The sequence below is a fragment of the Lithobates pipiens genome, unplaced genomic scaffold, assembly GCF_037356315.1.
Source record: "Lithobates pipiens isolate NorthernLeopardFrog02 unplaced genomic scaffold, aLitPip1_a1.2 Scaffold_16, whole genome shotgun sequence".
NCBI lineage: Eukaryota > Metazoa > Chordata > Amphibia > Anura > Ranidae > Lithobates > Lithobates pipiens.
In genome coordinates this window covers 392397595-392541773 of record NW_027507748.1, presented here as the reverse complement: position 1 = coordinate 392541773, position 144179 = coordinate 392397595, and positions in this window count along the sequence as shown.

The window sequence follows — 144179 nt, the reverse complement described above, 5'->3', positions numbered from 1 at the left end:
TAATTTTCTACAAATGTAGTTCTGCTAGAGGGTGGCAAATGAGCAGATTGTATGGCTGTAGTTTAATAGACATTGCATGTAGTACAAGTCTATTAGCTACTGCTGTGTACCGGTAATCAGTGAAAGGAGATATTTTGCCCCATTGAACTTATGGTTTTCTTCAATAAGCCAATGCAAAGAGCAGTCATGATGCTCAAAGTGTAGTATCACACAGACAGCATACATCATTTTTTACTAATCTGAAAAAGGCAAACTGCAATCTGGTTGGTGCCATTGATTTCTGAACACCATAATGTTCTTTCAGCTTTACTGATTGCCTTTGCAATGGTAGGATACAAAGCTTTAAAATCTCACATTGTTATTATTTCTCCCCTCAAGCTTTTTAGTCTCTATAAGTCACTTGCAAAGCTGTGAAGCAGACTTTAAAATGAATAATGCTGGACTAGACTTTACAGCATAAGGAGACATAAAGACATGAAGATAGGAACATACTCCACTGCCTCTATCTTGTTGTTTATGCATAGTGCACATGTCACTTGTATGAAGGCCATGACATGCATAAAAGATTTATACATCATTTACTAAACATTTAGGCTGAGTTCACACTGAAGCACAGAGCAGCTCACAGAAGGGGTCCAGTGCGTCCCTGTTCACTATTTCTGGTCCGATTTCAGCCTGAATTTATGGCTGAATTCGGACCTGAAATGGACCAGAAGACGCACAGGACTCCTGTAAAATTCACACCGGAGCCACTCCAGACATGTGTGAACCAGTTCCATAGAGAGTAGTTTGAACCCAGCCTTAGAGAACATTTCTTGATGTATACAATATTTGTGTAAACATTAGTAGTGGACTAAAGCTTAGGTCAAGGCAAAATAATAAAAAAAACATACCGTATTTTTCTGACTATAAGGCGCACCTAAAAGCCCTAAATTTTCTCACAAAATCGACCGTGCGCCTTATAATGCGGTGCGCCTTATATATGACCTGTTGACATCACTGGAGTTCTTTGGTTAATGCACCCGGAATGATGGCAAGCACCGAATTAGTTTTCTTCACTTGGGCTTTGACAGTATCTGTCAGATGGGCGCGCATGGAGTCACAGATCAATAGGGATGGAGATTTGTGGAAAAAGCCACCCAGTCTCTTACCGTAAACCGACGTACCGTAAACCTCTCTCAGGTTGTTCTACTGCGTGACTGATAGCGATGAGTTTGAAATCCGCTTCGTAAGCATGTCTCTTAACAGGAGCCATTTTTGGGGCAGCGGGTATACCGTAGAAAATGAACGAATGAATGCGCACACCTCTTGACTAAGATGGCCGTAATGCCCAATCCAAGCAGTGCAGCTTCGTGGGATTACCAAAGCTAGGAAGCTGCACTGCTTGGATTGGGCATTACGGCCATCTTAGTCAGGAGGTGTGCGCATTCATTCGTTCATTTTCTACGGTATACCCGCTGCCCCAAAAATGGCTCCTGTTAAGAGACATGCTTATGATGCGGATTTCAAACTGAAGGCTATCAGTCATGCAGTAGAGCATGGAAATAGAGTAGCTGCGAGAGAATTCAACATTAATGAATCAATGGTACGGAAGTGGAGGAAGCAAGAAGATGCCCTGCGCCAGGTAAAGAAGACCAAACTGAGTTTCCGAGGAAACAAAGCAAGATAGCCACAGTTGGAGGACAAAATTGAACAGTGGGTTATTGAACAGAGAACCGCAGGTAGAAGTGTCTCTACTGTCTCTATTCGACTCAAAGCAACAGCGATCGCACGCGACATGGAGATCAGCGACTTTCGAGGAGGCCCCTCTTGGTGCTTCCGTTTCATGAAAAGGCGGAATCTCTCTATCCGCACAAGAACCACTATGTCACAGCAACTGCCAAAGGATTACGAAGAAAAGCTGGCCATTTTCCGTACCTACTGCAAGAACAAGATCAATGAACAGAAGATCCGGCCAGAGCACATCACCAACATGGACGAGGTCCCCCTTACCTTTGATATCCCTGTAAACCGTACTGTCGAGAGAACAGGGACCAGTACGGTATCTATACGCACTACAGGAAACGAGAAGTCATCCTTCACTGTAGTTCTCGGTTGCCAGGCTAATGGCCAGAAACTACCACCCATGGTCATTTTCAAGAGGAAGACACTGCCAAAAGAAAAGTTTCCGGTTGGCATCATCATCAAGGCTAACCCGAAGGGCTGGATGGACGAGGAGAAGATGAGTGAGTGGCAGAGAGAGGTTTACATCAAGAGACCGGGTGGCTTTTTCCACAAATCTCCATCCCTATTGGTCTGTGACTCCATGCGCGCCCATCTGACAGATACTGTCAAAGCCCAAGTGAAGAAAACTAATTCGGTGCTTGCCATCATTCCGGGTGGATTAACCAAAGAACTCCAGCCACTAGATATAGGTGTCAACAGGTCATTTAAAGTTAAATTGCGAGCTGCGTGGGAGCATTGGATGACAGAAGGCGAACACACATTCACCAACACAGGGAGGCAACGCCTTGCGAGTTACGCCACTATCTGCCAGTGGATCATGGATGCCTGGGCGAAGGTATCAGTCACCAGTGTAATCCGAGCTTTCAAGAAGTCCGGAATTATCACTGAACAGCTAAGTACCGGTACCGATGACAGCAACAAGACTGACTCGGATACTGATGAGAATGATGAGAGGGATACGGGCGTGCTTGATGCCGAAATCGTCCAATTGTTAAACTCAGACACTGAAGATGAAGAATTTGATGGATTTGCGGGAGAAGAATAAAGTGAAAAAGTGAGTGTCTGGTTTTGTACGGTATTCACCGGTAACTGAACAGTGTTAAGAGTTATTGAAGAATAAAGTGAAAAAGTGAGTGTCTGGTTTTGTATTTAACTGAACAGTGTTAAGAGTTATTGTTATAGACCATTTTATGGTTATTGCTAAAGAGTTGAATAAAATTTGATTTACGGTACCGCATCAGAGTTTTGTTTCATTAAATGCGCCTTATAATCCAGTGCGCCTTATAGTCCAGTGCGCCTTATATATGGAAATATCCCATTAGCAGCCGATCATTGCTAGTGCGCCTTATAATCCGGTGCGCCTTATAGTCCGGAAAATACGGTATTAATGATTGATTTTACTAAAATTGCAGAGTGCAAAATTTGTGCAGCTGTGCATGGTAGCCAATCAGCTTCTAACTTTAGCTTGTTCAATAAAAAACAAAAAACAAAAAAAAACAATACTGGAAGCTGGTTTACATGCAGAGCTGCACATGATTTTGCACTCACCAGGTTTAGTACATTGAGTACATTTATTCAAAGAAATTCACAATGCCTCATGTTTATCCCTTTAAATATGCAAAAAATAACTGGTGATTAATGATGGGCTCAGGCATGTTCAGATTGTACTCACCAGGAAGCCGTCACTGCACACCACCTATCATAGACAGCGCCTATGATTGGTGATGTGCAGTGATGGCTTCCTGGCAGGTACGATCCAAACACACCTGAGCCCATCCCTACTGGTGATGTGCCATACTATGTGTAGCACCCTCTAGATAGGCAGGTGCTAGAGGTAGGATTTTTGTTAGGACAGGTAAATTTAGGCAGTTTTGATCTGATCTGGGCTGGGAGTGGCTTAGGATAGCAGCTGGTTACTCACAGGCTGCATCACTGAGACCTCCCTCTTCTTTCTAGAGTTTGATGGAAAGTTATGGAAAGAGAGGAGGAGAGGAGAGGTGGAGCCACCTGGGGTGCTTTTGTTAGCCCTGACCAATCATCAACCAGGATTGGCAGGGGGCAGGACTCCTTAAATACCCAGAGTCAGCCCAGCTGGGGAGGAGCTGTTTGGGTGAAAGAGCTGGAGATGGAGTGCTAGGCTGTCAGGGCCTTTGAGGGAGCTCCCAGTCTGGAGGGGTGACCTTGGGCCTGGGCTCGGGTGCAGATGGGACTCTCCAAACAATCGTTGAGGTGTCCTGGACAGGAGGCACAAGAGGAGAGAGCACTGCCAGGCAAGTCTCCAGGGAGAGGAACAACTGGTTGCAGCCAGGAGGGCTGGTGAGTGACATGTACAGCCCTGAGAGGACTGGGAGAATGCAGTCTGGGATGGGTGCACAACCAGAGGAGTGGACTGTGGTGTCATGGGCAGTGGAGAAGGGCAGCTGCAGCCAGGAGGGCTGGCAGGGGCTGAAAATGGGTTACTGGGTTCAGTAGCCACATGTATGACAGCTAGCACTAGGAACTTTATATTTTCCACTACACTATGGGGGCCCAGGGGCCCAGGGGCCCTGCCTGCAAAGGGTAATTGCTAAGGCCTGGCTGAGTCAGTGTCAGGTTTGACAATTTTGTGCTGGCTGTACCTGAAAGCACAAGTAAGAAAAGTACTGGAGGAGGTGAGGAGTGATAGTCTGCAGCAAGAGTTGTGCTGGAGTGGAGACTGGAGTGTATATAGTTTGTCCCAAGCAAATTTTTCAAATTCTATTGGGCATCCCATCAACGAATAGAATAGTGCTGCGCTATACGGGAAAATAGGGTGTGGGAGTGGGTAAGGGAGGTATTGGACTGTTTAGCAAGAGGCAATAGTGCACATAAATTACATAAATAAAATTGACTGCAATATTTAATGAAATAAATATGAATAAAAGAGGTCACGGTCTACCTGTGTGAAAGAACCTCTTCTAGTGCAAAAAAAAATCAAGCAAAGAAATTATCAAGTATTGCTCCAAAATATATAAAGTGCTAATAAATGTTATTAAAAAATGTTTGATCTATATATAATAAATCATGAAAGAAAAGTCCATAGGATAATCAACATAAATGTCCGTGTAAAACGTTGCAAAAAATGATAAATAAAGTGCAAACTTATAGTGACCCAATATAAAGCATATAAGGTGCTGGTGCAAATAGTTGAAAAAAAATGTGCAAACTTAAGGTGGCCAAGGATATCACAAATAAAGTGCTGGTGCTGTTAAGTATTTCTGGAATGCAGTGCTGGTGATGGGTGATTTTCTCCCCTTCTCTGTGATTAAATGAATGGGTGTCCCCTTACCTTATTGCTGTAAGGTTACAGCATAAAAAGAGGCTTTGCAATGGGACCCTTGTGTGTCCCCAGTGTCTGGACATCAGTTCGATGTATACTCGACGCACGGTTCATGGCTCATGCCAATCATCAGGAGTAAAAATGCTCTGAAATTAAATCAGTTATATCTATAAATATAAGATACCCTTTAAACTAACTATCTCTCAAAAAAAGGTCTATAACTTACAATACGGCTCAAAAATGATGCCCAACCTATGTCCAGGGGATGCAGAGGACAGGAATAACGATCTCCCCTGGGGCTGAGGTGAGGAATCGCATCCAGATCAGGGAAAGCAGCTAGGTAGAGACCAGGCGACCATGTCACGACCAAATGTATCTGATGTATGCTTAACAGTCAACAATGCTCTGCAAGGATATGAAAATAAAACCTTATGAAATAAAAATGCTATTAGTGGGACAAATCTATACTTATAGATGAATGAAATTAACCCCCCTGGCGGTGTTCCCGAGTCTGGCTCGGGGTGGAAGTTTTATACCAAAAGCGGTAACCCCCGAGCCAGACTCGGACCGCATCGCTGTATGCAGGAGGAGGTTACTTACCTTCTCCCTTGGATCCAGTGATGTCCCCACGCTGTACGAGCGGCTCGTCCTCCGCTCGATTCATCACAGAGCCGATCTCCGTTTCCTGCAAAAGCTGCGACGCACAGGGACGGAGATCAGCGCCAAATTCAAAAAGTGAAACACACACATTACATACAGTATAATGTAATCTTACAGATTACATTGCTGTATGTAATTATTTCACATCCCCTTTGTCCCTAGTGTTCTGTCCAGTGTCCTGCATGCAGTTTTATATTATACAAACTGTTCTTTATACCTGGAAACTGGAGATTGTTCATAGCAACCAAAACTGTCCCTTTACATCAAAAATGATTTTAAATGTGGTCTAAAAGTGGTTTTAGACCAGCTAGAAAACAGCGATAATAAATTGGAATCACTCGCAGAATTGAGCGATAGCAATTTGTGGGGAGATCCGTCATCAAATACTGAAAAGTAATGACAGTGACAATTCTGCAACTGAGCAAATTTCAGTGTTTTTGATTTGATTACATTATTGAATATTTTTTATTATTGTTATATTATTATTTGGTAGAATTATTTATATTTATTTATTATATTATAATTTATGATTTCATTTTTCTTTCAATATTTTTATTCAAGATTTTCCACTCAGAAAATACAATCTCAGTATTTGACATCATTGAGACACATAAGATCAGAAATCATATTGAACAAGTTAAGTAGCATAACAGCAACCATAAGGAAAAAGGTAGGTCCGCATATGCGTGGCTTAGAAGGTAACTCAAAGAATAGTTAGATCAACACATACAGAAATCTAGTGTTTGTCTTACTCCATATGAGAGCGACATGGCAAGCACTGGGTCCCCGTCATCCAACCCTCAATTCCGGCTCCAGTACCATAGTCAGTACAACGTAATAACCTCACAGTAAGCAATGGCACATATGCGATCAAAAAACCCGCCGGTAGAGAGGGGAAAGCAAAAAGAGATAGCTATCATAGACTGAGATGAGTGAAGAAAGAGTAGAGAGAGGAAAGAGAAAGAAAAGGGATAGAAGAAGAGAGGATGCACTCCAGCTCCAGGGGAACTCCCGACCCCGGCGGACCAGGTAGGCCTATTAGACTGTTACCAGGTCCCTAATCCACGGACCCCACACTCTGTTGAACCAAGCCATTCTATCAGTTAGTATTGCCGATAATCGTTCATTCACCATTATCCAGGATAGTTTTGTTTTAAGTAAATGAAAGGGTATTGTTGGTGACCTCCACGACTTAGCTATAGAGACCCTCGCCGCCACAAGTATGAAAGCTATAAGTGTCCTCATTGGCTTTGATGCCCCCTCCACGGGGCGTCCCAGGAGTGCGTGCAGAGGCGACTTCCGAAGGTTCACTCGGGTCAAAGAGTATATAAAATTGTACGTGCGTATCCAGAACCTTCGCACCTTAGGACAAGACCACCATATATGATACATGGTCCCATCCGCATTGCAACCTCTAAAGCACCGCGGGGACGCCTCCGGAGCAAAAGCAGCCACTCGAGCTGGAACCATATACCACCTCAGCAACACCTTGTAGTTTGCTTCGATCAAAGAAGTATTAAGAAGGGCTTTAGATGCGCTTTGTACTACCTTGGTCCACTCTTCCATTTGCAAGGTACTTTGCATATCTCTTTCCCATCTCTCCATATAAGGCAGCTTCTGAGAGATTGGGAATAAGATATTGTATATCATGGATATATGACCCTTGTGGTTATCGTATGTCCTGCAGGTGATTTCCATTGGGGTACATGTAGTAAAATCAGAAGTACGACTTAATGTTGCCAAAAAGTGCGCTATCTGAGTGTAGCGATAGAATTCTGACCTCGGGAGCTGGTGTCTATCTTGTAGTGATGCTCGCGACAAGGCCCCTTTATGGTCGCAAAGGTCAGCTATGCGCAGCAAACCTTTATTGGTCCACCATAAAAAATCTTGAGGCTGTAGACCCGGGGCGAACAGAGGATTATTGAGCAGAGGGGCTAACGGAGCATGCCTAGATCTGAAGGCGTGAGTGGTTGCCAATCTATCCCACAAATTTAGAGAATAGGACAAAGTCGGGCACATCACCTTAGGCCTGTCTTTTGCTTTCATCCACATTAGATGGCTAATCTCTGTTCCAGGGAAGTGGGAGGATTCCAACAGCATCCAAAGCGGTTTGTCTTGGCGTGTATGGAACCGAATTAATTGTGATATCAGTGCTGCCTGATGGTATTTAAACAGATCCGGCATGCCCAGGCCACCCCTCGCTTTGGGTGTGTACATTGTTTGTCTGTTCACCCTGGGTCTACCATGCTCCCATACATAATCATACAATTTAGCTTGAAATTTCTGGAGCTCACGCCTATCTATAGAAATCGGGAGGGTCCTGAATAGGTAAAGCACTTTTGGGAGAACTGTCATCTTAATGGAGCACAACCTGCCAAACCATGACGGGGGGCTATTCGACCAACGTTTAAGATCTGCAGCTATTTTGTTAAACAGTGGAGGGAAATTATGTTTGTAAAGCGTGGTGAGAGTAAGGGTCAGCACAATACCCAAATAAGGTAGAGTCTTGTCTTGCCATTGAAAGGGGAAGGAGCTCCGTACTGCTCGGACTATATGGGGTTGTAAGGACACATTAAGTGCTTGGGATTTAGAGTGATTTACTCTTAAACCTGTAAATGATGTGAATTGCTGTAATACCACATGGAGATTGGGCAGGGAAGTAACTGGGGAGGAGAGGAGCAATAATATATCGTCCGCAAACAGTGCGCATTTATGTTCCCGACCCCCACTCCTGACACCTAATATATCCGGATGTTCACGGATCTTGATAGCCAATGGCTCCAGGGCCAAAATGAATAGAAGGGGAGACAGAGGACACCCCTGGCGGGTCCCTCTGTGTATGCGAATGGTTGGTGACTGATAACCTTTAATTACTAATGTCGCCACGGGGGCTTCGTAGATCGTTTTAAGTGTAGTCAAAAAGCTGGGCCCGAAACCGTATTTACTCAGAATAAAGAATAGGTAATCCCATGACAGAGAGTCGAACGCTTCATGCAGGTCGAGGGAGACCAGTAATGCACCCCTCTGTCCCCCCCCATCCCAACCCGAGTTCAATGCGGAAATAATATCAATGATACGTCTAGTCTGGTCTGGGGCTTGCCTAGTGGGGACAAACCCCGACTGATCTGGATGAATGTATTCCGCCAAGAACCCATTCAGTCGTGTGGCCATTATCTTTAATCATCAATTTGAGATCCACATTAATCAAAGATATGGGACGATAGTTCGTGCAGTCACCGTGGTCTTTGTTCGGTTTCGGTATGACATGTATATAAGCCCGATTCTCGTGTGGAGGTAGAGGGGATCCCCTACGCAGGTCATTGTAGAAAGAGCAGAGATGAGGGGTCAGAATCTCTCTAAACTTGCGGTAATAGTGGCCCGAGAGGCCATCAGGGCCCGGAGATTTTGACGGATTTAAGGATTTGATGGCCGCCGCTATTTCTCTCTCTGTAAACTCTGCCTCCATCAGCTCTGCGTGATGTGGGGAGCTGCAGATTCCGCAAGAATATTCCCGCCTCATGCGCCTTAAAGTCCTTGGGAGGTTCGTACAACTTGGAATAGAATGCATGGAATTCTTCTATTATGAGCTGCGGGTTTTGGGAGGTGTGGCCATTCTGTAATCTCAGTTTGGGAGGTGCTGGGTTAAAGGGCCTAGGATTAAGTTTCCTAGCTAGAAGAGTGTTAGGTTTATCCCCGAGGGAGTAAAACCGATGTCTATTCCATCTGACGTACTTTTCCGCTTTAGTCGTAAGGCTCAGATTCAGGGCCAATCTCGCCGCGTCTATCTGGCTTCTAAGGTCGATTTGTGGATTGTGTTTTTGTGCCTGGGTTAAGTCTAGTAGTTCCTTCTCCTGCTGCTGTATCTCCTTTTCCCGTTCTCTTTTTATTCTAGCAGATAACTGTATCAGTGTCCCCCGAACTGTGGCCTTGTGGGCCGCCCACACTATGGAAGGAGAGGTGTCTGAGCAGGGGTTGTCTTGGAAGTATTGACGCAGTGTATTTTCTATTTCGGTGGCAATGAGTGGATCATTCAATAAGGACTCATTTAATCTCCATGCCGACGATCGCGGCTTGGCCCATAAGCCTGTTAGAGTTGCCTGAACCAGAGAGTGGTCAGACCATGCTACAGGGATAATTTTAGACCCCGATACCTGCGGGAATAGAGGGGACAGGGTAAACAGGTGGTCGATACGGGAGTAAGTTTTGTGCACCGAAGAGTAAAAGGTATATTCTTTAGTAGAGGGGTGGACGTTACGCCAAAGGTCAATGAGGTCATAACTATGCAGTAAGCGTGCTATTTCGCAACTTTGTTTTGGGGCGTGTTTCAGGATGGGCTTCTCCAGATTAGATCTGTCCAAGATCCGATCCAGAGAAGTATTGCTATCGCCTCCGAACACCACATGTCCCGCTACATGGGGCATTACCGTTTTCAACATTTCACGAAAAAAGGGAAGTTGGCCCGCGTTAGGGGCGTAATAAGAGAGGAAGGTGACAGCACTGTCATCAATCTTCCCAACCACCAGGATATATCTACCTTCTCTATCTTTTACAACTTTAGTGGGGGTGAAAGGGACTTGTTTTGCGAAACATATGGCCACTCCCCGTTTCTTGTCGGGTCCGCTAGACAGATATACTGTGGGGTATCTGGCATTCAAATACTTGGGGGTTGAGGTCCGTGAAAAGTGTGTCTCCTGCAACAGTAAAATATCCACCCCCAATTTATGGTATTGATGAAAAGCCTTCGCTCTTTTGGTTGGGGAATTCAAGCCCTGCACATTATGTGTCACCACAGAGTAGGTCAGTTGTGGGTCATTTGTCATGGTTGTTTGGCAGGTTGTACTCACTGTGTAGCAGCTGGAAGAATTCCTCTCGACGGCTGTCAAGGGTACCCGTTCGGATTTCTATCCGGAGCCGGAGCGCATCCAAGGTAAGAGAGGTATGAAAGGATAGAGGAAAAAGAGAACAGTGTAAGTTAAAGGTATAATAACAAAAGTAGAACTGCGTATTCATTGTCGCCGCAAGGGCGACAAGGTAACAAAATTGCAACACAGAATAACCTGTGCACTGCCAAGCAGTGCACCTACTGGGGCACTAAGTCCCCCTTGTTTGTTGTGAAGTTGTCTCCACTAACAGCGTAAAGACAAATTCACCACAAATGGCGTGCGCCCTCCTCCGGCCCTGTATATTCATCAATTGTTGAAGGGGTCTGATCGGGACAACCCCGGGGTTAAGGCTTCTGGAAACAGTAATAGGCAGAAAATAAATGGCAGAACCAATAAGAGGTATAAACTAAAACTAGCCCACACGGGCAAATCCTCCCCGTGAGCTTCAGTAGTGGACAAACTAACCACACACAAGAAAAAAAAAAAAAAAGGGGGGGGAGCGGGGGTGCAAGGCCCGGCCCGAGCTCCAAGACCGGGCCCTACCCCCCCGGTCAGCCGCCCTCCTCTGGAAGGATGAGCCCATATTCTTGCTTAGTTAAAAAAAAAAAAAAAAAGGGGTCCGGACATCTAAGGCCTCAAAGCCGACCAAGTTCTTTCTCGAAAAGGAATCCCTCCTGGGACTAAAGTAGAGTATGGGGTTTATCAAGTTCAGTCCAGTCAAGTAACCGACGGAGACTTCCTGGCCCTGGATCTGCCTTGTTGAGACCACAAGGGGGACACCGGTCGACCTGCTTCCATGGAGGTGTTGGGAGCCTCAGGCTCCAAGGGAAGCAGACCCAGGTTCTGGAGTAACAGCTCACCGGAGTGGAAATCGGAGAAGTAGTGGGTTTTGTTCTTGTAAGCGAATGTCAATCGGAATGGGAATGACCATCGATACTTGATGCGGTGATCTATTAAATGATTCAGAAGCGGTTTCAGTGATCTCCTCTTTTGGATTGTCGACTGGGCTAGGTCCGCAAATATCTGGATCGGGTGTCCTGCTATAGATATGTCACCCCTCTGTCTTGCCTCCAGCATTATTTTCTCTTTGATCCGGTAATAGTGGGGCTTGACTATCACATCTCGTGGTAGTCCATCTGGTCTTGGGGCCGTCAGGGCTCGGTGAACCCTATCTAGTTCAAGCTGATGGGGGGAGATATCTGGTATCAATTGCGTCATCAGAGCGTGTATGGAATCCTCCAAGTTCACCTCAGTTTCTGGGAGTCCGCGTACTCTGAAATTGTACCTGCGAGACCTATTCTCCAGGTCTTCTATCTTTGCGTTTGCTTGGTCTAGTTGGTCTTGGAGAGATGTAATCATTCTGGAGTTTTGGTTCACTCTTTTCACTGTACCGTCCATTTTCGACTCAATGGTGTCCAGCCTCTCTCCTATGTTTTGGAAGTCATTCCTCATGCCCGTAGTGATTATAGTGCATGCTTTGGACAGTTCTTGTTGTAGTAGGGCAGAGAATCTAGCTAGGAGGACCGCGTCCCCTGAGTAAGCAGCAGCAGGGATGGGGTGCTGGCCGAGTCCGCTACTATTTTGACTCAACGCCACTTCAGCTAACTCAGCCATCTGTCTGTCTGTGGAGGAGACCGGAGAGTCTTCGAACATAGCACAGTCAGGGGAGCCTGACCCAGGGGATAGTTGTTGTCGTCCACTCTGTGGAGAAAAGAGCTCATCCTGAGACTGGGATGAAAAGGGGTCTCTATGGACATCAGCTCGGGTGACAAGGCTAGAGCGGGATAGTGGCTTCTGCTGATTCCGTTCCCCTCCACTTGCCGTATACCCCCTCTCCATCCCCTGAGCTGCTTGTGGGGGATTGTGCTCCTGCAGGTGACTGCCTGTCTCCGTGGATTCTAATAAAGAGTGGGATCGCTGGGCAGATAAACTGCTGAGGTCTGTGTCCTCTTCCCCCTGCTGCCGCTCATCTGGAGGGGTTATGTGTTGCTGAGGGGGTCGGGGGGCTGCCGCGCTGCGTGTCTCCCCTCCCGGGCGCCATCTTGGCCTGCTGTGAGGCCTGCAAGGAGCGGGACTTACGAGCCTGCTGGAGGTGTTGTTTATGGTGTGGTCCGCTCCCCGCCGCTCTCCGCAGCATCCTCCGCTCACAGGGCACTGCCTGCTGGTCCGGTAAAGTCCCGATCGGCTCCCGTTGCTCGTTGTAGCTCGTTTTGGGCCGGAGGCTAGCGGAGCCCGATCAGAACATGTCCGATCGCGGCGCCTCGCGCATGCGCTGTATGATTTCATTTTTCAAACTTTATCATACCCGGGATGTCTGCTAGACTCTGGTTTGAACAGGTTTAAGAGAGTTATTCCTAAGAATTACAGGACTACAATATAAAACGCCAAATTTTATGCAAAATAATTGTACCGCTTTCAGCACCTAAAATCCTAAATAATCATACCGCCAGGGAGGTTAATGAATGGTATGCAATTAATGCAATAATGTAAATGTACTAATTAAATAGACTACAGCCAAAGAGAATGTACAATGTATACCCACAATTGGTGAATACAAAACAAACCTACCATATGGTGACACTGATGAACTATAAGATATGAATACATCTTAGTTACCTTGTATATAATTCTGTGGCTGTGGACATGCTTAGAGTCCTGCTTATATGAATAAGTACAGTGAATAGTACAAGAGCTTTTAGCAGGGTGTTAGGCATGTACTTCCAACTTTTGACCACTAGATGCCCCACCTGTCTTTAGTTCCTTAACCGCTTCCTGACTGCTCACTGCACATTTACTGCGACAGGACAGCCTGGATGTGCAAACAATGTGCCTGTGCGTTGTCGCTTCTTCCCAGTCTGGGGTGCATGCACACCTCCCGGCACCCGCTGTGATTGGACACATCGGGAGGCAATCATGGGTCCAGTGGACCTGATATTTGCCGACACCCGGCGATCTCTCCCAAAAGAGGCAGATCAAGGCAGATTGCTGTTCTGTCAGGGGGGATGAGAGGGGATGAGAGAGATTTTGTGTTTCTGTTCAGTTAGCAAGCACTCCCTAGGACCACATTTTACCCTTTGATCACCCCTGATCTTAACCTCTTCCCTGCCAGTGTCATTAGTACAGTGACAGAGCATTTTTTTAGCACTGATTACTGTATTGGTGTCACTGGTCCCCAAAAGGTGTCACTTAGTGTCAGATTTGTCCGCCACAATGTCGCAGTCCCGCTAAAAATCGATGACCGCCGTCATTACTAGTAAAAAATAAAAATGCCATAAATATTTCCCATAGTTGGGGACATGATAACGTTTGTGCAAACCAATTTCTTTACGCTTATTGTGATTTTTTTGACCAAAAACCTATAGCAGAATACATATTGGCCTAAACTGATGAAGACATTTTATTTTTTTATTTTTTTTATTGGGTGTCTTTTATAGCAAAAAGTAAAAAGTAAAAAATATTGTTTCTGTGCCCATGACGCAAATAGCATAACACACTCTGACACATTTGGTTGGGTGGGGAATATTTATTGCAGATATATATGCAGTATCCTGGTAGTAAAAGAGATATGAAACAGCAATGTTACAGCTAACAGTTAAACTATAGCAAATAATATTTTTCAAATAGTTGAACAGTAGAAAGAAATTTGTTATAAAAACAAGCAATCCTAAACCCTAAAAAAAGGAAAAATTACAGCTGTATAGCACAGACTGTAATAAAGTAGGCTACATTGGTCAATCAAGCAGTATAGTATACAAAAAGTTTATTTATATTATCCTAAACCCTATACTGGGGAAAACATAACTAGGGAAAACTATGCCAACCTAACAGTTCAGCAGTCTGTAATATACTCTCTTCTAGTGACCAGTTCGTAGGGGCCCAACTGTTATATTTGAGCTCTCAGGATAGTGTCCCTTTGTGCACTAATAATGACACTGACTCTAGTCACTTTAACCACTGATAATGTCACTGGCTCTGTGATAGCTTGTGTAATGTGTGCTGCTTGTACTAATAGATGTGGCTGTGTTTTCTCCCTGCTTTGCAGGGAGAGAAAACAGCCACATCGCTGCTCTGTGTACAGAGTCCTGTGTTGTTAGTAAACACAGGGCTCTGTACTGTGATTCGCCAAGCCAACCTGCTAATCAGCTTGTGCTGTAGCCAATAACAGCACAGACAGGGTGGCGGGTGTGCAGGCACATGCCTCCCACCTGGAATTGCCTGGATCACATACATGTACGTGATCCAGCACAGCAGGGCCACCATGCCACAGTAAAAAGGTGGCGGGCAGTCTGCTAGTGGTTAAGGAGCACTCCCTGAGCAGACTGCCACTTGTACCTTCTGCATATTTGCACTAGCTGGTTATGGAACTATAAAGTGCCTTATTGTACATATGGGATTATTACCACATTTCTATATTGCTCATTAGTCTTTACATAAAACCAGAAAATTGTCAGAAGATGTTGTCTCTCCTAGTCCCTTTAAACTACCACCTAGTTAGCCCCACCAACAAGCTGCTTGTATTTTTTGGGGGAACCCATTAGGGGGCACGCTTAGCCAGGAACTGACTTAAGTTTAGTGGCTCGAAGGAGCAGGTGTTTTTCTGTTTTATGCTATAAACATGCTGTAAAAAATCCAACTGCATTGAACTGTGTTTGTTTGCTGAACAAACATGCAGAACAAACCTGCTTGAACTGTTCCTGAGTGTCCCTGTCCTGTGCATGGTTTACTGCTGCCCTCCTTACAGGAGGTATTATCCACTTGACCTTTGGAAGATTCACACCCCCCCCCCCCCCTTAATGACCAGACCATTTTTTTGCGATATGGCACTGGATTACTTTAACTAACAATTGCGTGGTCATGCAACGCTATACCCAAATAAAATTCATGTCCTTTTTTTCCCACAAATAGAGCACTCTTTTGGTGGTATTTGATCACCTATGCATTTTTTATTTTTTGTGCTATATAAAAAATATGTATAACAAAATGGCGTCAATAAAAAAAAAATACTTTCTGCTATAAAACACATCCAATACATTTTTTTTTAAAACATTTAATTTCTTCAGTTTAAGCCAATAAGTGTTTGTTGGCGCAAAAGTTATAGCATCTACCAACTATATATATATATATATATATATATATATATATATATATATATATATATATTTTTTTTAAACTAATCATGGCAGCAATTAGCAACTTATAGTGGGACTTTAATATTGCGGCAGACAATCGGACACAAACTGACATCTTTAAAACGTTGTAGCTAAAAACTTTGGGACATTTTTATTTATTTATTTATTACTAGTAATGGTGGTGATCAGCGACCTATAGCGGGACTGTGATATTGCAGAGGACATTCTGACATTAACTGATACTTTTTGGGGACCAGTGTCACTAATACAGTGATCGGTGCTAAAAATAAGCACTGGTACTGTACTAATAGAACTGGCTGGGAAGGAGATAAATGTCAGGGGTGATCAAAGAGTTAACATTGTGCCTAGCCAGTGTTTTACTGTACTGTGGGAGTTGCTTTTACTAGGGGAAGAGATGGAACACAAATTCCCTCCCTTTCCTCCTTTCAGAACGGCGACCTGCCTTGTTTACATGAGCAGATTGCAGTTCCATGTCTTTTCTTTATAAATCAAGTCTGTGATACCCGCTGATCGGCTCCCACTGTGTGTAATCACCGCGGAAGCGAGCCGACGCTAGTGCGCATGTGCGTGTATATATATATATATATATATATATATGCGTGATCTGGCACACAGGTGCCACCCTGTAGCATTAAAACTGTTATAGGGCAGCCCTGAACTGGTTAATGAATACAGAGCTGCATTAATTTGCATCTTTTTATCTGAAGTTCAGCATTAAACCTATAGATAGTCATTTAGATGTGCAGGCAGCTCTCCCAGACTAGAAGCTGCTCTGAGGGCTTCATAAAAGCAGCTTGATGATTAAAAAATGTTTGTTGTGTGTTCAGAGCCCTGGGGCAGGCTAATGTCTGTATATACCAAGCACTGTAATTTCAGACTCATCCTTATGAGTATAGAACCCAGGTTTATAATTGAGTCATTTTTTACTATGCTGACAAAGGAGTGATTGTTCATTGCTATTTATCATATGATGAATGTGGCGGTAAAGTTCTTCACTTGACACATTTTAGTCCCAGAAGAGATTAGCACTGATTTAGATACAATGGAGCTGCTTATTTACATACAGGGGATGATAAAAAAAAAAGTAAACAGTAGGAAATGTTTATGCTATTGCTGCACTTTAGCTATTCAGGTATATAAACTCGTCACTGGAAGCATTGATGTTTTTAATTACCTGTATTGCCCACCAACATTGGCTATACTTTATATGGCACCCCATGAAATGCTGGTGCATTATATATCAAGATACTTTTTAATTTTTGAGAGTTTAAAAAAATTAAAGATCTGCAAAAAAGTTTAGGACTTCAAGGATATGAGATCAGAGAAGTGAAGTTAACCTCCTACCACTCTCTGTCCTGATGTGGCCTCCAGCAGTGCTGGGCTGCAGGGGAGCCAGGTGAGCCCCAGGAGCAGAGAGAGTAGTAGGGGAAGGGGTGGGAATATAGCAATTCTGGAGTTTGTAGAAGGGATTGGGTGGCTTTTCAGTCAATAAAATTGCTTTTATATTAAACACTGATGCTGGTTGATAAAATGTAAAATAAACTGGTAGACTGCTATTGCAACTGGGAGAGTCTTCGTCCACAGTAGTAGTTAAAGTGACATTAAACTCTAAAACGCTATACAAGTTTGTATTCTTAAACCCGAACTTCAGCTAAAAAGGGAAGTTCTGTTTTGCTCTCTCCCCCAATCTGTACCACTATTGGGTGTTATTTTTTTATTTTTTTATGGGAGTGGGTACTTAATTTCTGACAGGTGAGCCGAGTGGAAGTTTGGCTTCCCCTTCCCTGTCCGCAACCTCCTGGGACATGTGACATCTCCCAGGAGGCTTCAGGTCCATTCAGAAAGTGCAGTGTGACTTAGCCCTTGTACACACGGTCGGAGAATCTGTCGGAATGAGTCTTATCGGACCGTGTCGTCAGATAATCCGACTGTGTGTGGTATGCATCGGACTGATTCCGTCCGAATCTCCATCCGACCCAATTTTCCAACATGTTGGAAATATTTCCCGACCAACTGGGCCAGACGGACCTAATCCGATCATGTGTAGAGCATTTTGATCGGACCAAGTGCCATGCATGCTCAGATCAAATTCCTACATCAAAGCTATTGGCTACTAGCCTGAATGTAGTCCCATAGTAACGAAATTATGTCATCACGTTCTGAAAGATCGGATTTTTCGACAACTTGGCCCGACCGTGTGTATGCAACAGTTTCGGACACAATCCGTCGGACTAAATCCGACAGGCAAAATCCGACGGATTTGGTTGGCAAAATCTCGGACCGTGTGTACGTGGGCTAAGGCCGCGTACACACGGGCGGACTGTTCGCCCAACTTAGTTTGTCAAACAATCCGACAAACAGTCCGCTCAAAATTTGCATGAGCGGACTTGACCACACACGATGAACGAACAGTCCGCTGAAAGCGTGCGCGATGACGTGAACGGCCCGTACGACGGGACTCGAAAAACGACGTCCTATACACTGCAATGCAACCTTCGGCGTGTAAATCCTTTCTGAGCATGCGCGGAACTTAGTTTGACGAACAAGCCTACACACGAGCGGACTGTCCGCTCAAACCAAGTTTCAGCGGACTGTCTTACGGGAATTCCGAAAAACTTTGTTCGTCAGACTGTCCGCTGAAACTGTCCGCTGAAGCCCACACACGAGCGGACTGTCCGCTGAAACACTGTTCAGCGGACAAAGTTGGGCGAACAGTCCGCCCGTGTGTACGCGGCCTTACACATGCACAGTGGGGAGCCATCTGTGAAGCTGCAGGTAGTCACAGCTGGCCTCCCACAAACAAGATGGCTGTACTGGGGACATGGGCGTCCGCAGAACTTTTTCCAAGGGGGGGCACCATTTTAAAGCCACTCATGCTCCGCCCCTTTTCGACAATCTCATAAAAATCTTTCCACTGGTAATACATATGTGTTATATAACAGATAATTCATCTTCACTTTGTATTGGAATTTACTCTGGCCGCTGTGTTCCATGCCCATATAGCCTAGAGAATGTACATCTTTTTACATTGCAATACATCTGTTGTGGCCATATTTTGATCTCATACTGTCACTGTATAGGCTGTTTTCATCAAGATAAAAATATGGCAACAACAGATGTATTGCAATGTAAAATGATGTACACTCTCTAGGCTATATGGGCATGGTACGCAGCCACCTGAGTAACCTTGCGGACGCCCATGCTTTCAAAAACCAGCCCTAAAAAAAAATTCATACCAGCCTCACAGCATTATTATACCAGCCCAACAGCATAACATCATTTTCTTGTTCATGAAAGGGAAAACCATACATTTTAAAGCACATTTGATGAATAGAGTATTAGATATAGATATTAAATCACATAGGGCTTGCTTTATATATATATATATATATATATATATATATATATATATATATATATTCAAATTCCAGTTAATAGTGGTAAGTGATCAATCATCAAGGGGGACCCCAGAAACTCAGAACGTGGGGGGGGGCCACCTTCTGCAGAAAGAATACTCTAAGGTAAGGGGGAGTGGGTTACTAATATAAGGAGGAAACCCTTTACAGTGCCTTGCTAAAGTATTCGGCCCCCCTTGAACTTTTCAAACTTTTACCACATTTCAGGCTTCAAACATAAAGATATAAAATTTTAATTTTTTGTGAAGAATCACTAACAAGTGGGCCACAATTGTGAAGTGGAACGAAATCTATTGGATATTTTAAACTTTTTTAGCAAATAAAAAACTGAAAAGTGGTGCGTGCAAAATTATTCGGCCCCTTTACTTTCAGTGCAGCAAACTCACTCCAGAAGTTCAGCGAGGATCTCTGAATGATCCAATGTTGTCCTAAATGACTGATGGTGATAAATAGAATCCACCTGTGTGTAATCAAGTCTCTGTATAAATGCACCTGCTCTGTGATAGTCTCAGGGTTCTGTTGAAAGCGCAGAGAGCATCATGAAGACCAAGGAACACACCAGGCAGGTCCGTAATACTGTTGTGGAGAAGTTTAAAGCCGGATTTGGATACAAAAAGATTTCCCAAGCTTTAAACATCCCAAGGAGCACTGTGCAAGCGATCATTTTGAAATGGAAGGAGTATCAGACCACTGCAAATCTACCAAGACCTGGCCGTCCCTCTAAACTTTCAGCTCAGACAAGGAGAAGACTGATCAGAGATGCAGCCAAGAGGCCCATGATCACTCTGGATGAACTGCAGAGAACTACAGCTGAGGTGGGAGAGTCTGTCCATAGGACAACAATCAGTCGTACACTGCACAAATCTGGCCTTTATGGAAGAGTGGCAAGAAGAAAGCCATTTCTCAAAGATATCAATAAAAAGTCTCGTCTAAAGTTTGCCACAAGCCACCTGGGAGACACACCAAACATGTGGAAGAAGGTGCTCTGGTCAGATGTTAGAATGGCCAAGTCAAAGTCCAGACCTGAATCCAATCGAGAATCTGTGTAAAGAGCTGAAAACTGCTGTTCACAAACGCTCTCCATCCAACCTCACTGAGCTCGAGCTGTTTTGCAAGGAAGAATGGGCAAGAATTTCAGTCTCTCGATGTGCAAAACTGATAGAGACATACCCCAAGCGACTTGCAGCTATAATTGCAGCAAAAGGTGGCTCTACAAAGTATTAACGCAAGGGGGCCGAATAATTTTGCACGCCCCACTTTTCATTTTTTTATTAGTTAAAAAAGTTTCAAAAATCCAATAGATTTCGTTCCACTTCACAATTGTGTCCCACTTGTTGGTGATTCTTCACAAAAAATAAAAATTTTATATCTTTATGTTTGAAGCCAGAAATGTGGCAAAAGGTTGAAAAGTTCAAGGGGGCCGAATACTTTCGCAAGGCACTGTATATCAGTGCCCCTTACATTATCGTATTCACTCCCCCCTTACATCAGTCACTCCCCGCCCCCGACTGGCCTGGCGGTGCTTTCACTGACCTCCTCTCAGGTGCACTGTGCAGGGCTCAGTCAGTCGGCTCCAGCTTGGTGGCTCTGGTTTTATCCTATAGTCTCCTGTCCACAGTCCACACAAGTCTGACTTCTCCCATGGTCCCCATCCCAGCGGTGCTCCCACTCTTGACTCCTCTCCAGACTCCCTCAGAGACTGCAGACATGCTACAGGAGATGGTCAGAGACTGCAGACTTGATGCAAGAGTTCAATGCAGCCTCACCAGTGCCCATCAAATGCAGCCTCACTGTGCCCACCAATGCAGCCTCATTGTGCCCACCAACGCAGCCTCATTGTGTCCATCAAATGCAGCCTCACTGTGTCCATCAAATGCAGCCTCAGTGTGCCGTGAATGCAGTCTCACTGTGCCCATCATTGTAGCCCCTCCTGTGCCCCATGTCCCAGTCTGCAGTCCCTGTCTGTGGGAAGGGTTGTTGTTGATGCTTGGTACGGTACCTTGCATGCCAGCAGGATATCAATGATGGCCAGCAGCAGGCAGGGTCTGTTCTCATTTTGGATGGGGACGGTGCTCCTTCCAGAGGATCTGCATGCTGTGAGATGGAGTGGTCCCTGGCCACCTGCACCTTCAGCCATCCTCATTTTCCAGCCCCAGTCAGCCTGCCCTCTGGTCCTGGGGAAGTGGAGAGCACTGGGTGGGAGATGGAGAGAAGGGGGAGCAAAGAGTACTGGCAGGGTTGGAAAACACATGGGTGGGGGCAAAGAGTGAGGGGGAGTGGAGATCACAGGGGTGGGGAGCAGAGAGCACGGGGGGGAACTTGAGAGCACTGGGGGGGCCAATAATAACAGGGGTAGAGAGCACGGTAGGCTGAGAGCATTGGGGGGGGCTAAGAGTGTGGGGTGGTGAAGAGCACTGGAGGGCAGAAAAACAGGGGTGGAGAGCACAGGGGCTGGAGAGTACTGGGGGGTACAAAGAGCAGGGGGGAGTGGAGAGCAATGGGGGGAGCTTGAGAGCACCAGTGGGGGCCAGAAAGAACAGGGGTGGAAAGCACGGGGGACTGAAGAGCACTATGGGGGGTGGAGAGCACATGGGTGGGGGCAAAATGCAGGGGGAGTGGAGAGTACAGGGGTGGGGAGTGCTGGGGGAAGCCAAAAAGAACAGGGGTGGAGAGCACGGAGGGTAGAGAGCACGGGGGGGGGGGGGCTGGAGAGCACCAGGGGGGCAGAAAGAACAGGGGTGGGGAGAATGGGGGGCTGGAGAGTAATGGGGAGAGCTGAAGAGCACTGGGGGGAGAAAGAACAGGGGGGAAAGCACTGGGGGAGTGGAGAGCACTGGGGGGAGAGCACTGGGGGAGTGGAGAGCACTGGGGGGGGGGGAGGAAACAGGGGGAGAGTACTGGGGGTAGAAAGAACAGTGGGGGAGAGCACTGGGGGAGAGCACTGGGGGGAGTGGAGGACACTGGGGGGGGGGGGGAAACAGGAGGGAGAGCACTGGAGGGAGTGGAGAGCACTGGGGGGGGGGGAAAGAACAGGGGGGAGAGCACTGGAGGGAGTGGAGAGCACTGGGGGGGAAAGAACAGGGGGGAGAGCACTGGGGGAGAACAGGGGGGAGAGCACTGGGGAGGAGAACGGGGGAGAGCACAGAGGGGATAGGACTGGGGGGAGTGGAGATCACTGTGGTGGGGAGAACAGGGGGGGCACTGGGCAGAGTGGAGAGCACTGGGGGGAATCCTGGGGGGGGGGACGGGAGGGAGAGAACTGGGGGGGAACTGGGGGGGAGAGCACTGGGATGGTGGCTAGAGAAGGATGGGGAGAGCTGGAGAGCAGGGGGGGCAGTAAGAACAGGGGAGGAGAAAACTGCGGGGGGGGGGCAGGAGAGTGTGGTGGAGGAGAGCACTGGGGGGGGGGGGGACAAGGGGGAGAGCACTGGGGGGAGTGGAGAGCACTGTGGGGCGGAGAACAGGGGGAGAGCACTAGGGGAGAACAGGGGGGAAGCACTGGGGGGTGAACGGGGGGAGTGGAGAGCACTGAGATCATGCTAACTGATGTTACCTGTGGTTTCTTGCTGTTCTTGTTGCCTAGGCATGCACAGGCACAGCACAGCAGGTAGCAGAATATACAGTAACTGGGCTGGGCGGCTCACAGACTGCCAGTGTCAGGCCAGCATATCACTCGGCTCGTCGGCAGCTTGAGTAGACGGATCCACAACAACACGATGTGATAGTGACACACCTACACTACACAGGCAGCCAATCAATGAAGAGGAGGAGTGGAAAGGCTGACCTGCGGAGCGGTGTACACTGGACAATGAAAACAGCAGAGAGCAGCCAGCAGAGAAACAGCGACAGATGTAGGAAAAAAGTCAGTGGTGGCCGCGATCGCAGCGCGGCCGCGGCGGACATTAAACACAACACACAGCCAAGTAGCCAACAACACCTAATGATTCCAGGGGGGGGCAACTGCCCCACCTTGCCCGTATTTGTGGACGCCCATGACTGGGGATCTGAAGACTGGTGAAGAACCAGCCCAGGTGATGACAGATATGTATTCTAAGGTAGGAGTCCCCAGAGTGAGAGACACAACCAGTCAAAACAATAGAGAGAGAACGTCAGCCATGAAACAATGAACCTCTTACATGTGGGATACACATGGCATTGTGACTCTGTCTACCTGGGGTATGGATCTCTGGTTGTGTCTCTCACTCTGGTGACTCCTACTTTGGGATATATATCTTGTATATCTGTGGTAGTTGGGCTGGGCTCCCTTCCCTAATACATTGCTCCTCCAGGTGGGCGCATGAGTGCTGTATGAGCCCCTGGGCATTTGTCCTCGCTTTGGGTTCCTTCCTTACTGGCATGCTGATGTCCTTTGCATATGCATCAGCACACCAGAGTTTCTTTTGATGAAACGGCATTAGCAAAACGCATTGAGAATTCATATCCGGATTAAAGAACTGTGTTAAAGATTCATCTTGACGTCTCCAGTTCTGAAAGGCTTTAATTTGTTACATACTTATGAAAGGGTATTGGATGTGTAATGGTGTCTGATATCACATATGCTGTCTATGACGCAGTAATTATCATTTACATGCTTTTCATCTTTATACATACTAATAAAGTGGTGCTTTTATATTTTGTGTACTGTCCATTTCTGAATATAATTTTTGTACCTAAAAAGTCCCCATGTCATGATGATATTTTTCTATTGTCCAAAAGGTTATTCAAATTTGCAAATAATTATATGCATAAAGGGAAATGCTTTAACATGAGATCATAAACACTGAATTGTGAACGGTGAACAACTGCAAAGAGCAGAAAAACACAAAAGTCCATTTAAATGAGAGATTTTACTCTACATTTTCAACTGGGTATCTACATTACTCTTTGGTGAAATGAAGAGGATTCAAGCAGCGGTAGCTTAAAAGATGTCATATGTCAGTCATTCATCTGCTGAGCATTTTGAATATGGAGTAAGTTATTCAATGATACCAGCTACAATTACGTCTTTGACACATGGATAGATATAAATTCTAGTGTACATAACCTTATATTCTGGACTGTGAGTATGTACTCTATGCTATCTTACTCAGTTTTGTACCCAACTACTTTTACTTTGTGACTTCTGCAACGTAACACTGTTTTAGCCAAATCACTGGGGGATGGGAAACCCAGGAAGATGATTCCTCTTGCCTGTTGCAGACTGATGGCATCCCTCTTCCAAAGTATACTGTTGAGTGGAACTAAAACCACCTATCCTTTACATCCAAGGAAGATACCATCTTGTCCCCTGTTTGATCTGCAGTTGCCATGGGGTTGCACATGTAATCATTTAGGACACCGGTCATTTAATGGCTTGACAATTCAGTTCCAAGTGCAGAGGCGAGCTATGGAGGGGAGGAAGGGGGGGATGCAGAGGTTAGTTGTGGATAGGGGGTGCAAGGATGAGCTATAAATGGTGGGGGGTAGCGATGAGCTGTGGAGGGGGATTGTGCAGAGGTGAGTTGTGGATGGGGGGTGCAAGGATGAGCTTTGAAAGGTGGTTGGTAGAGATGAGCTGTGGAGGGGGGTGCGGAGGTGAGTTGTGGATGGGGGTGCAAGAATTATCTGTGAATGTTGGGGGGTAGAGATGAGCTGTGGAGGGGGGTGTGCAGAGGTGAGTTGTGAATGGGGGTGCAAGGGTGAGCTGTGAATGGTGTGGGGTAAAGATGAGCTGTGGAAGAGGGAATGCAGAGGTAAGTTGTGGATAGGGGGTGCAAGGATGAGCTATAAATGGTGGGGGGTAGCGATGAGCTGTGGAAGGGGGGTTGTGCAGAGGTGAGTTGTGAATGGGGGGTGCAAGGATGAGCTGTGAATGGTGGTTGGTAGAGATGAGCTGTGGAAGGGGGTGCGGAGGTGAGTTGTGGATGGGGGTGCAAGGATGAGCTGTGAATGTTGTGGGGTAGAGATGAGCTGGGAAATGGGGGATGCAGAGGTGAATTGTGGATGGGGGGGTGCAAGGATGAGCTAAGAATAGTGGGGGTTGAGATGAGCTGTGGAAGGGGGTGGTGTGCAGAGGTGAGTTGTGGATGGGGGTGCAAGGACGAGCTAAGAATGGTGGGGGGTAGAGATGAGCTGTGGAAGGGGGTGGTGTGCAGAGGTGAGTTGTCGATGGGGGGTGCAAGGATGAGCTGTGAACAGTGGGGGGTAGAGATGAGCCGTGGAAGGCGGATGCAGAGGTGAGTTGTGAATGGGGATGCAAGGATGAGCTGTGAATGTTGTGGGGTAGAGATGAGCTGTGGAAGGGGGATACAGAGGTGAGTTGTGGATGGGGGGTATAAGGATGAGCTGTGAATGTTGTGGGGTAGAGAGGAGCTGTGAAATGGGGGGATGCAGAGGTGAATTGTGGATGGGGGTGCAAGGATTAACTAAGAATGGTGGGGGTAGAGATGAGCTGTGGAATGGGGTGGTGTGCAGAGGTGAGTTGTGGATGGGGTGTGCAAGGATGATCTAAGAATGGTGGGGGGTAGAGATGAGCTATGGAAGGGGGTGGTGTGCAGAGGTGAGTTGTGGATGGGTCAGGAATGGGGGTGGGGACGAGCAATCGCCACCCGGGCCGTACCAGGCCGCGTGCCCTCAACATGTGGGGGTGCTTTGGGGAAGGTGGGGTGGCGGCGATAGAAGACCGGGCCACCACTTGTAAAAGAGCTGGAAGAAGGCGCGGAGGCCCGGCAAGAAGAACCGAAAAGGGGGACAAGACCCCCGAAGTCGGAAGAAGAGGGCGGCGACGAAGAAGAAAGCCGGGCTACTCCGCTAATAAAAGAGCTAGCAGAAGATAGCGGAGGAGTCTGGCGAGAAGACCCCCCAAGATGGAAGAAGACCCCCGGAGCTGTGCAATAAACAATTTTTAACCCTTGTGTGTTGTGTTTTATTTACATTTTTTTCACAGGTGAATGAGTAGGGGTACATTGTACCCCATACTCATTGACATAGGGTGAGGGGCCGTGATCCGGGGGCCCCCTTATTAAAGGGGGCTTCCGGATTCCGATAAGCCCCCGCCGGCAGACCGTGACAACCAACGGCCAGGGTTGTCGTGAAGAGGCCCTTGTCCTCATCAACATGGGGACAAGGTGCTTTAGGGTGGGGGGGCTGCGCGAACCCCTTCCCCAAAGCACCCCCCATGTTGAGGGCACGCGGCCTGGTACGGCTCGGGGGTGGGGCGCTCGCTCGTCCCCATCCCCTTTCCTGACCGGCCGGGTTGCGTGCTCGGATAAGGGTCTGATATGGCCCTGGGGGGGGGACCCCGCGCCGTTTTTTTGGTGTAGGGCTTCCCCTTTAAGTCCATACCAGGTGACGGGGCCAGCAACGTGTTAATATCGCCGCCGAAGGCGGTGACATTGACTTCCTTCGCTAGTCCCGGCTACCTGGAGCTGCGCTCAAAACGAACAGACTTTCCTCCGTGTGTGGGCAAGTCCGTTTGTTTCAAAAGTACGGCGGATAGTCTGCCGGAAAAGTCCCGTATGTGGGCAGGTCCGCTCGTTTGTACAGTCCGGCGAACTTTACGGCGGTTTGTCCGCCAGACTAAGTCCGCCGGATAGTCTGAACGTGTGTACACGGCATTAGTTTCAAAGCTGCCATGGACTAGGGAAGTAAGAGATATTCACATTGAGATGGCTTGGGCAGAGAAGACATTGGAAATGTTTTTTTTTAATTTTTTTTAATGAAAAGTGAAATTCTACCTGAAAAGGTAAACTTAGCTTTTAAAGAGGAAGTAAACCCTGTTTACTTCTTCTTTGTCTCCCTGCAAAGGTAAAGCATAATGGACTGCTATGCATCGCATAGTAGCCCATTATGTGTCACTTACCTGACACAGGAGCCAGCGATGTCACCGCTGTCCCCTGTAGCACAGAGCGTCCATCTTCTTCTGGGTATGGCTGCTTCAGCCACTCACGACGCTGGAGCAGCGATGACGTCACTCCTGCGCATGTGCATGGGAGCCACCACCAACGGCATATCGCCGTTAGCAGCGGCATGCTGCTAACGGTAATAGTGCGCCTGCGCGCCGCTGTCTACGGCGCAGTGTGAAAGGGGCCTTAGGTTCTCTAACAAATCTCTGAGGGCATCACAGAACAGCTGTATTTATACTGAGATTGAATTACAGTCAGGAGGGCTCTATTTACTATTTAGGTGACTTCACTAGATTTTAGTTAGGGGTATCAAAGTAAAGGGGGCTTTGAGTAAATGCATGCCACACTTTTCAGACATTTATTTGTGAACAATTTTGAAAACCATTTATAATTTTCCTTCTACTTCACAATTATGTGACACTTTGGGGGTTATTTACGAAAGGCAAATCCACTTTCCACTGCAAGTGCACTTGGAAGTGCAGTCGCTCTAAATCTAAGGGGTAGATCTGAAATGAATGGAAGCTCTGCTGATTTTATCATCCAATCATGTGCAAGTTAAAATGCTGTTTTTTATTTTCCTTGCATGTCCCCCTCGGATCTACAGCGACTGCACTTCCAAGTGCACTTTCAGTGCAAAGTGGATTTTCTTTTAGTAAATAACCCTCTTTGTGTTGGTCAATCACATAACATCCCAATAAAATACATTTACACTTTTTGTTGTAACATCACAAAATGTGGAAAATTTCAAAGGGTATGAATACTTTTTCAAGGCACTGTACAATATAATACAATATAATATGCTTTAGCTGACAATTGCGCGGTCATGTGAAACTGTACCCAAATACAATTGACGTCCTTTTTTTCTCACAAATAGACGTCCTTTTTTTCTCTGCGGTTTTTATTTTTTGCACTATAAACAAAAAAAGACTGACAATTTAAAAAAAAAAAACAACAATATTTTTTACTTGCTGCTATAAAACATATCCAATAAAAAAATGTAAAAAAATCGAATTTCTTCATCAATTTAGGCCAATATGTTTAATGCTACATGTTTTTAGTAGAAAAAATCCCAATAGTTGTATATTAAATGGCTTGCACAAAAGTTATAGCATCTACAAACTATGGGATAGATTTATACACTTTTTATTTTTATTTTTTACTAGTAATGGAGGTGATTAGCGATTTTTAGAGGGACAGTGACATTGCAGACAAATCGGATACCTAACTGACACTTTTGACACTTTTTGGGGACCAGTGACACCAATACAATGATCAGTGCTAAAAAAAAAGCGCTGTCAATGTACTAATAACGATGCCAGGGAAGGGGTTAACATCAGGGGTGATCAAAGGGTTAACAGTGTTCCCTGGGAGTGCTTTCTTACTGTGTGTGGTGGAATGTTTAACTCAGTGGTCATCAACGCTGTCCTCAGGGCCCACTAACAGGCCAGGTTTTATGTATTAGCTTGGAGAGATGCAGACTAGAATACTGCAATCACTGAGCAACAAATGATATCACCTGTGATGTATTGCAGTTATCCTGCAAACCTGGTCTGTTAATGGGACCTGAGGACAGGGTTGATGACCACTGGTTTAACTGATCCATGTTCCTGCTTAGCAAAAACACAAGATCTCTGTCTTCCTTACTAGCAGAACGGCAATCTGCCCTGTTCACATAGGCAGACCGCTGTTCTGCCTCTTTCGGAACAATTGCCGGACAACGGTTCCGCCGGACCTGTTGATTGGCTCCTGCTGTGTCCAATCACAGTGGGAGCGGGGCCCTGGTGGCGTGTGCACACGTTCCAGAGCCGAAGAAAAAAATTGCGTAGAGGTATGTGATTTTGTCCTTAAGTATATGTACGTGGGGTGGTCTGCCTCAGTATATAAACGTGGAGCGGACTTTATGCGGTTAAATAATGTCATATCCTCACTATTCTTTCGGCATAGCACTATCCCATTTCCCTTTTGTGATTGCGGGACTGCTTATAACTCCATGACCATATTTCTATTTTGTACTCTTCTTCAGTACCACTTAACCTCTCATCTTTAGTTGTAGACTCTGGATTTTAGACTTTGCACACAAAATGGTCTTGAATCTAATATATTCCATTTTCTAGCTGAATATAATATTTTTTTTCTACTTTTGGGTCTGTTTCTATGAAACAAGCAACCCAGCTGGTAAGAAAATATTTATATGAGTCAGTCTTATAAAATAAATCCCATTGCATTTTAATATTTCACCTGTCTCTGACTGATGTCTGTCTCTTTACACATGAAAGCATTATAGTCTCATAGTGCCCTCACTATTTCCTTACAGGACATAAAATATAACAAAAGGCAAAACTTTTTTCACATTTAGATATAGAACACCTGTCAAGTTTTTATTGCTGTCTGTGCCCCCATTACGGAAATGAACCCTCTCTATTTTCCCTGTTTATCATTATCACCAAGTGTGAATGTAAAAGAAAATCCTACATTTTGGTTTGTCACCAGAAGAGAAGTAGAGGGGAAATATTCCAATGGGGACACTAGTTCTTGTGACACTGGTGACACCTAGTGACTCCCTCATTTCCTGTAGGAAGTGAAGGGAAATCTCTCCAATGGCATACAGATGGCAAAAAACCTGACAGGGGTTATAACCCTCTCTACTCAATGAAATTCTGTGACGAGAGAGCGGGGCTCAGTATTGAGCACGCATGAGTGCTCCCATAGGAAGCGGCTTCTTATGGGGGCACTTGAGTAAGAGATGGAGTCAGGAGTGTTAGCGGGGGACCCCAGAAGAGGAGGATCACTAACTTACCTGCACAAAGAAGATGAATTAGTAAAAAAGAAGGTTTAAAATCACTTTAAATACCCTTTGACACCCAAGTGACTCCTAGCTTGTCTATACACGTATTCATATTTTCTTATAATGCAATTATTTTCAATCACTTTTTTTTGTTGCTATAAACATCTCATCTAATAATTTTTACACAAACAAAACATTATAAATGTAATAAACTACAATGAGCATGCAGAAAAAGAGACCCTTTAAAAGCATGCACCAATATTTGTGTTTTCTGACTTTAGCTACTGCTTTCAGACCAAACTCTCTAAACCCTTGTACACACGGTCGGACATTCCCACAACAAAATCCATCTGATTTTTTCGGACGGATTTTGTCCGAAACTGGTGTTGCATACACACGGTTGGACAAAGTTGTCGGAAAATCCGATCATTCAGAACGTGATGACGTTATTTAGTTACGACGGGACTACGTTCAGGCCAGTAGCCAATAGCTTTGGTCTCGTAATTTGATCTGAGCATGCATGGCACTTTGTCCAATCGGAATTCTCTACAAGCAATCGGAAAAAGTCCGATCGGATCATGTTGTCGGAAAATTTTTATATCCAGCTCTCAAAATTTGTTGGTCGGACATTCCGATGGGAAAAGTCAGATGAAGCCCACACACGGTCGGATTATCCGACAACATGGTCCGATCAGACATTTTCCATCAGAATGTCCGACCGTGTGTACAAGGGCTAACTTTGAAATCATTTCTGTTTATACCTCATTGTTCTCTTTAGTATAACACACACTGATAACTGTTACATTTCACTGTAAATTGTCACGAAATATGGTAATGCTATGTGGCTATATAAAAATAATGTTTTAGACAGTCCATTTTTATTAAGAATTATTCATTTATGGAGCTAGATGCAAACATTTTTGGCTGTTTTTCGAATGAAAATGAAAGATGCTCACAGCATATGGCATCTAAGGAAACTGCAAGTTTGTGTGTGATTCTTGGAAAAAAGGCACATTTCAGAAAGCTTACTAATCTGAGCTGTAAGATGAATCCTCTTGATGTGTAGTGCTTTAATCTTGAACATAGATATGACCTATGTGACCTTACTTGATCCATCTGTCTAATGAGCGCAATATTTGAGTTTATGTTTTATACATTTATAGTTTTACTATTGGAGCTTAGAAGACTCACTTAAACACCCTTCAGTTAATTTTTTTCTTTAATGGCAAGTTCTGATGTTTTTTTCCCCCGCTCTTATACTGATCAAAGTTCTTCATCTTGCGTGGTTTTATCACATCAATAACATTTTTTTTTTCTGAACTTTTGACTTCGGAGACTTGGCAACTCTCACAAACAACCTCATTATTCATACGATGAATGTGGTATTTGGTGTTTGTTTCTATTTTTCTTATGCTATTCGGAATTTTAATAATTTATCTGTTTTACTCAGCGCCAACACTTGCTTATGATTTTGCATAATGTACTCCGGAATTTGCCTCTAAATGTTTAGCGCTTTTCTAGTATCTATTTAGGAGTTAGGCTTGTGCTGTTTCTTTTTAGGCCTTTGTGATATACTATTATATTAGCAGACATTACGCAGTTTAATTTCTCCAGAACAACTCTATGCGGTGTCCCAAAGCTGCTATTACTGGTTGATAAAGGGTACGTTATGTGATTGCTTTGTAGGATATAGCAGATACTATGTAGCTTATTCTTGTCTAAGTTGGATCGCTCACTGCAGAAAAAAAAAGAAAAGTCATTCACTCTCAAAACGAGATTTCACACTGTAATCTGAATGTTTTTTTGCAAGAGATACATTTATCTCAAAGTTTAATCTCCAGGATTCCCTGCAGATTTGTTTGAAAATTGCTTGAGATAAAGTCTACAGTATTTCTGTGAAAAGAATGCAGCCCTGTAGCCGAAGGGAGATGTCTGTCATGAATGGCCATTGTGTTTATGACTCCCTATGTAGAAATTATGTGAACCGGTCAATTATTTTTTCAAAGCTGGTGAAAACTACAAGAGATGATAAAGCAGAGAAAGCTTTTCTGTCAGATCCATCATTTTGTTAAAAATCACTCCTCTACCATCTCAAATATACTATTTCTATTCTGGTTTTGTACCTGAAATTAATCATTTAGGAAAGTAATTAGGTTATGTCAGCAATGGATTTATTCCGTAATATGTCAGTTTGTTAATTGAAAACATTTAATCTGTTCCTGTTTAGTGTGAATTTTTTTGGTTTAAATGAATAAATGCTATGCTATGTACATTGTTTCTATGAGTTTGTTTTTACTTAGGCCTGTTGACAATCAGTCTAGCTTTAGTAGATATGTCACTTTTTCCATTACAGTATTATAACGAGTGTCTTTCCATTACCAATGTAAGATAATTGTAGATGTTGTAACTGCTGCTTATACAATCCACATTTGTCTTTCAGATTTCATCAGACATAATATCTGCATTTGATAAGATATTATACCATAAATCCACCTTGGCTTGACGTAGCATTAGCCCCCTTACACCATCCCCATTAAATAACCCAGACACTACTCATATCTCCGTTAAAGTTAGAAGCAAATTGATGGCTACATAATATATCCAGCATCATTGCAACATGCTTTCTTTTAGGGCTATATTCTAATACAAATGATAGAATTACCAGACACATACATGTAATGACCATAGGTATTTCCTGCTGAGAATTGTGGCAAGCCACATCCTCATCTTGCTGCATATACGGAGATGCAGATGGAGTCCCAGCAGAGTTTTTATACCTCAGGGCAGGTCCTGCATGTCTATTTCTAAAACAAGTCAAACAAAGGAGTAAGGGGGACTACTCGCAAACAGCTCTCCACCACGCAGCTCTTTCTTGTGTAAAATCTGCACTGACAAGTGGTGGAACACAGGACATTGCCATTTTCTATTACAGTTTTATACTGAGTGTCTTTCCATCACCAATGTAGGATAATTGTAGATTTTTAACTACTTATACAATCAACATTTGATTTCATCAGACATGATATCTGAATTTGATAAGATATTATACCTTAAATCCACCTTGCTTTGACCTAGCATTAGTTCCCTTACACCATCCCCATTAGAAGACCCAAGAGCAATTTATATGTCATTTAAAGTTAGAAGCAAGTTCAAGGCTGCACAATCTGTCCAGCATCATTGCAACCTGCTCACTTTTAGTGCTGTATTCTGATACAAATTATAGCATTACCAGACACATACATGGAATGACCTAAGATTTCTCCTGCTGAGAATTGGGGCAAACCTCATCCTCATCTTGCTGCATATACTGAGAGGCAAATGGGGCCCCAGCAGAGTTTTGATGGCTCAGGACAGGTCCTGCATATCTATTTCTAAAACTAGTCAACAAAAAGGAGTAAGGTGGACTACACACAGACAGCTCTCCACCACACAGCTCTTTCTTGCCTAAAACTTCCACTGACAAGTGGTGGACCACAGGACATTGCCATGGTTCACCGTCTAACAAAAAACAAATAACCTTTTATGCATTCCATATTACATGATAATTAAATGTGGAAGTCTAACAAATGAGATAAATATACAGCAGAAATATATATTTTATGATTTACACTCCCTGCTACACTGCATTGACCAGAAGAAGAAACCACTTTTTCTATTACAGATAAAATAACTCTCCGTTTGATGAGAAAGACAGTCCTCTACAGTACACAATTCTGAAAGCGGTTTTGGTACTAAAAATGATGCTTCCTTTGGTCAGTATATCATATGTAAACGAGTTACAGGTGACACTACTGCTTTAGCTTTAGCTTTAATGTATCTCCATGTCTTGTGATCTTGTGATCTGAGGTGATATGTCCATACTTTTTACTAGTCATATACAATTTTAAATATGAATATTTCAGGTTCTACTGATTTAGGTGTTTATCAGAGCCTCTAAATGGGTGGTGGGAGGGAAACGACTACAATGTGGCCAATAGATACCACCAATTTGAAAATATATGGTTGATATAACAACACTGATGATAACTGTCTCTTGTACCAAGAGTCTTCTGAGAAAAGCTTTATGAAATTATCATGTTGGCGAGAATGAAGATCAAACCCAGAGAGTGCAGAATCATATTCAGGTCAGGTTATGGAGCAGAGATTTTATATTGATTAGATACCTGTCTTAACTGTTTTGGAAATGCCTCGGGCTCATGATGTGATACAAAGGGCACCAAGCCGTTTCAACAACTTAAAAAGATACCATCATGCATATAAATCACATCAAGACCTTGCTGCCAGGAAAACGCAAGCTGTGGTTCTTTGAGTTTAGCGTACTCCAAAGACCCATGTCACTTCATCGCCGCTGATGAAGTCCCGCCTACTTTCTGGGACGCAACGCGTACGGACCACGTGACCTAAGCCGTGACGTCATCCTCAAGCTGCTATACTGATCCATGCATGGACGCTGTGTTATGTTTGTTTTCATGTCCAGCACTCAGCACTGGAGATCAGTGCACCAGAATGTGAGTGTATCTCTTTTACTTCCGTTTTAAAATAAATTCGTTTAAACGGAGAGCACTAGATTTTGTTCTTTATGTTTTTATATGGAATCATATTAACTTGAGGATACTGAAAAGGATTCAATCTTTGAGCACTACCGCTATATCTACTGAATGCTGTGATTTACCCATGATGGGAACATGCGTTTTCTGACCTGTCTGTTAAATCAGGGGTCCATATTTTGAGGTGAGAGTCCATCTTGCTGATTGGTGAAGGAATCACATCATCACTTGTTTTTCGATTGAAGGCACACTGCACAAGCGGATCTTTTCCTTGACAACTCTACTTGTTTTTCTTTGTATCTATGGACTTTTGTTTTTTGATGCACCAATAGAGTGTCACTTTATTATTCACTTATATAACAATGTGCACCAGCAGGCCAACCTCCAGAGCACCAAATAAAATCCAAAGGTACAAGAATCTTGCAGATTGCTCAACAAAAGTTGTGCTTCCCCAGTGGCTACAGCACTCCAGCCAGTTATGATCCTGTGGTCGACAGCAACCAAGCCAGCATCTGTTGCGAAATTAACAGTACCACCGATAGATGTTGAAGAAGCTTACAAGAGAAAAAAGGCCAAGTACTCAGAACTGGCAACTGAAGATTCCCAGAATGGTTGGAAGATCAATATTTTCCATTTTCCAACTGTTGCATACACACGGTCGGACAAAGTTGGCGAAAAAATACGATCTTTCAGAACGTGATGACGTAATTTCGTTACGATGGGACTACATTCAGGCTAGTAGCCAATAGCTTTGATGTAGGAATTTGATCTGAGCATGCGTGGCACTTGGTCCGATCAAAATTCTCTACACGTAATCGGAGTATGTCCGATCGGTCCAGTTGGTCGGGAAATATAACATGTTGGAAAATTGGGTCCGACGGATATTCCGACGGAATCAGTCTGATGCATACCACACACAGTCGGATTATCCGACAACACGGTCCGATAGGACACATTCCGATGGATTCGCCGACCATGTGTACAAGGGCTAAGATATTTCCCCTCAATCTAAATCTTTGCCCTCCACTTGTGACACAACTGTTTAATCTCCATTTGCTCTGTGTTTGTCATTTAATTTTGGATGGTTCACATATCCTCTGCTATTGTCCAGTTACTTCTTTGGCACTTGACCCTCAGTAATGCCTTTGAATTGGGTATTTTCTGTATTTTGCTTTAATCCAAAACTAGGAGCATCTAAGCCCTTAACCCTGACCAGTATTGTTATAATGGTCCTGTGCTGTTTTCAACAAAATGCTAAAGAATGATGATACTGAAGATGCGCCTATCCTTGCTCTTGTCATTGCACCAATAACAACATCAAGAATGTTAATTTACCATGGGACTTAAAACGTAAAATCCTATTAGTTCTACTATTTAACTGCTTTTCTAAAAAATAAGAAAAAAACTGAGATCGAAAGTTCAACATTGAGTGAATCTCTCTATCTCTCTGTTTTCCCTGTTAACATAGGCCTTATGAGGTTTAAGACAGAGAGTCTAAAGACAAACCTCTTCCAATATGCTCTTTTCTTTCTGTTAGAAAACACATAATAATGTTCTGTGACACAATAGAGTTGGTTTGCTAAAGGTAAATAGGCTGTACACATGGCAAAATAAATGTTTTATTTTGCAAGGGTATTTTCTTTTAGCATAGCGAATAAGGCGAAGCTCTGCCAACTTCCATCATTCAGTAATGTGAAAGCAAAAATCAATTTTTTTAAATTTACCTTGCACTTGAGTATATATTCTTTGCAAAGTGAATTTTCTCCACATTCGCTAAGCTAAGTGAAAATAAATTTGCAAAGTGAACATGTTATGCATTAAATAAATCCCCATGCGCCAAAATGCATCAAGTATTAAAGGCTTATATATAATTTATTTATACAATAAAGATAAATAGCAAAAATGGAGTATATAAAACATATATTTAACAAAGTATAAACTTAAAAAAAAATATCCCTTACAATTATATATTCCCTTAAAGCAGGTAAAAAGTCATATTAGTCTTTCCAACTTCCTATGAATTCTTCCTACTTTAGTTTGGAAATAATCCATGGGAAAAAAGGTTTCCTTTATTGTTGCCGTGTACGGTTTAATTTGATTTAGTTAAAGTCAGCCTTTAATTATGTAAATATTATATAAATATGTATCTTACTAATTCATTGAAAATGTAAAACAAATGAAAGTCAATAAACCCATATAATCTCATTATAACACATAATTGTTAAATTATAGTCACTTTTAACATTGAAAGGACTGAAATAATTTAAAACCACTTTCAGGCTTTTTCCAATTCTGGAAGGACTCACTCATTTTTATTGGTAATGTTTTATCTAGTACATTAATGAAAAATAAGAAACAGTAATTGCAGTGGGCTTCCCCATTTACACAAAAAAAATCTCAAGTTTTGTGATATTTATGGCTTTCAAAGAATAAAAGATCATTAGGGCTTTAAAACAGTGTTTATCATTTTGGATTATAAGTGCTCGATAGGATTATTCATACAGTTGGGGTTGTCATCAATGTGAAACTGATGTTTTGAGATAATTATCAGAATTAGCAAAATTGCTCACATTATGTAATCTTTACAAGGAATGCTTTCAAGTCCAGTTTATGATAGCATTTTAGGGGTTATTTCGTATTCATAATGAATGACTATATACATTTACAGAAAATGGTTCATTCTCCTATTAATGTTAATGTTCTAACATTTAGATCTGAATCTAAAACAGCAGTATTCCCATTTAACTCTCTAAATTTTCTTTCAGTCTTTCTTTCGTTTCCATATTACACATTCTCATCATACCGTAGGTTTCTCATTTTACATGGCTTTTGCATGTCTTTTCATGGAAATTATATAAGAATTTTTTTGTATTAAAAATAAATATACATTTGGTCAAGGAAAATATTTATTTTCTATTCAATGGAAAAAAGTCAAATACGGTAAATTAATCAATACTTTTTTAGCATTAACATTTATCAACATTTTTGAGCATTTTTGTACAGCACATCACTAAAAATTCCATATAGTAAAAGTAACCTTTGCAATATATATATATATATATATATATATATATATATATATATATATATATATATATATATATAAGAAAATGGACACATAGGCATATCAAAAAATATCAAAAATCATACCAATAGTTCGATATGCAAAGAATAATCATAACAATAATCATCATCATCATCATCTAATAGCTAAGTAATCTTATTGTGCTAGATTACATAGCTATATAAATGCATATATGTAACATTGATATCTAAAGTATCTGAAGGGGGAGTTTTGAGCCCCCAAAATATGTTGGCTTCATCTTTTGACCTTTTATCAAGATGAATAAACTTTTACTGGACTCAGGGCTGTCTTTAATATTTATTGGGTCCTGGGCAAAAATTCTCATTGGGCCCCCAACGCCAAAACCCAACCTGCCCCCCCCCCCCCATGCAATTTCGCTCTGAGATATACAATAAATAGCAGCTAGACTCAAAATCGGTTTACTGTATCAGATCAGGCATTAATGAAAGGATTCTACACCAAGCCCCAATGTAATGAGAAGATTTACACTGACAACCAATGTAACTGAGACATTTAGCCTGCGTTCACATTTGTGTGTCAGGAACACATGCAAAATCTGCAGCTGCCCTTTAGCAGATACACAGTAATGCCATCAATTGTTAATGACACCCTCATACATCTGCCGACATGTGCCTCGGCACCGTGTGATTTTGAAAAAGGGTTAGGGACCTTCTTCCGCATTTCTAGCACATAGAGCAGCCTATTGAAATGAATGGGCTGCCCCACACGCAACCTACATCTTTATCCACCCTGTCAGTACACCTTTGCATCATAAAACCCCTGCTAACCTCTGCACCCCAAACCTCCCCCATCCTCTCCACACGAACCCTCCACCCCCTTTAACTCTACCTGCCTACTCTGCTCATCTTTGGACCCACCTATTCGCTTGCCTTTGCAGAACAGGCAGATGTTAGGCTTAATGGCCACAGTTATAGGCAGGACTTTCAAGCATGCCCCTTTACCTCCCCAGTGGGCAGCATTCAGTATAGGTGATGGTGGATTTGACCTGATGGAGCATGATATACATATGAATGCCGCCACTATTTACATGTAAACACAGGGTCTGCAGGTGAGTCATCTGTACACAACAATAGGGCAGAGCTGGGCAGCATTAGTAGCAACACTTCACACTGAGATATTGGGACACATCACGGGACTAAAACTTCAGGGAACGAGGGAATTTAAACCAGGATAATTGGCAAGTATGTGGCAGCTGCTTTGGGCCCCACAACAATGACAGGGCCCAGGGCAGCTGCCCCTTTTGCCCTGCCTTAAAAACGGCCCTGACTGGACTTGTTACAAACTTGTGGCACTCTCATTCTTTACACTCTTTTTTTAGTGACAAGACATAGGAACAACATTTCTTACATTTGCCTCAAATATAACATACTGATGTAGTACAGTGTATTGAATTAAAGGGTTACCTAGAAGGGATGGGCTTTCTAGCACTATACAGATCCAGGTATAGAAGCTGCAACATCACTTATCTGCAGATAGATGTGGGAAAAGGGTCTAAAGTGCTGTTATGCAGCACGAACAACAAACTCAAGACAATAACCTGAGCTTATCGTTAAACGATGACCCAGAACTCATAGGAAATGTTGACTGGGCAGGTGATCCCAGTACTCACAAATCTACAAGTGGTTATTTGCTCCAATTAGTTTTTCAGACCCTGACAAGCTGAGTACATCTTGCAGCTTATGATTGCTAGGAAATCATTTGGTTGTGGCACTTAAAGACTAATGCCCTGTACAAACGGTAGGACTTTCCAATGCAAAATGTGCGATCGGATCTTGTTGTCGGAAAATCCGATCGTGTGTGGGCTCCATCAGACTTTTTCCATCAGAATTTCCGTCACACAAAGTTTGAGAGTAGGATCTAAAATTTTCCGACAACAAAATCCGATCGTTTAACCACTTGGGATCCGCGCTATTGCCAAATGACGGCATTAGCGCGGATCTACTTTTTCGGGACTACGTCTATTGACGTCGTCCCGTGTACGAGCGGCCTGCGCGCCCCCTGAGGGGCGCGCGCGGCGCGCTCTGTGATCGGCGAGTCCATGAGACTCGCCTGATCACCGATCCGTGCAAGGGGTCGATCCCGACCCCTTATCACGTGATCAGCTGTCAGCCAATGACAGCTGATCATGTGATAGAACGGAGCCGGTAATCGGCTATTATTCCTCCTCGCGCTGACAGCGCGAGGAGAAAAAAAAAAAGCCGATCACCGGCGGCCGTGATCGGGACATCAGTCCTGATCACGGCCAGCAATACAAGCGACCACCTGCCCCCTGCCAGTGCCCACCTGCCCACCGCAGTGCCATCCTGAATAAAAGTAATTGCCCCCCATCAGTGCCACCCAGCAGTGCCCATAGTGCCCACAGTGCCACCCACAGTGCCACCCACAGTGCCACCCACAATGCCACCCACAGTGCCATCCAGCAGTGCCACCAACAGTGCCACCCACAGTGCCCACAATCTGCCTCAAAGGTGCTGCACCCCAGTGCCGCCCATCAGTGCCCAGCAGTGCCGCCCATCAGTGCCCAGCAGTGCCGCCCATCAGTGCCATCTATCAGAGCCACCTATCAGTGCCACCTATCAGTGCCCATCAGTCCCATCTATCAGTGGTACCTATCAGTGCCCACCCGTGCCACCCATCCGTGCCACTTATCCGTGCCACCCATCCGTGCCATCTTATCTGTGCCCATCTTTGCCCATCAGTGCCGCCTTATCTGTGCCCATCGGTGCCGCCTTATCTGTGCCTATTAGTGCCGCCTTAACTATGCCTATCAGTGCCCACCAATGCAGCCTATCAGTGCCCACCAATGCAGCCTATCAGTGCCCACCAATGCAGCCCATCAGTGCCCACCAATGCAGCCTATCAGTGCCGCCTAATCAGCGCACTTCAATGAAGGAGAAAAATGACCCGTTTGCAAAATTTTATAACAAACTATTAAAACATGATTTTTTTTTTTTGCATCTTTTTTTGTTTGTTTAGCAAAAAATAAAACTCCGAGCTGTAACTAAATACCACCAAAAGAAAGCTCTATTTGTGGGAAAAAAATGATAAAAATTTCATTTGGGTACAGTGTTGTATGACCGCACAATTGTCATTCAAAGTGCATCAGCGCTGAAAGCTGAAAATTGGTCTGGGACTGAGGGGGGTTTAAGTGCCCAGTAAGCAAGTGGTTAAATTCCAATCGTGTGTAGACAATTGAGACGGACAAAGTGCCACGCATGCTCAGAATAAATTACGAGATGAAAGCTATTGGCTACTGCCCTCTCTACAGTCCCATCGTACGTGTTTTACGTAACCGTGTTCTGAACGATCAAATTTTCTGACAACTTTGTGCGACCGTGTGTATGCAGGACAAGTTTGGGCCAACATCTGTCGGAAAAATCCTATGGATTTTGTTTTCAGAATGTCCGACTGTGTGTATGGGGCATAAGTTCACCCTTGTTCACCTTTTTTTTCTTCTAAATTTCAGTTCCCCTATGTACCAATATAGCATTAATGCTGTATAATGCAATATAGCATAAACAGCTTTCCATTTTTTTTCTACACATGCTTACTTCACTCTCTTCGTAGCTGTTTAAACACACTTATCCATTACTTCTGCCTTATTTCCTGGAATGACTTTAGGTCACAAGTTGACCAGCTGAGGTTAGAGGATGCAGGGTGTGTTCTCAGGAGATCAGCTAGTCATCTCCTTCCTGTATCATGACGTAAAGTCTGTCCAGAAAGTAAGGCAGTAGTAATGGAGCAATGCTTTGAAACAGCTATGAAGAGAGTCAAGTAAGCGTGTGTAAAATAAATAGAAAGCTGTTTTATTTTTGCAAAAGAGGCACATTAACTGCTTGCCGACCAGCCGCCGCAGTTATACTTTGGCAGAATGCCACGGCTGGGCGAAATAACATTACCTTACATCACTTTGCCTTTTGGCCACTAAGTGCCCGTTCACACAGGGGCGACACGACTTGCAGCGCGACTCACAGACGCGACCTGCACACGACTTCAGCGGCGACTTGCAAAATGACTTCTGTATAGAAGTCAATGCAAGTCGCCTGAAGTCGCCCCGAAAATACTACAGGAACCTTTTTCTAAGTCGGAGCGACTTGAGTCGCTCCTATTAGAACGGTTCCATAGTACAGAACGGAGCGCGACTTGTCAGGCGGCTAAGTCGCCTGACAAGTCGCGGTAGTGTGAACGGGCACTAAGGGCGAGCCCGCAGCATATGCCCAGAGCTGATAAGAGTGCCAGGCGGGCGGGATGACCCGTGATCGCTCGTGACAGAGCAATAACCGGGATCTGTGTGTGTAAACACACAAATCCCGGTTCTTTCAGGGGAGTAGAGACAGATCATGTGTTCATAATAGGTATGAACACCGATCTCTTTCTCCTCTTAGACAGTCCCATCCCCCCTACAGTTAGAACACACCTAGGGAACACAGTTAACCCCTTGATTGCCCCCTGGTGTTAACCCCTTCCCTGCCAATGACATTTATACAGTAATCAGTGCATTTTTATAGCACTGATTGCTGTATAATTATCAACGGTCCCAAAAATGAGTCAAAAGTGTCCAATTTATCCGCCGCATTATTGCAGTCCTGATAAAAATTGAAGATCACCACCATTACTAGTAAAAAAATAATAATAAAAACATCATAAATCTATCCCCTATTATGTAGACCAATCAATATACACTTATTGTCATTTTTATTACCAAAAATATGTAGAAGAATACTTATCGGCCTAAACTGAGGAAAAAATAGCTTTTTTTAAAAAAAAAATTGGGGATATTTATTATAGCAAAAAGTACAAAATATTGTGTTTTTTTCAAAATTGTCACTGTTTTTTGTTTATAGCGCCAAAAATTAAAACCGCAGAGATGATCAAATACCACCAAAAGAAAGCTCTATTTGTGAGAAAAAAAGGACGTCAAATTTGTTTGGGTACAACGTCGCATGGCCTTGCTATTGTCAGTTAAAGCGACGCAGTGCCGTATCGCAAAAAATGGCATGGTTATTGAGCAGCCAAATCTTCTGGGGCTGAAGTGGTTAATGCTATATTGGTACATAGGGGAACTGGAATTTAGCAAAAAAAATAAATCAAGGTGAACAAAGGTGAACTCATCCTTTAAAGATTTTGGAGAACCTGTGTCTCAACCAACGGACGATGTATGCAGCTTGCAAAGAGGGAGGAGATCAGTGGCAGAACCAAGCACAGTGATTGCAGACCCCACTACCTTCAAGACTCCATAGAAAGATATGTGATTGTGCCTGCATTTGATGAAACTAGAAATACTATGGCAAAAAACACTACTTAAGCCAAAATTTGAAGAACTCTGCAAGAAGATGGGAGTTTTGTGAGAAGTAGTTGCGGAGTGGTGATATTAGGTGCAATAATCGTTCTCATATATTATAGTGTGATTAGTAGTTTTGCCACTATGGTAGGTGGTAGTGTTATCAGAATATACTAATAGTACTCCCGCACTGTCAACTAATTCGAAAACTGAGGGTTCACTGCTGCAGACACCTAATTGGCTGATCCTTGGCAGATAAACAAGTGAATGGGTAAAGTTGTGATGCTGCGCTGTGAACTCTCTGATAAATGTTGTGAACCACTATACTAAAGTGCTAGTGCAAAAGTGATTTGATAACCTGAGAAATAAATCTATCTTCAATCCTAAAGTAAATAACTTATATTGAGGCATGTAGGGATCTTGTGATGCAGGATATTAAAAATTTGACGAATAAGAAGAGAGAAGAGCCCAGATCCATAAAAAATGGGATACAGAAGTTGACAAAGAGAAAAAATCTTGAGATTAGACCCTCAGATAAAGGGGGAGGGGGGTGTTGTTATTCAGTCTGTAGAACGATACCATAATGGTCAATAACAATAAAAAATTATACTGGGCCAGCACTCAAGAAATATTAAGCTGCTGACACTGCAATAGAACTGATTGCATAAGTGAGTGTGATATAAAGTGCAGCGCTGAGATGTGCAAACAAAATGAGAGTGCAAAAAAACTGAATTAAATGATTAACTAACATGAATAGTGTGTAGATCATATAAATGTAATACTGATAAAAAAATTTATAAATATATTTTTTATACAAAGTTAGTGTAACTACTTTTAATACATTTTAATTTTAAGCAGTATTATGCTACTGGGATCTTTCTTCCATTTCCATTACTTTAACTGAGCAAACTGGAGGCGAAGGCTGTGCCCATACTTATGGTCCATTGGTGCATCCGTCAAAAGAGGGGACCCTTTGGAGACCACTGTACAAAGCATGTATTTCATTCATGCTGTAACCTTACAGCAGTAAGGTTAGGGGCTTGTGCACATTAAAGAGGAAGTAAACCCCTTCAAACCACTTTGACCTACAGGTAAGCCTAGATTAAGGCTTACCTGTAGGTCCAAGCAATATCTCCTAAACCTATATGGTTTAGGAGATATTTGCCCGAAAATGGGCACCGCTGTCTACGGCGCATGCGCCGTAGACAGCGGCGCGCAGGCGCACTAAATGCGGCAAGTCCAAGAATGGATTTGCCTAATTTGTCGACTCCCGTGCGCATGCGCGGGAGTGACGTCATCGCGGCTTCGCCGAATGGCAGCGGCGGAGCTGCGAGACGCGACTCCCGTGCGCATGCGCGGGAGTGACGTCATCGCGGCTTCGCCGCTGTCATTGGTCGGAGCTGCGAGACGCCACCAGCAAGATGGATGCGGCGGACTACAGGGATCAGCGGCGACTTCGCTGGCTCCTGTGTCAGGTAAGTGACACATAATGAGCTACTATGCGATGCATAGTAGTCCATTATGCTTTACCTTTGCAGGGAAAAAAAGAGGAAGTAAACCCATCAGGGTTTACTTCCTCTTTAAGGTGTCACTGCAATGGATTGGCCTGCCATCGGCCGTTATTTTCACATTTCACAGTGAAGGGAACATCGCCTATCTAACAATCTTGGATTGTCACAACTCTATTGTTATCGGAGCCCATGTGGCTTATTGGACATATATGTGTGTGTTATTATCCCCATGGGGGTTATTTACTAAAGGAAAAGCCACTTTGCACTGCAAGTGCACTTGAAAGTAAAGTCGCTGTAGATCCGAGGGGAACATGCAAGGAAAAAAAAAAAAACATTTTAGATTGCACATGATTAGATGATAAAATCAGCAGAGCTTCCACTCATTTCAGATCTACCCCTTAGATTTAGAGCAGTGGAAAGTGGATTTGCCTTTCGTAAATAACCCCCCTTGTGTTATAATATTTCTTTGTTCCAAGATTGCATTTGGCAATACTCGCACCTCTATACACCTACCATTTGCATGTTTATGAATTCATTTGTAGTGGTTATCACTATCACCATGTGCTGATTATCAAGATTACTGCACATGCTGCACTGAGCAATTGTTTCACTTTGCACCTTAGCACTATTAATTGTAATATGTGTCATAGTTTATGATTTATTTGCACCCACTACAGCATAACCTGTGTTTTTTATCTTTGTCTGTTACCAAATCACTTTTGCACTAGCATATTAGTATAGTGGTTCATAACATTTGTCAGAGAGTTCACAGCGCAGCATCAGAACTTTACCCATTCAGTTGGTAGTGTTAATTTAGGGCATGTATAATATCTTTCCAGTGGAACTACATGGTTACAGTGTAATTTCCTGTCTCTGTGTTCTTGTTGCCACCAAGAAGCTATTTGCCCAGCAAAATCTTGACTCTTAAAAGTCATATCTTCAGCAGCTTTCCAACTTTTGGCTTGTGCATAAAATGTGTCAAATGTTTCATGTGTGTTGGATGAAACATTTTTTTACTGGGTCAATGACATAGGGCTTAAAAAACATCTGTAAACGCAGCCTGTGTCCATAGGCACTTAAAGGCATATTAGAAGAGGAGTGTTTACAGGCAGGAAAAAGCATTATTGCATTCTAATGGCCGAAATAAATGAATATTCTGATCAATAGAATGCTTTAACATGCATAATTACACATAAACTTGTATGCAAAATGGGGCATTTTGCGTTTTTTTTTTAAGCAGCTTTTCTCCTGTAAGGAAAAAAAGTCACTTAGAGGGGCGAAGTAAGTGTCTGAGGTCTAAATGTTCAGTGCTACCTTAGTGAAGCAGTGCAGAGTCATGAATACTTATTAGAGGACTGGATATAAATAACTGGATATAAATTACCTACTGCACATTTCAGTGAGTACATACTTCAAAATAATATTAGGGCTCAAAAATTCAAGTCCTACTAGCCAGGCCTTAAACGGGTTGTAAACCCTAATTTTTTTGCACGGACACACTCCCCAGTCCAGCATTTGCGCCCAAAGAAACCAAATGCCGGATTTGGGCCTGCCCCCTGTCATTGGATTTGATTGACAGGAGCGGGAACCAATGACTATGCTTCTATCAATCTATCCAATCAAGAGCTGAGAACTCAGCCAAAGTGGGTGTGGGCTCAGGTGAGTAAAACGGGGTGGCTGGTCAGTGGCAGACGTTTTTTCACCTTAAAGTGGTTGTAAACCCTTACAACACACTTTTTGCTACAGGTAAGCCGATAATAAGGCTTACCTGTAGTTACTCTGGATATCTCCTAAACGTGAATGGTTTAGGAGATATCCCCTGGATTTGCATGTGCCGAAGACTGAACCAATGGTACGTATGTGCCTTGCTTAAGTGAGTGTGCCATTACTGGCAGCTCCTGTGCGCATGCAACAACGTGATTGCAGCTCCGGCCAATCACAGCACCGGAGCCCGCGATAGCTGGAAGTAACTCCAGGAGCAATGTCGGCAGCCGGAGCAGTGTATGAGGAGGGCTGCAGGGCTTTGATCTCAGGTAAGTAATTCATAATGAGCAAGTATGCTATGCATACTAGCTCTTTATAGCTTTGTCTTGCAGTTTTGTTTTTTTTGTCCTAGGGTTTACCACTTCAATGCATAGGATGCATTAAGGTGAAAAAACACGAGGGTTTACAACAACTTTAAGAGTTACTGGCCACCAGATGCCCCACCCAACCCCTATCCTGCCCTGCCCCTAATTCCTCCCCTAAACACGGCCTGACAAATTATCTCATGAAATTACACTGTTAAATGTTTTATGCAGAATTAAGTTAAAAAATATATATCAACAACAACTTTAACATAAAGCATATCAGCACCAATCAGTATAACCTCATCAGTGCCCATCAGTGCAGCCTCATCAGTGCTTATCAGTGCCCATTAATGCAGCCTGTCAGTTTTTTTTGTTAAATAACAAACATGTCATGCTTACCTATTCCATGCAATGGTTTTGCACAGTGCAGCCCCAAAACCTCCTCATCTTGGATCCCCCACTGGTGCTCCTGGCTCTTCCCCCCTGCCGAGGCCCCCCCCCCCCCCCCCCGGCTGGGCAACAGAAAATGGGAGATTTGGCCATTTTGTGCTTACAACTACAGTATGTTACAACTGTGTACAGTACTGCCACAGCACTGTTTGCTTAATGTTATACAGTAATTTCCGAATAAACAGGCATGTTCACATCAAAAAAGTATAAAGAAAATGTTATAAAAAGAAATAAAACTATACCATTGACACCCACACACAGTCATATAGAATTAGCTGAAGGAGACACCCTGTCAAAAACATGCGAGCTGGCGAATTGAAATTTTGAGGGCTGTATAATATATTATATATAATATATACACTATATTTTCAAAAGTATTTGGACGCTTGCCCTCACATGCATGTGAACTTTAATGCCATCCCAGTCTTAGGCTGCAGATTTCAATATTGAGTTGGCCCACCCTTTGCAGCTATAACAGCTTCAGCTCTTCTGGGAAGGCTGTCCGCAGATTTAATAGTGTGTCTTTGAGATTGTTTGACTATTCTTCCAGCACATTTGTGAGGTCAAGCGTGGTACAAGCGCATTTGTGAAGTCAAGCACTGATGTTGGACAAGAAGGCCTGGCTTGCAGTCTCCGCTCTAATTCCTCCCAAAGGTGCTCTATCAGCTTGAGGTCAGAATGTTGTGCAGGCCAGTCAAGTTCCTCCACCCCAAACTCGCTCATCCATGTCTTTATGAACCTTGCTTTGTGCACTGGTCCAAATCATTTGGTGGAGGGGGGATCATGGTGTGGGGTTGTTTTTCAGGGGTTGGGCTTGGCCCCTTAGTTCCAGTGAAGGGACCTCTTAAGGTGTCAGCATACAAATACATTTTAAACAATTTCATGCTCCCAACTTTGTGGGAACAGTTCGGGAATGGCCCCTTCTTCTTCCAACATAACTGCGCACCAGTGCACAAAGCAAGGTATAAACATTTGGTTTGCCAGTTTCTTTATGCATAAGATGATATTTAAACCATGGTAATGATATTATTAATACCCACAATGTAAACAAATCTTTTCTGTGTTCAGTGCATAACAGAATGTGCAGCCTGTATATGTTGTTGTGATAGTCAGAGATTTTAAATCCAAATAGTGAATACGAGTGCAGAGATGCTGTCGCTGAACTAATTAATCAAACTGCTGTGGAACGAGGGATAAAAATCCATAAGTTAAAAAAAACAGTATACCTAGCTTTTGCAATTGTCTTTAGAAAGGATCTGACAACAAAACGTACATAATAAGGACTCAAGGCCATGTCAAAGTATTGATTTCTCACTCATTCCCTGACAAGTCAATTAACTAATTCCCTTCTATAGGAAGTTACAAATCTTTGTTTTCTTAGTACAATCTTCATTGACTCTGTTAGAGGTTGACCGGAAAAGTTAATATTTTACAGCACTCTAAGGGTCATTTACTAAAGTGCAAAACAAAAAACACATTACTCAAGTGAATGATAAAATCACTGTTAATTTTGGCATCAAATTTCAATTTAGTTTTAGTCTTAGTCTTAGGATTAAAATGGCATTTTAGTTTTAGTCCCATTTTAGTCTTCAGCAGTTGTTTTAGTTTAGTTTTAGTCGTATTTAGTCGACTAAATCTCCAGTACATTTTAGTAGACTAAAACTCATTGGGTGTAATTAAATTGTAATTGAGTTATTTAACATTTCTCTGCAAATTTCCAAACTCATTATATACTGCTGGAGTGAAAAACCAATAAAAAATCAATAAAAAATCAATATGTTATTTATTATGGTATTGAGGTATGAACATGCACTACAGACTAATGTTAATTTTGAAGTCAAAATTCTGTTTAGTTTTAGTCTTAGCCCTTGTACACACGGTTGGAGAATCCGTCGGAATGTGTCCTATCGGACCGTGTCGTCGGATAATCCGACTGTGTGTGGTATGCATCAGACTGATTCCGTCGGAATATCCGTCGGACCCAATTTTCCGACATGTTGGAAATATTTCCCGACCAACTGGGCCGATCGGACATACTCCGATCATGTGTAGAGAATTTTGATCGGACCAAGTGCCACGCATGCTCAGATCAAATTCCTACATCAAAGCTATTGGCTACTAGCCTGAATGTAGTCCCATCGTAACGAAATTACGTCATCACGTTCTGAAAGATCTGATTTTTTCGCCAACTTTGTCCGACCGTGTGTATGCAACAGTTTAGGACAAGATCCGATGGACAAAATCCGACGGGCAAAATCCGACGGATTTGGTTGTGGAAATCTCCGACCGTGTGTACAGGGGCTAAGTCTTTTGCCTAAAATGCCATTTTAGTTTTGGTCCCATTTTAGTCTTTTGACTAAAATGCCATTTTAGTTTTAGTTGTATTTTAGTCATCTCAGTTGTTTTAGTTTCTCATACTACTAGACCTTTTTTCTCAAAAAACTCCATGCTCTTGGCCTTCAAGACTCTGCTCTTTCTTGGTTCTCCTCCTACCTATCACAGCGCTCCTTCAGTGTTACCTATAACTCTGTCTCTTATCCTTTCTTGCAGCTGTTGATGAAGAACTCAGTGCCCCAAACTATGAATTTGTACATTAAGCAACACAAAACAATCTCCTGTGCTCAGGAACTTAGTCCATATGTACATGGCGTAGCCAACCCTTTGGACAAAATTTGGAAAGTCAAAGGTTTTGCTGCCCTCCTCAGAACAATGGGTGTCCTTAGAGCTGAAACATATAAAAGGACCTGGGGGTCCTAGTAGATTATAGGCTCAGCAATTGTCAGAAACCATGAATCAGACCGAGACAGAAGTACAATTAAATCACACTTGTTTATTAATGAAAAAATAAAAAGGTAAATAGAGTAAACGTAGTCAAAGCATAGCCAGAGTCTAGTAACCGGATCGAGTAGTCAGCCAGTCTAGAGTTCAATAACCAGATCAGGTAATCAGCCAGGCCAGAAGCCAGGGATCCAAGTGGAGCAACGGCAAACAGGATAAGGAGCCAGAAGGGATGTCAGCAAGCCAGCCTTTACGCAGGAGATGGTTTCTTGTGATGTGACCAAGGCAAAGGCAGAGATGAAGTGAGCTGGACAGCTTTAAGTAGGCAGGTCAGACGAGCATGATCAGGAACAGCTGGGTAACTGTGGAGAGAGATGAGAGCTGGCAATTAGCTGACAGCTGAGCAGCCAGCCCAGAGAAGGAAGGGCTAAGCCAGCCCTGACAGCAATGGCATGCAATGCCAAGCTGCTGCTAACAAAGCAAACAGAATAGTTGTTTGCATTAAAAAGGGGATTCATTCCAGAGATAACGATAATTCTCCCGCTCTACAAGACTCTGGTCCGGCCGCACCTAGAGAATGCTGTCCAGTTCTGGGCACCAGTCCTCAGGAAGGATTACTGGAAATGGACGAGTACAAAGAAGGGCAACTAAGCTAATAAAGAGTCTGGAGGATATTAGTTATGAAAAAAGGTTGCGAGCACTGAACTTATTCTCTCTGGAGAAGAGACGCTTGAGAGGGAATATGATTTCAATTTACAAATACCGTACTGGTGACCCCACAATAGGGATAAAACTTTTTTGTGGAAGGGAGTTTAACAAGACTCGTGGCCACTCATTAAAATTGGTGGTCTCAGCAGGGAGCATCGATAGTTTCAAGAAACTATTAGATAAGCACCCAAACAACCACTACATACAGGCATCTACAAGGTAATACTGACATATAATCACATACATAAGTTGGACTGGATGGATGTGTGTCTTTTTTTGACCTCACCTACTATGTAACCATATAACAAAACAGGGAGGGTGCACCGACCTTGTGCATTACCAAAGATAAAATGTATTTAAATAGTAAAAGCATAAGTCATACTCACAAACAAATGTTTAAAAGAGGCTTGACATTACTCAAAAAAATTTGGAGCTGTGTCTTCTAGACACCTATATCCTGGACCGGATATAGGAGCAACCAGATGATATTACAAATGGCTTACACATGATGAGGGAGTACCCTCTTCATCAAAGCCTTAATGGTAGTAGACTAGCTTTCTCTAGGTTCCCTCTAAATTGGGCCATTCACATGTCTGGGTGGGCCCCGGATGGGTGTGATGGTCAGAACATTAAAGGAAAAAAATCCCATACCTGAGTGCTTTAGCTATTCAGAAATGAACTTAAAGCACAACTATAGGCTTTTATATATTATGGAACCCCCAGTAATTAAAAAAAAAAGCATCTCTGGTTGCAATACTCCAGTGATGTACCTCACAGTACCACTTTTTCACCACAAGATGTCTGCAGTGTTCTAGGTTGCATGATGTCCAGTGTCATTCAATCCACAAGACAGAGGATATACTGTGAGTGAAAGAGATCATAGACCAACCCCTTGAGGCACCACAGCACCCTTTAAATTTATTAATGGAGAGTTCCCTGTATCAGTAGGTACCAACCAGAAAAGATGGACCCTGTGATTCGTGTGAACAGCCTGAAGAATGAAAAAAGCAGGAATTAATTAAAAAACATAAACATGAAATAATTGCACCAGATGGAGACAGATGGATACCTCTAGCCTGTAGATGTCACCATTTACAATTGCTACTTTCATAATACTTTCTATAACCTGTATAGTTTAGTTGCAGTTTCTGATACTGTTTATTGATGTCTGAACTTTTTAACCTAGCAAGCTATAACTACTCTGCCACCCAGACTACTTTATCTCTACATCAGCCTACACTTTTTCTTCCACACCCTGGTGAGCCTGCAATGCCTTTTACTGCTTGAATTCATATGTCTGAGAAATACATATTTACTGTTAATCAGGATGATATGCTTACTGCTAAAAAGTGTGCTTTACTTATTCTCTGCTTGGGAGCAGAAGTATAGCATATTTTCTACACTCCACCTTCAGTGGATGACACATGATACGGCTTTCACTGTGTTTAAGAAGTACTTTATGCCTAAATAAAATGTGGTTACAATATCAATTCTGACAACATAGACAGCATAATGGCAAATCCACAGTACAATTTATAACAACACTGAGAGTTGGTTGTTACAACCAATTACTACTGCTTCTGCTAACAAGGGCTACTTTGTTATCTTGATGTTTGATTCAGAATCTGCTGTCTCTGTACTGCCTGAGGAAATCCCCTCGTAGTACTTGAAATGTAAAAAAGTTTTTAAACGAACCACTTAATGCACCTACTCTGAAACTGGTAAGTTATTTTAGAGATCCTATTCCTGTGCACGGTTGTCTGCCAGTGACTTTAAAATTCCAACAAACTAGCATGCATGCCGAATTCTTCATTGTAAAGCAATGCAGCACTATACTTTTTGCTGCTTTAAAGTGGTTGTAAACCCTTACAAACCACTTTGACCTACAGTTAAGCCTAGATTAAGGCTTACCTGTAGGTCCAAGTAATATCTCCCAAACCTATACGGTTTAGGAGATATTTGCCCGAAGACGGGCACCGCTATCCACGGCGCATGACCCAAGGAGACCCACCAAGAAGACGGACGCTCGGAACTACAGGGGACAGCGGTGACTTCGCTGGCTCCTGTGTCAGGTAAGTGACACATAATGGACTACTATGCGATGCATAGTAGTCCATTATGCTTTGCCTTTACAGGGAATGAAAGAGGAAGTAAACTCATCAGGGTTTACTTCCTCTTTAAATCTACAATTATGGAATGGTCTTACCATAAGAGCTTCAGATGTCCCTATGCTACCAGTGTGCAAAGTTTCACCACTCAGCGACACCTCACTGTGTCAAAATACTTTTGTCCAAAGTGATGGCCCTGACCAATCAGATTTAATTTAATCCATTAATTTGATCCATCACGGAATTGCTGATGGACAAGAAGAAGAACAGCAGAAATTTAAAATCCTCGCAGCAATTCTCTTTAAGGTAAGGTCAACAGGATCACACACTGGTAATGGACAAATGCTGGTAGCTTGCTTAATCACAGGATTTTCACAATCAACTACAAGGAGGGAAAAGATAGTCACGAGATGGAGAACTGCCCAGACTACATAGGGAGCGCTGGTAAGATTGTGTGGAACTTGGTTTCACCCTTATTCAGAAAGGGGTACCACTTGTACATGCACTTTTTAGTCACCTTTTTTGATTATGGAATTGGCGCATGTGGCACTGTGCGATCTAATCGCCGGGGCTTCCCCCAATGGCTTGTATAATGGCGACTTAGATGGGGGGAGAGAGCCTACTTGAAGTGTAATAATTTGTTAGCAGTGAAGTGGAGGGATTCACTGAATGTTTTCGCTCTGTCCTCCCTTAACGCAGATTCCTACAGCGACTGTTGTTGTGGAGAAACCCTTCTGTGTCCACGAATACAACCTTAACATGGGACAGGTGGACCTCAACGACCAGTTGTTGGTGCCGTACCTAATTGCCTGTAAGGCCAGACGCTGGTACAAAAAAGTGTCTGTATACCTATTACAATTGGCTCTGCTGAATGCTTTTGTGCTATACAAAGCTTCAGGACAAACTAGATTCTTCCTAAAATTCCAGGAAGAGATCATCACAGCTCTTCTGTTTCCTAACGCAAATGCAGTGAGCCGGCTGCATGAGAGGCATTTTCCGTATGTCCTCCCTGGTACCCCTACCCAAAGAATACCCCAAAGAAGATGTTGTGTCTGCAGAAAACACGGATTTAGGCGTGACACCCACTTTTATTGTCCCTACTGTCCTGACCAACCTTGTACATTGCTAGGCTCCCAAAAAGTCTCATAATGTATTTTTGGGTGTAAATCCACATATGCCCATGGCATGTTTGAGCAATATATCATTTAGTGACAACTTTGTGAAAAAAAAAAAGTTTGTAATTTTCCCGCAACTTGTGGCAAAATCTAAAATATTCCATGGACTCAACATGCCTCTCAGTAAATAGCTTGGGGTGTCTACTTTCCAAAATGGGGTCATAGGGGGAGGGGGAGTTGAGCTATCTGGGCATTTTAGGGCCTTCAAAACTGTGATAGGGGTGAAATAAAAAATGTGCACCCTTCGAAATCCTGAAGGTGATGCTTGGTTTCGGGTCCTGTACACAGCTAGGCTCCCAAAAGGTCTCACACATGTGATATCCCCATACTCAGGAGAAGTAGCAGAATGTATTTTGGGGTGTAATTCCACATATAACCATGTCATGTGTGAGCAATATATCATTTAGTGACAACTTGTCATTTTTCAATCACTTGTGACAAAAAAAAAAAAATGTTCAATGGGCTCAACAAGCCTCTCAGCAATTTCCTTGGGGTGTCTACTTTCCAAAATGGGATCATTTGGGGGGGTTGTACTGCCCTGCCATATTAGCACCTCAAGGAATGAGATAGGCAGTCAAACTAAAAGCTGCAAAAATTCCAGAAAATGTACCATAGTTTGTAGATGCTATAACTTTTGCGCAAACCAATAAATATTTGCTTATTGACATTTTTTTTACCAAAGACATGTAACTTAATACATTTTGGCCTAAATGTATAACTAAAATTGAGTTCATTGGATTTTTCTTATAACAAAAAGTAGAAAATATAATTATTTTTCAAAATTTTCTGTCTTTTTCCGTTTATATCGCAAAAAATAAAAATTGCAGAAGCAATTAAATACCATCAAAAGAAAGCTCTATTTGTGGGAAAGAAGGACGCAAATATTGTTTGGGTACAACATTGCATGACCGTGCATTTACTAGTTAAAGCAGCGCAGTGCCAAATTGTAAAATGTGCTCTGGTCATTGAGCAGCCTAATCTTCCGGGGCTGAAGTGGTTAAAGGCATTGCCCAAGCTTGTAATTTGAAGAATTTGTGTTTTTCTTATGTGTTCCACAAATTCTCATTAAAAGGTCCCTGTCCTTGCTGTACAGAGTTTTTAAATGTTTTATTCATTTTGTTAAATGTCCCCAATTACAGTGCCTAGCTCATCTTGCCCTTTTTTGACAATACCTTGCCTATTAGCCTTGAAAATCTAGTTCTTATTTGTAATATCATCACTGTAAAAGTCAATGGTTTTTGACGTAATTCACCAGTATTTAATACCTGCTACGTATTACATGTAAAAATCTGACATCTGACGTTAATGCAATATGCCCATACAGTTTTCTTGTACTTGCACTTCAATACAAATTGTTTGAAACAAACAAAAAAATAAAATCTAATATTAAATTTAGTATTATGATTCATAATAAGCTAAGTTTGGACTTTTCTGAGTTCCCCGGCAAAAAAAAACATTTGCTCATCTCTAGTTATTTGTGAATCAGTGAAAGGTACATTCATTTTAAACATATATAAGCTATTAACAAATATAATAAAAATATAGCAGTTTTGCTTCAAATTAGCCTATCCACATGCCTTATTTTGTGAGCAATATTTCAAGAATAAAGGGCTTCATTAATAGAATAATTAAAATAGAACTAAAGGCAAAACTCTTTTTCTGGACCCTCCATGGTAGAATACCTGTGACAAGCTCCGCCTTGGCTCCTCCCCAGGATCAGTGAATATCTTAAACGAAAGGATTAGTGTACCACCCCAGAATGCTCCTTTTTTCCCCTCATACCTCATGGACAGTGAATGATGGTAGAACGTCCTTACCTCTGCAGCAAGCAGAATCCATCTGGGTTCAGCCTCTCCCAGATGCAGTCCTTGCTCATGGGCAGCTAAATGCACTTAAAAGGCAGGTAGTCCCTTTTGTCGGTCTTTTGGGACAGCAGTTGCCTCTTAACTAAGACCCCTGATCTGCAACTACTCACAGGCACTCGCTCAGGTCTGAAGCAGAGAAAGCAGGTACAGCTGATTTTTTACCTTTTCTCTCAGCCCCTTTTTTCTTATTGTTCCCCCCCACCCCTTCTCAGATATTATCTTTATATGCCGTTTTAATACTTTACTTGCCTTACTGTCATTCGTTCCCTCTCGCTCTTCTCTCTTCATTGCCTCCCTTAGAGTGATCTATGGGTGGTATAGTGCTCGACGCACGCTTCGCAGCAACTTTTCTTAGCCCAGCAGTGTCCTCCTGCTCGCATTGTGTAGGTGCAAGCATCTAGGTCCACATGGATCGGATGGGTCCTAGCGCTACTGATTGCGCATGTGCAGTCCGGTCTGAGGCACCGGCGATCATTTTTAATAATTGAAAATGGATGTTTTCTTTGCCCTTACTTGCAATTAATTCAGAGAGGGGTGGTTTATTTTCCCTCATCCCTCCCCTTTACACTATTTATTCCCAAAAGCCTCAGTATGGCTTTCTGCTGTCTCTTGGAAAGGTTGCCTCCACTGGGAGCTCCTGGAGGTGTGCCCGTTTCTCTGATATGGTAAGCTGCCTTAAATGCACTACTTTTTGTTATTCTTTCTCCATCCTATTGCATTTTGATTGTTGAACTGTCTAATTTTCTCTAGTTCCTTTTTCAGTTTTCTGCCTAAAATGAGCTGTACGCTGCCCAGTCAAGACCCTCAACAACATTTAAGGTAAGGACCATTGTCCAGGTAAGTTCCAAAAAAAAAAGGAAAAAAAAGAGTGCGCTTATGCTGGTATATCTATGTATTTCAGCTTTGTACCCCAGAAGAAGACTAAAGGGACATCAATGCGACATGAAGAAAGCTATGAGAGCCCTACTTGGGGCAAATCATCTGGATCAAGATAGCATGCAAACGAAGGGGGTTCATCTGCAAAAAGATGTAGTTTCTCACACTCACCAAGCTTTAGAACCCCAAAATGCCGAACATTCAGAGAGTAGCCTTGAGCCCTGTTTGGAAACTTCCTCTAAATCCTCAGAAGTCACGCCCCCTGGATTACCCATACCTTTGCCTGTCGCTAAACTCCCTTGAATGCACAGCCAGGCTAACTTGTCCGTAAGTTCTACTGTCACTACACCTGGTGATGCGATTCAGATAGTCGCTACACCTGGTGATGCAATTCAGACAGTTGTCACACCTAGTGATGCGATTCAGATAGTCTCTACATCTGGTGATGTGATTTAGACAGTTGGCACACCTAGTGATGCGATTCAAACAGTCACTACACCTAGCGATGAGGCCCAGTCAGCCACTGCATCAGTTATGCCAGTCCAGCCCATGCACAATGAACTTCCTGTTTTTTCTTATTCAGGATTTTCTGGTGATGCGATTCAGACAGTCGCTGCGATTGCCGATGCGGCTCGGTTGGCCACTACATCAATTGTGCTGGTTCGGCCCATGCCCATTGAGCCTCCTGCTTTTTCTTATTCAGGGCTTTCTGAAACCTGGTCTCACCTTACTTCTCTAACCGGTCTAAGAGGTTCAATCCACCCTTTGGATAAACTGCCCCATTAGGCCAGGTGGGGCTTTCAATCCTTTTTTCAGGGCTCTCTGTATTCTACTTATGTTTCAGCTGTCCGGCTTGACCTCTGTGACACGTGCCCTGCTAACCAGCCTGACCTCATGGATCCACGGACCTCTGCCCAGTCTGATGGTCTTGTGCTGGATGTCCAACTGGTCTTTGAGGGTCCGGGGTCCCCTTCTCAGAGGGGCGGTAATGTCATGATCACTTAGTGCCCCTGTTCCTCATTCCACATGTTGGCTGTTGCTTTTCCCCTGTCTGTGTTCACCTGGAAGATGATTGATCTGGTCAGTCACCTGATATAAGCAAACTGAACACCCTATCCTTTGCTTGTGATAGAGACAGTTACCTGCATTGTTCCTATTCAAGCCTTCCGTTTGTCTGCCTTGCTTTGTTGTTGGATTTCCCTGTGTATGACCCAAGTCGGATAATGGACTATTCCCTGAACTCAGCCTGCCTTATTACCTCGCCTGTCATTGGATCGGATGTTGGACTATTCGCTGAAGTCATCCTGCCTTATTGACTGGACCGTCTTAGAGCCACGCTATCTATCTGCTAAACTGCAAGTGATCTGTTATTTCCTCTGTTCGCGTCTGCCCTAGTGTGGTGGCCAGGCACTATAGCATTGTATATAAGTCCTGGGGCAACCAAGTATCGGTAGGCCTGCTTGTCTTAAGGGAAAGTCAATGGAACAAACATTTGCTGTCCCAGTCCATACACCTGGCAGATCCAATGTACAGGAGCTTGCACTAGTGTATAAAGAGGAAGATGCTTTTAAATCCGCATCCATTTGGGCATATCTTATGGACCACAACTACCACAGACACCAGTGCAAAGGGATCAGGAGCTCATTGCAACCAGGTGTCGGTTCAAGGAAGATGGGCATTCAATGCAGAGGACGTTGTCTCAAATATCCTGTAAATTTGGGCAACATATCTCGCATTGATAGCCTTGGCCTCTCAGATGAATGACAAATCAGTGCTGATTCGGATGGACAACAGAACCACTGTGTCATACATTCAACTCCAAGAAGGAACCCACAGCAGTTCCCTGCTGGGGGAAGTGAAACCCATCATCATCTGGGCAGGGAGGAATCTGAAGGACTTAAGAGCAGTCCATCTTCCGAGCCACTTAAACAAAAGGACTGAAGATTCCTAGATGCCAAGAGTGGTCCCTACACCTCAAGATATTCAGTTGCATTGTGCAGCAGTTGTGCCTTCCCGAGCTGAACCTTTTTGATACAGCTAACAATACCAAGCTAACGAATTTTATTTCACTTCTGACTCACCCTGGGCAGAAGCAACAGCTTCGTTTGCAAACCCATGGCCCTGCAATCTAGTTTATGCCCCCCCCCCCCCCCGAGGTTTCTCTCAAGACTGGCAATGGAAATGATAACAGTGATAGCAGTCCTGCCATATTGTCCAAGATGCCCATGGTTCCCTAAGGCAATATTCCAGAGTGTCCGGCCCCTGGTAAGGATTCCTACAATATCCTTTCTTCTGTCCCAAGGACATCACACCCATTCAGATCCCCACAGATTGAACCTTCACATCTGGATATTGAGAGCCAAAGGTTCAAATCTTTGGAATATTGAGAACCAAAAGGTTCAAATAGGATGTTCTTCAAATGTTATTTCAACTTTACTTAAAGAACCTAAGCCCTCAACAAACAATATGTACAATAAGTGCATTTATATCTTTTGCTACTGGCAAGAGCTTCGATCCCTCTTCCTCCCAACTTCTTTACTTTCTTCAGGCAGGTCTTGACTTAGACCTAGGGCTGAGCACCTAAAGGTACAGGTAGAAGCAAATTCCGTTATGACCAATAACAATGGGCCGAAGATCCTCTAGTAGTCCAATTTTTCAAGGCAGTCAAAAAAATATCATCTGTCAGACAGACCTTCTCCTCTTGGGATCTAGTCATTGTCCTGGAAGCCCTATCCAACCAGCCATTTGCCCCATTGGAAGCAGCATCTTTGTGGAATCTGACTTTAAAACTATCATTTCTGGTCATGGTGGCATCTTGCAAGAGGGTATCCGAACTTCAAGCTTTAGGAGAAGATGACAATCATATTTTTTTTTTACGCAGACAGAGTTGAGCTTAGGATAGTACGTGGCTTTATCCCGAAAGCATCTTCTTCTTCTAATATCTCTGAACCTTGGGCCCTGCCAGCCTTTTCAGATCAGGACTTGGGTGCTCTTCACAAACTCAATATCACATCTGTTCTAAGACACTATCTACAAGCCACAGCTGCCTTCAGAAGTTAATCAAAGTTATTTTTAATTCCCTGGGGAAAGAACAAGTGCAAGGAGGCAACTTCTAGAACAATAGCTTCATGGATAATTAAATTGATCCAGAACGCGTACAGGGTTAAAGGTCTAGAACCACCTTCTTCAATTAGGGCGCATTCCACCAGGTCGGTTTCTGCTTCTTGGACAGCCAGAGCAAATATATTGGTCAAACCCATTTGCAGGGCTACATCATGTTCATCTCAACATACGTTTGTGAGGCACTACAGAGTGGATCCAGGAGCTCTCTCATGTGTTGAGTTTGGCAGACAAGCTATCAAAATGGCACTGTCCTGTTCTAAGCAATAATCTTTTTCCTTTTTTCAAAACATTTTTTTTCTAAGCATAATCCCACCCCTTTTTAACTAGTTATTTGTCACAGGTATGCTGCCATGGAGGCACCAGGAAAACAGAAAATTGTACCATACTTACCGTAATTTTAGTTTCCTGGTGCCTATCCATGGCAGCATACAATCGAACCCGCGATATGCTATATTACATAAGAATGCTGGGGGGTACACTAATCTTTTCCTTCACGATATTCACTGATTCTGAGGGAGGAGCCAAGATGGAGCTGGTCACAGGTATGCTGCCATGGATAGGCACCAGGAAAAGAAAATTACTATAAGCATGGTACAATTTTCATTTTTTTTTTCATTTTGGATAGAGTAAGGGATGGTTATAACCCCTGTAAGGCTTATTTTCCCCATCTGTGTCCCTTTGGGGCGATTTCTTTTAACTTCCTGTTCCATAGCCAAAACAGGAAGTGAGAGAAAATCACTCTAAAGAGAGAGTATCCCTGGGCAACTAGGGTCAACAGAACTAGTGACTTACTGGTTGGAAGCTGAAGAGTGGGAACTTTGAGTGGAGAGTGAAAACCCATTTTACTTTTGACTGCTGGTGATTGCTGTGTTTGCATTTTTAGGTTCTTTTTGAGGTCTTTCCTTGCAGTCTTTAACACATTTTCTGTCACTTTTTGAACAGCCTTTTTTTTTTCTTTCCTTCCTTCAGACTACTAATTAAGGGGAGTGGTTAATTGGTCAAAGGTGCTTCGGGTCCTGTATAACTTTCTTTAGAACCAATTTCTGAGCCTGCTCATCCTTGAGTAGTGATGGACGAACTTCCGACGGGACGTTTCGCGAACGCGAAACGCGAATGCGGCCGATAGTTCGCGAAACCGTAACGTTTGCGGCAGGCCCCATTGACTTCAATGGGAGGCGAACTTTACAAACCTACAGGTCAAATTTGCAGCCACAAAATAATTACTAGCTGTGCACACATAGTCCCACCACATGGCCAATGACATAACACATGTATGAGGTGAATCTGGGATCGACAACTACAAGCATTCTTTTTTTATATGTGAAATTCTGACAATTCAGGACTCAGGAGCGCAAGAAGGCAATGGAGGAGAGGGAAGGTCAGGGTAGGCTAAGAAGAGAGTGCAGGAGATGATCACCAGCACCGTGATATAGAGCACTGACACCTGCACCGTGATAGAGTCATCTGACACCAGCACCGTGATAGAGAGCACTGACATCAGGACCGTGACATAAAACACTGACATCAGCACCGTGATATAGAGCACTGACACCTGCACCGTGATAGAGTGATCTGACACCAGCACCGTGATAGAGAGCACTGACATCAGCAGCGTGACATAAAGCACTGACACCAGCACTGTGATATACAGCACTGACACCTGCACCGTGATAGAGTGATCTGACACCAGCACCGTGATAGAGAGCACTGACATCAGCAGCGTGACATAAAGCACTGACACCAGCACCGTGATATACAGCACTGACACCCGCACCGTGATAGAGTGATCTGACACCAGCACCGTGATAGAGAGCACTGACATCAGCAGCGTGACATAAAGCACTGACACCAGCACTGTGATATACAGCACTGACACCTGCACCGTGATAGAGTGATCTGACACCAGCACCGTGATAGAGAGCACTGACATCAGCAGCGTGACATAAAGCACTGACACCAGCACCGTGATATACAGCACTGACACCTGCACCGTAAGCAGCCCCAGGAGGAAGTCAGCATAGCACAGGGATGGTGGGAGCCCCTCATAATGAGCATAGCACAGGGATGGTGGGAGCCCCTCATAATATGCACAGCAGAGGTACAGCCCCAGGAGTAAGTCAGCATAGCACAGGGATGGTGGGAGCCCCTCATAATAAGCAGCCCCAGGAGGAAGTCAGCACAGCACAGGGATGGTGGGAGCCCCTCATAATGAGCATAGCACAGGGATGGTGGGAGCCCCTTTATAATATGCACAGCAGAGGTACAGCCCCAGGAGGAAGTCAGCACAGCACAGGGATGGTGGGAGCCCCTCATAATAAGCAGCCTCAGGAGGATGTCAGCATAGCACAGGGATGGTGGGAGCCCCTCATAATAAGCAGCCCCAGGAGGAAGTCAGCACAGCACAGGGATGGTGGGAGCCCCTCATAATGAGCATAGCACAGGGATGGTGGGAGCCCCTCATAATGAGCATAGCACAGGGATGGTGGGAGCCCCTTATAATATGCACATCAGAGGTACAGCCCCAGGAGGAAGTCAGCACAGCACAGGTGTCATGGTTATGCAGTGATCTTCCTGTGTTTGCTTACCTTCCCCCATGTCTTCAGACTAAGAGGTCAGCCACTTCCACCTGGTGGTTTTTATAACCTCTCCTCTAAGCATGGCTCCACCCCAGGCCCTATCAGGGAGCCCTATATTAACCTGTGCACTGCAGGCCATCAGTGCTGATCAACCATTGTGTATTCCCTTGTGTGTTAGCTTCCTGTTCCCTGCCGTGTGCTGTGCTTCTGTTTTCCATTACCGACTTTGGCGTGTCTTGACTATCCCTGTTTGCCTGTGATCCTGACCTTTTGGCATGTACCCGACTATTCTTGTCTGCTTGTGGCCCCGACTTTGGCTTTGTCCCTCACCATCCCTATCCTCCTGTTGCCTACTGTGGGTGTGAGCTGGGGGACCCTGGGGGTCGCGACCTGGAGCCAGTTGCAGCCAAGTCCATCCTCACCACTGGAGGTGCTGGTGAACACCTGCTGGCTCTTAGACTCCGCACCCCAGGGAATCTTACGCTCTAACCCCAGTGGGATCTGTCCCCCGTCTGCAGCAGTCAGCCATAGGGTCCACAACCTTGCGGTGCACTCCTGATCCCTACGGTGTGCACCTGTCACCTTGCCTCAAGGTGACCTGACAACAGGGATGGTGGGAGCCCCTCATAATAAGCAGCCCCAGGAGGATGTCAGCATAGCACAGGGATGGTGGGAGCCCCTCATAATAAGTAGCCCCAGGAGGAAGTCAGCACAGCACAGGGATGGTGGGAGCCCCTCATAATGAGCATAGCACAGGGATGGTGGGAGATCCTCATAATGAGCATAGCACAGGGATGGTGGGAGCCTCTCATAATAAGCAGCCCCAGGAGGAAGTCAGCATAGCACAGGGATGGTGGGAGCCCCTCATAATGAGCATAGCACAGGGATGGTGGGAGCCCCTCATAATATGCACAGCAGAGGTACAGCCCCAGGAGGAAGTCAGCACAGCACAGGGATGATGGGAGCCCCTCATAATAAGCAGCCAAACGAGGAAGTCAGCACAGCATAGGGATGGTGGGAGCCCCACATAATAAGCAGCCCCAGTAGAAATATGACACCGCTCAACCTCTTCAAACAGGAGGGTACGGGCATATAGTACGGTGTGCTTTTTTTGTACAAGGACGTGAGCCAAATGAAGAAAGAAGGTCTGTATGCTCGATTAAAAAATCGTTTATAGACATATACATGGTCTATTGGTCACATGTGTTGAATTCCTCTGAGATCCATGCCTCATTCATTTTTAGAAATGTGAGGTAGTTAACACTGTCGTGAGCTAGGTGAGTACGCTTATCGGTCACGATCCCCCCTGCTGCGCTGAACGTCCTTTCGGACAGGACACTGGACGAGGGGCAAGCCAACAGTTCGATTGCAAATTGGGCAAGCTCTGGCCAGAGGTCAAGCCTGCCCACCCAGTAGTCCAGGGTTTCATCACTCCTCAGAGGCGTCCACATCGGCCATTAACCCGATGTAATCGGACACCTGGCGGTCTAGGCGTTCCCTGATGCTGGATCCGGATGACACCTGTCGATGGGTCGGCTGAAAGAATGACCTCATATCAGAAATCACCAACACATCTTCAAACCGGCCTCTTCTTGCAGGCGCTGTTGGATTGGTACCCGCAACTCCTTCTCTGGGAGTGGGAATTGCTCCTCTGCCAGCGCATGCAAAAGCAGAATGCAGCATTTCTCGAAGCAAGGCCTGGAAGTGCTCCATTCTGACAGCCCTCTGTGACGGCAGTAACATTTCCGCCATTTTGTGTTTGTACCGGGGGTCTAAGTACGTTGTCACCCAGTACTGGTCCTTGACCCTTATGCTTTTTATACGGGGGTCCCTATTAACCACTTGCCGCCCGCCCTATAGGCAATTGACGGTGGCAAAGTGGGTTTCATAATCCTGATCGGACGTCATATGACGTGATCAGGATTATGAGCCGCTGCGCTCCCCCGGGGGCGCGCATCGCGGCGATCGTTGTTGCGGGGTGTCAGTCTGACACCCGGCAACTACGATCTTGGTAAAGAGTCTCCGACGGAGACTCTTTACCACGTGATCAGCCATGTCCAATCACGGCTGATCACAGTGTAAATGGGAAGAGGCGGTGATCAGCTTTTCCTCACTCGCGTCTGTCAGACGCGAGTAGAGGAGAGACGATCGGCTGCTCCTCTGACAGGGGGGGTCTGTGCTGATCGATTATCAGCACAGCCCCCCCGAGAGGATGCCCACACTGGACCACCAGGGACGCCACCAGACCACCAGGGAAAAGGTAATCCTCCCTAGACCACCAGGGATGCCAGTCAGCACAATGGATGCCAATCAGTGCCCATAATGGATGCCAATCAGTGCCCACAATGGGCATCACTGATTGGCATGCATTATTGTTTGGCACTGATTGGCATCCATTAGTACAGTATAACACCAATGCCGCCTATGAGTGCCCACCTGTGCCGCCTATCAGTGCCCACCTGTGCCGCCTATCAGTGCCTACCTGTGCCGCCTATCAGTGCCCACCCATGCCCATCTGTGCCGCCTATCCATGCCCATCTGTGCCGCCTATCCATGCCCATCTGTGCCGCCCATCCATGCCAATCCGTGCCAGCTATCAGTGCCAATTTGTGCCACCTATCAGTGTCCATCCGTGTCGCCCATCAGTGCCGCCTATCAGTGTCCATCAATGCCACCTCATCAGTGCCACTTCATTGGTGCCACATCATTGGTGCCCATCAGTGTAGCCCCATCAGTGCCCATCAGTGAAGGAGAAAACGTACTTATTTACAAAGTTTTGAAAGTGAAACAACAAAAAAAACATTTTTTTTTTCAAAATTTTCGGTATTTTTTTATTTGTAGCGCAAAAAATAAAAACCGTAGAGGTGATCAAATACCACCAAAAGAAAGCTCTATTTGTGGGAAAAAAATTATAAAAATTTCATTTAGGTACAGTGTAGCATGACCGCGCAATTGTCATTCAAAGTGCGACAGCGCTGAAAGCTCAAAATTGGTCTGGGCAGGAAGGTGTTTAACCACTTTCAGACCGGACCATTTTGCTGGTAAATGACCAGAGGTCTTTTTACACTTTGGCACTGCGCTGCTTTAACTGGTAATTGCGCGGTCATGCAATGTTGTACCCAAACAAAATTTGCGTCCTTTTCTTCCCACAAATAGAGCTTTCTTTTGATGGTATTTGATTGCCTCTGCGATTTTTATTTTTTGCGATATAAACGTAAAAAGACCGCAAATTTTGAAAAAAAATGATATTTTCTACTTTTTGTTATTAGAAAAATCCAATAAACTCAATTTTAGTCATACATTTAGGCCAAAATGTATTCAGCCACATGTCTTTGGTAAAAAAAAAGTCAATAATTGTATATTTATTGGTTTGCGCAAAAGTTGTCACATCTACAAACTAAGGTACGTTTTCTGGAATTTACGCAGCTTTTAGTTTACGACTGCCTATCTCATTTCTTGAGGTGCTAAAATGACAGGGCAGTACAAAACCCCCCCAAATGACCCCATTTTGGAAAGTAGACCCCCTAAGGAAATTGATAAGAGGCATGTTGAGCCCATTGAATATTTTATTTTTTTGCCTCAAGCGATTGAATAATGACAAAAAAAAAATTTTTTTTTTTTTTTTTACACAAAGTTGTCACTAAATGATATATTGCTCACACATGCTATGGGCGTATGTGAAATGACACCCCAAAATAAATTCTGCTGCTTCTCCTGAGTACGGGGATACCACATATGTGGGACTTTTTGGGAGCCTAGCCGCGTACAGGGCCCCGAAAACCAAGCACCGCCTTCAGGCTTTCTAAGGGCGTAAATTTTTGATTTCACGCCTCACTACCTATTACAGTTTTGAAGGCCATAAAATGCCAAGATGGCACAAAACCCCCACAAATGACCCCATTTTAGAAAGTAGACACCCCAAGCTATTTGCTGAGAGGCATGTTGAGTCCATGGAATATTTTATATTTTGCCACAAGTTGCGGGAAAATTACAAACTTTTTTTTTTTTTTTTTTTTTTTCACAAAGTTGTCACTAAATGATATATTGCTCATGCATGCCATGGGCATATGTGAAATGACACCCCAAAATAAATTCTGCTGCTTCTCCTGAGTACGGGGATACCACATATGTGGGACTTTTTGGGAGCCTAGCCGCGTACGGGGCCCCGAAAACCAAGCACCGCCTTCAGGCTTTCTAAGGGCGTAATTTTTTGAGTTCACTTCTCACTACCTATTACAGTTTTGAAGGCCATAAAATGCCAAGATGGCACAAAACCCCCACAAATGACCCCATTTTAGAAAGTAGACACCCCAAGCTATTTGCTGAGAGGCATGTTGAGTCCATGGAATATTTTATATTTTGCCACAAGTTGCGGGAAAATTACAAACTTTTTTTTTTTTCACAAAGTTGTCACTAAATGATATATTGCTCACGCATGCCATGGGCATATGTGAAATGACACCCCAAAATAAATTCTGCTGCTTCTCCTGAGTACGGGGATACCACATATGTGGGACTTTTTGGGAGCCTAGCCGCGTACGGGGCCCCAAAAACCAAGCACCGCCTTCAGGCTTTCTAAGGGCGTTACAGTTTTGAAGGCCATAAAATGCCAAGATGGCACAAACCCCCCCCCCCCCAAATGACCCCATTTTAGAAAGTAGACACCCCTAAATTTAGGGGTACACTAGTGAGACTAGGTAATAAATGGCGGGTGCCCTGAAACTATAAAAAAATAACTAACCAACCAGCGTCACCTGTAACAGTTATATGGTGATCACTGGTGAAAGGGTTAACTAGGGGGCAATCAGGGGGCTTTATGCGGTAGTATATGGGGGTCCCTGGCGCTATAAAAAGCTGCGGCGAACCTAAATGCCTACCTGCCTAACTAGCGTCACCTGTGACACTAATACAGCGATCAGAAAAACGATCGCTTATTAGGCTGGGTTCACACTGGAGCGATGCGGGAACGCCACGAATGCGCGGCGGGTTCCCGCATCGCATGCCTCCCGGCGGCAGTTCACACTGCCCTATGCGAACTGCTGGGAGTGTCAGTGAAATGTTAATGACACCCCCAGATCAGTTCGCATATCGCAGTGCGATCTGCAAACTTGGATCGCATGGTGTGAACACCCATGCGATCCGATTCTGCTGCGGACCAAAAAAAGGGTCCCGTGCGAGTTTGCGGCGGGTGCGGCGGGTGCGACACGAATTCAGCCATACTATCTGTATAGCTGAACTCGAATCGCACAGAGATCGGATGTGATTTGCACTGCAGTGCGGTGCGAATCACATCCGTTCTCATAAACCGCTGCAATGTGAACCCAGCCTTAGTGACACTGGCGACGGGGGGTGATCACGGGGTTAAACCTTTATTGGGGGGGTTAGGGGGGTACCTTAGAACTAAAGGGGGCTAACCCTAACTGCCCTAACAGTTATTAGTCACAAATGACACCTGCCGGGTGATCAGGGGGTTAAACCTTTATTAGGTAATAAATGGCGGGTGCCCTGAAACTATAAAAAAATAACTAACCAACCAGCGTCACCTGTAACAGTTATATGGTGATCACTGGTGAAAGGGTTAACTAGGGGGCAATCAGGGGGCTTTATGCGGTAGTATATGGGGGTCCCTAGCGCTATAAAAAGCTGCGGCGAACCTAAATACCTACCTGCCTAACTAGCGTCACCTGTGACACTAATACGGCGATCAGAAAAATGATCGCTTATTAGGCTGGGTTCACACTGGAGCGATGCGGAAACGCCGCGAATCCGCGGCGGGTTCCCGCATCGCATGCCTCCCGGCGGCAGTTCACACTGCCCTATGCGAACTGCTGGGAGTGTCAGTGAAATGTTACTGACACCCCCAGATCAGTTCGCATATCGCAGTGCGATCTGCAAACTCGGATCGCATGGTGTGAACACCCATGCGATCCGATTCTGCTGCGGGCCAAAAAAAGGGTCCCGTGCGAATTTGCGGCGGGTGCGGCGGGTGTGGCGGGTGCGGCGGGTGCGGCGAATGGCTGAACTCGAATCGCACAGAGATCGGATGTGATTTGCACTGCAGTGCGGTGCGAATCACATTCGTTCTCATAAACCGCTGCAATGTGAACCCAGCCTTAGTGACACTGGCGACGGGGGGTGATCACGGGGTTAAACCTTTATTGGGGGGGTTAGGGGGGTACATTAGAACTAAAGGGGGCTAACCCTAACTGCCCTAACAGTTATTACAGTCACAAATGACACCAATGCAAAAAAAAAAAAAAAAAAAAAAAAAATGACATTGGTGTCACTGTGACTGGGGGGCAGGGGTAATTGGGGGGGTGATCGGGGGGTAAAGGGGGGGTGTGAGTGTGCCTGGCATGTTCTACTGTGTGTGGGATGTGTTGGTGCAACTCACTGATCCGCTCTCCTCCGTGTCGGAACGAAAAATACCGACACGGAGGAGAGAATACATCACTTCCTCTCCTGTGTTTACATTACAGGAGAGGAAGTGATGTCACCGGGGATTTCCATTCGTCGGGAGCGATCGCGAGGGGGTGGCCATGAATGAATGGCCGTCCCCTCGTCCGGGATCGCTCCCGAACGAAAACCGACCGCCGCAGGCACCGGGCGGGGGCCCGATCGGGCCCCCGACCCGCGGGAGGCAAAGGACGTACATGTATGTGCTTATGCCTGCCCGTGCCATTCTGCCGACGTACATCGGCGTGCGGCGGTCGGCAAGTGGTTAAGTGCCCTGTATTGAAGTGGTTAAAACACTGGATCATGAAGGCCCCCATTTGCACTAAACTGGAAGCGGTGTGGTGGCCTGGCTCCTGCTCATCATCCAGGATAATGTCGTCCTCTTCATTCTCCTCTCCCCATCCACGCACAACAACAGGGATCCCAGAAAGATTTAAAGCATGCTCTTCTTGCTCCTCCTCATCCGCCCCGGCACCATCCTCCTCTGACTCCTTTTCAGACTCCTGTTGTTCACTTGTCTCAGATAGAGTAGCCCCCCCTGGGAATTCATCCAGCATTGCGACTTCCTCATCTTCCCGCTCCTGCTCCTCCACAGCTTGATCAATGACACGACGCAATGCACGCTCCATAAAGAAGGCATAAGGTACCATGTCACTGATGGCGCCATGGCTGCGACTGACCAGTTTGGTGATCTCCTCAAATGGCCGCAGAAGTCTGCATGCGTCGCGCATGAGCAGCCACTGGCGCGGTGAAAAAAAACCCAGCTCCCCAGAACCTGTTCTGCCGCAGAGTTCATACAGGTAGACGTTAACTGCACGTTTCTGCTGGAGTAGCCTATCAAGCATATAGAAGGTTGAGTTCCATCGCGTTGGGCAATCGCAAATAACACGTCTGACCGGCAGATTGTGTCGCCGCTGAACATCAGCAAGGCAAGCCATGGCCGTGTAAGATCTTCTGAAATGGGCCGAGATTTTCCTTGCCTGCCGCAAGATGTCCTGGACCCTAGGGTATTTGACAGCGAATGGCCGCACGACCAAGTTTAAGACGTGTGCCATGCATGGCACGTGCGTAATTTTGCCCTGTTTCAATGCGCTAAGCAGATTGGCACCGTTGTCACACACCACTTTACCAACTGTCAAATTGAGCGATGTTAGCCACTGATCTGCCTGTGAATGCAAAGCTGAAAGGAGTGCTGGGCCAGTGTGGCTCTTGGCTTCCAGGCACAACAGACGCAGCACGGCATGGCAACGTCTCACCTGGCATGTCGAATAGGTTCTGGGGAGCTTGGGCGGCGCAGCGGAAGAGACGCTAGCAGCGGAAAAGGAGGAGTCAGCTGAGGAGGAGAGGGAGGAGGATGGAGTAGGAGGAGGAGGAGAAGAAGAGCCAGGCCTGCATGCAATCCGTGGACATTAAAACCAAATCTACACGGGTGCCACGGGTTACATGCTTGACGGCCGTCAGAAGGTTCACCCAGTGGGCAGTAAAAGTGATATACCTTCCCTGACCGTGTTTGCTAGACCACGTGTCTGTGGTCAGATGTATCTTGGCACTGACACTGTGTGCCAAAGATACATTCACTTGCCGCTGAACATGGCCATATAGCTCTGGGATGCCCTTCTGTGAGAAATACTTCCTTCCTGGGACCTTCCATTGTGGTGTTCCAATGTCCACAAATTTTCGAAAAGGCCTCCAAGTCCACCAGTTTATATGGCAGTAGTTGGCGGGCTATCAGTTCTGACAACCCATCCGTCAGCCGTTGGGCAAGAGGGTTATCCGGCGTCATCATTTTTTTACACTCGAACATTAGGCCCACGGAAGACTGCCTTTTTGCAGAAAAACGTGAGCTTGGCGTGATGGAAGGGGGAGTGGAGGACAATTGTGAGGAGAGAGGAGAAGGAGAAGTAGAAGACGAGGCTGGACGGTGAGAGCCTGGAGTGTGGCTTTGTGTGTTCCGTTGCTCCCACTGGGCTTGGTGATGGCAGCTCATGTGCCTTCTTAAGGCGGTCGTCCCTAGGTGAGTGTTGGGCTTACTGCGACGAATGCGTTGACTGCAAAGATTGCAGATGGCAACACTATTGTCAGCAGCGGACACGTTAAAAAAAGCCCACACTGCGGAGCCATGTGCCGGCGTCCTGGGAGCGCCAGATGTGACCATACATGGTCGATGACTCGCTCCTGATACATTAGCAGTCTGCTTTGTCCCTCCTGTGCAATGTAAGTTATTCCTGCTTCTCCTCCCTATCTGCTGGTCCATATCGCCCTCTGAACTCCCCTCATCTTCCTCTCTTGTGGGCACCCACGTGACATCACTAGACACATCATCATCAACGTCACCTTCCCCACCGCTATATCTCTATAGAGATCTCGGAGTAGGCAGCAACACCGGTGACCAACCTCCTCCTTGGGCTGATCTGGGTACTGTCGTCAGACTGCTGAGTGGCGGTTGTTGCTACCTCCTCTTCCTGATCCAATGCCAAGAGTGGCTGCGCATCAGAAATGTCTTGATATGGATCGGAAAATAATTCCTGTGACTCAAGCGGAAGGTATGTGGTGGTGGTGGTGTTGTTGTTGGTGGTAGTGTGTTTGGGGGTGCACATAGCAGAGAGTGAAGAAGAGGGCGCAGATCGAGAGGATGAGGAGGGTGCAGAAGAGTAAGGCTGAGTGAGCCACTCAACCAATTCTGGTGCTTCCTTTGACGTAATCGCACGCACCTTCTGCAATTTCCCACTTTGGCTCAAGCCTGTTGCTCCTGCCCTACCCCTACCACCCCTGTGGAAGGGCCTGCCTCTTCCTCTGCCTGTCATTTTTTAAATGACCCTGTGACAAAACTCTCTACAGAAGTGCAGTATGTATGTGGAAGAAGGTATATAACACCCCGCTTCAATCTGTTGTTTTTGGGGGCCACTGGTCTATCACACCAGTTACAATACTTTTTTTTGGATTGCGTTTGTCACTCTTTGTAGTATCGCTGCAGAACCGCTCAGCAGTCACAATGCTGCACAGTGGAAACGCACTATACTATGCTTTCTATATGTGCAAGTATTTTATACGTGTATTACACAACTATATACTGCACACCAAATAGTACACCTATACCAGTCCTTAAGGACCTTTGTGGAACTAGTAGGTTGTGATTAGCAGACTGTACCTCAGTCCCTATACTGATAAAGGACTGCTGCAGAATAGGGCAGCAGTCAGCAGTAGTGCACCTCAACCCTATATATTGTGGACCTATACCAGTCCTTAAGGATTAGCAGACTGTACCTCACTCAACCCTATATACTCTAGTACGCTATACCTTACCAGTCCTTAGAAGGACCTTTGTGGAACTAGTAGGTTGTGATTAGCAGACTGTACTTCACTCAACCCTATATACTGTAGTACACTATACCTTACCAGTCCTTAGAAGGACCTTTGTGGAACTAGTAGGTTGTGATTAGCAGACTGTACCTCAGTCCCTATACTGATAAAGGCCTGCTGCAGAATAGGGTAGCAGTCAGCAGTAGTGCACCTCAACCCTATGTATTGTGGACCTATACCAGTCCTTAAGGATTAGCAGACTGTACCTCACTCAACCCTATATACTCTAGTACGCTATACCTTACCAGTCCTTAGAAGGACCTTTGTGGAACTAGTAGGTTGTGATTAGCAGACTGTACCTCACTCAACCCTATATACTGTAGTACACTATACCTTACCAGTCCTTAGAAGGACCTTTGTGGAACTAGTAGGTTGTGATTAGCAGACTGTACCTAAGTCCCTATACTGATAAAGGACTGCTGCAGAATAGGGCAGCAGTCAGCAGTAGTGCACCTCAACCCTATATATTGTGGACCTATACCAGTCCTTAAAGATTAGCAGACTGTACCTCACTCAACCCTATATACTGTAGAACGTTATACCTTACCAGTCCTTAGAAGGACCTTTGTGGAACTAGTAGGTTGTGATTAGCAGACTGTACCTCAGTCCCTATACTCATAAAGGACTACTGCAGCAGAAGGGCAGCTGTCAAGTATAATATTTTTTCTATATTTGGAAGAAAGAATATTATACGTGTACAACCCTATTACCATACCAGTCCTGAAAAGGACCTTTTTGGATCTAATAGTAACAGCTAATGATTAAACTGAATGTCCCTCACTGCTAAACACAGCTTCCTGTCTGTCCCTATTTAAACTGACAAAACACAGACTGCTGCAACAATAACTTGAATAGCAATGCACTCAAAACTATATCCTGTACTATTACACCATACCAGTCCTGAAAAGGACTTTTGTGGACCTAATAGTAACAGCTAATGATTAAACTGACTGTCCCTCTCTGCAACACACAGCGTCCTGTCTGTCCCTATCTGCACTGAGAAAAGACAATTTGCTGCAACAATGACTTGAATAGCAGTGCCTCAAACCTATATCCTGAACTACACCTATACCATACCAGTCCTTAAAAGGACTTTTGTGGATCTAATAGCTAGCGATTTGGGTCACTGCAGTCTCTCCCTGCTCCACACAGCAACCTCTCCCTATAGTGACAGTAGAAAGAATGTAAAATGGCCGCCGGATCGGGTCTATTTATAAGTTAGGGGAAATGTCCAAGTATCCATGTGCTGTAATGTCTCAATTGGCTGTCCTGTACCACATGATGGATGTGTCATCATCGGTCAAAGTTCTTTTACACAGTAAACACGTAAGTCCGCCGGGCGAACAGCGGCAATAGTCCGCCGATCGGGTGGACCGCGAACAGCTGAAATTCGCTGCGAACCGACCGCCGGGCGAACCGTTTGGCCATCCCTATCCTTGAGCTTGCCACCTATTTGCTTGCTGAAATTCTGACCAAGTGGAACTGTACTAAGTGATGAGTTAAAAACCAGAGTTTAAAACAGGTGGTTATAACAGGAGTCATCAAACCTGTAAGTAACATCTGAAATTTCCTGTTAGTAATATTATTATTGTAACTGTATGTAGTGCCGGTACTCCTAACGAGTATGCACTATGTATTTAAATTTAGTTTTTGCTCAAAACTATAGTAAGTTTTGGGGTTAATTGTGCTAAACTGTACTTTGGCATCAGTTTGGCTGGGCTGTATAAAAGTTCTGATCATAGGTGGGGTTGTACACCTGTGGGAGGCTTTAGAACGCAGTCTGGTTGGACACATTTGGTACCAATCTCTATCTCGGAGCCAATCAGTGGGCACGTTTGTCTCACTGCATAATCCGGGAAAGGGTACTTAAGGTGCCGAAGTCACGTGGTTCTGGGTTCCAGTCCAGAAGTTGTTGCTGACTCCATGGTCCTGGTCCTCCTGACCAGCCCCCAGGGGCCCTCATGGCCTGGGGTGGGGATCCATCAGTTTCCGAGTCTCAGAACTGGCTAGTTCGAGGCGCAGTAACTGGAAGGAGGATTCTAAGGTGTTCCAGTGCTGTCTCGGGTTTGGAGAGGCCCAGCAACTCTACTGGGTTATCAACCCTGGGAACCCCTAGACGACGACAATGAGTACGAGCTGCTGGAGGTAATCGGTAAGCCCAGAAAAATTCAGCAGCTCCTTCGGGGGTTAGTGCTACATGTAAAAATGAGGGATAGCAAGACTGAAGGTTTTGTGCAGTGCACATTGTACCACGCATATACAACAATGGAGCAACACTTCCAGGATGGTTACCGCTGCAACTGTCAGCCCATCTGAGTACCCGAGTACCTGAGTACCTGTCACAGCCCATCTGAGTACCCAAGTACCTGAGTACCTGTCAGCCCATCTGAGTACCCGAGTACCTGAGTACCTAACAGCCCATATGAGTACCCAAGTACCTGAGTACCTGTCACAGCCCATCTGAGTACCCGAGTACCTGAGTACCTGTCAGCCCATCTGAGTACCCGAGTACCTGTCCCAGCCCATCTGAGTACCCGGGTACCTGTCCCAGCCCATCTGAGTACACGAGTACCTGTCCCAGCCCATCTGAGTACCCGAGTACCTGTCATCCCATCTGAGTACCCAAGTACCTGAGGACCTGTCAGTCCATCTGAGTATCCGAGTACCTGAGTACCTGTCAGCCCATCTGAGTACCCGAGTACCTGAGTATCTGTCACAGCCCATCTGAGTACCTGAGTACCTGTCACAGCCCATCTAAGTACAAGAGTACCTGTCACAGTCCATCTGAGTATCCGAGTACCTGAGCATCTGTCAGCCCATCTGAGTACCCGAGTACCTGTCACAGCCCATCTGAGTACCAGAGTACCTGAGTACCCGTCACAGCCCATCTGAGTACCAGAGTACCTGTCACAGTCCATCTGAGTATCGGAGTACCTGAGCACCTGTCAGCCCATCTGAGTACCTGAGTACCTGTCCCAGCCCATCTGAGTACCCGAGTACCTGTCCCAGCCCATCAGAGTACCCAAGTACCTGTCCCAGCCCATCTGAGTACCGAGTACCTGAGTACCTGTCACAGCCCATCTGAGTACCCGAGTACCTGAGTACCTGTCACAGCCCATCTGGTTACCCGAGTACCTGAGTACCTGTCACAGCCCATCTGAGTACCTGTCACAGTCCATCTGAGTACCCGAGTACCTGAGTACCTATCACAGCCCATCTGAGTACATGAGTACCTGTCACAGTCCATCTGAGTACCTGTCACAGTCCATCTGAGTACCCGAGTACCTGTCACAGCCCATCTGAGTACCTGTCACAGTTCATCTGAGTACCTAAGTACCTGTCACAGTCTATCTGAGTACCTGTCACAGTTCATCTGAGTACCCGAGTACCTGTCACAGTTCATCTGAGTACCTGAATACCTGTCACAGTCCATCGGAGTACCCAAGTACCTGTCACCAGCCCGTCGGAGTACCCGAGTACCTGTCACCAGCCTGTTGGAGTACCTGAGTACCTGTCACCAGCCCGTTGGAGTACCTGAGTACCTGTCACCAGCCCGTCGGAGTAACGGAGTACCTGTCACCAGCCCATCGGAGTAACGGAGTACCTGTCACCAGCCCATCTAAGTACAAGAGTACCTGTCACAGTCCATCTGAGTATCCGAGTACCTGAGCATCTGTCAGCCCATCTGAGTACCCAAGTACCTGTCACAGCCCATCTGAGTACCAGAGTACCTGAGTACCCGTCACAGCCCATCTGAGTACCAGAGTACCTGTCACAGTCCATCTGAGTATCGGAGTACCTGAGCACCTGTCAGCCCATCTGAGTACCCGAGTACCTGTCCCAGCCTATCTGAGTACCCGAGTACCTGTCCCAGCCCATCTGAGTACCCGAGTACCTGAGTACCTGTCACAGCCCATCTGGTTACCCGAGTACCTGAGTACCTGTCACAGCCCATCTGAGTACCTGTCACAGTCCATCTGAGTACCCGAGTACCTGAGTACCTATCACAGCCCATCTGAGTACATGAGTACCTGTCACAGTCCATCTGAGTACCTGTCACAGTCCATCTGAGCACCCGAGTACCTGTCACAGCCCATCTGAGTACCTGTCACAGTTCATCTGAGTACCTAAGTACCTGTCACAGTCTATCTGAGTACCTGTCACAGTTCATCTGAGTACCCGAGTACCTGTCACAGTTCATCTGAGTACCTGAATACCTGTCACAGTCCATCGGAGTACCCAAGTACCTGTCACCAGCCCGTCGGAGTACCCGAGTACCTGTCACCAGCCTGTTGGAGTACCTGAGTACCTGTCACCAGCCCGTTGGAGTACCTGAGTACCTGTCACCAGCCCGTCGGAGTAACGGAGTACCTGTCACCAGCCCATCGGAGTAACGGAGTACCTGTCACCAGCCCGTTGGAGTAACGGAGTACCTGTCACCAGCCCGTTGGAGTAACGGAGTACCTGTCACCAGCCCGTCGGAGTAACGGAGTACCTATAACCAGCCCGTCGGAGTAACTGAGTACCTGTCAACATTTTGTATACTTTGGGGTGTTTGTTTTCCAAAATGGGGTCATTTCATGGGTAATTCCATTGTCCTGGTGCTCCAGGGCCTTCACAAATGTAACAGGTCATTAGGAAATAAGAGGTGTCATTTATGCCCCTAGAACACCTGACGGCGCACCCTGCATGTTGGGCCTTTGTATGTGGCCAGGCTGTGTAAAAGTCACACACATGTGGTATCGCCATACTCAGGATGAGTATCGGAATGTATTTTGGGGTGTAATTTTTGCTATGTACATGCTTTGAGTTAGAAATATCTTATAAACTGACCACTTTATGTAAAAAAAAAAAATAGGGTTTCATTTTCTTTCCACGTTTTCCGAAGACTTGTGGAAAAAAATGAACTGTTCAAAAGACTCATTATGCCTCATAGAATATACGTTGGGGTATTTGCTTTCCAAAATGGGGTAATTTTGTGGGTAATTCTACTGTCCTGGTGCTCCAGGGCCTTCACAACTGTAATAGGTCGGGAAATTAGAGGTGTAATTTATGCTTCTAGAACCCCTGACGGTGCTCCCTGCATGTTGGACCTCTCTGTGTGGCCAGCCTGTGTAAAAGTCCCACACATGTGGTATTACCATACTCGGGAAGAGTTGCAGAACGTATTTTGGGGTGTAATTGGAAGTATGCATGTGCTGTGTATGAGAAATAACTTGTTATTATGGCAATGTTGTAAACCAAATAAAACAAAAAAAAAATTCTTCTTTTTGCCAAGAATTGTGGGAAAAAATTACAACTTCAAAAAACTCACCATGCCTCTTACTAAATACCTTGGACTGTCTACTTTTCAAAAAAGGGTCATTTGGGGGGTATTTGTACTTTCCTGACATTTCAGAGCCTCGAGAATGAGATAGGCCGTCAGTGCATCAGATGTGATACATTTTTAATGATTTGCACCATAGCTTGTAGACTCTATAACTTTCAAAGAGACTAAATAATATCCACTAATTTGGGTTATTTTTACCAAAGAGATGTAGCAGTATAAATTTTGGCCCAAATTTATGAACAAAAATTACTTATTTGCAAAATTGTATCATAGAAACTAAAAAAAAATTATTTTTTCAAAATTTTCTCTCTTTTTTCACTTATGTCGCAAAAAATAAAAAACCCAGTGACGATTAAATACCACCAAACGAAAGCTCTATTTGTATGAAAAAAATTATAAACATTTTGTTTGAGTAGTGTTGCATGACTGAGTAATTGGCATTCAAATTGTGAGAGCGCTGAAAGCTAAAAATTGGTCTGGGAAGGAAGGGTGTATAAATGCTCTGTATTGAAGTGGTTAAGAACCAATTTAAAGAACTAGGCTGCAAGTTGAAGGGAAGGACCTCCAAGGTGATATTCTCTGAAATGTTGCCTGTAACAAGCACAGCACAGGAAAGGCAGGGGGTGATTAAAGAGCTGAGTGCATGGCTAAAGATGTGGTGTAAGGAGGAGGGATTCGGGTTTTTAGAGCACTGGGCTTACTTTTCATTGGGTGTAACCTGTATTCTAAAGATGGTGTGCCCTTAAATATAAGGGGGTCTATTATGCTGGGGAGAAGTTTTAGGGAAGGCTGGAGGAGGAGTATTTAAACTAGGATTGTGGGGGAAGGGTGAATTAGATTATAATGGGGCAGACAGGTCAGACAGGAGTCAGCCCCTATTGGTGGGTGGAATGGGGAAAAATGGGGGGAGGGCTATGGCAGATAATATGAAGGTTCCTATGTTACAAACAAACATTGGAAATGGTACTATTTGAACAAAAAAATAAAAATATGAACTAAAAAACTAAAATAAAACATATGCAGCATATGTTTGCAAAATGTGACAATGAATTAAAGTGTTTTGTCACCAATGCCAGAAGTCCTGACTGGGCTATTAATATTCCTGACTATACCCTCTTTCAGAAAGACAGGGTAAAACGGAGGGATGATGGTGTCTGTCTCTATGTGAGAAGTGATCTCAAAGTGAGTGTGAAAGAGCACCTAATTGATGGAGAGTGTGATGAGTCTGAAGCATTATGGGTGGAAATGTACATGGGTGTGCCTACTGCAAAGGTTGTCATTGGAGTTTGTTATAGACCTCCCAGTGTTAGTGAGGAGTTGGGATGAGCTTTCTGTTCGGGTCGAACATAATTTTCGACTCTAACATTTGCTGTTCGCCCGTTCTTCGAAAACTGAACATTATCGGTCGTTCGCGCCAAATTCGAGCGGCCCATAATGCACTGTGGGAGCTCAGTGCATTGCTGTATGATGATTGGCCAGAGCATATACTAAGACCTGCATGCTTTGGCCAATCACAGCGCCTTAGCTAAGAGAGACATAATTGGCCAAAGGCAGGGTACCTTTCGCCAATCATGACTCAAGGGGACTAAGTCCACACCCCAGACTATATAAGGCCGCCTGCACGTCGGCCTTGTGTAGTAGGCAGGCAGAGCAGATTATTCAGTTATCTGCAGTGTATTTAACTAGTTGCTGACCGCCGGCCAATAGGCGCACCTATTGTGGCGGGAGGCCGTCATATGACGGCCTCCCATTTAAACAGGGAATGCGCACGATCGAGCGCGCGCATCCATGTTTCTTCGGTGGCGGCGTGTCACGGAGACACCGCTCGCCACCGAAGGGGGTGAACAGCCATCCGTTATGGCTGTTTACCACGTGATCGGCCGTGATGAAGTCACGGCCGATCACAGATGGTCACACCCCAAACGTGCACGGCGCATGCGTGCGATCGCGAGCGCGCTGCGCGTGCACGTCGGTGGCGGCGTGTTCCCCGGGAACACTGCTCGTCACCGACGCTGGTAAACAGCCATTGGCCGGCTGTTTACCCACGTGATCGGCTGTGATCCTTTCACAGCCGATCACAAAAATGTAAACAAACTGCGGTAACGGGATGTTACCGGGTTCTCCTCCTCACACACCGATCGTGTGTGAGGAGGAGATTGCGGTAACATCTCGTTACCGCATACAGTGTACACCAATCATACTGATTGCCCCCCCCCAATAAAGAGGACCTGTCACCACCCCTCATAGTACCTGTCAATCACAGTCCATCAGAGTACCTGTCACAGTCCATCAGAGTATTTGAGTACCTGTCACAGCACATCAGAGTACCCGAGTACCTGTCACAGCCCATCAGAGTACCTGTCAGCCCATCAGAGTACCCGAGTACCTGTCACAGTTCATCTGAGTACCCGAGTACCTGTCACAGCCCATCAGAGTACCCGAGTACCTGTCACAGCCCATCAGAGTACCCGAGTACCTGTCACAGCCCATCAGAGTACCCGAGTACCTGTCACGGCACATCAGAGTACCCGAGTACCTGTCACGGCACATCAGAGTACCCGAGTACCTGTCACGGCACATCAGGGTACCCGAGTACCTGTCACGGCACATCAGGGTACCCGAGTACCTGTCACGGCCCATCAGGGTACCTGAGTACCTGTCACAGTCCATCAGGGTACCCGAGTACCTGTCACAGTCCATTAGAGTACCGAGTACCTGTCACAGTCCATTAGAGTACCCGAGTACCTGTCACAGTCCATTAGAGTACCGAGTACCTGTCACAGTCCATTAGAGTACCGAGTACCTGTCACAGTCCATCAGGGTACCCGAGTACCTGTCACAGCCCATCTGAGTACCCGAGTACCTGTTCCAGTCCATCTGTGTACCAGAGTACCTGTCACAGTCCATCTGAGTACCCGAGTACCTGTCACAGTCCATATGAGTACCTGTCACCGCCCTTCAGAGTACCCAAATACCAGTCACCAAACCATCAGAGTACCTGTCACCAGGCCATCAGAGTGCCCGAGTACCTGTCACCAGGCCATCAGAGTACCCAAGTACCTGTCACCAGGCCATCAGAGTAACCGAGTATCTGTCACCAGGCCATCAGAGTACCCGAGTACCTGTCACCAGGCCATCAGAGTACCCGAGTACCTGCCACCAGACCATCAGAGTACCCGAGTACCTGTCACCAGACCATCAGAGTACCCGAGTACCTGTCACCAGGCCATCAGAGTACCCGAGTACCTATTTGCAGCCCATGTCTCATAGAATATACGTTGGGGTGTTTGCTTTCCAAAATGGGGTCATTTTGTGGGTAATTTCACTGTCCTGGTGGTCCAGGACCTTCAAAAGTGTGATGGGTAGGAATGAAATGAGATGTGTCATTTATGCTCCTAGAACGCCTGAACGTACTACTTCAATGTTCGGCCTCTCTATGTGGCCAGGCTGTGTAAAAGTCCTACACATGTGGTATCGCCATACTCGGGAGGAGTAGCAGAATGTATTTTGGGGTGTAATTTTTGCTATATACATGCTATGTGTTAGAAATATCTTATAAATTGACAATTTTGTGTAAAAAAAAAATGCGTTTTAATTTTTTTCCACATATTCCAAAAACTTCTGGAAAAAAATGAACCGTTCAAAAGACTCATTATGCCTCACAGATTATACGTTGGGGTGTTTGCTTTCCAAAATGGGGTAATTTTATGGGAAATTCCATTGTCCTGGTACTCCAGGGCCTTCAAAAGTGTAATAGGTGGTTGAGAAATGAGATGCGTAATTTTTGCTCGTAGAACGTCTGAAGGTACTACATCAATGTTAGTGCTCTGTATGTGGCCAGGCTGTGTAAAAGTCCTACACATGTGGTATCGCCGTACTCGGGAAGAGTAGCAGAATGTATTTTGGGGTGTAATTTGTTGTATGCATATGCTGTGTGTGAGAAATAACCTGATAATATGACAATTTAGTAAAAAAAAATAAAAAAAAATAAAAAATCTTCATTTTGCAAAGAATTGTGGGAAAAAATGACAACTTAAAAAAACTCACCATGCTACTTACTTAATACCTTGGGATGTCTACTTTGTAAAAAGGGGTCATTTGGGGGGTATTTGTACTTTCCTGACTTGTTAGTGTCTCAAGAAATGAGGTACACCTGATGTACTGAAGGCCTGATCAGAAGTGATCAATTTTCAGTGATTGGCACCATAGTTTGTAGACTCTATAACTTTCACAAAGACCAAATAATATATACTAATGTGGGTTATTTTTACCAAAGATATGTAGCAGTATAAATTTTGGCCAAAATGTATGAAGAAAAATTACTAATTAGCAAAAATTTATGACAGAAACGAAGAAAAAGGCATTTTTTTCACAAAATTTACGTTTTATTTTATTTATAGCACAAAAAATAAAAAACCCACTAGTGATTAAATACCACTAAAAGAAAGCTCTATTTGTGTGGAAAAAAGGACGCAAGTTTCATATGGATACAGTGTAGGATGACTGAGTAATTGTCATTCAAACTGTGAGAGCGCTGAAAGCTGAAAATTGGTCTGGTCAGGAAGGGGGTGTAACTGCACTGTATTGAGGTGGTTAATATATCTATACAGTCAGTCTCGTATATATATATATATATATATATATATATATATATATATATATATATCCACTGCATACAGTTTAGCTATATCCCAATGCAGGCCGTACCTGGTGTATTGTTTCTAATATACTGCAGGCAGGCAGGGGATTCAGTTAGCCGCAGTGTATTTAATATATATATATATACATATATATATATATATATACAGATAATATTTATACTGCATACAGTTTAGCTATATCTCACTGCAGGCCATTCCTGGTGTACTGTTTCTAATATACTTAGAATATACTTAGAGTATACTAATATACTCTAATATTCAGTATACAGTACCGTGCACTCCTAGTGCAGTTGCTACTACTTTCCTGGTGGTGTACACAATACAGTACACCCATAGTTGTTATTAGACTTCTGTTGGTGTACACAGTACCGTGAACCCCTAGTACAGTTGCTACTACTTTCCTGGTGGTGTACTCAAAACATACAGTGCACCCATAGTTGTTATTAAACTTCTGTTGGTGTACACAGTACTGTTCACACCTAGTGCAGAGCTACTACTTTCCTGGTGGTGTACACAATACATACAGTGCACCCATAGTTGTTATTACACTTCTGTTGGTGTACACAGTACCGCGCACCCCTAGTGCAGCTGCTACTACATTCCTGGTGGTGTACACAATACATACAGTATACCCATAGTTGTTATTACACTTCTGTTGGTGTACACACTACCGTGCACCCCTAGTGCAGTTTCTACTACTTTCCTGGTGGAGTAAACAATACATACAGTGCACCCATAGTTATTACACTTCTGTTGATGTACACAGTACCGTGTACCCCAAGTGCAATTGCTACTGCTTTCCTGGTGGTGTACACAATACATATAGTGCACCCTTAGTTGTTATTACACTTCTGTTGATGTACACAGTACCGTGTACCCCAAGTACAGTTGCTACTGCTTTCCTGGTGGTGTACACAATACATATAGTGCACCCATAGTTGTTATTACACTTCTGTTGTTGTACACCAAGGGTGCCCAACCTTTTGAAAAGCAAGGGCCACTTAAGCGACTTGGTAACCGGTCACGGGCCACAATGAGCAGAGCAGTCGGATGACAGGTCCGTGCAGAGCGGACACGGACACAGCCCATTTTACTCAATGGGTCCTCTGATCTGCCCTGACAGAAGGGGATTGATCCCCTTGTGTTTTTTTTTTTTTTTTTTTTTTTAGTGAATCAGATTCGAGGTAGGCGGGTGTAAAAGGACACAAATCTGTTTACATCTTCTGCTTCATAGAGGTGAATGGAGGGTTTTATTGAGTTGGACCGATTGTGTGAAAGGGGCCTTTCACACTAATATAGCGCAGTGCACCTGTGTCTTTCCTATGGGTTAGCTACACTTTGCCATAGACTTCTATTTTAATCCCGCAGGTGTGGTGCACTTTCTGAAAGTTCACCAAACCCGCAGGTAATAACAGAAGTCTATGCATCAGTGCAGGTAACCTGAAGGTGCACTGCATCTGTGGATCAGTTTGAAAGCAGCCCAGTAATCACTGTGCACATATGCCCATATATACACAGTAATTTTAGTAATAAACTGACCTTTAATAACAGTCTTCCATTCAGGTATCGGCTGCGGGTGCTGTCCCTGGCAGAGTGCATTTGGTATCACTCCGCCTGTGGCAAGAGAAGGCGCTATACAGGAAGCATCAGCTTATACAGCTCTGCTCCACAGCTGCTTGCTTTGCTTCATTAACAACACATATGCTCTGGGGCGGTGGATCTGCAACTCATGATCCAAGCTTGCCAATCTGCCACCCCACAGATGGAGGTCGCGGGCCACATCAGAGGGCTCCGCAGGCCACATGTGGCCCCCGGCCACTGGTTGGGCACCCCTGTTGTACACAGTACCGTGCACCCCTGGGGCAGTTGCTACTAATTTCCTGGCGGTGTACACAATACATACAGTGCATCCATAGTTGTTATTAAACTTCTGTTGGTGTACACAATACCATGCACCCCTAGTGCAGTTGCTACTACTTTCCTGGTGGTGTACACAATACATACAGTGCACCCATAGTTGTTATTACAATTCTGGTGGTGTACACAGTACCGTGCACCCCTAGTGCAGTTGCTACTACTTTTCTGGTGGTGTACACAATTCATACAGTGTACCCATAGTTGTTATTACACTTCTGATGGTGTACATAGTACCTTGCACCCCTAGTGCAGTTGCTTCTACTTTCCTGGTAGTGTACACAGTACACAATACAGTGTAGTGTGGTTTTGCTAAACAAAATTTACAGCATGTCCGGAAGGCCACCAAGGAGAGACAGACACTCACAGGCCACTAAAAGAAGGCAAGCAGGCTCTGTGTCTACAGTCGATAGTGCTGGTCGTGGACACGGTGCATCCTCAGCACATGGCCGTGGGGCACACTTGTCCTTTTTTTCAGCAGCTGGCTGTGTTATTGAGCCACAACATGCAGAAGAGTTGGTGGAATGAATAATAAAGCCCTCATCCTCCTCATCCTCTGTCATCCAGGCTCAGAGTAGTTTGTCTGCCAATGCAGCTGCCAAAGCATCCTATTCCATTGGCTCCATGTCAACAGTCACTCCTTCCCTAGTCCCACCATCATGCACGGAGGAGTCCCCCGAACTATTCGACCACAGTGCCGAGTACATGCTGCAGGAGGATGCGCAGCGATTTGAAGGCTCCGATGAGGGTAACCAGGTTGGGGAAGGGAGTAACATGAGCCTAGAGAGAGGGGGTGCCCAAGAAGGTAAAAAAACTGGCAGTCCCTGAGCTGCAGCATACTGCCAAGTTTGCTCCAGTGACGAGGAGGGAGGTGATGATGAGGTCACTGACTCTACTTGGGTGCCTGATAGAAGAGAGGAGTAGGAGGAGGCACATCTCCAATGAGGCAGGATGCCCTCCAGGGGGCAGCTTAAGGGCAGCCACCCTATTGCATCACACCACAGAGCTAAGCAGGTGCAGGGCGCTGCTGACTCCCCACATATTTTGAAAAGTTCTTTGGTGTGGGCCTTTTTTGACACGTGTGCAGCAGATTGCACTGTTGCTGTTTGCAACATATGTCTGAAGCATATCAAGCGTGGCCAAAACAGCAGGCGCCTGGGCACCACATGCTTGACCAGACATATGTCGACCACCCATGCAGTCCGTTGGCAACAACACTTAAAAGACCCACATCAAAGAACAAGGCGGACCTCTCCTAGCTCCTCATCAGCTAGGATCTCCAACCCCAATATACCTCCAGTCATCTCAGAAATCTGCACTGAGAGGAATGAAGGTATAGAAATAGGTGTCCCAAGTACTTGCAGCCAATCTGCTAGTGGCACACTAACATCAGATTTTAGCAGGCAAATTTCCCTACCCCAATTGCTAAACCATCAAAAGAAATTTGGTCCCAGCCACCCACATGCTCAGCGTCTGAATGCTAGCTTGGCCAAATTGCTAGCACTGCAACTGCTGCCTTTTAAGCTGGTAGACTTGTGAATTTGTGGAATGTGCGGTACCTCAGTGGCAGGTTCCCAAACGCCATTTCTTTTCACGGAAGGCCATTCCGGCTCTCTACCAGCATGTGGAAGGCAATGTCTTGGCCTCGTTGGACATGGCGGTCAGCAGTAAGGTGCATATTACTGCTGACTCATGGTCCAGCAGGCATGGACAGGGACGTTACCTTTCTTTCATGGTGCACTGGGTATCTCTGCTGGCAGCTGGGAAGGATGCAGGACAGGGTTCAGTATTGATGTAGCTTGTTCCACCACCACGCCTCCAAAATGCTAGTAGTAGTGATTCTGCCACAGCTCTCTCCTCCACCCCCTCCTCTTCTTCTTCCTTTATGGCCTCTTGCTCTGCAGATTTCTCCTCTGAACCAGCGATGCTCTGTAGGCGTTCAAGGGGCTATGCAAGGACTCAGGCAAAAAGATGCCATGCAGTGCTTGAGTTGGTCTGCTTAGGGGACAGGAGCCACACTGGGGCAGAGATTCTGTCAGCTCTGCAGGGGCAGGCTCAGAGGTGGTTAACGCCACGTCAGCTTCAGCCAGGAATGGCTCCTTACACGATGGCACCAACCTCCTCTCTGCCCTCCGTCAGGCACACATGACCCATGTTCCCTGTTTGGCTCACATCCTGAATTTGGTGGTGCAGCGGTCCTTGAGTAGGTACCCGGGCTTACAGGATCTCCTGAGGCAGGCCAGGAAAGTCTGTGGTAATTTCCGCCGGTCATATAATGCCAGTGCTCGGCTGGCTGACATTCAAAGAGAAGCCATATGTGACATGCCCACCAGGTGGAACTCAACATTGGCAATGCTGCAGTGGCTGCACATGCAGCAGAGGGCCATCAATGAGTATTTGTGCGAGTATGGCACCAGGACAGGGTCAGGGGAGCTTGTTTTTTTCTGCCATACCAGTGGCTACTGATCAAGGATGCATGCACTTTCCTGTCACCATTTGAGGAGGCCATGAGGATGGTGAGCAGTGACAGTGCATGCATCAGTGATACTGTCCCTCTTGTCTTCCTGTTGGAGCACATGCTTCGTGGAATAATGGACAGGGCACTTGAGGCAGAACAGAGGGAGGAAGAGGAGGACTTACCCCTCAAGGCCCCCTTTATTCAGATACTACCGTGTTTCCCCGAAAGTAAGAAAGTGTCTTACTTTCTTTTTATCCCCAAAAGCCCCACTATGTCTTACTTTCGGGGTATGTCTTATATTGGAAAAAAATTGTCGAATTTTTTGTTTTAACCATAAAATTAACATTTATTAACAACCTGAACAGTATTGTATTCACCACAAAACAGTTTTATAAAAGGAAGTGCCAAGAATGTCTTGTTACAACATTGCATAACATGTAAAACAATGAAAAATGGTAAGGGCCGGTTCACACTGCAGGCGAGGCGAGGCGACTCCGACTTGCCTCGCCGCGACCTGCCGCGACCTCAGCGGCAACTTGCAGATGACTTCTGAATAGAAGTCAATGCAAGTCGCCCCGAGGTCGCCCAAAAGTAGTACAGGAACCTTTTTTCTGAGTCGGAGCGACTCGAGTCGCTCCTCTCAGAACGGTTCCATTGTACAGAACGGGGGCGACTTGCGAGAGCGAGGCGAGGCGAGTCGTGTCGCCTCGCATCGCCCGCTGTGTGAACCGGCTCTAAGAACGAACAGTGGAATACTGGAGTAGTATTCCTGCAGGCCCGCCAATCACACAGGAAGAAGAAGAGGAGGAGGAGGATTGGGTCAGCATGGAGGTAGAGGATAACACTCAGCATCAGCAGCAGTCTTCAAGGGATCTTTTCAGTCTCCAAAAACCCATGGAGTTGTATGTGGCTGGTTGAGGATCATGTGATTGTTAGTGACCCAGAGGACTCAGCATCGAATGCCTCTGCAAACCTACACTGCATGTCCTCCCTGATCCTGAAAAGCCTGCAAAAGGACCCTAGGATTCGTGGTATCAAGGAGAGGGATCATTACTGGCTGGCAACCCTTCTTGATCCACGTTACAAGGGTAAGGTTGCAGAACTTATCCAGCCTTCGCAGAGCAAGCAGAGGATTAAGCATCTTCGAGAGGCCTTGCAGAAAGGTTTGTGCAATACGTTTCCACAGCCTGGGAAGTTACAATTTCCTGGTGCTGGACAATGTGTTGCTGAGGCTTTGTGCAGTCATAGAAATAGCAGTGGAGAAGGTGGCCAGCTGACCGATGCCTTCAGACAATTCTTCAGTCCTCAGCGCCTAAGTCTGATTGGTTCCAGCAACCATCACCAGCATCTTAATTACATGGTGCAGGAATATATAGGGGCAAGATCAGACTTGGAGACCTTTCCAACAGAGCATTAACTGGGTTACTGGGTCTTGAGTAGTGATGAGCCGAACCCCCCCCCCCCCGGTTCGGTTTGCACCAGAACCTGCAAACGGACCGAAAATTCATACGAACTTTAGAACCCCATTAAAGTCTTTGGAACTCGAACGTTCGAAATCAAAAGTGCTAATTTTAAAGGCTAATATTGAAGTTATTGTCCTAAAAGGGGTTTGAGGATCCGGCTCCTGCCCCAGGGGACATGTATCAATGCAAAAAAGTAATTTAAAACTGCGGTTTTAATATAATGTCTGGTTCCAGCAATACGGATGAAAATCATTGAGAAAAATGGCATGGGTAGCCCCCCTGCCCATTACCAGCCCCTTTGGGTCTTGTATGGATATTAAGGGGAACCCCATACCCAAATAAAAAAAAGGAAAGGGGTGGGGCCCCCAAGCCCTATATACTCAGAACAGCAGTATATAGGTGGTGAAAACAAGACAGGGACTGTGTAGGTTTGTTGTGTTAAGTAAAATCTGTTTGTAATTTTGAACTGGTACATTTTTAAAGTGTAGCTCCAGTCAAAAAATCTATTTTTAAGCTTTTTGGAAAACATAGGGAAGGATTATCATCCCTGTATAATTTTTTTGTCCGTCCGTCTTTTTCCATCTCACTTCCTGTTGTCTCCTTCCGTTTGCAAGTAGGAGACGCTTGTAAGTTGGATGTTTGAAAGTAGGGGCCTGCCCTATATGCTCTGCAGAAATTTGGGCCTAAGGTGTTGGTGTTGCCACAACACTGTAAGCCCTGCTGTGAACTATATTATCAAGAATTGTAATTACATGCCATTGTTGAACAGTGGTAGAAAAATTGGGTCTTTGGTGGTGGTGGTGATGCTGGTGCCACAACACTGTAAGTCCTCACAGTTACTCTCTGTGGGCGCTGGAATTGGCCCTGCTGTGAAATATATCAAGAATTGTAATTACATGCACCTGTTAAACAGGGGCTGAAAAATTGGGCTTTAGGCACTGGTGCCACAACACTACAACACCTCACAGAAACTCTAGTTGGAGAGCAGGAATGAGCCCTGCTGCAAAGTATTGCATAAAAATTGTAATTACACGCCCCTGTTAAACAGGGGCTGAAAAATTGCGCCTTAGGCACTGGTGCTGATGTCACGACACTGCAACCACACACAGATACTCTAGTTGGAGTGCAGGAATGAGCCCTGCTGCAAAGTATTGCATCAGAAATTGTAATTACATGCCCCTGTTAAACAGGGGATGAAAAATTGGGCCTTAGCCACTGGTGGCGGAGCCCAGAACAAAAAATGTTCTTCCAAGCTATCAGCAGGATCATTGAGGAGGAAGAGGATAGTCAGTCAACATAACAGGATAGTCACTCAGCATCAGCACAGGCAGTCTTGAAGGGATGTGACATTTCAAAAAAAAATATTCGGTTACATCAGCTTCAGGTGCTTGGTAGCTGGTGGTGATCCAAGACTGATTCATCTTTATGAAGTTCAGTCGATCAACCGAGTCAGTGGACAGGCGCACCCTGTGATCGGTTACAAAGCTTCCAGCAGGACTGAATGTGCGTTCCGAAAGAACGCTGGATGCAGGACAGGCCAGTAGCTCAATTGCATACTGTGCAAGCTCTGGCCAGTGATCCATCCTCAAGACCCAGTAACCCAGAGGATTTTCGGTGGGAAAGGTGTCCAAGTCTGACCTTGCCTCAGGTACTCCTGCAAATCAGACGCTGGCGATGGTTGCTGGAACCGATCATACCTTGGGGCTGAGGACTAAAAAATTGTCTGAACGCATCAGTCAGATGGCCACCTTCTCCACCTCTCCTTCTGGGATTGACCGAAGCCTCAGCAACACGTTGTCCAGGACCAGGAATTTGTAACCTCCCAGTATCTGGGAACACGTTGCACAGACCTTTCTGCTATGCCTCCTGGAGATTTTTCATCCTCTGCTCCTGCAATGGCAAGATAAGGTCCGCAACCTTACCCTTGCTCCGTGGATCAAGAAGAGTGGCCAGCCAGTAATGATGCCTCTCCTTGATCCGCTGAATACAAGGATCCTTCCGCAGGCTTTGCAGGATCAGGGAGGCCATGCAGCGTAGGTTAGCTGAGGCATTCGGTCTGGAGTCCTCTGGGCCACTAAATATGACATGATCCGCAGCCACCTCCTCCCAGCCACGTACAAGTCCACGGGTTTTCTTGGGACTGTAAATCATCCCTAAAAGACTGCTGCTGCTGATGCTGAGTGCCAGGCTCCATCTCCATACTGACACAATCCTCCTCCTCATCCTCTTCCTGTGTGATCGGCGGGACAGCGGGAACACTGTCTGCATAAAGGGGGCCTTAGGATTCAAGGAAGTCCTCCTCTTCCTGCTTCTGTTCTGCCTTAAGTGCCCTGTCCATTATTCCACGCAGTGTGTGCTCCAACAGGTGGACAAGAGGTACAGTGTCACTGATGCATGCACTGTCACTGCTCACCATCCTCGTGGCCTCCTCAAATGGTGACAGGACAGTGCATGCATCCTTGATCAGTAGCCACTGGCATGGCGAAAAAAAACAAGCTCCCCTGACCCTGTCCTGGTGCCATACTCACACAAATACTACTGTATTGATGGCCCTCTTCTGCATGTGCGGCCACTGCAGCATTGCCAATGTTGAGTTCCACCTGGTGGGCATGTCACATATGACTTCTCTTCGAATATCAGCCAGCCAAGCACTGGCATTATATGACCGGCAGAAATGACCACAGACTTTCCTGGCCTGCCTCAGGAGATCCTGTAAGCCCGGGTACCTGCTTAAGGACCGCTGCACCACCAAATTCAGGACGTGAGCCAAACAGGGAACATGGGTCATGTGTCCCTGACAGAGGGCAGAGAGGAGGTTGGTGCCATCGTGTAAGGAGCCATTCCTGGCTGAAGCTGACGTGGCGTCAACCACCTCTGAGCCTGCCCCTGATCATGGCCCACTGGCGTGGGGAAAAAAAACAATCTCCCCTGACCCTGTCCTGGAGCCATAGTCGCACAGGTACTGATTGATGGCCCTCTGCTGCATGTGCAGCCACTGCAGCATGGCCAACATTGAGTGGGCATGTCACAGATAAGGCGGTTCTTGGGCAGGTTCAATTCCTTTTGGAGCTCAGCCAGCCGAGCACTGGCATTATATGACCGGCGGAAATAAACACAGACTTTCCTGGCCTGCCTCAGGACATCCTGTAAGCCCAGGTACCTGCCAAGAACCACTGCACCACCAAGTTAAGCACGTGAGCCACACAGGGCACATGGGTCAATTGTCCCTGTCCGAGGACGGAGAGGAGGTTTTGCCATTGTCGCAAACCACCATTCCTGGCTTAAGCTGGCATGGCATCAAACACCTCTCAGCCTGCCCTTGCAGAGCTGACAGAATATCTGCCGCAGTGTGGCTCCTGTCCCCCAAGCACACCAGCGCAAGCACGGCATGGCATCTTTTTGCCTGCATACTTGCATAGCCCCTTGAGCCCCTTGAATGCCTACGGAGCACCGCTGGTTCCGAGGAGAAAGCACAGGAAGAGGTCATGAAGGAAGAAGAAGAGGAGGGGGTGGAGGAGAGAGGTGTGTCACAACCAGTAGTAGCATTTTGGAGGCGTGGTGGTGTAACAACCTCCAACACTACTGCACCTTGTCCTGCATCCTTCCCAGCTGCCAGAAGAGTAACCCAATGTGCCGTGAAAGATAGGTAACATCCCCATTCATGCCTGCTGGACCATGAGTCAGCGGTAATATGCACCTTACCACTGACCGCCCTGTGCAGCGAGGCATGGACATTGCCTTCCACATGTCAGTAGAGAGCCGGAATCGCCTTCCGTGAGAAAAAGTGGCATTTGGGAACCTACCACTGAGGAACCGCACATTGCCCAAACTCAAAGAAGGGGGCCGAGTCTACCAACTGAAAAGGCAGCAGTTGAAGTGCTAGCAATTTAGCTAGGCTAGTATTCAACCGCTAGGCATGTGGATGGCTGGGAGTGAACTTCTTTTGACAGTCCAGCAGCTGGGGCAAGGAAATGTGCCTGGTACAATCAGATGTTGGTGTACTGCTAGCAGAGTGCCCGCAAGTACTTGGCTGTGACACACCTAATTCTACACCTTCATTCCTCTCAGTGCAGGTTTCAGAGAGGACTGAAGGTATAGTGGGGTTGGAGATCCCAGCTGATGAGAGGCAAGGAGAGGTCTGCTTTGTTCTTTGGTGTGGGTCTTTAAGGTACGCTTGCCAACGAACTGCATGGCAGGTCAACATATGTCTGTTCAAGCAAGTGGTGCCCAAGCGGCTGATGTTTTGGCCGCGCAAAATATGCTTGAGACATATGTTGCAAATAGCAGCAGTGCGATCTAATGCATTCGTCTCAAAAAAGGTCCACACTAATGAACTTTAGGAATAACGCGCAGAGGCAGCGCCCTGCAGAGGCGGAGCTCTGAGGTGTGATTCGGTCAGTGCGCTGCACTTAAGCTGGCCCCTGGAGGGCATCCTGCCTCGTTGGAGATGTGCCTCCTCCTCCTCTTCCTGTTCCTCCTCTCTCCTATCAGGCACCCACGTGGAGTCAGTGACCTCATCATCCCCTCCCTCTTCATCACTGGAACAAACCTGGCAGTATGCTGCAGCTGGTGGAACACTGCCAGATTGCTGTCTTTCTTGGGCATCCCCTCTCTCTGGGCTCATGCTACTGCCTTCCTCTAGCTGGATATCATCATCAGAGCCTTCAAAACGCTGGGCATCCTCCTGGAACATGTACCCAACACTGTGCTCAAACAGTTCTGGGGAATCCTCAGGAGGACATGGTGGGTCTAGGGAAGGAGTGACTGATGCCATTGAGACGAGGGAAGAGACCACGTTGGCAGCTGCTTTGCCAGTACCCTGAGCCTGGGTAAGAGAGGATGAGGAGGATGAGGAGGGCTTGGTCATCCACTCTACCAAGTCTTCAGCATGTTGCAGCTCAACATATCCAGCTGCCGAAAATAAGGACAAGCATGTCCCATGTCCACGTGCTGATGATGATGCACTGCATCCATGACCAGCACTGTTGCCTCTAGACACAGAGCCTGCTTGCCCTCTTTCATTGGCTCTTGACTGTCTGCTTCTCCTTGTTGGCCTTCCAGACATACTAATGGCCTGCAGGGAGATGAGAACACCAGCAATTGGGGTAGCTTTAGGTGCACACTGAGCAGATGACACAGTACACTAACTGTAATTACTGCAGCTGCCTGCCTGGGGTATAGGATCTGAAGAACAAAAGCAATTGGGATAGTTTCAGTTGTACACTGTGCAGGGGGCACAATACACCGACTGTAACTGCTGCAGCTGCCTGTGGTATAGGACTAGAACAGCACCAGTAATTGGGGTAGCTTCAGGTGTACACTGTGCTGGGGCACAATACACCGTCTGTAACCGCTGCAGCTGCCTGTGGTATAGGACTAGAACAACACAAGCAATTGGGGTAGCTTCAGGTGTACACTGTACAGGTGGCACAATACACAGACTGTAACTGCTACAGCTGCCTGTGGTATAGGACTAGAACAATACAAGCAATTGGGGGTAGCTTCAGGTGTACACTTGGCAGGGGGCACAATACACCGTCTGTAACTGCTGCAGCTGCCTGTGGTATAGGACAAGAACAACACCAGTAATTGGGGTAGCTTCTGGAGTACACTGTGCAGGTGGCACAATACACCGACTGTAACTGCTACAGCTGCCTGTGGTATAGGACTAGAACAACACAAGCAATTGGGGGTAGCTTCAGGTGTACACTGGGCAGAGGGCACAATACACCAACTGTAACTGCTGCAGCTGCCTGTGGTATAGGACCAGAACAACACCAGTAATTGGGGTAGCTTCAGGTAACCACTGTGCATGGGGCACAATACACCGACTGTAACTGCTGCAGCTGCCTGTGGTATAGGACTAGAACAACACAAGCAATTGGGGGTAGCTTCAGGTGTACACTGTGCAGGTGGCACAATACACCGACTGTAACTGCTACAGCTGCCTGTGGTATAGGACTAGAACAACACAAGCAATTGGGGGAGCTTCAGGTGTACACTTGGCAGAGGGCACAATACACCAACTGTAACTGCTGCAGCTACCTGTGGTATAGGACCAGAACAACACCAGTAATTGGGGTAACTTCCGGTAACCACTGTGCATGGGGCACAATACACCGACTGTAACTGCTGCAGCTGCCTGTGGTATAGGACTAGAACAACACAAGCAATTGGGGGAGCTTCAGGTGTACACTGGGCAGAGGGCACAATACACCAACTGTAACTGCTGCAGCTGCCTGTGGTATAGGACCAGAACAACACCAGTAATTGGGGTAACTTCCGGTAACCACTGTGCATGGGGCACAATACACCGACTGTAACTGCTGCAGCTGCCTGTGGTATAGGACTAGAACAACACAAGCAATTGGGGGAGCTTCAGGTGTACACTGTGCAGGTGGCACAATACACAGACTAACTGCTACAGCTGCCTGTGGTATAGGACTAGAACAACACGAGCAATTGGGGATATGTTCAGGTGTACACTGTACAGGGGGCACAATACACACGACTGTAACTGCTGCAGCTGCCTGTGGTATAGGACCAGAACAACACGAGCAATTGGGGGTAGCTTCAGGTGTACACTGTGCAGGTGGCAAAATACACCGACTGTAACTGCTACAGCTGCCTGTGGTATAGGATCAGAAGAACATGAGCAATTGGGGTAGCGTCAGGTAAACACTATGCAGGGGGCACAATACACCGACTGTAACTGCTGCAGCTTCCTGTGGTATAGGACCAGAACAACACCAGCAATTGGAGTAGCTTCAGGTGTACACTGTGCAGGGGGCACAATACACCGACTGTAATTGCGCTAGGTTCACAAGAAATGAAAACACTGTCCCTGCCTATCTGTCTCTCTATGAACGCCGCAACACACTACGCAAGGCCACCGCGCAGGCAGCCTTATATAGTGTGGGGCATGTACTAAACCCCCTGAGCTATAATTGGCCACAGGCATCCTGCCTGTGGCTAATTATGGCTCTCCTCGCTGCCGGCGCTGTGATTGGCCAAACATGTGGGTCACAGTGCATGCTTGGCCAATCATCAGCCAGCAATGCACTGTGATGCCGCAGTGCATTGTGGGCCGTGAGCACCACACGAATATGGCGCAAACAGCCCACAAAGATCTGGCTTTGCCGAACGGGCGAACACCCGGTGTTTGAGTGGAACATGCGTTCGACTTGAACACTGAGCTCATCCCTAGTCTTGAGGATGGACCATTGGCCAGAGCTTGCTCAATATGCAATTGAGCTACTGGCCTGTCCTGCATCCAGCATTCTTTCTGAACGCACATTCAGTGCTGCTGGAGGCTTTGTAACCGATCACAGAGTGCGCCTGTCTACAGACTCTGACGCCAGTGCCTAAGGCCCAATTTTTCTGCCCCTGTTTAACAGGGGCGTGTAATTACAATTTTTGATCAAATATTTCACAGCAGGGCCCTTTCCAACTCCCACCAAGAGTAACTGTGAGGGCTTACAGTGTTCTGGTACCACCAACGCCTAAGGCCCAATTTTACGCCGAGTGTAGGGCAGGCTGTATAGTATATACAGGCGGTCCCCTATTTTCAAACATCCGGCTTACAAACGACTCCTCCTACTTACAAACGAAGGGAGACAACAGGAAGTGAGAGGAAATCTACCCCTAGGACGGGAAATTCTCTCCTGTAAGAGATAATATGGAAAAAAAGTGTCTCCACTGATGCTTTATCACCAATCCTTGTTTCTACAACAACCCAAAATCCTTTATAAATGACATTTTGTGCAGGGACTGTTTTAAACATGGGAAAAATGCGCCACTTTACAGGCATACTATAGACACTCCCCTCCACGATATTTAAAGGAATATTTCACTTTTATTGTTTCACTTTAAGCATTATTAAAATCACTGCTCCCAAAAAAAATGTTGTTTTTAAAACTTTTTTTTTGCATTGATTCATGTCCCCTGGGGCAGGACCCAGATCCCCAAATACTTTTTATGACAATAACTTGCATATAAGCCTTTAAAATTAGCACTTTTTCACGTTCGAGTCCCATAGACTTTAATGGGGTTCGCGTGTTCACACAAATTTTTGTTCTGTTTGCATGTTCTGCCGCAAACCGAACCGGGGGGTGTTCGGCTCATCCCTAGTGAGGAGGTGGAAACTCGGCTCCTTGCACAGATGGAAAGGGCTGCAAGGGCTGGGACAGTGATAATAATGGGGGATTTTAACTACCCGAAAATTGACTGGAGTAATGGCACTGCAGGGACAGTTAAAGGGCAAAAATGTATAAACCTATTACAAGACGATTTTATGGTCCAGTTTATTGAGGGCCTGACTAGGGATGAAGCTCTGCTGGACCTGGTAATCCCAAACCATGCAGAGCTTATTACCAATATTTATATAAAAGAACATCTGGGTAACAGTGACCATAACATGATTTAATTTAGGCTGCATTCACACCTGAGCGTTTCAAAGTCGCGCGTTTTTACCACATTTTTTGCTGCATTTTTGCTGCGTTTTCTGCGGTTTTGCTGCGATTTTGCCACAATTTTGTACAGTTTACCAATGTAAAAGACAGAACAATGCCTGTAATCTACCCCAAAGAAACTCATGTTCTTTTTTGAGCTAGGGTGTTTTTCAGGCATTTTGCTTCAGGTCACAAAACGCTCAGATGTGAGCAGGTGCCATTGAAATGAATGGGATTTTGCTTGTTGGGCTTTTTCAGGTGGTTTTTCTGGCTTTTTTATGAGCGTATTATAAGCTGAAAATGCTCAGGTGTGAATGCAGCCTTAATGTTAGCTGTAAGGAACAAACACATACGGGTAACATAAAAACACTTACTGTATTTTTTGCTCCATAAGACGCACCTAACCATAAGACGCACCTAGGTTTTAGAGGAGTAAAATGAGAAAAAATAAATATTCTGAACCAAATGGTGTACTAAAATATTTTGCAGTGCCCATGAAATGCAGCCTGACCAGTGCCAAAGAAATGCAGCCTGACCATTTGCCATAAATGCAGACTGACCATTGGCCATAAACGCAGACTGACCATTGCCAATAATGCAGAGTGACCAATAATGCAGACTGACCATTGCCAATAATGAAGAGTGACCATTGGCAATATTGCAGAGTAACCAATAATGCAGAGTGACCATTGCCAATAATGCAGAGTGACCATTTCCAATAATGCAGAGTGACCAACAATGCAGAGTGACCATTGCCAATAATGCAGAGTGACCATTGCCAATAATGCAGACTGACCATTGGCACAAACACAGCCTTACCTGATGTTATCCCATCCTGTCTCAGGAGCAGTGTCAGGCAGGCCCAGCCGAGAGATCGCCTGGCACCCACAGGGGGTTTGGATGTCTTACACCCGCTCTCCTGTCTCTTCCGGCGGTGGCGGGGGGAGTGTTGCCAATGGCGGCGGGGACAGTGCCAGCAGATGGGGAGGTTAAGGGGGCGGTGCCTGACGTATATTTGCACTATAAGATGCAGGGACATTTTCCCCCATATTTCTGGGGGAAAAAGTGCATCTTATGGTCCGAAAAATATGGTAACCTTAACCCCTTCCCGCCGAGCGTACGCAGATGTGCATACTCGGCTTCCGGGGGGTATACTGGGATGATGCCTGTACCTGCAGGCATCATCCCGGTACCGTTTTTTACAGCGGGCGATTGGCTATCCAGCCATAACAACCGAAGCGGCTAAATCCGCTCGGCTGTTATGCCGGAGGAGCGGGAGGGGACGTCCCCCCTCCCGCCGCCTCCCGCCGCTGTTACCGGTGCTCCCGTTCAATCGGGAGCACCAAATTCACGATCCGATGCCTCCGGCTGCTGGGGAGGAACTGGAACGAAGCCGTAATCACCGTAATTAGTCTCCTAATAGTAAACACGAAAGCGACGTCACAACGTCACTTCCCATTTACTCGGCTGCCAATGGCGCCAGTTTAAAAAAAATATACAGTATTCAGAATCGCTGTTTTCGGCAATCTGAATACTTTGAAGTGTAAAGGAGGGATCGGGGTCTTTTAGACCCCTGATCCCTCCATAAAGAGTACCTGTCACCACCTATTACTGTCACAAGGGATGTTTACATTCCATGTGACAGCAATAAAAGTGATCAAATGTATTTATTTAAAAAAAAAAACAATTTATTCATTTAAAAAAAATAAAAAAAATAAAATAAAAAATAATAATTTTTTAAAGCGCCCGCCGTCCCCGCGAGCTCGCGTAGCAAAGAAAACGCATACGGAAGTCGCGCCCGCAATGTAAACGGTGTTAAAATCACACTTGTGAGGTATCGCTGCGATCGTCAGAGTAAGAGCAATAATTCTAGCACTAGACCTCCTCTGTAACGCTAACCTGGTAACCGTAAAAAAAATTAAAGCGTCGCCTATTGAGATTTTTAGGTACCGTACTTTTGTCGTCATTCCACGAGTGCGTGCAATTATAAAGTGTGACATGTTTGGTGTCTATTTACTCGGCGTAACATTATCTTTCACATTATGCAAAAAAATTGGGCTAATTTTACTGTTTCATTTTTTTTTAATTCATGAAAGTGTCCCTTTTCCCAAAAAGTTGCATTTAAAACACCACTGCGCAAATACCGTGTGACATAAAATATTGCAACAATCGCTGTTTTATTCTCTAGAGTCTCTGCTAAAAAAATATATATGTTTGGGGGTTTCAAGTAATTTTCTAGCAAAAAATATGGATTTTAACTTATAAACACCAAATGCCAAAAATAGGCTTAGTCATGAAAGGGATTATAGCTACTTTCGCTTTGAGGTGCTTTTTTATAAGGAGGTAAGTAAAACCTTGGACAGAGGGGTGGCTATGGACGTGGTATACCTGGATTTTGCAAAAGCATTTGACACAGTTCCCCACATACGGCTCATGTGTAAGGTAAAGTCTACAGACTTGGAATGATCAATTTGTTAATGGATAGAAAACTGTCTAAAAAAATGCATTCAGAGAGTAGTAGTTAATGATTCTTACTCTGAATGGTCTAAGATTATCAGTGGTGTACCCCAAGGTTCATTGTTGGGACCCTTACTTTTGAATATTTTTATAAAGGCTATAGAGTCTTGGATTAAAAGTAACATTTCTGTCTTTGCAGGTGACACTAAGCTATGCAGTGGAATAAGGTCCTTACAGGATGTCTCCAATTTACAAGCCAACCTCAGTACAGTCTAATTGGACAACTAAGGCCGCGTACACACGCGGGGACTGTTCGCTCAACTTTGTCCGCTGAACAGTGTTTCGGCGGACAGTCCGCTCGTGTGTGGGCTTTCAGCGGACAGTTTCAGCGAACAGTCTGCTGAACAAAGTTTTTCGGAATTTCCGAAAAACTGTCCGCTGAAACTTTGTTTCAGCGAACAGTCCCCTCGTGTGTAGGCTTGTTCGTCAAACTAAGTTCTGCGCATGCTCAGAAAGGATTTACACGCCGAAGTTTGCATTGCAGTGTATAGGACGTCGTTTTCTAGTCCCGTCGTACGTGCCGTTCACGTCATCGTGCACGGTTTCAGCGGACTGTTCGTTCGTCGTGTGTGGGCAAGTCCGTCCATGCTAATTTTGAGCGGACTGTCCGCTGAAACTGTTTGACGGACAAAGTTGAGCGAACAGTCCCCGCGTGTGTACGCGGCCTTAGTGGCAAATGAGGTTTAATGTTGATAAATGTAAAGTTATGCACTTGGGGGCTAAGAATATGCATGCATCATACATACTAGGTGGAGTACAACTGGGGGAATTTACAGTGGAGAAGGATCGGGGGGTTTTGGTAGATCATAAGCTCAATAATAGCATGCAATGCCAAGCTGTGGTTTCCAAAGCGAGCAAAGTCCTTTCATGTATTAAGAGAGGTATGGACACCAGAGAGAGAGAGAGAGATCATTTTGCCCCTGTACAAATCAATAGTAAGACAGCATCTGTTCAGTTTTGGACACCAGTTCCCAAAAAGTATACCTGGGGAACTGGAGAAAGTGCAGAGAAGGGCAACCAAACTGATAAGAGGCATGGAGGAGCTCAGCTTAGAGAAACTGAATATATTCCCTCTTGAGTAGAAGAGATTAAGGGAGGATATGATCAACATATACAAATACATAAGTAGTCCATATAGTGAACTTGGGGTTGAGTTATTCACGTTAAGGTCATCACAATGGACTCTTTACGACTAGAGGAAAAAAGATTTCATCTCCAAATACGGAAAGATTTCTTAACAATAAGAGCTGTGAAAATGTGGAATAGACTCCCTCCAAAGGTGGTTCCGGCAAGCTCAGTAGATTGCATTAAACAAGGCCTGAATTCTTTCCTAAAAAGTAAATAATATAAATGGGTACTAACATTTGTAGGTAAAGTTGATCCAGGGAAAAGTCGATTGCCTCCCGGGGGATCAGGAAGGAATTTTTTGCCCTGCTGTAGCAAATTGAAGAATAGTAGCTCATTATGTATTACTTAGCTTAGATCGAAGCCCCCACATTGGTCCTCGTTCACCGCTCTGGCTGGCAACAGCACTCCTGGAGTTACTTCTGGGTATCACGGGCTCCAGCACTGTGATTGGCTGGAGCTGCAATGACGTCACTCCCACGCATGCGCATGAGAGCCACCGGTAACGGCAAAGTCTTAGCCCTTTTACACACGGTTGGAGATTCGGACAACCAAATCCGTCAGATTTTGTCCGAAGGATTTTGTCCGAAACTGTTGCATACACACGGTCGGACAAAGTTGTCGGAAAATCCAACGTGATGACGTTATTTCATTACAACAGGACTACGTTCACGCTAGTAGCCAATAGCTTTGGTGTAGGAATTTGATCTGAGCATGCGTGGCACTTTGTCCGATTGGAATTCTCTACACATGATCGGAGTATGTCCGATTGGAGCATTTTGTCTGAAAATTTTACCAACAAGTTGGAAAACTTGGGTTTACAACCACTTTAAGGATTGTGTATATGGGATTGTATTTATTTCTTTTTTTGGTTGAACTAGATGCACTTGTGTCTTTTATCAACTTGAGTATGTAACTACAGTATGTAGTGTCCCAGTGGGAAAATTTTCCCTCTATTCCTGTTATGGGGACAACCCATAATTTGGGATTTTCTTTTACTTTCACTTTTGGTGAACAGTAAACAGGACTAATAGAGAGGGTGTATCTCCCTAACGGAGGCACAAACCACAATAAAAACTGCCAGGTGTTCTAATACCTCTCCAGTCTATCCAAAACCAAAATTATAAAGTTTTGCCTTCAGTTTTATTTTAACCACTTTCAGACCGGACCATTTTGCTGGTCAATGACCAGAGGTCTTTTTACAATTTGGCACTGCGCTGCTTTAACTGGTAAGTGCGCGGTCATGCAATGTTGTACCCAAACAAAATTTACGTCCTTTTCTTCCCACAAATAGAGCTTTCTTTTGATGGTATTTGATTGCCTCTGCGATTTTTATTTTTTGCGATATAAACGTAAAAAGACCGCAAATTTTGTTATTAGAAAAATCCAATAAACTCAATTTTAGTCATACATTTAGGCCAAAATGTATTCAGCCACATGTCTTTGGTAAAAAAAAAGTCAATAACTGTATATTTATTGGTTTGCGCAAAAGTTGTCACATCTACAAACTAAGGTACGTTTTCTGGAATTTACGCAGCTTTTAGTTTACGACTGCCTATCTCAATTCTTGAGGTGCTAAAATGGCAGGGCAGTACAAAACCCCCCAAAATGACCCCATTTTGGAAAGTAGACCCCCTAAAGAAATTGATAAGTGGCATGTTGAGCCCATTGAATATTTTATTTTTTTACCTCAAGCGATTGAATAATGACAAAAAAAAAAAATTTTTTTTTTTTTTTACACAAAGTTGTCACTAAATGATATATTGCTCACACATGCTATGGGCATATGTGAAATGACACCCCAAAATAAATTCTGCTGCTTCTTCTGAGTACGGGGATACCACATATGTGGGACTTTTTGGGAGCCTAGCCGTGTACGGGGCCCCGAAAACCAAGAACCGCCTTCAGGTTTTCTAAGGGCGTAAATATTTGACTTCACTCCTCACTACCTATTACAGTTTTGAAGGCCATAAAATGCCAAGATGGCACAAAACCCCCACAAATGACCCCATTTTAGAAAGTAGACACCCCAAGCTATTTGCTGAGAGGCATGTTGAGTCCATGGAATATTTTATATTTTGCCACAAGTTGCGGGAAAATTACAAACTTTTATTTTTATTTTTTATTTTCACAAAGTTGTCACTAAATGATATATTGCTCACGCATGCCATTGGCATATGTGAAATGACACCCCAAAATAAATTCTGCTGCTTCTCCTGAGTACGGGGATACCACATATGTGGGACTTTTTGGGAGCCTAGCCGCGTACGGGGCCCCGAAAACCAAGCACTGCCTTCAGGCTTTCTAAGGGCGTTACAGTTTTGAAGGCCATAAAATGCCAAGATGGCACAAACCCCCCCAAAATGACCCCATTTTGGAAAGTAGACACCCCTAAATTTAGGGGTACACTAGTGAGACTAGGTAATAAATGGCGGGTGCCCTGAAACTATAAAAAAATAACTAACCAACCAGCGTCACCTGTAACAGTTATATGGTGATCACTGGTGAAAGGGTTAACTAGGGGGCAATCAGGGGGCTTTATGCGGTAGTATATGGGGGTCCCTGGCGCTATAAAAAGCTGCAGCGAACCTAAATACCTACCTGCCTAACTAGCGTCACCTGTGACACTAATACAGCGATCAGAAAAACTATTGCTTATTAGGCTGGGTTCACACTGGAGCGATGCGGGAACGCCACGAATCTGCGGCGGGTTCCCGCATCGCATGCCTCCCGGCGGCAGTTCACACTGCCCTATGCGAACTGCTGGGAGTGTCAGTGAAATGTTAATGACACCCCCAGATCAGTTCGCATATCACAGTGCGATCTGCAAACTCGGATAGCATGGTGTGAACACCCATGCGATCCGATTCTGCTGCGGACCAAAAAAAGGGTCCCGTGCGAGTTTGCGGCGGGTGCGGCGGGTGCGACACGAAATTAAGCCATACTATCTGTATGGCTGAACTCGAATCGCACAGAGATCGGATGTGATTTGCACTGCAGTGCGGTGCGAATCACATCCGTTCTCATAAACCGCTGCAATGTGAACCCAGCCTTAGTGACACTGGCGACGGGGGGTGATCACGGAGTTAAACCTTTATTGGGGGGGTTAGGGGGGTACCTTAGAACTAAAGGGGGCTAACCCTAACTGCCCTAACAGTTATTACAGTCACAAATGACACCCGCCGGGTGATCAGGGGGTTAAACCTTTATTAGGTAATAAATGGCGGGTGCCCTGAAACTATAAAAAAATAACTAACCAACCAGCGTCACCTGTAACAGTTATATGGTGATCACTGGTGAAAGGGTTAACTAGGGGGCAATCAGGGGGCTTTATGCGGTAGTATATGGGGGTCCCTGGCGCTATAAAAAGCTGCGGCGAACCTAAATACCTACCTGCCTAACTAGCGTCACCTGTGACACTAATACAGCGATCAGAAAAACGATCGCTTATTAGGCTGGGTTCACACTGGAGCGATGCGGGAATGCCACGAATCCGCGGCGGGTTCCCGCATCGCATGCCTCCCGGCGGCAGTTCACACTGCCCTATGCGAACTGCTGGGAGTGTCAGTGAAATGTTAATGACACCCTCAGATCAGTTCGCATATCGCAGTGCGATCTGCAAACTCGGATCGCATGGTGTGAACACCCATGCGATCCGATTCTGCTGCGGACCAAAAAAAGGGTCCCGTGCGAATTTTGCGGCGGGTGCGGCGGGTGCAGCGCGAATTCAGCCATACTATCTGTATGGCTGAACTCGAATCGCACAGAGATCGGATGTGATTTGCACTGCAGTGCGGTGCGAATCACATCCGTTCTCATAAACCGCTGCAATGTGAACCCAGCCTTAGTGACACTGGCGACGGGGGGTGATCACGGGGTTAAACCTTTATTGGGGGGGTTAGGGGGGTACATTAGAACTAAAGGGGGCTAACCCTAACTGCCCTAACAGTTATTACAGTCACAAATGACACCAATGCAAAAAAAAATAAAAAATGCAATTGGTGTCACTGTGACTGGGGGGGCAGGGGTGTGAGTGTGCCTGGCATGTTCTACTGTGTAGTGTCGTGTTGGTGCAACTCACAGATCCTCTCTCCTCGGTGCCGGAACGAAAAATACCGACACGGAGGAGAGATTACATCACTTCCTCTCCTGTGTTTACATTACAGAAGAGGAAGTGATGTCACGGAGCATTTCCATTCGTCGGGAGCGATCGCGAGGGGGTGGCCATGAATGAATGGCCGCCCCCTCATCCCGGATCGCTCCCGAACGAATACCGACCGCCGCAGGCCCCCACCCGCGGGAAGGCAGGGACGTATATATACGCCCATATGCCTGCCCGTGCCATTCTGTCGACGTATATCGTCGTGCGGCGGTCGGCAAGTGGTTAAGGAGGAAAAAAAGTGAAAATATTCTCCATTATAATTGATCAGATGCTAGCTGTACCTCAGTTTTTTTTACATGGGATCCAGTAAGATTAATTAGAATGTATATAAATATTGAGTTTTTATAAAAACATAGTACATGCTATTTCTGGAAATGCTGCCCTGTAAGGTTTTGTTACATATATAGTACTTGCATGTTAGGTGAGCAAAAATTAAAACTAAAATTCTTGAGAGTATTTGTACTGATCTGTGACAATAATTAAATAAAACATTTGACATATAAATTCAGCCAGATAGTTTCTCCTATAATTAAATTATGGAAGACCTGCCCCCTTCTACATATAATCTCACAATTTATCTTTCAGTGAACATTTACAATTACCAAGGACTATCAAGATATGTTTTAAGTATATAGTTTTCATGAACTTCATAAAGCTATAATTCTATGAGACATGTCCTACATAGCAACAAGATAAATATCCATGAAACAGAATGTCAAGGCAATTGACCTGCAGTGCTTCTTAAGTACTGAAGCTGAAAAGCAGCCGGAAGGTGAGTAGACAAGTGCAATCAATTATTTTATTATTAGTATACAGGAAATATTTCATCCAGATTGCAATGTGCAATAGACTAAAAAAATAAATAAAAAAAATCTTAATATAGGCAAACACACTACTTAGCAATAGTGATGGACGAACTTCCGACGGGACGTTTCGCGAAAGCGAAATGCGAACGGACCCAAACGTTCGCGAAACCGAACGTTCGCCGCGGGCCCCATTGACTTCAATGGGAGGCGAACTTTGCAAACCTTCATGTCGAATTTGCGGCCACGTGGTAATTATTAGGGGGTAAAACGTAGTCCCACCATCTGGACAATGACATAATACATGTATGAGGTGAATTTGGGATCGATAACTACAAGCATTTTTATTTTATTTGGGAAATTGTTCTAACAATTCAGGACTATGGAGCTAATGAAGGCAATGGAGGAGAGGGAAGGTCAGGGACCAGGGTAGGCAAAGAAGAGGGTGCAGGAGATGATCACCAGCAGCGTGACATACCGGAATGACACATGCACCGTGATAGAGGCATCTGACAGCAGCACCGTAATACAGAGCACTGACAGCAGCACCGTGACATACAGCGCTGACAGCAGCACCGTGACATACAGCGCTGACAGCAGCACCGTGACATACAGCGCTGACAGCAGCACCGTGACATACAGCGCTGACAGCAGCACCGTGACATACAGCGCTGACAGCAGCACCGTGACATACAGCGCTGACAGCAGCACCGTGACATACAGCACTGACAGCAGCACCGTAAGCAGCCCCAGGAGGAAGTCAGCACAGCACAGGGATGGTGTGATCCCCTCATAATAAGAACCCCCAGGAGGAAGTCAGCACAGCACAGGGATAGTGTGATCCCTTCATAATAAGAACCCCCAGGAGGAAGTCAGCACAGCACAGGGATATCATAAGCAGCCCCAGTAGAAATATGACACCGCTCAACCTCTTCAAAGAGGAGGGTAGGGGCATATAGTACGGTGTGCTTTTTTGGGTCAAGGAAGTGAGCAGACTGTACGTCAGTCCCTATACCGCTGAAGGACTGCTGCAGTATAGGGCAGCGGTCAGCAGTGGTGCACGTCAACCCTATCTATTGTGGACCGATAGCGGTCCTTACAGAACAGCAGACTGTACCGCACTCAAGCCTATGTACCGTAGCACCCTATACCAAGTTACCAGTCCTTATAAGAACTTTTGTGGAACAAGTGAGTTGTGAATGTTTAGCAGACTGCAGCAGAAGGGCAGCAGTCAAGTATAATATCCTTTCTATATTTGGAAGAAAGAATATTATACATGTACAAGCCTATTACTGTACCACTGATACCAGTCCTGAAAAGAACCTTTGTGGAACTAATAATAACAGCAAGTCTTTAAAATTACCCTCACTGCCTGACAACACTGCTTCCTTCCTGTCCCTATACAAATTGGCAAAAAAAGAGAACGATTAGTGGTTACTGGAACAGCTCTTTTGTGGACCTTGATAGTAACAGCTAATGATGATGATGATGATGATGATGATGAAAGACTAATCTGGCTGTCCCTGTAGCATACACCGTCCTTTCCCTTTCTCTAAACTAACAAAAGACACTCAGGCTGCTGCAAGAATCAGCAGCACAGCAAACCTATCAACACCTAACACCTATACCAGTCCTGAAAAGAACTTTTGTGTACCAAATAGCTAGTGGTTTATCTCTCCCTACTCCACACAGGAACCTGTCCCTATCGTAACAGAAGAAAGAATGTAAAATGGCCACCGGATCGGGTGTATTTATAGGTTAGGGGGAATGTCCAAGTGTCCATGTGCTGTCATGTCTCAATTGGCTGTCCTGTATCACATGATAAACGTGTCACCAAAGGTTAAAGTTCTTGTATACATTAAACACGTAAGTCCGCCGCGGCGAACGACGGAAAAAGGCGTTCGAACGTGCGGACCGCGAATGTCGGAAATTCGCCGCGAAACGACCGCCGGGCGAAACGTTCGTCCATCACTACTTAGCAATTGCTAAACAAGATTGCAATAAAAATGCTGTAGCACATCATGTCCTGAATACAGGCTAGAGTTCCAATTAAGTAGGCCCAGTATGTTTGTAGGGCCCATGAAGGAAGGCGCTTTATTTTTCAACCTCCTTTTGCATCCTTTACAAACCCTTATCTCCTATTTGCTGTAATTTTTTTAAATCAAATTCTGTTACATACTGCAGTAAAACAACAACAAAGTCTATAATGATATAATGTTGGTTGTGGTACGACTCTTAGTAAATATAAATTTTGATGCACCAAGTGTTTCTCTTGATTCTAAGCATTATTACTCATCAAAAACTGTATTACTTTGAAGGGGATTTACTAAAACTGCAACGTGCAAAATCTGGTGCAGCTTTGCATAGAAACCAATCAGCTTCCAGGGTTTATTGTCAAAGCTTAATTGAACAAGCTGACGTTAGAAACTATCATGCATAGATGCACCAGATTCTGAAAGTTCTAGTTTTAGTAAATCTCCCCCAGAGTGTTACATTTACTCAAGTAAATTCTTGAAAAACGTGAGCAAGGAGCATGCATGACTGTTTGTCAGCTCGCTCATGCTCTGAAACGTGTTCTTTCCCCTTCCCGCTGGCATCACCCGCTGATGCCGATGCTGCGATCCACTCTGCGCTCCATCCGGAGGACTGCCCAGAGTGACGCGGAAGTATGCCGGCATCCGCTGACACCTCGCGGCTCCCCCAGGGCAGACCGTCCTTTTCGGCAGTGGTGTTACAACTGTACACATCGAGTAGCTGATGTCTTTATGAGATTATTATTATTATTATTATACAGGATTTATATAGCACCAACAGTTTGCACAGCGCTTTACAACACGAGGGCAGACATTACACTTACAATACAAATCAATACAGGAGGGATCAGAGGGCCCTGCTCGTTACAGCTTACAATCTAGAAAGGAGGGTCAAGTTGAAACAAAAGATAATAACTGTGGGGGGTGAGCTGATGGAGAAAATGAAAATAGTTGTTAGGTGGGGGTCGGTAGGCTTCTCTGAAGAGAAGGGTTTTCAGGGATTGTCTAAAAGTTAATAAAGTAGGAGATAGGCGGACAGATTGGGGTAGGGCATTCCATAGATGAGCCTGTACCCCTTTTCCAACATGTGAGTGACCCCTCGCCTGTGTGTCTACTGTTTTAAATAAACATTGCGCTTAGAGGCACTCTTCTCTCCTTATTTATCATCACTATACACAGTTGACTTCTCTTCTGGAAGAGCTTGCCCTAAAGTGTTTTTGTCCCCTGACTGGGCCTGTGAAGCTAGGATACAGGCTTTTATCCATATCCATATTCATTTGCATATCATGGACTCTTTATGAACTGCTCATGAACCCTTTCCACATTTTATATCCTGAGCACACGCAACCTTTCACTTTATTGCTACTCAAGTGAAGTCCACTGTCTTAACAGAGAAATGGAAGTTGCTGGCATACAGACACCTAGGATAGTACAAATCCTGCAGAAGAACTAACAAGATTTAAGCTGTGAAACCTCACATATACCCAATAAAGTGACTGGCCTCAGGTGATACACAGAGTTGAAACAAATCCTCCTACATAGGTGGTACCTGTTTATCAGTAGTCCTCTCTACTCTACACCCATGCAAAGTCCAGACTTTGTAAAGTTTGTCTGAGAAGTCAGAAAAAAGGGGGGTGGAGCTGAAGCTACACTCTGAAGAACTCAGTGAGGAGAGCTGATTGGAGGGAAGGGACACAGTTCCTTCACACAGCACACAGGAACAGAGCTAAGGCTCTCAATCTGCTAGAGCTCCCTCCCCTGTCACATTTTTTCTCTTGGAGTCAGGAAAAATTTTCAACATTGACTCATGCAGGTAGCAGAGGAAGGGGCAGCAGACAGAAATGGCAATGCTCTGGAATGAGACAAGTACACACTATAGAGAGATATTCTTTGTTCATATTTCATGTCTGATCCGCCAGATCATGTACCTGGTATGTCATTGGACTTGTGGTTGTAAAGAGGCTTAGTAGCTGCTTAATTGCTATTACAAGCAGAGGCAAGGGATGCCGCCTCCCCACGGCCTTCCGAGGCGTGCTCGGGCTCTCACACCCCAGCGGGAGACCCAAGCTACCCCACTGGCTATTCGGACACCCAAACAAAGCCGGGATCTGCTTTGATTGGGTCTCCACTATGGTAACACAGGAACAATGACAAGATATCACTTCTGGTTGAGTTGGATGTCAACGGCACCCTTTTTTAAAATGTGAAAGTATTCAAAAACAGGGATCTTGGTGTTTTGAATGCCTTCAAGAGCAGAAGAGGGATTTGGGGTAAAAAAAGTGTCAAAATTAAAAAAAAAACAAAGTAAATTAATAATATATAGAAAGGCCAGTATGGTGGCCTGGAATTATGGGAGGAGCCCGGTGGGGTATATAACTAGCCCGTTCGCCTGCCTTCCTCGTCGGTTCCGGTGCACGATATCTGATACGTCAGAAATCAAGGGCCGACTGTTTGAGACCAAACGTAGCGAGTTGTGTTCGTGAGTCCCCGTGTTTGTCTTGATCGTGTCCGTGTCATCAGTCGTCTTGTCGTCGTTGGCGTTCGTGTGTTTTCCGTCCGAGTGTCGCAATACTCAAAGAAATTGCCGTTGTCGTACAACGCGTCTGGGCCGGCTGTCGCAGGTAGGGCTTCGGCACCCATTTTCATTTCATGTGTTACAATGTCACTTAAACACGATATCCTGAACTCACGAACCTCTCACCTTTCATTTCACGGACGTTTTAAACCGCGTCACTCGTACTCGTTACCTCATGTCACTACTCCTTTTTCTTGCGAAGGAAAGTTGTTATTTCCTTTCGAGACACGTCGGTCGTGCCACATCGGGCACTTCATTTCGTAGGCACGTCAGGTCGAGCCGAACGACTCCCCAATCATTTCTTAAATATTCGAATCGGTCAAATCACTTCGATACCACAGCCGACTGCTCATTACGTTAATGCTAGCAGTCCGGATCATTTCGAATGTCGTGTCCTTTCAAACGGTAAACCGGTCCGACCGTTCCAATACGATTCAATTCATATATTTGAGTCATTTTCGATCATTTCATTCCGTTCGCATTACTTCGATCATTTCATGTCACTTCGCATCATTTCAATCTTTTATATCAGATCGAATCATTTCATTTCTGTCACTCACCGCGCTCCGGTGCGAGTCCTGTCGCATCCCCCATGCACCGATTCGCTTCGGAGTGCCCTAGTTCTTCGGCCTCATTTCTGTACATACTCCAGAGACTGAGTCACTCGCAGGTTCAGGCACAATTCCTGATTCTAGTCTTTGTCATGGCATACCATTTCTGTCACTTATTACGCTCCGATTCGAATCCCGTCGCATGCATTAATGCACCGATTCGTTCCGGTGTGCCCAGCTGTTACGCCTCATTTCGGTACATGCTCCAGAGAAGGATTCTTTGTGGTAACCATCTGTCCAGTCGTTGATTCTTGTCTCTGTCATGGCATATCATTTTCTGTCACTTATCACGCTCCGATTCGAATCCTGTTGCATTTATTGATGCACCGATTTGTTCCGGTGTGCCCAGCTGTCACGCCTCATTTCAGTACATGCTCCAAAGACAGGATTCGTTTGTTTCACTCATGGGCACATCCTCTGATTCTTGTCTTTGTCATGGGTATCATTTCATCTCACCTATCACGCTCCGGTACGAATAGTCACATCCGTGCACCAAATTCGTCTCGGCGTGCCCTAGGACAGGCCTCATTTTCAGTACATGCTCCAGAATCCGTTTCGTGCTCGGTCGCAAGATGGTGGCATGGCGATCCGGACATCTGTCATGGCGGATTCACTCATTTCACTGTCATATCGCTTCCCGGTTCAAGTCCAGTTGATTTTTCAAACTTTGGATTCCTACCGGGGGCTTGGCTCATCGACCACATTTCACTATAAGTTGCTTCTAAGTTTCATACCTGCTAAAAAAAAAAAAAAAAAAAAAAAAGGAAAAAGGAAGCTACATTTCATTTTGTTGTTTGTTTTATTTCTTTTATTTTGTTTCATTTCATTTCTAAAATCTCACCTCCATGAAGTCACTATTTTGGCTAGCATTTCTGTTCAGGTATAGAACTCTCAAACTTCACCTTCATCTCCTCAGATCAGTCGAGTTTTCAGTAGGTCCACCCTGCACCTGGTGGGACGGTGCCTCCCTAGGTTCCGCGTAGGAGAAAACCCGAACCCAAGGACTAATAGGCTCGCCAGGTCTGGATTACGCCACCACGTCTCGGGCTGGCAGCGAGGACCTCACTGCCCCATTATCTCCGTCTCTAGTCTCAGAGAGTGGCAGCCAACGGTCTCCCAGAGCATGGACTATTCCTAAGCTGACAGTTGAGCTTAGGCGCAGAGGCGTACCCTTTCCGGCAACAGCCAGAAAGGCCGAGCTTTTCAGGCTCCTCTTTCCTCCCCCAGCAGCGGCTGAGGCTAGTACCCAGCAGGCCTCACTGGGCTCTATCGCTTCTTCTATTTCACAGCTCCATACCTTGGTGTCTTCCCTGTCGACCTCAATGTCAGAGGTCCAGTATCGGGTGGCCCTCCTCGAGACCCGCCCGCCCGTGTCTCCTCCAGTACCAGCATCCCAGGCAGTGACTAACCCTCTCGCAGGTACCACCGGGTGTACATCGGTGGTGTACCCTTCTCATCTGGTATCAGCTAGCATCAGGAAGGACATCCTAGAGGGCAAGGACGTCAATCTGGCTTCGCTTCTCATCTCCATTCATGAACTGCCAGGAAACAAGGCTTATACATGGGGGGACGTGTCGGTGGTCCTCAAGACCAAAGACCCCAGGCTGGACAGGAAGCTTTCTGTCACCGAATTTACATTGGCCTTCGGCATGATGAGGGACATCATCTGCTCAGTCTCCCCTGGCAGGAGGGAGGAGCTGGATCGCTACCTCCATGTGGTAGTAGATCTAGGTTATAAATACGGCGGTTTTTTCATTTTACGACTTCCACCGCTCCTTGTCCGCTAAGGCGGCCGCCAGGCTCGTCCAGTTCCAGACGCCTACTGATTGGAGCGTCATGGATACAGAGCTATTCTGCCGCCACTTCGCGGGGCTACGGTCTCCTCTTTGTGCGATTTGCCAATCGGCTACTCACACCACGACTTGGTGCGCTAGCTCAGTGGCAGCCCCGCCCTCAGACGGCCCTTCTACCTCAGGTACCGCTCAGGGCCCACAGGCGCCGGCACGCCTGCCGCAGACGGATAAATTCGGGCGCCCGATCAAGACCATGGGGGGTGCAGCAATCTGCAACAATTATAATAGCGGCTCATGCAATTTCAGTCAGTGCAGGCTGCTCCACGTATGCACGCAGTGTCATAGGGCTCATCCCAGGATTATGTGTGAGGTCAAACAGATCAAGAATCTTGACTAAGCCGGGTCAACGTCTCGTGGCTCAGCATCTACCTTACCAATCATCCTACCCCCTCACTATCCGTCTACCTTGTCCAGGGCTTCACTCAGGGCTGTCACACTGGACTTATTTCTCTCCCTCACCTCACGCACGAATGCCAGAACCTGCGGTCAGCAGCTATGGAGGAACGAGCCATTGACCAACTACTACAGTCAGATCTGTCCCCAGTCTTAATTCCCTTATCCCCTCAGAGGGGTTCTCCCTCAAGTATACATCTGTAGACACGGCCATCCAGGCCATTCTCAAAACAGGCACAGGAACCTGGCTCTCCAAGGCCGACATCTCGGACGCCTTCAAGCTCCTTCCCATCCACCCATCTGTCGGGTGCTGGCATGGCATCAAGTGGAAGGAGCGGTACTATTTTGCCACCAAACTAACATTCGGGTCCAAGAGCAGCCCCTGGCTCTTCGATACTTTCGCACAGACTCTCACGTGGATCCTGCTGCACGTAGCCCAGTGTCGGGGAGTCATACATTATCTGGATGACTTCCTGCTGATCGAGCCACCCGGCTCACCTCCAGGAGATCTGGATAAGTTAAGGGCGGTCTTCAGTAACCTCAACGTCCCCATTGCCGAGCACAAGGTGGATGGTCCAACGCAGACCATCACCTTTCTCGGGGTCAACCTAGACACCAACACCATGCAGGCTAGCCTCCCCCGGGACAAACTGGCCCGCATCAGGACGGTCCTGAGGGACTTCACCCGTGCCAGAACTTGCACCAAGAGACAGCTACAGTCCCTACTCGGCATGCTGAATTTTCGCCATGCGCATCATCCCTCAGGCATTCGTGTCACGCCTATTAGTCTTACTGTCCCTCTCACAGGACCCGGAGCAAGTCCTCAGCCTGGATCCCGCGGCGATAGCAGACCTTGCTATGTGGGAGGAGTTCCTATCCTCTTGGAATGGCGTGTCCCTGTTCATTCCCTCTGTGTCTTCCCTTTCACCCCAGGTGGTGACCGACGCAGCGGCCTCCACAGGCTTTGCGGCTATTTTTGGCCATCTGTGGCTCGCAGCTCCCTGGCCTCCCCAGATACTGGCTATTCCTGGCTTCGCCGAGACGTCCTCCCTCTCTGAGTTGTACCCTATCGTAGCTGCAGCTCACACATGGGGCCGCAGTTGGTCGGGGCAAACGGTGACCTTTTCTACAGATAATTTAGCCACTGCGGAGATCATTAATGAAGGCAGATCTAACTCTCTAGCAATTATGTCCTTCCTTCGTCGACTGGTCCAGCTTTCTTTATCATTTCAGTTCAATATCCATTGTTCCTTCATCCCCGGTAAATTCAATCAGGCAGCGGACGCCCTCTCCCGCTTTAACTTTGTCTCTTTTTTGATCAGGTACCCGGAGCTGGACCAACATCAGCAGCTATCCCGGACTGGTCTCAGCTGACCCTGGATTAGCACCACACCTCCTAGCGGCGACCCAACTCATCGAGCACTCCCTCTCACACAATACCCTCAAGGCCTATCAATCGGCCTGGAGGGCCTTTAACCGCTTCATGACGTGTCACAGCACAGAGACGTCCCGTGTCAAGCAAGTCCTAGGCTTCATTTCCCACTGCCACTCGGAGTTGGCGTTGTCCTTTAATACAATCTGGCTATATCTGGCCGGTGTACAAAATTTCTCGTCCCTCCAGGACCCTACCGAACCTTCCTTATTTTCTTATCACACCGTACGGGCTCTTATGCGTGGCATCCAGAAGCGCCAGCCAGTTGCCCGCACCAAACGGCTGCCTATTACAGGAGACGTTTTTAGAGATATGTCAGATATTCTGGCCACTTCACCTTTTGGTCTCCGCATAAGTATCGTCTTGCAAGCAGCCATACACCTGGCCTTCTACGGCTTCTTACGGCCAGGCGAGTTTACTTGTAATGGCCCCTCAGCACGCATGCTGTGCAAGCACCACCTGGTCCGAAGATCATTATATTCTACACTTAGCAGTCTCCAAGACGCAGCAGCTTGGCTCGGGTACTGACATACATTTCTATAAAGACCAACAACCGCTGGTGCCCGGTCGCCATTCTCACCCGCTTGTTAAACCTTCTGGCCGGTCAACCAGGGTCTGGCCCGCTTCTGCCATTTCACACTAAACCACTGAACGCCGCCCAGTTTATGGAACATGTCAGGATACTTCTGAGCATCCTTCACCTCAATCCTACTCACTACTCCGGACATTCTTTCCGTATCGGAGCAGCTTCAACCGCCTCCCGCCAAGGGGTCCCGGACCATGTTATCAAGAAATTGGGCAGATGGAAGTCCACCTGTTTCGCCCGTCACATACCCAACCCGCTAGTGGAGATGGCCCAGGCCTTTGTTAAACTCACCCAGTCTCAAACTGGAAACAATAAAATACAACCCCTACCTGAATGTTTTTGCCCCCTTATTTTGGTATACCGTACGCTGGACCAGGGCACACTTTCAGGTCCATTTCTAGGAAGGGAGTTTATGTTAACCTTGTTTGTCATCCTTATACGTATCGGTCAGAGGGCTCCAGACCATAAATAGAAAGGCCAGTATGGTGGCCTGGAATTATGGGAGGAGCCCGGTGGGGTATATAACTAGCCCGTTCGCCTGCCTTCCTCGTCGGTTCCGGTGCGCGATACCCACCCACCCATCCCCTTTTTAGGGCATTTCTCAGGCATTATACTCCTCATGAGAGTACTAATTTCACTCCATTTCATATTCATCTTATTTATACCCATTTCTCTATCTAGGGTATGCCCCCTTATTTTGGTATACCGTACGTTGGACCAGGGCACACTTTCAGGTCCATTTCTAGGAAGGGAGTTTATGTTAACCTTGTTTGTCATCCTTATACGTATCGGTCAGAGGGCTCCAGACCATAAATATATATATATATATATATATATATATATATTATATATTTATATATATATTTTTTAAAGTGCCCCTTCCCCCTGAAAACAGAAACCTTTTCACACATGTGAGGCATCGCCATGAATGTTAGGTCATGGGCAGTAATTCTAACACTAGACTTCCTCTGTAAAACTAAATTTGTAACCTGTGTTGCCTATGGATAATAAAATATATGTTATTTGCTGCCACTTGCTTGCTGGTATCTATTTTCTCAGTGTAACGTCATCTTTTATATTTTATGGAAAAAATGGTTTTATAATGTGTTTTTTTGCATTAAAATGCAAAAAAGTGTAATTTTTTACCAAAAATAGCAGTTGAAAAACCGCTGGGCAAATATAGTCTGATAGAAAAAGCATGGTATTTAGGTTACAGGTTATAGAGAAAGGAACTGGGTTGCAAGATTCTCAATGTTTATTTCAAAAGACAATATTGTTTTGAAGTTACAAATCCTACAACAAACTGCAAAATGTAAGTGAACCAATTTAGTTTGTGACAGCTCTGAAACTGCCACAGACATGCACTCGCTGATTTTGATTAATGATTTGTGACAACATTTTGTTTGTAACAAAAGTCCCCAAGATACAAGACACTTTCAAAATTCAAAAAGTGATGATTTTACTCCAATCAAAAGCCATTAATATTCCAAGAACCCATGAGGGAGATCAGGCATAGCTGGCAGACAAAGCTGATAAAGTTGTATCAGACAAGAGAGCATCAAATACCTCCAACAGATTATTAGTTAAGCGGTTGTTGCAAAATACTTTGGTGTTATGGATGCCAGGTCAGAATATTGACATATAACCCTAGATGAGGACTGTTACGTTTAATGCACAATTAATCTACCACTCTACCTGCCAATATTATATTTATTAATATTTATTATTATTTATTTATTATTAATATTATGAAACAGGATTTATATAGTGCCAACAGTTTAAGCAGCACTTTACAATATAAAAGGGAGACAATACAGTTGCTATACAATAAAATACAATAGGTTTATGAAGGCCCTGCTCAGGAGAGTTTACAATCTAATAGGGTGGGGCAAGTGGTAAGAAAGGTTGTAAGTGTGGGGAATGATCTGATGGAAGTGATACAAGATTAGTTGGAGGCTTGATAGGCTTCCCTGAAGAGATGAGTTTTCAGGGACCGACTGAAGGCAGCCAGAGTTGGAGATAGCCAGACAGATTGAGGTCTAGAGTTCCAGAGGATGGGAGAAGCTCTGGAGAAATCCTGGAGATGAGCATAGAAGGAGGAGATAAGGGAGCTTGAGAGAAGGAGGTATTGAGAGGAGCAGAGAAGATAGTTTGGGTGATGTAGCTTGGGGCAGAGATGTGAATAGCTTTGTATGTTGTAGTTAGTATTTTCAACTTAATTTGCTGGGTGATCAAAAGCCAGTGTAGGGATTGGCGGAGAGGGCTGGCAGACACTAAGCGGTATGACAAAGTATGAGGAAGTATAACAAAGTTAATATAGCATATACAGGACTCAAAGTCCTGTTATATGGATGATCTGTTAGTATATGGCAGCACTATTAAAAAATATACCTCAAGTTTGAAAGCTACGCTTAAAAGATCTGGAGAACAATGAGATGAAGTGTTCATAAACCCAAATGATAAATCATTATTAAACAGGTTGTAAACCCTCAAGGGTTTTCACCCCAATGCATTCTATGCATTGAGGTTAAAAACCTCCTGTAATGCTGCAGCCCCCCCGAGCCCCGCTTTACTTCCCTGTGCCCCCTTTATCTCTCGCTGGGGACAAGCACACCAGCAAAAGCCATTGTCTCAGGTTCCAATTGGATTTATTGATAGCAGCGCAGCCATTGGCTCCCGCTGCTGTCAATCAAATCCTATGACACGGTGGCCAGGGGGTGGGGAGTCCCACTTTCTGTGTGAAAAGATACAGAAGCAGGAAACGGGAGCACGCTCGCACAGGTGTCCACGAAGGAGAGCGCTTCTCCAATGGGGTACTCGAGAAGAGGGGAAGCCAGGAGCGCCGCTGAGGGATCCCACAACTTACACTACTTTAATTATAATATATCTGTTCCAGCTGGTTTCAATTTCCTCCCGTTAAAAGGTGACAACTCTATCCATGGACTGCTGTCATGTTATCAGCATTGTCACCCCTATGCGCTTGCAGCCTATACCTAGCCCATAGCATGCTGTGCCTATACATGGAGGATTTAACAAAAAATTACTTTCTGATTGTGCAACCTGCAAAAGTATTGAGATATACAATAAAGATTTATATATTCTATAAAACAAATGCAGAAAAATGCATAGATATATATATTACCAGAAAACCAAATCAAGATACATTAGCAGTAATCTTTTATATAAGACCACCTGAAAACAGGTCAAAGAAGGAAACAGGCAATTTCCAGTTACTGCTAAAATTCTATTCACATCTAGATGGTGATTTATTGCATTTAAGAAAAATCTTAAATACACACCTTTTAATGAGAATGCTAACAAAATAATGCATTTGACAAAGGAAGCAATTTTCTATTTTTTGCAAACACTTGTAGGCTGTACTTCAGCTAACTTTAGCACCACCATGTACACGAGTGCAGCAGCGCACAGCCATTCATGTAAATGACAATCTGTATGTTACAACTGTGCTTCTTGAACAAAGAAAACATGGGTTCAGTTATGTAGATCCAGCTCACGTGCAAGAGCCATAAGAGTATGTTTTACTGTACCTCCCAAAGGATCCTTATTTCTGTTCATCCAACCCTGAAATTTACACAGCTTAGTCACTCAACAAAACCCTCTCTGGCAGGTCAGATCAGATTTTTCTGCCACAGTTAGGTAACATACAGATTTTGTCCCTTGCCCAGCCAGTAACTGTTTCGGATTTTACACTACTGCTCATTAATCTGAGTGGATTTTGACAATTTTTCACTTCTGTGCCCTTAAAGGGATGCTATCACTAAGGCCGCGTACACACGGGCGGACTGTTCGCCCAACTTTGTCCGCTGAACAGTGTTTGGGCGGACAGTCCGCTCGTGTGTGGGCTTTTAGCGGACAGTTTCAGCGGACAGTTGGACGGACAAGGTTTTTCGGAATTTCCGAAAAACTGTCCGCTGAAACCTTGTTTCAGCGAACAGTCCGCTCATGTGTAGGCTTGTTCGTCAAACAAAGTTGCGCGCATGCTCAGAAAGGATTTTCACGCCGAAAGCTATAATGCAGTGTATAGGACGTCGTATTTTTCGTCCCGTCGTACGTGCCGTTCACGTCATCGCGCACGGTTTCAGCAAACTGTTCGTTCGTCGTGTGTGGCCATGTCCGTCCATGCTAATTTTGAGCGGACTGTTTGCCGAAACTGTTGGACGGACAAAGTTGGGCGAACAGTCCGCCCGTGTGTACGCGGCCTAACTCAAAATTTGCAGATAAAAGTAATGAAAATCACATATTTTAAATGCTTACTGGCAGTGTGTTTTTTTTCCCATAAATAATTTTTTATTGACCTGCAATGTGCATGAACTTTCTAACAAATCCGACTTTCTTGGGAAGAGCCAATTTTTCCTGACAGCTCCACATTAGCCACGTCTGGGTAAGGCCCTACCCACCCCCATGTAATCAGGACCTAACTCATAAATTTAACCCCCACACCATGAACAGTGTTCCTTTTCTTTCCTCTATGTGTTCAGGACCTAGTGCAGTCTCCTACGTTGCTGGATCAAGGATCCGGCTGCCCGTCCAGTGTGGGTCTCCTGGACGTAGTCCCCGTTATGCCCGCTAAACTCATCAGCTGTGTGGGGTCTCCACTGCTGGTTTTCGGGGGAATTGAGAAGCAGACCAAGTGTCTGCAGCAGGGGTGGCATTGTCTCTCCTCTCCCAGACGTTCAATGGCCCGTGAAGCCCCAGGAATCTCACTGTACAGCTATAACAAAACCCTCTGACCCTAGCAAGATGGCGTTGCATTCCACAGTGGTTCCAGGAAGTTGGGTTGAGGTTAGTGACCAATTGGATGACACTGGGGCAGTTCCAGATGACTTGCTATAGGATTTAAGCTGGGGCGGTTCAGTATGATGCTGCCTCACCAGAAACAGGTGCTAGCGCTACCGTGATTGCAAGCAGGAGAGTGAGGTAGCCAGGAGTGCCTGATGCAGAGCTTGTGGGCTGTGTGAACCATAGATGACCTGTCTTTATGTGCTTCCTTGACATTCTGCATCTCCTGTCGCTGCAGATGGGACAATGCCAACCCCAAAAGACTAGCGTATGTCGAGAAGGTAGGAGGCTCACCCTCCGCTACATGGGATGGTCGTATTCTGATTTTTTAATAATTATTTTTCCTCCCAGCTCATCAAGACATCATTCATCTCCCAGTTCAGAGAGAGGCTGATCAGAACAGTACCACTCTAGATCCAGGGGTAGCTAGCGCAGAGAAAGGTCAAGAGACCAACATATTTGATCGTGGTCCAGATGCCATAGCTCCCCTGTGAGGGCCCGAAGCCCCTCCCACCATCCTCAACCTGGGCCTCAGATGTGCTGGGATCATCCAAAGGAGTTACTTCCTGGCAAAACAGTTTGGGTAACCTGCCTTATAGATACAACCAAGGATAAGGAAGCAAGAAAGGAGGAGATGGTGTCCCGTATGAAAGAAGTGTTCAAAGATACGCTAAAATCATTTGCTGAACAGCTTCAGCCATCTCATCAGCAAGCCCTTTCTGTGTCCCAAGTGACTACGCCTCAGCTAAGATCAGGGCCTGAAGAGGCACAGGCACTACCTAGATCAGCAACCGAAGACTCATCTAGAGAGGAAGGGGATGCAAGTTATGAAGGGTTTGATGTCAACGTGGTACAGCCCTCCCTAAGTATGTCAGGGAGGCCTTACAATGGGAAGATGTAATCGAAGAGTCGCTGAAGAAACAGTGCTACTATTTCAAGAACAGGGAGAGAGAGGGTCTCACCTTCCATTTCATGGATGAAATTAAAAGCATAAAATGAGTGGAGGCAGCCAGAGAAAAACACTTTTTTTTCAGAGCCGCCTGGCCAAGTTGTATCCCTTCAAAAAGAAGGATGTGAAACATCTGGAAGACCCACCTGTAGTCGACACAGCCCTGATGTGCCTAGCCAGCTAGATGTGCATTGCCGTTAGACAATGCAGCCTCTTTCAGGGACATTCTCAGCAGGGTAGACTTGGACCTGAAAAAGGTCTACACAGTCGCAGGAGGGTCATGCAAGCCACCAATAGCTCTGGCAGAAATCTCCAAAGCCATGGAGGCCTGAATAGACAATTAAAAATCAGCCATTGCCAGCGATTGGGAGAAAACTGAGATAATGTCCTCTCTCAACAACCAGAGCTGATAGCCGCCATAGACATAATAAAATTCCTTGTACATGTGATGCTTTGTGCAGTCACAGCAAGATACCTCTTCTGGCTCAGACCTTGGGTGGCAGACCCATCTTCCAAACAAGGCTGGCGCAGGATCCATAGCTCCCCTATTTGGGGACAAGCTCAATACAGCAATCGCCAGAGTGACAGGGGGAAAATCCGGCTTCATTCTCCAGGACATGAGGTTACTCCGCCAGAAGAATTGGCCTTTGGCAGGCCCGCCAGAACAAGAGGGAGAGAAGCAAGATCCTATAGGCCAGGGAGGGAGTTCTGCAGGCCTCCCTTGGGGTCCGTCCATGCTTGCCCGATGGAAGCCAGGCTGCGCAGTTTCTGGCAAGTATGGACAGAGAATGTCTGGGACCGCTGTGTACTCTCCACCATAAAGACGGGACATTTCTGGGAGCTTCTTGAGAAACCAAAGGCGAACTTTGTACTGACTGCTCTCCCCTCATGCTCCCTGAAAAAGGACTAGAGGCTACTAATAGACTTCAGGTGCCTGAACAACTACGCAAAAAAAGAACACTTCAAAATGGATTTATTACAGACCATCCTCAAGGATATAACCCAGGGACTGGCTCCTCTCGGTGGACTTGAAGGATGTATATTTTGACGTGCCGGTCGCCCCAAGTTTCCTGAGGATTCTGAGATTTCGAATCAGTCCTTTTCACTACCAATTTGTCTGCCTTCCCTTCAGGTTGACGACCTCCCCCAGGGTCTTTTCAAGGTCCTACTGGCAATGGTGGCGCAGCTGAGGAGATGTGGGATTCGCATTCATCACTACCTAGACGACATCCTGCTGCTGGACCAAGACAGGGACAAGTTGCTGTCTCTACAAAGTCATCACAAAACTTCAACAGCTTGGGTGGCTCTTAAACTGGGAGAAGAGCCAGTTAGATCCATTCCAGCTTCTGGTCTACCTGGGTGCAGAGCTGGACACACAAACAAATTTGGTGTCCCTACTGGAAAGGAAGATTCCCCCTATCCTAGAACAGGCAAAGTCTGCAAGGTCGGTCAACTGTCTCCCCGCCAAGACCTGCCTCCAGCTATTGGGAACGATGATGTCACTAACTCCCATGGTGAAATGGGTCCAGTGGCACGCTCATCCATTGCAGTATGGGACTCATGGAATCTTTATCAGAACATATCACTAACACAGTCCATGACACAACGTCTGGCCTGGTGGGAAGAAAAAAAGAGTAATCTGCTGCAGTGTTGCTCCCTCCTTGCAACATCCTGTATAGTGATCACCTCAGATGCCAAGAAGTCAGGATGGGGAGCCCATTGCGAAGATGTCCCATCCATGAAATTGTGGCCAACAGGTTGCACTTGAGGGTGGCATATCAAGCTCTCCTGGCCTTTGCCCAGGTAGTCAGTGGGGGACAATGAAACAGCCTTAGCCTATATCAAGAAGCAGGGAGGCACACAGAGTTTGTCCCTCCTGGAAGAGGTGGAACCCATAATGAGTTGGGCCCAGGAGAATCTGCTTCGCTCCTCAGCAGTATATATACCTGGACATGCCAATCTCCAGGCGGACTACCTGTCCAGAACTACAGTGGACAACAATGAATTGTCCCTTCTGAAACAAGTATTAGGGAACTGATAGCCTGGTCTTTTCTCCCAGAAGTGGATCTCTTCATATCTCCAGTCTATGCAAAGCTCCCAAGCTCATCCACGTGCAAACCTTGTGGACGCTCTGACCATGAAGTGGGACCTTCAAACAGCTTACGCTTCTCCCCCCGTGCTGTTAATACTGCTCTTTCTGAACAGACTGGGATGGGAAGACGTCGCAGTACTGACAGTAATCCCAGATTGGCCAAAAATCCCATGGTATCATCTACTCTTATGCTTCAGTGTAAGGGTGCCTTTGATGTTACTGACGAGGTCAGATCTCTTGAGCCAGGGCCCAATTCTACACCCAGCACTGGAGAAACTCAGGTTAATGGCCTGGATATTGAAAAGCGGAGGTTCATAAACCTAGTGTGCTCCTTGGAAGTGGTACAGACCCTTGTGAAGGCCCACAAAAACAGCACAAACAATGTCTACAATAGGAGCTGGCAAAAGTTCCAAGAGTATGCAGCATCAGTGGAATGGAAGAACTCAGAGCTCCTACAGAAGGGCCTTGAAATGGGATTAAGTACAAGTACGCTCAAAGGCCAAGTGTCAGCCATTTCCGCATTCACAGAAATTCAGTGGGGCCTCTAACGACCTAATGATCCATTTCTTTAGGGCTGTAGCCAAACCAAGACCCCCCTAGAGCACTCACTGATAGTGCTAATAACCTATTTCCGGGAGGGTGGACAAGAAGTCAGCCCATTGGATCTGGGCAGAATATTGGAAGTGTATATTGAAGTAACCTCTGGCATCAGAATCTCGGACTCCCTGTTCATAATTCCTGATTTAATACGCAAGGGATTTAAGGCCTCTAGCAGGATCATCTCTGCCTGGCTGGTAAAGACAATCACCATGCAATACAAGGATAAGGGGTTGGCACCTCCAGGGAGAATACTGTCTCACTCCACGAATAGAGTTTCAACGTCATGGGCAGCAGCATGTGTGATATCGCCAGAAATCATATGCAAGGCATGTACGCGTTTCTCTCTCACTACCGCCTTGACCCGGCAATGTTAACCACAGCCGAGTTTGGCAAAATGATTATTTCTGTGACCAGTGGCCATAATTAAACTAATTTAACAGCATCCCACCCTTGTATCTAGTTATTTCCCAGAGGTGCCTGACATGCAGGTGTCAGGAAAACGGAAAGTTGTATATTAAATACTTACCGCAATTTTCCTTTCCTGACAAGCTTCATGTCAGTGCAGACTTCCACCCTATGGACAGAGTTCTAGTTACGTAATGCAATTCAGGGTGTGTGTGTGTGGGGGGGGAGCTTGTCAGGAAAGAAGAATTGCGGTAAGTATTTGATATAGCGCAGTCTCCTTCTTATTTGCACAACATAGTTACATAGTAGTGAAGTTGGAAAAAGACACAAGTCCATCAAATTAATAAAAATGCCATAAAACTGTCCGCTATTTTGTTAACGCTATAACTTTTGCGCAAACCAATCAATAAAGGCTTATAAAAAAAAGAAGAAGAATATGTATTGACCTAAACTGAGGAAATTTTTTTTTTTTAATATATTTTTGGGAGATATTTAATACAGCAAAAAGTAAAAAATAATGAGTTTTTTTTGTTCAAAATTGTCGCTCTTTTTTGTTTATAGTGCAAAAATTAAAAATTGCAGGGGTGATCAAACACCACCAAAAGAAAGCTCTATTTGTGGGGAAAAAAGGATTTCAATTTTGTTTTGGAACCACGTCGCATGACTGCGCATTTGTCAGTTAAATTGATGCAGTGCCGAATTGCGAAAAGTGCTCTGGTCAGGAAGGGGGTAAATTCTTCTGGGGCTGAAGTGCTTAACAACCAGCTGAAATTTCATATATTTCTTGAATATTGCATTTCTAAGCCACTACTTAGTTAATGCATGCATTTATTTATTTCCTTTATTAAATTGAATTTAACACTGTTTTATGCTGTATTTACAGAGTGTTTTTGCTTTTTGAGGTAAATATTGCATAAAGGGATAGTAAATTGACATTTTAAGTATTGCATGCAATATTTGGCAAAAAATTGTCACATGACCCAAATACCAGATGTGATATGCTTCAATGAATTGAACCCACTGTGTCCCTGATCACTGCCACACCAGTCATATTGTCCCTAATTACTGCCACACCAGTTACAGTGTCCCTGATCACTGCCACAAGAGTCATATTGTCCCTAATTACTGCCACACCAGTTACAGTGTCCCTGATCACCTCCAAACCAGTCATCTTGTCCCCAATTACTGCCACACCAGTTACAATATCCCTGATCACCGCCAAACCAGTCATATTGTCCCTAATTACTGCCACACCAGTTACAGGGTCCCTTATCACTCCTACACCAGTTACTTTGTCCCTGATCATCGCCACACCACTTACTATGTCTCTGAACACCACCACACCAGCCCCAGTGCCCATGATCTTCGCCACACCAGTCATATTGTCCATAATGACCCACACATCCAGTCATATTCTCCCTAATGACCGCCACACCAGTCATATTGTCCCTAATTACTGCCACACCAGTTACAGTGTCCCTGATCACTGCCACAAGAGTCATATTGTCCCTAATTACTGCCACACCAGTTACAGTGTCCCTGATCACCTCCAAACCAGTCATCTTGTCCCCAATTACTGCCACACCAGTTACAATATCCCTGATCACCGCCAAACCAGTCATATTGTCCCTAATTACTGCCACACCAGTTACAGGGTCCCTTATCACTCCTACACCAGTTACTTTGTCCCTGATCATCCCCACACCACTTACTATGTCTCTGAACACCACCACACCAGCCCCAGTGCCCATGATCTTCGCCACACCAGTCATATTGTCCATAATGACCCACACATCCAGTCATATTCTCCCTAATGACCGCCACACCAGTCATACTGTCCCTAATCACCCTTGCATCACATACAGTGTCCCTGATCACCACCATACCAGGTACAGTGTCACTGATTACCGCCTTAACAGTTACAGTGTCCCTGATTACCACCATACCAGTTATTGTGCTTCTTATCACCACTACATTAGTATTACCTCTGTCTACTGCCTGTACTAGACTGGCCTGTTTATTGACCACATATCTCCCTGGTACCTTAACCGATCCTTTGCTTGTTTGCTGGCTGTGTCTCTGCCTGTGACCTGAACAAACCCATCTGCACATCCTGCTGACTACATTCCAGCGAGACACCAGGCCAGTAAACAAGGTGTTCCTGGGGGCTGCCATGTAGTTTAGGATTGCTTGGCCTATAGGAACTGGGACTGCTATAGGTGTTGCTTCACTAATCTATATTCCCTGACCACTTGTATAGAAGTGACCATTACAGTACATTGGATTTGATACGATTGGTTGATTTGTGTGATACACAAAATACAATGTCCAGTAGATAAATAATCAGTCCATATATTGAAAAAGTCTCACATGTGGTATCCCCCTATACCCAGGAGGGGTAGCAGAATATGTTTTGGAGTGTAATTCTAAGTATGCTCATGCTACGTGTGAGAAATATGTTATTAAATCAACAACTTTGTGTAAAAAAAATAATTTTCATTTTGTCTCTGCATTTTCCAAAAACCTGTGGCAATAAATTGACATATTCAAAAGACTCATAGCTTCAAAACAAATATAAGTATGATTTAGTGCTATAAATCAATGCATTTCACAAGAAGTGCTCTTGGACCACAGAACACATCGATTTCCAGAGCTAAATTATCATTTTATTTGTTTTGAATCTAATCAGATGTGTTTTAACGACAATGGTGTTTTTAATTAGGTAATAAATGTGCCTTTATTTGTATATTTTATGTATAGCTGACACCTTCTTTGTGGTACATTTAAAGTCCCACTATGATACACTTAACCAATTTATGGGTTGAGTGATGGTTTTACAAGGCTTGAGAAGAGGCATGGTACCCATAGAAGCTTTATAACTTAATATGATATGAACCCATCCTGTGCTATAATATTGATATTTAATATTGCTCTGATATTGCTGAAATAATAAAATCTTCTGAAATTCAGAAATGGTTGGTAAAAAAATACTATCTAGAAATACACTATAGTTTTCATTTAGGGACAAAATGATTGTCACAGGAGGATAGGATCTACTTGCAGTGTTCCTGCACTGAAGCATTACCCATGAAAATGAACTGAATATCTCTGCTAATCCACAAATTGACAAGCTGCTGACAGTTTGAGTTTTTCTTTTTTATCTTTTAGCACTGTTTAGTAAGATTTAATGCTACAATTGTAAATCTACATAGACGTCAATGACAGAAAGGCACAAAGTTCAGTACCTGCATTTTATTTCATGTGTTTATCCTTTTATTTAACTTATATTAAAAGAATCTGCAGTTTTCAAAATGCAGTTTCAATATAATAAGGTGTATTTTTATTGGCATTATGGAAAACTACAATTCTGCACACAAGAGTTTGCTAGCACACTGCTTTATACTACAGTCCTTTTCCTAAATTGAACCTCTCCATGCAGTACACTTTAATACCAACCCCACAATAGCACATTATCACATTTCCATATTTATCCAAACCTAAAAGCAAACATTTAATATATTGCAGCTTACCAAAATTCTTAATAGTGGTAACTACATTAGTTTTCTTTTTATTAGGCATTTTTTCATGTATTTTTACTGTCTAATTTGACCATCTGTATCAGCACTACTACACATCACTGACCTTTGGCTTGTTTAACGATGCTTTCACTTGATCCCAACCTGCAACCACATCTTTCTTTTAAATAATTTCTATTGAATTCATACACATATAAAACATTTTACATAATTGCAAAGACAAATATACAAAACATTCAAAGAAAAAACACAAAAACACAACACAGGATCTATCTATTTCAGAAGAACAAATTTTCTGTAGTTCTCAGCGAAAAGAGTCCATAACATTTTTTGACATTTTAAAATATTCCACTGTCCCCCCCCTCACCCCCAGAAAGAAGAAGAAAAAAAAACAACCCCCACACCCCCCCAACATATATTATTGGATGCCGTGAACAAACCAATCCCCCCACCCCCAATATGTTTACCTTTGCCCAATTATGTATTGGTGAATAATATCCCCTTCCTCCTACCTATAATATTTAAATCACGAAATGAGAAAAACAAAACAAAAACCTTTTTATATATAAATCTGTGACCTTTCTCAACCCTTTTATTCATTTTGGGGGAGAAGAAAGTCTATCTATCTCTGCCTCCATTACAATCTTCTCTTAAAATTGTGACCTATTTCCTACCCTTTATATTTATTTATGAGGAGGAGAGAGTCTCATCTCTCTACTGCCATTACTATCACCCCTTCAAATCGTATATTTCTATCCTGTGTCAAGAGAAGGGAGAGAAAAAGAAAGAAAAAAAGGACAAAAGGGGGGGGGGGGAGTCCTCTAGATACTACCTTCGATCCCCTTATAACTTGCATAAACCAAGGATTGTTTAAAATCGAACCAGCTCTTCAAAGTATTAACAAATCTCATTTCAGAGTCAATGTATAACTTCTTCCATAAGCCTTATTCTATCTACCTCTCTAAACCAATCTTTTATCATCTGTATTTTCTTTGATTTCCATTGTTTCGGGAATAATGCCTTTGCTGCATTCAACAAAATTGGAGTGATTGCTGCGCTATATTTCTTCCTAGGGACCTCCATCGCATGAAACAAACATTGCCAGGGGTCAAGTCCAATTTCAGTCATACTGATCTTCTTAATTAAATCTAATACTTCCACCTAATATGGCTGAATAAGATTACACTGCCAATGTATATGTGCGTGGGAACCAACCTCCCCACATTCCCTCCAATATAGAGGCGATATATCGGGGTTCATTCTATGCAGTTTTAATGGGACATAGTGCCATTTAATTTATAATTTATAATTCATTTCTTTTGTCCTTGTTTCTGTTGAAGTGGAGTGAATATAATCCATAACTTTACTTTTCATTGTTGCGGGCAATACGTTCAATTCTATTTCCCAGCTTTCCAAAGGACACTTGGACTCACCTTCTAGGGGGATCATCAACATCTTATATATACTAGAAATCCCCTGTCTATTTATTCCCCCCTGGTCAACTAGTCTTTCCCATAGGTTTAGTCTACTGGCCGAGCGAAGGGATTTTGGAAGAGGCTCTACAAAATGTTGGAGTTGCCTGTACCTCTAACCTCAGATAATCCAAGAGGGTCCATTTTAAATACCGTTTGTTATCTTTCCCTGGCGGGAAATAATTATTACCTGTTATTACAGAGGGCTGTTACAAACTTTTACATATCTTTGGCTTGTTTATATACTTTGCTTCTGCTTGATCCCTACCTGCTACATCTGATACCACACCCCAGCTGGATCACCTCCTGGTGGGGTGATCCTGGCACCAACATGCAGTGAAATCCATCTCCACCATCAGGAGCTCTGGTGAAGACTGGTTAGTGCTTAGAACCCATGCTTGGGGTGAGCCTGTGTCACCTGCTTCAGCATCTAACCTGCTGGTTTCTGTGTGAACCTTTCAACTCTCATAGCTACTGGCCTCTGACCCCTGACTGTGACAGAATGATCTGGCCCAAACATGGAGGCCGCTATAGCAACTGTTGTTGCTCCTTCCAGGCAGAAGATTGCAGAGCTGCAAGAGTTTGTTGTTACCTACCAAAGACATTCCTGAACTGGAAAGTGTGGTGAAATGGCAACAAGAGAAAATACTGGCCATAAACCCTCCATTAACTGGGGGGTCATGGACTATAAATACAGTCTACATTGCAAGGAACATGGCAGAGAATCTTGTCAAACAGGATCTCTTTTGATAAAGGAATCACAAGTTGATGTGGTAACTATCCAGTGATATGACAAACTGTCTGCACAGTATTAGGAGTTCCGGTTCATCTATGATAAAAAAAATTGGTTTCTTCCTGTAGCGCTACCCCCCACAGGAGTCACTTGCATACTGTTTGGTTCCGTACTCTGCTTCTCAACCCTAAGTGCCTGTTCACACTACCGCGACTTGTCAGGCGACTTAGCCGCCTGACAAGTCGCGCTCCATTCTTTACTATGGAACCGTTCTAATAGGAGCGACTCAAGTCGCTCCGACTTAGAAAAAGGTTCCTGTACTATTTTTGGGGCGACTTCAGGCGACTTGCATTGACTTCTATACAGAAGTCGTTTTGCAAGTCGCTGCTGAAATCATGTGCAGGTCGCGTCTGTGAGCCGCGCTGCAAGTCGTGTCGCCCCCGTGTGAACCGGCACTAAGACCAGTCTCAGTCCCTCTGGCACACCTGGCAATAGTGTAAGTGCAAGGACCAATGAAAACACACACGTTATGATAAAACACAGAATTGTCTTTACTGTGAAGATTCTGTGGGAAAGTAACACAAGAGCATTAACTATCAAGTAAATCAACTGAACAGTAAGAATTGAGATCAAGAGCAATATAGTTTAATACTATAGTCGGAAAGTCTTTAAATTGGATGTAAACCCAATTTTTTTTTATGTCATAATGTAGAGTATAAGATTTCCTATCATTTGAGCCTTAAGTCTTGCCACAAAGAGTTAATCCATCTCTGAGCAATCATCTTTTATTGTTCAGTGAGATAAATCTTGACAAACAGAGAAAAACGTTGTAAAATCCTCCCCCTTGCTGTGATTGACAGGTGATTTACATATCTCATGCACTAGCCTAAGAGACATGCATTATTTTTGAATTCCCTCCCACTCCTTTCTTCTGCTGCTCTGCCAGAATTGGATGTTCCACACCTCAGCATGATTTGTCATGCTGAAGTCATGTGGTTACTTTCCTGTCTTTTCACTGGATGTTAGTGATCGTAGCAGAAGTTCAGTGTAAGAAATACACAGGAGAATATGCATATTGACAAGGGGAGTGTAGAGGTGGGCGGTGGAGTCTACTGACATCACGACTCCAACCGAGCTCCAAATAACAGACCCACCCACAGAATATGCAGTTTTTTGGGTCTCATAACAGACAGAGGGGAGACATTTGAATGGTAAAGATACATGCATGAGGCATGTATATCCTTATAGATAACCCCTATGGCAGTAGCTTAGAAAGGATGACATTGGGTTTACATCCACTTTAACCACTTGCTGACCAGCGACAGTACATATACTACGGCAAGTCGGCTCTATTGTGCAAAAGATTGTACCTGTACGTTGATTCATGCAATAGATACTGTGGGTGCGCGCGGTCTGGCGGACTCGATGTCTGCTGGCCACCTGCGATCGCAGTACAGAGGGGCCGGAAGGGCATCTGCCTATGTAAACAAGGCAGATCCCTGTTCTGACAGGAAACAAATTGGAGATCTGCTGTTCCTAGGGCTTCAGGAACGGTGCTCTCTGTGTTGTCCCAGTGAGCCCATCCCCCACACAGTTAGAACACACCCTGGGAACACAATTAACCCCTTAATCACCCCTAGTGTTAACCCCTTTCAATGTCATTTATACATTGATTGTATTTTTTTTAGCACTGATCACTGTAATATCACTGGTCCCCAAAAAGTGTCACTTGCGGTCAGATTTGTCGCAAGTCCCCCTAAAAATTGCAAATCTCCACCATTACCAGTAAAAACCTAAAAAAAAAAAAAAGTCCAGAAATATATCCCCTGTTTTGTAGACGCTATAACTTTTGCGCAAACTAATCAATATACGCTTATTGTGATTTTTGTTTCCAAAAATATGTAGAAGAATACAGATTGGCCTAAACTGATAAATACATTTGTTTTATATATTTTTTGGATATGTATTATAGCAGAAAGTAAAAAATATTGTTTTTTGTTTTTTAAATTGTTGGTCTTTTTTTTGTTTATAGCGCAATAAAAAAAAACCACTGAGGTGATCAAATACCACCAACGGAAAGCTCTGTTTGTGAGAAAAAAGGACATCAATTTTGTTTGGATACAGCATCGCACGACAGTGCAATTTTCAGTTAAAGCGACGCAGTGCCATATCGCAAAAAATGACATGGTCCTTAAGGGGCTAAATTCTTCAGAGGGCTGAAGTGGTAAAACTCCATGAAGTTCCTGGTGATGCAGCGTCTGACAGAAGAGTACAGTTTACTTCAGAATTCCAGAAAAGCTTTTACCCAGCTTTAGGACTTACAAAATTAAGCTGTACTTTTCTGTTCATCCTCAGCCTCACACTGCTTTCACACTGAGGCGCTTTACAGGCACTACAGCGCTAAAAATAGCACCTACATAGCGCCTGCAAAGAGCCTCTCTTGTGTCTCCAGTGTGAAAGCCCGATTGCTTTCACACTGGAGCAGTGCGCTTGCAGGACGGTAAAAAAAGTCCTGCAAGCGGCATCTTTGCAGGGCTGTAAATACCGCTCCTAAAGCACCCCTGCCCATTGAACTCAATAGGGCAGCGCACTGAACCGCCGGCAAAGCGCTGCTGCAGTGGTGCTTTGCGGTTTTAGCCCTTTTTTGGCTGCTAGTGGGGGTTAAAAGCACGCCGCTACTGGCCGAATAGCACCGCTAAAATGACAGTACAGTGCCGCTAAAAAATACCGGCGACGCCTCAGTGTGAAAGCACCCTAATGGTCAGATTGACAGGGGGAATCAAACTTTGGAGCAGTACCTACAGTGTTTTGCAAGTTATCTTTAGAGTGACTGGCTAAACTATCTTCCTACAGCAGAATTTGCTTATAACAACAAACATAGCTCCACTTCCCAAAATCATTTTTTCTTATACACTTGATATTATTCAGTTTTTATTCCTGATCTCCCTATCTCAATACCAATTCCTGTTGTTACCAATAGATTAACTACATTACAGGAGACTCTGGAGAAAGTGATTGAGACTTTGAAGGAGGCCTAGAAATGTTACAAAGAGGCTGCTGAGAGACATCACAGATCAAAAATCTGAAGGTACACGTTCCATCTGCAAAGCTAGGCCAAAGGTTTGTAGGACCGTTTTCAAAATTCAGCTTAAATTAACCCAGCTACTTTTTGCTTGAGGTTCGATTCACACTAATGCGTTTTTGATGCATTTTGCGATTTTACAGCGACTTTGATGCGATTTTCCTGCAATTTGTGTTTTGCGACTTGCATTTTTTTTAGCTGTACATTCACTGTATATAACTGGTTGCTAAGGAGGGGGCCGGGAAGCCAGCCGACGCATCCATAACAACCGATGAGTCATCAGCTGTCAGCGGGCTTCCCCGCTGAATGTAAAAAAAAAAGAATTACCGGTTAAAAAATTTTTTAAAAAGAAAACAGCGTGGGGTCCCCCCAGGTCCATACCAGGCCCTTGGGTCTAGTATGGATTCGGAGGGCACCCCCCACACCAAAATAAAAAAATGGCATGGGACCCCCCCAAAATCCATACCAGACCCTTATCTGAGCATGCAGTCTGGCAGGTCAGGAAAGGGAGGGGACAAGCAAGTGCCCCCCTCCTGATCCATACCAGGCCGCATGCCTTCAACATGGGGGGTGGGCCCCAAAGCACCTTGCCCCCATGTTGACAAGGGACTCCTCCTGACAACCCTTGCCTGGTGGTTGTTGGGATCTGTGGGTGGGGGGCTTATCAGAATCTGGAAGCCCCATTTAACAAGGGGGCCCCAGATCCTGCCCCCCCCATGTGAATGAGTATGGGGTACATTGTACCCCTACCCATTCACCAAACAAAGTAGTGTAGTGTGAAAAAATATAGTAGACAGTTTTTGACAAGCCTTTTATTAAAAATATCTTCTTCTTCCCCGCTTCTCCCTTCAGTCTTCCTCCATCTTCTCCCACATCTTCCTCCTCTGGGCTTCTCCTTCTTCTGCTGCTTCTTCCACTCTTCTTCTTTCTCCTGTCTTGTTTGTCTTGTTTGTCCTGTGTTCTTCCTTTGTCACTGACGGCCCTCCTCCGATGCTGAGTCACGCTGATCTGTCCTCGCCGATGTCAAGCATGTCTTAGATAAGGATGGGGGCGTGGTCATTGGATGACATCATCCAGAGGCCCTGCTCCCTTGTGACATCACAGACCCATCATGCCCCAGGCGGTGACAAATGCGTTTCAACTGCTATAGCTACTGACCTCCGAGCAAGACCCCTGACCCTGTTGTTTGCCCTGAATGAGCAAAGCACAGGTTTATATAGGCAGCAGTTTAAGTACACGTTCATGAGTGATAACATTGCTCAGGAACAAAACACAACTTGCTCTGTATTTCTTTCAAGAGGCAGAGTACAATGAAAGTATTATTTTTTAGCATCATACAGGATTTATATAGCGCCAACAGTTTGCTCAGTGATTTACAGTATAAAGTAGGCAAGAAACCCTCTATGCAACATTTTACAGAACATTGCAACCTTATATAGCCTTGGAGCAGGCTTGGAAATATACATTTCTTCGACTTAGGAAAGATCATTTATTATCACAAATGAACTCATTTTCATGATCTCCTCCCCCTTTATTCTGTTTGTATGCTTACCTCTTTCATCTCTTCCCCTCCGTAGCCTATAGTGGGATATTGACATTTTACCTTTACATTTCATCTCATTAATATTATTTAGTATATGTATTATTATGTAGAATTTAGCCACTTGCCGACGCCATCACGAGGATGTATGTTGGCAAAGTGACCTCCCTGCCCTGGATGACTTATCTAGTACGTGATCCGGGAGCTCGGGGCAGGAAGTGCGCATACACACAGTGATTCGTCACAGCACATGCCGATCACTGGGTCCTGGCCAATGACTGACCCCTGGTGCCGGGTGATTGGCTCTGAGCTTCCCTGAACACAGCTCTGTGAATGTAAGCAACACAGAGCTGTGTTCAGTGGCAGGGGATCTTGTTTGTTAATTCCCTGCTAAGCAGGGAATGAAAACAACCAGATCCCCAGTAAAAGCAGCACACAGTACACACATAAACACGCGTTAGGCACACATTTAAGCATTTGATTGCCCTAGATATTAACCCCTTTCTTGCCCAATGTAATTCGTACAGTGACAGTGCATATTATTAGCACTGATCACCGTAATAATGTCATTGGTGATGTCATTGGCAGTTAGTCAGTTCCCTACAGCATCAGCATCAGTTAGTGTCAGATTATCTGCCGCACTATTGCAGTCCCGTTATAAGTAGCTGATCGCCGCCATTACTAGTATAAGAAAAAAAAATCCAGTATATATCTCATAGTTTGTATATCTTTCACACAAACCAATCAATATACACTTATTGGAATTTTTGTTTACCAAAGACATGCAGCAAAATACATTTTGTCCAACATTTATTAACCACTTAAGGACCAGGCCTCTTTTTCAGACTCAGTGTTTACATGTTTAAAACTGTTTTTTTTGCTAGAAAATTACTTAGAACCCCCAAACATTTTATATTGTTTTTTTCTAACATCCTAGAGAATAAAATGGCGGTCATTGCAATACTTTATTTCACACCGTATTTGCGCAGCTGTCTTACAAGTGCACTTTTTTTGGAAAAAAATCACTTTTTTGAATAAAAAAATAAGACAACAGTAAAATTAGCCCAATTTTTTATATTGTGAAAGATAATGTTATGCCGAATAAATTGATACCCAACATGTAATGCTTCAAAATTGCGCCCGCTCGTGGAATGGCGTCAAACTTTTAGCCTCAAAAATCTCCATAAGTGACATTTAAAAAATTCTACAGGTTGCATTTTTTGAGTTACAGAGGAGGCCTAGGGCTAGAATTATTGCTCTCACTCAACCGATCACTGTGATACCTCACATGTGTGGTTTGACCTCCGTTTTCATATGCGGGCGCTACTCACATATGCGCTCGCTTCTGCGCGCAAGCTCGTCGTGATGGGGTGTTTTTAAAAACCTTTTTTTTCTTATTTATTTTAATAAATTTTATTTATTTTTACACAGTTTTTTTAAAAAAAATTGATCACTTTTATTCCAATTACAAGGAATGTAAACATCCCTTGTAATAGAAAAAAGCATGACAGGTCCTCTTAAATATGAGATCTGGGGTCAAAAAGTCCTCAGATCTCATATTTGGACTTAAATGCAATAATAAAAAAAAAATGTCATTTGAAAAAATGACATTAAAAAAATATACCTTTAAGAGGTATGGGCGGAAGTGACGTTTTGATGTCGCTTCCGCCCTCCTATGGTATAGAGACGAGTGGGGGCCATCTTAGCCTCACTCGTCTCCATACCCAGCTAGGAAGAGGACCGATCGCCTCTGCCGCTACCGACGGCTCCGGTAAGCGGCGGAGGGCGTGGGAGGATGGCAGGAGGGGGGTCGCACCTCTCCCGCTGCCGATAGCGGTGATCTCGCGGCGAACCCGCTGCGGAGACCACCGTTATCGTACACACGACCGGCGCCTGAAGAGATGGATATCTCGGTTGTGGCAGCAGCTGCTGCCGTTACCAAGATATCCCTCTTCAAAAATAGGACATACATGCTCTGGTCGTTAAGTGGTTAAGAGATTTGATTTCTTAATGTTTTTATGGGATATGTTTTATAGCAATAGAATGTAAACAAATATTTTTTTAATTTTTAAATTGTCAGTCTTTTTTCATTTATATGATAAAAAAAAAAAAAGAGAGATGATCAAATACCACCAAAAGAAAGCTTTAATTGCCTAAAAGGATTGGTATAAATTTCGTTTGGGTACAACATTACATGACCACGCAATTATCAGTTAAAGTAGTACAGTGCCGAATAGCAAAAAATGGCCTAGTCATGAAGAGGTTAGAAGCGGAGTATCTCACTATATAGAAATGTGCATGTAATATTTGAACTACTGTACCCTTACATATTATGGTGTGTTAGAGGAAAGAGTTTTTTTTTATTGCCTTTTCATTGCTTTTCACGGAGTGTCCTTCACAGAGAACACAAACTTCACAAACATTGCTTTGTGCTTAGTTAGCTACATAGTTCTGCATAACTTTAAAGGGTAACTCCACATTCGTTTGGGAAAATAATAGCAAATAAAGAAAAAATAATATAGCACGTATAATTGCAACAATAATCATATTGTAATTCAATGTTATTAAACATTACCTTTCCTTTTCAATCTGCAGCCACTGTAATTTTCTGAGAATACATTGCAATATGGCTACATGGAGCTGTTCTGTACACAGAGTGTATACTGACCACTCCCCAGAAACATAATTTCCTGCTTCTGTGATTGGCTCGTCAATTTTCCCAGAAGTCTGCCTAAGGTACAAATCAGATTTCAGACATCCCCATAACAAAATTTCATTTTTGGAGAGATACTTTTAATAGGAGCACGTCTAAAGGAATGCAGGCCCAGCAGATTTCCTCAGTGCTCTGCAGCTGCCACAGCTGACAGTTAATTATGAAACCACTCCCATTAGACCCACTCAGTACAGAGGAACAGACAAACGCTCATGGATTACTTCAGAATAACAGAGGGTAGGAATCTACAACAAAGATTGTTAGAATCCTTGCAATGTACATAGATCACTCAGAGGGGAATGTTTTTTTCTCAACAAAAGTGGAGTTACGCTGTAAGCACAGATTTTACTTTTTTTAACCACTTCTAGACCGCCCATCGTTGTTATACATCTGCTGTTTGAAAAGGAATATCGTTGTTATGGCAGCAACTAGCTGCCATAACCCCGGTATCCTCTTTTTCAGTGAGCGGTCCAGTTTAAGATAAAAGTGGTCTCTGCGGCGGATTCTCCCCGCCATGCTTCGGTGCACTCTGCCGCTTACTGGTGCCCTCTGCCACTTACCGGAGCCGTCGGCAACGGCGGAGACAATCGGGTCCTTCTTGTGGCCTGACATGCACCCGTCTCCGTATCATTGTAGGGTGGAAGCAACGTCAAAATGTCACTTCTGCCCATAGCTCTTAAAGGGCTATTTTTTTTTTCATTATTTTAAATGACATTTTTTTCAAAAAAAATTTTGTGCATTTTTGTGTAAATATGAGATCTGAGGTCTTTTTGACCCCAGATCCCATATTTAAGAAGTCCTGTCATGCATTTTTTCTATTACACTCCTTGTAATAGGAATAAAAGTGACACAATTTATTGTAGAATTTTTTAAATGTCGCCCATGGAGATTTTTAAGGTTAAAAGTTTCACTAGCGAGTACAATTTTGAAGCATGACATGTTGGGTATCAATTTACTCAACGTAACATTATCTTTTACAATATAAAAAAATAAATATAATATAATATAAAAAATTGGGGCTAGCTTTACTGTTGTCTTATTTTTTAATTCAAAAAAGTGTATTTTTTCCAGAAAAGTTCGCTTGTAAGACTGCTGCGCAAATACGATGTGACAGAAAGTATTGCAAAGACCGCCTTTTTATTCTCTAGGGTGTTAGAAAAAAATGTATAATGTTTGGAGGTTCTAAGTAATTTTCTAGCAAAAAAAACTGTTTTCAACTTGTAAACAACAAATCTCATAAAGAGGCTCGGTCCTTAAGTGGTTAAAAAGGGGTTGTAAATCTTTGTGTTTTTTCACCTTAATGCATCCTATGCATTAAGGTGAAAAAACACCTGACAGTGAAAGCCCCCCCCCACTTTACTTACCTGAGCCCTGGAACTTGAGTCAGAGGGGGCATGCTGTCTCTCTGCTCGGGATTCTCGGCTCTTGATTGGATAGATTTATAGCAGCGCAGCCATTGGCTCCCACTGCTGTCAATCAAATCCAATGACGCGGGTGCCGGGGGCGGCGCCAAGTCATACATTCGGCAGCTATGGACACCAAATGCTGGACTCGGGAGCGTGCCCCCAAGGTAACCCCCTAGGTGGTTATCTGATGTGGGGAGGAGCCGCGAGAGCCACCGGGGGACACCAGAAGAGGATGTTCGGGCCACTCTGTGCAAAACGAGCTGCACAGTGGAGGTAAGTATAAGTAAACAGATTATTCCTACATTTATACAAAGCACAATTTGGAGTGCATATCAATATCTATATTTTACTATGTATTCAATATACTCTAGTTATACTGTATCAGTCTCTCCCAGGCAAAGACATCAAAGCAGAGTGGGGTTTCAAGATGGGCTGTTCAAGCTCTTTTGAAAGAAACGGACAAGGTTGAACAATATAGAGGCAGTGGACGTCCAAGAAACCATAAAGGTGGTCTACCAATTCACATCTGCCTAAAACTTTTGCAAATTAGTGTATCTTGTGTCTTGTTGCTGTGCTCAATCTTGCCATGGTGTATGATCTGTGGCATGAAACTGTCTTCCACAACCTCCCCTTGTAACCTAGTTTGGCTGTTCTTCACCCAGTTTTAAGCCTCCCACACAGCTGTTTCGGTTTCAGTTAATGACCGTGTTTCAACCTACATATGAAATTGATGATTATTAGCACCTTCTTGGTATAACTGGTATAATATACACCTGGCTGTAATCCTAAAAAATCCCTGACTTTGTGCAAGTGTACAAAATGTGCAAGTGTAAGAATTGATGCTGATTTGTCTTACACAAGGTTTTGTGGTGTACCATGCTTTCGTAATTGGTTATGTGGTATGTGGTTTCAATTTTTGAATCTTCTTATTTTTATTATTTTTTAATTATTTTGCATCTTAGTCCTGATGAAGGTGGAGATTGTTTTGCTCCAAAAATGCATTGGCTTATGACCTTTTTTTCAAGATTAATAAACGTTCATTGTATTTGTTACAAAATTGCATCAGTCTCATCTTTTAGGCCCTGTACACGTGGTCTGAGATTTCGACAACCAAATCCGTCTGATTTTCTCCGTCGGATTTTCTCCGTCGGATCTTGTCCGAAACTGTTGCATACACGCGGTCGGACTAAGTTGTCGAAAAATCCGATCTCTCAGAACGTGATGACGTCATTTCGTTACGATGGGACTACATTCAGGCTAGTAGCCAATAGCTTTGATGTAGGAATTTGATCTGAGCATGCGTGGCACTTGGTCCGATCAAAATTCGCTACACATGATCGGAGTATGTCCGACCGGCCCAGTTGGTCGGGAAATATTTCCAACATGTTGGAAAATTGGGTCCGACGGATATTCCGACGGAATCAGTCCAATGCATACCACACACAGTCGGATTATCCGAAGACACAGTCCGATAGGACACATTCCGACGAATTCTCCGACCGTGTGTACAAGGGCTTAGTCTTGGTTCCCACTGATGCAAATTCTATGCGGATTAGATCTGATCTGAAAGGCATAGATTTGCATGTCATCTGAAAAAACATTGTTTTCAATGAAGGTCATTCACATCAATATGGTGCAATTCTGATCCAGGTAAAAAAAAGGGCCCTGTGAGGGTCTAGTGTGGATCTGGTGCGAATTTCATCTCCAGCTATGCCAAATCCCCTCAGAAATCACATTAATTAGCATTAGAATCACATTAGAATTGCACCTGCCACAACAGAAATTGCACTGTGAAATCGCACTGTGAAATCACATCAGATTTGCAGCACATCAATGTAAACCGAGGCTTATACTGTACTATTTTTCTACTATTCCTAGGATTGTATGGAAACCCTTGTGATCGAGAACTGCTTCTTAGAGCTGGAGATCAAATTTAAAGTGGTTGTTTACTCTGAAAAAAGAAATAAAAGTAAGCAGCTACAAATCCTGTTGCTCAAACAACAGCTGTCGGTTCTAAAGCAGTTAATAACCAGCGTTTTAAAATAAACAAAAAAAAAAAATAGACCAAAAATGTAAAAAAAAAAAAAAAAAAAAGTTTCCCTTACTTTTTATTAAAATAAATATGACAGGGCATTGCAAATCAAAGTGATCTCATTTGTTGCCAGAATATTTTTGAATATGTTGAATATGAAGCAGCATGCTGGTATTCATGAGGGTAAAAATGGAGCTTGGTCATGGTGCACTAATACATTATTGTACAGGTCATACACAACGAGAGGGAGAGGTGAAGGGATTAATGAACAGGTCACCTATAATTAGAATGAATAAGTCATTCATTCATACTTTCTGCTCTGCCCTTCTTCCTATGCTGTAAAAGGAAGGGGATAGCTCACAGATGTAAACATTACACTTTTTACATCATGTAATCACTGTGATTGATCATTCCAGTGATCACATGGTACAGCACCACTTGGATCAGCTCTGTGAACGGTGCCATCTGAGGACATAGACTTTAACGGTTGCACTTGCTGCCTGAGGGCTGCTTCTGAGGGCTAACCCTCCCTTACTCTATCCAAAATGGAAAAAAAAAAACATTTTGCCTTTAGTTCTACATTCATTATTTCTGTAGTTACACTTTAACCACTTGCTTACTGGGCACTTAAACCCCCCTCAGTCCCAGACCAATTTTCAGCTTTCAGCGCTGATGCACTTTGAGTGACAATTACGCGGTCATACAACACTGTACCCAAATGAAATTTTTATCATTTTTTTCCCACAAATAGAGCTTTCTTTTGGTGGTATTTAGTTACAGCTCGGAGTTTTATTTTTTGCTAAACAAACAAAAAAAGATGCAAAAAAAAAAAAAAAAAAAAATCATGTTTTAATAGTTTGTTATAAAATTTTGCAAACGGGTCATTTTTCTCCTTCATTGAAGTGCGCTGATTAGGCGGCACTGATAGGCTGCATTGGTGGGCACTGATGGGCTGCATTGGTGGGCACTGATGGGCTGCATTGGTGGGCACTGATAGGCTGCACTGGTGGGCACTGATAGGCATAGTTAAGGCGGCACTAATAGGCACAGATAAGGCGGCACCGATGGGCACAGATAAGGCGGCACTGATGGGCAAAGATGGGCACAGATAAGATGGCACGGATGGGTGGCACGGATAAGTGGCACGGATGGGTGGCACGGATGGGCACTGATAGGTACCACAGATAGATGGGACTGATGGGCACTGATAGGTGGCACTGATAGGTGGCTCTGATAGGTGGCACTGCTGGGCACTGATGGGCGGCACTGCTGGGCACTGATGGGCGGCACTGGGGTGCAGCACCTTTGAGGCAGATTTTGGGTGGCACTGCTGGGTGGCACTGTGGGTGGCACTGTGGGCACTGCTGGGTGGCACTGTGGGCACTGCTGGGTGGCACTGTGGGCACTATGGGCACTGCTGGGTGGCACTGACAGGGGGGCACTTACTTTATTTCAGGATGGCACTGCGGGTGGCAGGTGGGCACTGGCAGGGGGAAGGTGTCCGTTTAAATTGCTGGCCGTGATCGGGACTGATGTCCCGAACACGGCCGCCGGCGATCGGCTTTTTTTTTTTCTCCTCGCGCTGTCAGCGCGAGGAGGAATACTAGCCGATTACCGGCTCCGTTTTATCACATGATCAGCTGTCATTGGCTGACAGCTGATCACGTGATAAGGGGTCGGGATCGACCCCTTACACGGATCGGTGATCAGGCGAGTCTCACGGACTCGCCGATCACAGGGCGCGCAGGCCGCTCGTAACCGGGACCACGTCAATAGACGTAGTCCCGGAAATGTGGGTCCGCGCTGTTGCCGTCATTTTGCAATAGCGCGGATCCCAAGTGGTTAATTAAAGGAAGCAGACATAACCTCAAACTTACTTTTATCATTAAAGATTCAATTTATGAAATGCAAAGAAGCACTGACACTTGATTACAAACATATTCCTACAATTTACTGCAGATAGGAAGGCACAGATTGCAATAACCTACACAGACCATATTAGAATTCATCCTTCATTCACCTACTTTTAGCAAAACAAAATCTGATTAGTTGCTTTGGGACACCGTATTTGCACTTTGACGTTGCTCTTTGCACTCTGTACTGAATAAGTTTGCTAGTCCTTCATACTCACTCAAATACAGAATTCACAGGTAGTGATGGACGAACTTCCGACGGGACGTTTCGCGAACGCGAAACGCGAACGGACACAAACGTTCGCGAAAACGACCGTTCGCCGCGGGCTCCATTGACTTCAATGGGAGGCGAATTTCGCAAACCTTTAGGTCGAATTTGCGGCCACGGGGTAATTATTAGGGGGTAGCACGTAGTCCCACCACCTGGACAATAGCATAATACATGTATGAGGTGAATTTGGGATCGATAACTACAAGCATTTTTTTTTTATTTGGGAAATTGTTCTGACAATTCAGGACTATGGAGCTAATGAAGGCAATGGAGGAGAGGGAAGGTCAGGGACCAGGGTAGGCAAACAAGAGGGTGCAGGAGATACAGAGCACTGACAGCAGCACCGTAATACAGAGCACTGACATCAGCACCGTGACATACAGCGCTGACAGCAGCTCCGTGACATACAGCGCTGACAGCAGCTCCGTGACATACAGCGCTGACAGCAGCTCCGTGACATACAGCGCTGACAGCAGCTCCGTGACATACAGCGCTGACAGCAGCTCCGTGACATACAGCGCTGACAGCAGCACCGTGACATACAGCGCTGACAGCAGCTCCGTGACATACAGCGCTGACAGCAGCTCCGTGACATACAGCGCTGACAGCAGCTCCGTGACATACAGCACTGACAGCAGCTCCGTGACATACAGCGCTGACAGCAGCTCCGTGACATACAGCGCTGACAGCAGCACCGTGACATACAGCGCTGACAGCAGCTCCGTGACATACAGCGCTGACAGCAGCTCCGTGACATACAGCGCTGACAGCAGCTCCGTGACATACAGCGCTGACAGCAGCTCCGTGACATACAGCGCTGACAGCAGCTCCGTGACATACAGCGCTGACAGCAGCTCCGTGACATACAGCGCTGACAGCAGCTCCGTGACATACAGCGCTGACAGCAGCTCCGTGACATACAGCGCTGACAGCAGCTCCGTGACATACAGCGCTGACAGCAGCTCCGTGACATACAGCGCTGACAGCAGCACCGTAAGCAGCCCCAGGAGGAAGTCAGCACAGCACAGGGATGGTGTGATCCCCTCATAATAAGAACCCCCAGGAGGAAGTCAGCACAGCACAGGGATGGTGGGAGCCCCTCATAATAAGAACACCCAGGAGGAAGTCAGCACAGCACAGGGATGGTGGGAACCCCTCATAATAAGCAGCCCCAGTAGAAATATGACACCGCTCAACCTCTTCAAAGAGGAGGGTAGGGGCATATAGTACGGTGTGCTTTTTTGGGTCAGGGAAGTGAGCCAAATGAATTAAGAAGGTCTGTGTGCTTGATTCCAAAAATTGTTTATAGACATATACATGGTCTACTGATCACATGTGTTGAATTCCTCCGAGATCCATGCCTCATTCATTTTTAGAAATGTGAGGTAGTTAACACTGTGGTGAGCTAGGCGAGTACGCTTATCGGTCACAATCCCCCCTGCTGCGCTGAACGTCCTTTCGGACAGGACACTGGATGAGGGGCAAGCCAACAGTTCGATTGCAAATTGGGCAAGCTCTGGCCAGAGGTCAAGCCTGCCCACCCAGTAGTCTAGGGGTTCATCACTCCTCAGAGCGTCCACATCGGCCGTTAACCCAATGTAGTCGGACACCTGACGGTCTAGGCGTTCCCTGATGCTGGATCCGGATGACACCTGTCGATGGGTCGGCTGAAAGAATGACCTCATATCCGAAGTCACCAACACATCTTCAAACCGGCCTCTTCTTGCAGGCGCTGTTGGATTGGTACCCGCAAATCCTTCTCTGGGAGTGGGAATTGCTCCTCTGCCAGCGCACGCAAAAGCAGAATGCAGCATTTCTCGAAGCAAGGCCTGGAAGTGCTGCATTCTGACAGCCCTCTGCGACGGCGGTAACATTTCCGCCATTTTGTGTTTGTACCGGGGGTCTAAGTACGTTGCCACCCAGTACTGGTCCTTGACCCTCATGCTTTTTATACGGGGGTCCCTATTAAAACACTGGAGCATGAAGGCCCCCATTTGCACTAAAGTGGAAGCGGTGTGGTGGCCTGGCTCCTGCTCATCATCCAGGATAATGTCGTCCTCTTCATTCTCCTCTCCCCATCCTCGCACAACAGGGATCCCAGAAAGGTTTAAAGCATGCTCTTCTTGCTCCTGCTCATCCGCCCCGGCACCATCCTCCTCTGACTCCTCATCAGACTCCTGTTGTTGACTTGTCTCAGATAGAGTAGCCCCCCCTGGGAATTCATCCAGCATTGCGACTTCCTCATCTTCCCGCTCCTGCTCCTCCACAGCCTGATCAATGACACGACGCAATGCACGCTCCAGAAAGAAGGCATAAGGTACCATGTCACTGATGGCGCCATGGCTGCGACTGACCAGTTTGGTGATCTCCTCAAATGGCCGCAGAAGTCTGCATGTGTCGCGCATGAGCAGCCACTGGCGCGGTGAAAAAAAACCCAGCTCCCCAGAACCGTTTCTTTCGCAGAGTTCATACAGGTAGACG